This window comes from Cervus elaphus, chromosome 22, assembly GCF_910594005.1.
Source record: "Cervus elaphus chromosome 22, mCerEla1.1, whole genome shotgun sequence".
Lineage (NCBI taxonomy): Eukaryota > Metazoa > Chordata > Mammalia > Artiodactyla > Cervidae > Cervus > Cervus elaphus.
Genome location: NC_057836.1, coordinates 43521877 through 43643772, shown reverse-complemented (window position 1 = coordinate 43643772; position 121896 = coordinate 43521877). Strand labels below are relative to the sequence as shown.

The 121896-nt window shown below is 48.9% G+C and overlaps 2 protein-coding genes, 1 long non-coding RNA gene and 1 other non-coding gene across 11 annotated transcripts; 1 reads left to right on the top strand and 3 right to left on the bottom strand.

Moving 5' to 3' along the window:
* Positions 1–23699: 23699 nt before the first annotated feature.
* On the bottom strand, positions 23700–46075 carry IFT27 (intraflagellar transport 27). Of its 6 annotated transcripts, none has more exons than XM_043882043.1 (9): positions 45644–45782; positions 41406–41527; positions 38544–38623; positions 38132–38191; positions 35096–35155; positions 34941–35016; positions 31302–31419; positions 30280–30389; positions 23700–23915 (listed from the first exon to the last, which is right to left on the bottom strand). In XM_043882043.1, exons 2-8 carry the CDS (start codon positions 41461–41463, stop codon positions 30290–30292), a joined length of 552 nt encoding a protein of 183 aa, XP_043737978.1. In that variant the 5' UTR covers positions 41464–41527; positions 45644–45782; the 3' UTR covers positions 23700–23915; positions 30280–30289. The 6 variants fall into 6 exon arrangements, with proteins under 6 accessions (XP_043737978.1, XP_043737980.1, XP_043737979.1 ...); XM_043882045.1 differs by having other exon boundaries at positions 23700–23912; XM_043882044.1 differs by lacking the exon at positions 34941–35016 and having other exon boundaries at positions 31302–31495.
* A 1233-nt stretch (positions 46076–47308) lies between these two features.
* Positions 47309–101480, top strand: LOC122680642. The gene is made up of 3 exons (XR_006336738.1): positions 47309–47680; positions 88448–88549; positions 101454–101480. It is a non-coding gene; the product is annotated as an uncharacterized LOC122680642 (long non-coding RNA).
* Positions 61652–80349, bottom strand: PVALB (parvalbumin). 3 transcript variants are annotated; one of them, XM_043882255.1, is made up of 5 exons: positions 80280–80349; positions 77890–77957; positions 76128–76260; positions 74775–74884; positions 61652–61868 (listed from the first exon to the last, which is right to left on the bottom strand). In XM_043882255.1, the coding sequence occupies exons 2-5, from the start codon at positions 77948–77950 to the stop codon at positions 61840–61842; spliced, it is 333 nt and encodes a 110-aa protein (XP_043738190.1). In that variant the 5' UTR covers positions 77951–77957; positions 80280–80349; the 3' UTR covers positions 61652–61839. The 3 variants fall into 3 exon arrangements, with proteins under 3 accessions (XP_043738190.1, XP_043738191.1, XP_043738189.1); XM_043882256.1 differs by lacking the exon at positions 80280–80349 and adding an exon at positions 78468–78485; XM_043882254.1 differs by lacking the exon at positions 80280–80349 and adding an exon at positions 78362–78380.
* Positions 65195–65267, bottom strand: TRNAE-UUC. Its single transcript has one exon. It is a non-coding gene; the product is annotated as a tRNA-Glu (tRNA).
* Positions 101481–121896: the final 20416 nt, after the last annotated feature.

The window sequence follows — 121896 nt, the reverse complement described above, 5'->3', positions numbered from 1 at the left end:
CTCCCTCTGCAGACAACCCGGTGTCAGAGATGGTGAGTTGGTCACACACAGACACACACACCATGATTTTGCCTATATTTCTGTCCAATGCACAGTAGCTCAGCTCCCTTTGTCAGGCTGATACCCAAGGGCAGGCTCACTAGGGAGGAGGTGCTGGTCAGATGCAACCCGGACTAAGACTTTCCCTCCTTTTCTCTGTTCTCCCAGGGAACCGGGGGTCTCTCTTAGAGCTCCGAATCCCAGGGCTCTGGATCATGGGGGTGGGTTAGCACATTGACTTACCCACCCACTTTGACGTCCATTCAAGCCAACAGATACCTGAGAGTCTCCACGCTCCTCTCTGCCATCTCCTCTGTCCCTTTCTCCATGCACCTGGGGGCTGTCTAACCCGGAGGCACGAGATGTGTGGCAGGTTCAGTGGCTCAGAACAGTAAGAGGAGGAGACTTCCTTACCCAGGGAGGGGCAGGTGAAGCAGTTTCAGGCACCTGCACTCAGCACTCCAAGCCCAGACTTCTCCCTCGCATCTCTCGCTAGGAAATGCTACCCTACCAGGTTGGTGTCTCTTGCCCCTGGGACTATGGGAAGTCTGAGGACTCCAAGAATCAGACTGTTTTTGAGACAGCCCTGGAGAATTTAGTTATATGTTCATTTGGAGCCCACCAACAGGAGGAGAGGTGGGCTGGGGGCCCCCAGACTTGTGGTATCCTGTTACACGGAGTCCTGTTTATGGAGCACCCAGACTGGGACAGATACTGCCAGGTATTTGATTAAGCATTATCTGCTGATGCTGCTCACTGCCCTCCCAGTGGGTTCATTATCCCCATTTTACAGGTGAGGTGACCAAGGCTCACACACAAAAGGGTTTGCCTGAGCTGCCATGGGCAGCATGTGGGAGAAGCGAGATTTGAATCCAGGTCTGCCCATCTTCAAAGCCCAGAAGGGGAAGGTGCTCATTACTTGGAGTCACTCAAAGTCAATTCCCCATTCTTTGGCCACAGCACCCTGATTTCTTTGAGGGCAATATACTCTTTCCCACTGGGTACAGTCTTTGGGGCCCTGTCAATTCAGGTGTCCTCTGCCCTTATTCACTGGAAGGATTGATGCTGAAGCTCCAATACTTTGGCCACCTGATATGAAGAGCCAACTCATTGGAAAAGACCCTGATGCTGGGGAAGATTGAATGGAAAAGATGGGGTGGCAGAGGATGAGATGCTTGGATGGCATCACCATCTCAACGGACGTGAGTTTGAGCAAACTCTGGGAGATAGTGAAGGATAGGGAAGCCTGGTGTGCTGCAGTCCACAGGGTTGCAAAGAGTTGGACACGGCTGAGGGACTGGACAACAAGAGCTGCCCTCCCTTAGATGCATGACTCAAACTCAACTCTGAGGATCCTCTGTCCAGATCTTGAGTCTAGAACAGAGAGATGCGGTGCCAAACAGCTCCCACCCTTTTAAAAAAAATAGCAGACAAACAATAAGGAAGAGCTGGTGTCTATTCATTCCAGTACTGGTCTGATGAGCTGTTGAGTAGCTCAGTCTTCCCGGGTGCCGAATCCTTTGCAGTTCCAGCCCTTTTCTGGACCCTAGTTAACCTAACAGTTCAGCAATCTAGCCTTCCACTAAATCCCCTCCACTCCGCATTTTATTTGCTCCATTCAACCACAGTTGGCTTCCATTGCTTGCAATCAAATAATCCTGTCTTGATACCCTAAGTGTTGTGGTGTTAGGGGTCTGACTCTTTGCCTAATTGCTGTTGTGGTTTTAGTCGCTAAAGTGAAAGGGAAAGTCGCAGCTGTGTCCAGCTCTTTGCGATCCCATGGACTATATAAGCCTGCCAGGCTCCTCTGTCCATGGGAATTCTCCAGGCAACAGTACTGGAGTGGGTTGCCATGTCCTCCTCCGGGGATCTTCCCAACCCAGGGACCGAACCCAGGTCTCCTGCATTGTAGGCAGATTCTTTACAGTCTGAGCCACCAGGGAAGTCTAAGAATACTGGAGTGGGTAGCTGATCCCTCCTCCAGGGGATCTTCCAGACCCAGGAATCGAATTGGGGTCTCCTGCCTTGCAGGTGGATTCTTTACCAGCTGATCTACCAGGGAAGCCTTCTAGTTGCTAAGTCGTGTCCAACTCTTTTTGCAACCCAGTGGACTGTAGCCCTACCAGACTCCTCTATCCACGGGATTTCCCAGACAAGAATACTGGAGTAGGTTGCCATTTCCTTTACCAGGGGATCTACCTGATCCAGGGATTGTTCCTGCATCTCCTGTGTTGGCAAGCGGATTCTTTATCACTGAGCCACCTGGGAAGCCAGCCCTCTTTGCCTGATGGAACTCCTCTATTTTCTGTGTCTCAATGAGGTCTGACTTATAAACTGCTCAGGACAGGGCCTGGTGCAGGCTGTCACTCAGCAGACGCCTGTTGCCATTTTTATTACTGTTCTCTCGGGTTCTGGTCTGTGTGAGGCCACGCCTGGCCCTCCCAGGCCTTGGGGCTGTTGGTGAGCCTCCCGCGGGCTCAGCTGACAGATCTTGGTTCGGTTCCTACCAGGCAGATGTTTGTGTCACATCAGATGACTGCTCACCACAGCTGGCACTAATGGACCGTGTTACGGCAAGGCAGTGGGTTCAGGTGGTTGGCAGGTGGACATGTTGGTAGGAAGCTGGCTCTGCTGCTGTGTTCCACGGGCCCCGGGCTGTGGACTGACTGTCTTGTCCCCCAGTTCTGCTGGTTCTCATCAATAGGCAGGTAGAACCCAGCTGAGAAGGGAACAACTCACCCTTCTCCCTGTGACCAACATCATCCTCAGTGTGGTTATTAATAGCAGCAATCATTGCTGCTCTGAGCACCTACTATGTGCCAGGCCCTCAATGAGAGGACAGTGCTAATCATAAAATTAATGGCAACATACATTGTCATAGCTACTCTTCCCAGAAACTCCTATGAGGAGGCGTATGCCCATATTATAGATGAGTAAGTTGAGGCTGAGGGATGTTGCTGGGTAGATGTGATGGTGCTTGGTTTCCACCTGGGGTCTCTCCTTCAGCAGTGGCTTCTTCTGATTTCCTTTAAGGCAAAGGAAGTATCTGATATATTTATAGACAGCAGTTTGAGCTACACTAGAAATACACCTTCCTATTAATACAGTTTTGATTCTGCTTCTTGTTAAAAATCATCCTGACTCTGTGATACCAGTGGGGACTTCGTTTCCTCCCTGGATCACATCTGAATCTTCTGGGGACAAACAGTGTTCTCCTTACTAATGCCCTCTATCTATGGATGACGCTACCTCCAGTCGGAGCCGTCTCCTGCACTCTGGACCCTTCCTTCCCACAGGCTTCTCCCACTGGGCTACTTGGCCAACACCTCAAACTCCACATACACTAACCCTGGGTGTCCTCCATTCCCGACTCTGCCTCTCCTGCAGCTTCCTTCACCTTCATTCCTAATGTCTCCATCCTCTCGTGCTCTGTCCATAAGCCCTGGAGTCATTGATGGTCCAGTCTCTTAGCCCCCACATTGAATCCATTAGGAAATCCTATATTCAGAATCGATCGCTTCTCTCTGCTTTCACCCTGGTTGAACCACCAGCCTCTCCTGCTTGGATCATCCCATTAGCTTCCTGATTGATCTCCCTGTTCGCAGTGTGGCTCTACCTCCATCATCCCCAACACAGTAGCCGGAATGATTTCTTTGAAGACATAAGTTAGACTGTGTCATCTCTCTGCCCGAGCTTGGGCGGTGACTATCCATTTCACTCCAGGTAAAATCAAAGGTTTGAAGTGGGCTCCAGGTCCAATGACCTTCCCTTCTATCTCACAGTCCCCGGCTGTCCTCCATTCTCAGCCATACGGGTAGGCATACTCCTGCCTTAAGGTCTTTGCACTGGTCACTTTTTCTTGCCCTGGATATACACATAGCTCACCCCTCACCTCCTTGCATCTCTGCTGGACAATCCCCTTTCTCCCTGGCCACACTCCATCGTATCACTCACATCTCACACCCCAAACTCCCAACCCCCCTCACCTTGTCCTGTTTTTCCTTGGTTTCATTGCAAGTATTACCTTCTGACATCTTATACAATTTATTTCAGGTGAATTAGAATTGCCACTTAATGTCTGACTCCTGAGACCAGCAAGTTGACTCCTCAAGGGTGAAGCTCTTTGCCCGTTTGCTTCTGAAACACAGCTTGGCATAGACTGTCCCCTCTATGAATGAATCCCCATGTTGTTCAGTTGCCCAGTCATGTCTGACTCTTTGTGACCCCATGGACTGCAGCACGCCAGGCTTCCCTGTCCCTCACCATCTCCCAAAGTTGGCCCAAGTTCATGTCCATTGCAGCAGTGATACCATCCAGCCATCTCATCCTCTGATACCCTCTTCTCCTGAGAGTCCCTTGGACAGCAAGAAGATCAAGCCAGTTAATATTAAAGGAAATCAACTGTGGACCCTCACTGGAAGGACTGATCCTGAAGCTGAAGCTCCAGGATTTTTGTAACCTGATCTGAATAGCCAACTCATTAGAAAAGTCCCTGATGCTGGGAAAGATTGAGGGTAGAAAGGAAAAAATGAATCCCCATAGCTTTCCTCTGATCTTTAACTTTCTCCCTGAAACTGGAGACGAGAGCATCAGTTCATTCTACTGGATGAGGTATTGTTAAAATCTCCAGGAAATAAGTGATCCTGCAGGGAAAATTACTGACCTGGCTCTTGCCTCCACTCCCAGGCTCATCTCAATTATTCTGGTTCTCATTTTTAGGCTCCTCCAAGATCAAAGCCATTGTATGCTTCTGCTGTGTCATATACCTCAGGGCCTTTGCACATATGGTGCCTCTTTCAGCCCGATGGACTCCTGGGTGTCATTCAAAGTCCTGGTTAGGTGTTGCCTCTTCCCTGAGGTCCTCTATTATCCTCCTACTCTCCTAAGTCCTAAGAAACTCCTTCCTTCTCTGTACCTTCTCTTCTTCTGTACCTTGAGTGCATTTCTCAGGGCTCATGTTTCATTGTCACCTGGGGTTATGTCCATTGCACGATCAGATTGTGTGCTCCTTGAGGGCAGAGACTGGGCTCTTGGCCCTGTATCCCAAGCTGGCCCAGGGGCTGGCACATGACGGTGGCTGGGTCAGTGTTTGTTTGCTCTGAAAGATGGAGCAAAACAAGCCAGATAAGGACAAAAACAGTTCTGAAGACCCTTTCAAGGTCACCAGCTGGCGAGGGATGAACAATGTCTTATTATTTGATCATTTATTTATACTCTACTTTCAAATAGGATTTGAGGTAGCCTGAGATGAAAGGCACAGATACAGCAAAAATGAGGCCTGCGTCTTAAACAACACCTCCATTTCCTCCAGCTGACTCTTGCTCATTGGCGTGTAAATGTGCCCCAGTTAAAGCACAAGAGCACCCCCAAATCACCTGCCGGTCTGTTTCCCTTGGCGGCTAGTGCTTTCAAGCCAGGCTTTCAATGATCGTCTCGGTTCAGATCCACTTCCTCATCCCTCCACTAACCTGCTCTCAGCCAGGACAGTGGCTACTTCTGTGTCACTAATTCCAACAAACGCTTTCAAACCTCAATCCCTGGCCTCAGGGCAGCATGACCTTCTAATGCTTCTTCCTTCCTAAAACGCTTTGCTTCCCTTAGCAACTAGAAGTTTCCTTCTACCTCTGGCTTCCTCCCTCCCAGCTTCCCTTGCAGGCAGCTCATCCCCTGCACATCACATAAACATCTGTGCTCCCCGGGATCCCCTCTCTGACCCCCTTTCTGCTCGCCTACCCACTTTCTTTGACCAACTTTGACTTTGCAGCCTCTGATTGCATTTGCTACTAGAATTAGTGAGGGGGGTTGGAACTCTAGAAACAGCCCCCCTCAAACTTCAGTGACTTAACACAGAGAACATTTATTAAAATTTATCTATTTTTAATTGAATGATAATTGCTTTACAACATTGATTTGATTACTGCTGTATAGCAACATGAATTAGCCATAGATGTACATATGTTCCCTCCCTCTTGAATCTTCCTCCCACATCCCCTGCTTTCCCACCCCTCTAGGTTGTTACAGAGGCCCAGCAGAGAACACTTTTACTTGCACAGGGTCCATTCAGCAACTGGGGGAGGGGGCTCTGCTCGCTCTGGTCATCCAGGGACACAGGCTCCTTTCACCTGGCTGTCACTGACTCTGGCTCTGTGTTAGGGGTGGGGGGATGTTCCTCTGGACAGGGGTGGGGGTGGAGAGAGAGGGAGGGTGTCATGGATGAAGAGTATGAAGTAGAAAGCAGGGCGAGTCAAGTGGCTCCGAGCCCTTGACCTAGCCTGTACCCTTAGACTCTGTTGTAAGACTTCGTGTGTGTGTGTGTGTGTCTGTGTGTGTGTATTAGTTACTTAATCGTGTCTGACTCATTGTGACCCCATGGACTGTAGCCTGCCAGGCTCCTCTGTCCATGGAATTCTGCAAGTAAGAATACTGGAGTGGGTTGCCATTCCCTTCTCCAGGGGAGTGAGGCTCCATGGAAGCCTGGATTCATCATGTGATAATGAGGAAGTCCCCTGTGGGTAGGGACAGGCTTCCTGCTCTCATATGCTCACATTTCTTGGGCCCAGGAAAGATCTGCTGGTTGGCTGCACTTGAGAGCTGGGCATGTGGATAGAAGGAGATGGGAATCGGGAATCAGCCATGGGTGTCTTGCTTCTGGAAGCTGTGCAGAGATATCCTGGCCAGAGGGCAGCTGTGTGACTGGCTCTTCCTCTATAAATTCACGGCCAGAGCATGGGGACTCACCCAGAGGACTGACTCAGCCTTCTTGCCAGTGATCAGAGCCTGTGCTGGGCATGCCGCATGCCTCATTGTCAAATTCATCACCCACAGTCAATGGCATGACAGTGGGCATATGTCACCAGCTCTTGAAGCTGGGCAGGATGGACCCTCTGTCCTCTTCAAAGGGAAGGAGACCTGACAACCTGACAGAGACGGAGCCCCTCCTGTGTGCCAGAGTTTCTCCTAAGTACTTTATCTCCATTATCACTGAATTTTCACAAGAGCCCTGGAAGGAAGGGCAGGTCATCGTCCCCATCTCACAGATTAAACCAAGATTTAGGAAGACTTAGGAAGCTTAACATCTGAAAATAATGAGGAGGATGCCCACAGATGGCACATTTCTAAGGTTCCACCACTGATTTTTTTGACTCTCATTTGGCACACATCTTTAACTCTTCTAGGACCATATGATAGAAAGGAAAGAGGTTTGGGTTGGGCCTGGGAATATCTGGACCTACAATCCAGAGTCTAACACTCACTAGATGAGTCATGTTATAGAACCATTTTAACCTCTTGAAGACTCAATTTTCTCATCCATCAAATGGGCACAATCATGTTGATCTCCCAGGGACAAGTGAGAGAGATTTACAAACTGTAAAGGTCTGAGTATTTTCTTTATTTAAGCTACTATCATTTCTTGCTTAGATGTTTCTTAGGGGTCTTCTGTTTGCTCTTACTCCTTCCTCTGTGGTATCTTCTCTGCACAGAAACCAGAGGGATTTTTTTTGAAATGGAAGTCAGTTCATGTCAAGTCCTTACTTAAAACTAGGTTCACATATATTCCCAGTCTGTTGTGTGACATGGCCTCGCCTGTGCCTCTAGGGCCCACCTCTTGCCGCTGCCCCTGCCTTTAGCTTTCTCTCTTCAGGCCCCTGGACATTTTTCAGTTCCTTCACCATCATGTGCTCTTTCCTGCCTCTTTGCATATGCTCACTCTTCAACCTGGAACATGTTTTTCTCATGCTCTTCACTCAGGGCAAGGAGCAGGGCAACACCCGCTCCTCCTTGGGACTGCAACACACACTTTCTCGGGGATGCTCCTTGCTGCTTCCTCTCTAAATTAGGTCCCTTGGTTTTACTGTCTTGCAGCACTGTTTTCTCCACCTTGCACAATCTGCTGTGGTGATTTCACGTGTGTATGAGGTTTGGTTTTTCTGGGCGTCTGTCTCCCTCTGAGAATGTCAGGTGTGTAAGGACAGGCACCCTGTCTGCTCTGCCCACCATCATATCCCTGTTCCCTGCCCAGCACAGGACGGGCACTTGAAACAACAGTTCCAGTTAAACAAATGAAGATGTTTCCTGCCATGTCCCCAGGCTGCCTGAAACCTCCCTTTCCAGGCCTGAGCTAGAAAGAGCCCAGGAGAAGCAATCTTCCCCCAAAGCAGTTGTCAACCAGGAGGAGTTCCAGAGCTCCTTTCAGATCTCTAATCTCACTTAGCTCAGCCCTCAGGACATTTAAACCTTGATTTCATCATCTGTGAAAAAGGAGGGTAACTTGGGCTGCCTCTTAGGCTGCAGGTGAGATGTGGCAAAGCTTGGAAGGACCTGGAAGAGTGAGGATATAAATGAAATGCTGCTTCTTCCCCATTTTACAAAAGCCCTTGATGGCTCTGGGGGTGACAGTTCTCCTACTGCACAGACGAGCATGCTGAGGACCAAAGAAGTTAAGCAGTTGGTCCAAGAGCACAGCAGCAGAGTTGGGCAGGAGATGGATGCTCTGCGTGTCGTGTGAAATCTGGCTGCTTCCTCCACCAGGCAGTCATCAGGGGCTGGTCCTCCTGTCTGAAGAGCTGGGCCCTAGAAGGCCCTCCTGTGCTCCCAGGACCCAAGAGGAAGCAGGAGGAGCCCCTCTGGTTCCAAAAGAGCAGTCCTCCTATCTCCTTCTCATGCTGTCAGTCCAGGTCCTCTTCTCGCAGCTTCCCGGAGACAGCACCATGGCCACCTCTGCAGAGCCGGTCCTAGATGACAAGGTTCTCTTCTTCCTGGGACCCCTGGGACACTGCTCAGCGACTGACCTATATTAATTGCAAGTGCTATTCGCTGTCTTGGTCCCCTCCCACCCAGCACACAACCCCACCCTGCACAAACACCTCGATCCATCCAAGGACGTTGTAAAAATAAAATGATCACAACCTGGCCCTCCGGGAACCTCAGCTTTACAGCGTGTCCTGCTCCGAGGCGGACAGCATTTACAACCCAGTTTGAGGGAGAAAAGAAAGGAGAAAACGCAGGGGGGAGCTGGGAGGGGGAGAGAGGGAGACAGAGGTTCACACATTTGAAAGAGTGAGAGTGGATGAGATGAGAAAGATGGGTGAGAAATGGGCAAGGAAAAGGAACGAGGCCAAAACTTGCAGAGAAGACAAATTAGCAAAAGAGATCTGGGGGAGGTAACAGGGTTAGAGGGACTAAAATGTGGAAAAGAACAAATGGAAGTCTTAGAAACAACAGTAAATGGATGGAACAGAGAAGAGAGAGAGTCCTGGAAGAAAGCTGGTGAAAGAGGAAGAATGGGAGGAAGGGGACGAAGAAATAAAACGTGAATGACATAGACCACCTGGGAAATTGAATTGGCTGTTTGTTCAAAATGGAAACAGAGAACATGACACAGAACAAGAGTGTACAAAACCTCAGGGCGGGAGAGTTGGAGAGGAAGCGTCGGTTGACAAGATGGGAAGCAGGTTTTCAGTCAGAGCACAATTGCGTCCAAGTTGATAGGAGTGAGGTAGGTGAGCTCTGTTCTACGTGGTTACAGGGGAGTTCAGTTCCTCTGTCTGGTGGTTCTACCGTCCTGGAAGACAGGCTGGCAGACTAGGACCTGCTTTTGTGAATAAAGTTTTATTGGGACACAACCACACCCATTAGTTACATAGCTGCCATAGAGACTGGTTGGCCCACAAAACTTAAAATGCTTGCCCTCTAGCCTTCACAGAGAACATTTGCTGATTCTTGCTCAGGGGTTCTGTAGGCCTATGATGAGAATGGGGAAGATTTGTGGGGAGGTTTCTACAGGCCAGGACTGGAAGTGTTGCACCTCGCTTCCTCCCACTTGCCACTGGTGACAGTCACGTGACCCCTCCGAGTTGCAAGGAGCCTGGGAAATGTAGTCTTTCTGGTGCTCAGGAGGAAGATGAAGCAGGGTGGGTTTGGCACACAGCTTTGTGTCTCCTTTCCTCCTCGGCTTTGTTCCCTGCATGAATCTCTCTCCATGGCCCCACCCTCCCATGAGACGATAAGTTCTCTGAGGACTGGGACAGCGTCTGTGCGTAGCACTGAATATGTGTTCTAGAGACAGATAGTGAAGAAAGGAATGAACCTGTCTTTCTTGCATGCTCCCAGAGCTCTTTGTAAATACCTCTGACCTGGCACTGACATCACTGTGGTTTACTCATTCTGTGCCCATTTCCCCACTCAGATTCCTTTCTCTACTCCAGTTTATTTTCCAGCATCTCCTGTACAGTAACCCCATGCTGGGCCTTGGGCATGTCTTTGTGAACAAAACAGACCCAGCCTATGTCCTCAGGGAGCTTGCAGTTGAGTGGAAGAGACCAGAAATGAGCAGAGAATCAGAGAATTACAATCGTGCAACTAAATTTAAGGTGACACCATTATTAAATGCCCTGAAAGAAGAGGTGAAGTGGTTGCTCTGAGCACATCTCAGGGAGAGATTTGATATCATCCAGTGGTCAGGGAGGGCTTCCCTGAGGAGGTGACGTTTGGGCTGTAACCTGAGGCAAAGGCACACATTAACCAGGTAGAAGAAGGATGAGCAGAGGAGTGTGCCAGGCAGGGGAAACAGCCTGGGCAAAGGCCCTGAGATCAGAGAGAGCTTTCTGTCAGTCATGACAACAATAAAATGACATTAGTATTATTATAGCTCAGACTAAGTACCCACTATGTGCCAGGCACTGTGTTAAGCATTTTACATGTATTATGTCCATTAGTTTGCATAATACCGTGAAAGGGATATTTGCAAATTTCAGAAGCCATGAATGCCCTGCCCAGATAGCTTCTGCCTACCCCAGGGGACCTGTGAGGACAGTTCACATACTTGCTGGTAGCGTCTGTTGGCTGGACATGCCAGAGTTGGCACTTCCCAGGACTGCCCTCACCAACAACCGATGGGAATTGGAGGATAGATATCCTGGCATCCTCTCCCTTGGTGGGCAATTCCGAGGCAGCTGCAGACTGACTCTCAGAGGCTCCCAGGCGACTCGGAGGGCCCATGCCACAGGGGTACCCCCACCAATATGCACTTCCTCAGTGTTTCCCCCCCCTTCTCTCACTGCCTCCCCCACACCGTGTGTCTGAGGTCACCTCGAAAATAAGTACTTGCTCCTGAACATCTGTCTCCATGGCTGTTTTTGGATCAACCAAAACTAAGACACTACTAAGTAGTCCATTTAATAGATGAAGAAACTGAGACACAGAAGAGTTGCAAACACAGAACTGAAAGAAGGTCTTTGAAACTGAAACACAAACAGTGTGGTGTGTGTGTGTGTGTGTGTGTGTGTGTGTGTGTGTGTCTGAAATGGGATATGATGGGACAAGCGAGACAGGTGTGCAGGCTAGGACAGGGATTTGGGTCATTAACTTAGGGACATAGGAGGGCTTCAAAGGGCTTTATGCAGATGGGTGACATGTTCTGATTGATGCTGGGGACTGTATCACCATGGTGATGGAGGCCAATCAGGTTTAGAGGGGCTCCAGCAGATGCCAGGCAAGGGTAGGGGCTCTGGCGGTCATTCTGGGGGCACTGAGCTCTCTCATGGGTCTCTGGCGCTCTGGGGGACACCTTGAAGGCCAGGGAGTATGGGGCATCAGAGAGGGCCCTGTTGCCTGCACCTAGTCTGCAGTGTTCATCTCGGGGGAACAAGACACTCAGGGTCTCAGCTCCATCCTCCCCGTTCCTTTTCCCACCCACTTAGGTCACACTTGCCCCCACCCCTGGGACTTCCATCGGGGAGGGTTTGGGCTGGAGCCCAGCACCCCTACAACCCAGCCAGGTCTGGCAGCTGCGGTGGAAAGGCCAGCCAGGCCTCCTGACTGGGAAGGCCCTGGAGGCCAGCACGTGGCCAGCCTGGTGCCGGCTGTTTCTGCCCCAGTGCCCTGTGCGGCCCGAGCCTGGCTGAGCAGATGGTGAGTGTGGTCTGAATGGGGTCAGAGGGTCTGCTGGTCCCATCATGTTCATCTTTGCCTTCCCCTGGGCCCCGCTGCCCTTGCTCTTGTCACGGAGAAGGCGACAAGCTTGACTGGCCAGGGGCACCGTGCAGCAGGGTGAGGTGTGAGGTGACATGGGGCCAGGCGTCCAGCACTGGGTGTGCGGGACACGGATCCCGGGGGCTCTGGGGCAGCTGACAGAGGACTGGAGGGTGGGAGGGTGTCAGGAGAGAGTGCAGGAGGGGTGCAGGCCACCCTAGGGGAGTGCCTGACCACACAGGCAGGCCCTCACTGGGTGGCCTGTGGTGGCAGCAGGACCCCCCTCGGGGAGGTCAAGGGAACTCACATTTGAAGCCTTTCTGTGGGCCTGGTCCTGTCAATGTGACCTTGGGCTATTATCTGTCCCCCCAGCCCTACCACTTCCTAACCCCTGCTCCATCCTCCCTGGGGGGCCTTTCTTCAACTCCCAAAGCCCACAGTGTTTATTTTTATTTTTTTTTTATACATTTTATTTTGTACTGGGGAAGTGGGTGGCCATTCCCTTCTCTAGGAGATCATCCTGATCTAGGGATTGAACCTGGATCTCCTGCAGGCAGATTCTTTACCATCTGTGCCACCAGGGAAGCCCGTATTGGGGTATAGCTGATTAACAATCCTCAGTGTTTATTATGTGGATCAGTTTCTCCAAGGCAGCTTCCCTGCCGGCTGTCCTCGCACATTCCTAGCCACGGTGTCCTTCCTGGGTACCTGCTTGCCCATCTGGGCTGCTTCTTAGTGACCAAAAGAGCACAGGTTCTAGGTGAGTTCCACTTTCTGACTGAACTGAGTCATTGGCTTTACCTCTCTGAGCCTGTTTTCTCACCTGTAAAATAAGCCAGGTGAGAAGGCTCTTGACAGCAAGTCCCTTGGACAGCAAGGAAATCAAACCAGTCCATCCTAAAGGAAATCAATCCTGAATACTCATTGGAGAACTGATGCTGAAACCCCAATACTTTGGCCACTTGATGCAAAGAACTGACTCATTGGAAAAGACCCTGATGCTGGGAAAGATTGAAGGCAGGAGGAGAAGGGGACGACAGAGGATGAGATGGTTGGACAGCCTCATTAGACTCAATGGACATGAGTCTGAGCAAGCTCTGGGAGATAGTGGAGACACAGAAGCCTGGCGTGCTGCAGTCCATGGGGTCACAAAGAGTCAGACATGACCGAGTGACTGAACAACAACAAGAACAAAAATAAGCCAAAACACGTCCACCTGAAAAGGTGGTGGTGAGGGTTAAGAGAGATGAAGGAGGAGAGGCCAGGCACAGGGGAGGTGCTAGGGAGGGGCTCCTCTGCCTCCCCACCCCAGGTTGACAGTGGGGCTGGGATGAGCATTTCACCTCCCTGGGCCTTGGTGTCCTCAGCCCTCAAATGGGCACACTGCCCGTTGGGGGGCTACATGGTATGTAGGCTGCCTGGGGCTGTGCACTGCCCAGGCTGTGGGCCAGGACATCCAATTCCTGTATTATCTTTCCATCTATGCAACGGAAGCTTCAGGCAGAGGAAGGTGCCTCTCCACCCTGCCCAACTATAGTCTGGGGGTCTTGGAGCCTCCCCTGCTCCACATGGTTCTCTCTCTCTCTGTCTTTCACCCCCAACTGGAGGCCTCTCTCAGGCCTGATTTTGCAGCCTGTAGACGGGCCTGGTGATGGGTCCATCCAGCAGAGCCCCAGGGCTGCCCAGGCCAAAAGGAAAGAGTGGGCACCCCCGCCTTAGCTCAAGGCCCACACCTGAACATCTGTTCCCCCATATCTGGTATCCTCCCATTCTCTTAGGGGTGAGAGTCCCCTCACATGGAAACCTTGGGAGAGTGAGGGCCAAGAAGGAAGCTCTGCTGAGAAGGGCTAAGGGACTGGAACTGCTATTCTTCTCTGCCTCAGGACATTTGAACATGCTGTTCCCTCTGGTTAACATGCAATTTCCCCGTTTCACACCCAACTCCTACCACTTCATATCTCTTCATATTTCAACAGAGAGGTTTTTGCCAGACAACCTTCTCCCCAATCTAAAATAAGCCTCCTTTGCAGTCTTGTTCAGAGGGTGCCAGTCTTTTCCTTCAAGCAGCTTTTACAACTTGTTTGTTAATTTGCTTATTCTCTCTCTACCCTACTAGGTTGTATGCTTCATGAGGTGAGCCTCATGTTTCCTGTTCAAACTTTTAAAAAAATGTGCATTTTAATTTAATTATTTGGCTGCACAGGGTCTTAACTGCAGCATGTGGGATATTTAGTTGCAGCATGTGAACTCTTAGTTGTGGCCTCTGGGATCCAGTTCCCTGACCAGGGATTGAATCCCAGCCCTCTGCATTGGGAGTCTTAGTCACTGGACCACAGGGAAGTCTTCCTGTTCAGCCTTGAAGATCCTGCAACTAAAACAGGGTTTGGCATGTGGTTGGTGCTCAAAAGACCAGGGCTGATCGAGATGCATCCACTCTGTGTCCAGACTGTCTTGTTGAGCCCTTCTTGCCTGCCTACTGGACAAGGAGAGCCAAAGAAATTAGAACAGTGAAGACTCTTAGGGATCATTAGTCCAACCTTGTCATTATAGAAGCCTCTGGGGCAAAGGCCCTCTCAATGAGAGAAAGAGGTGGACTTGAACCTGGGTCTCCTGGCCCCTCATCCATTCTCTATCCACTATTCTCTGGGTCACGGAAAACCACTTCCCAGGGGTTATTTACAGGGGACCCAGGCTGCCCAGCCCCAGAGCTCCTTTGGATGAAGGGTGGAGGGCAGTAGACTCAACTTCTTGTGATGACTCAGGATGGGGACCGTGTGTGCATGCTAAGTCACTTCTGTTGTGTCTGACTCTTTGTGACCCCATCGACTGTATCCCTCCATGTTCCTCTGTCCATGGGATTTCCCAGGCAAAAATACTGGAGTGGCTTGCCATTTCCTTCTCCAGGAGATCTTCCCAACCCAGGGATCAAATTTGCATCTCTTATATCTCCTGCATTGGCAGGTGGGTTCTTTACCACTAGTGTCACTGAATGGGGCCCATGCAGCCACAATAGCCTGAACAGGGATTGTCCCAACATGGGCTGAGCATTTCAGAAGTTCCATCATAACCTGATTCCTTAGCAACAATTCAAGGGAGGTGATGTTACAGGGCCCAGAGCAGTGAAGTGACTTGCTCAAGGTTGCTCTGCGACAAGCAGCCTGAGTGGAGACCTGAGCCCAGAGCTGTTTGACTCCAGAGCCTAGAATGCCATGGGCAGGTACCAGGTACCTGGCCCCATGCTCTTCGTCTCAGAGTTATTACCACCTTCTGCCTGTTAGAACAGGCAGCTGTTAGAACAGCTGAAGGGAACTGGCTGGGAGGGACCCGAGCTTCCCCAAGGTGTATCCTGAGATTCACAGATCTCCGAAAGCAGCTATGGATGTTCCTGGAAAGCTGCATTCGAAAGCAAGGTCACAGGCCTATTGTGTCCTCCACGGCAAAACTGGAACATTGCCTCGTCCTCCTGGGTTGCCTAGTGTGAAGGTTGGGTGAGAGGAAATAGGTTTGAAGCGGATTTGGGGGGTCCTGGCACCAAGAGGGGCTCACAGGGCTGTCTCCCCGCCAGGCCCTCCTCTTGGCTCCTGAGCCCCGGCACATTTGGGAAAGGGAGCTGCTGTTAGAATCTGGGGTGAGGCATGGGGTAGACAAGGCTCGCAGATGCCCAGAAGGCAGCCCAAGACCATGGAAAGAGGCCTGTATGGTAGGGAAGGTAGGTTCAAGATCTGATTCCTGCCTGCCAGGAGTCATGTTACATTCACGTGAAGTTGGATGCAAAGCATTTGCTTCATAGAGTTGGCACACAAAATAAGACGGTGACGTGTGTGCATTGCCGATATGTTGTTCATAAAGCTGCTTTTTGATCTTTGTTTGAAAACATCCTTCGATACCAGCAAGAATCCACCATGGTCTGGATCCCATGTGCTCTTAATTTAAACACCAGCTTGGGACTTCCCTGGTGGTTCAGTGGTTAAGCATCCTCAGGGGACACGGGTTCAACCCCTGGCCAGGGAACTAAGATCCCAAATGCCCCGGGGCAACTAAGCCAGTGGGTCACAGTTAAGAGAGTCTGTGCAGTGCAATGAACAATTCCATATGATGCAACAAACTTCTCTTATGCCAAAACTAAGGTCTCACTCGGCCAAATAAATAAATAAATATTTTAAAAACTAGAAAAAATAAAACAAACACTATCTTACAAATGAAACAGCACTCCAGGAAGTTCTGAACCATGAACCCACTACAGTTCTGATGTTAGGATACTCCATGCTGACAGTTGGAATGGCTTTGTCACTGAAGCTTGGCTAGCACTGACCCTTGAACAAGTCCTTCTTTGAGGGCCTGTACTCCACGTGGGAAGAGTACAGTGCAAACAGGAAGGGGAGAGTCAAAGGCAAGCAGAGCATCATGACCTCTGCCTACAAAGCAAACCTCCAATGTAGCCCAGCCTGCAAGAGCCAGAACCAGCCTGGTCTCCATTTTTGCATGTAGAGCCAGGCCTCAAATGCGATCTTAATTTTAGTTCCTCTTCTCAAACCTGAAATAGATTGTAGGTTTTAAGCTACAGCAAAAAAGAAGAAGGAGAAGCAGGATAAGAGCCTACCACTTCCTTGTCCTCCTCCTCTGCCCCAAGCAAGGGCAAGAATAGAAAGTATTCCCCCTCCACCCTTTGGGGATGGAGATCTTGGCCCAAGCTGCATTCTGTAACCTTCAGAACAGGCTCCCTGGATTGTGCACACAGTGGATGGAGCTCTTTCTTGGGATTTTTTGGAAAATAGACAAACACAGCTGGGCTGCAGTTTTGCTTTTTTTCCTTTTCCTTTTTTTTTTTTTCTGCTTTCAGCCGTGGCAGCCTGTTCCTGATTTCTCTGGAAAGGCAGCTCCTAATTAGAATGGATCGAAGAGTCTTTGCTCCAGCTTTGTTCTCGGTCTCGATGGGATCGTTGCTTTAGGACTTAATCTGCTGAGTCACTGGTGGGCTGGGACCCTTGCCTCCCTCTGCTGCTCTCAGGAGCAGGCGGGCTAGTCCCCAGGGACCACCAAGAGCACCGTCTGCTTGCTCTCACTCCAGCCCTCTCCTCCTTCCCCCCTTTTTCTCCCCACCTGCTTTCTCCCCCCTTAATTTCCTTTCATTAACAACACAAGGCCTTCCAGGGTGCCAGTCCCTGCTGGTGGGAGTGTCAATTGGTACAATTTCTCTGGAGGGCAATTTGTCAAATGCCATTAAAAGCCTTAAAAATAGTGCATAGGCTTTGACCTGGAAAGTCCCCTTCTAGGAATTTGTCCTGTAAAAATAATTGGACAGGGGTCCACGAATATGTGCAAAAAGATGTTGCCCTCCGTGCTTTTCATGAGTGACAACTTGGAGACCTGGTCTCCAGTCACGGGGGGTCATTTAAAAGGATCATGTGATAACCAACTGGAAAAGAACCCTTTGGAGCTAATTGGAGAAATTTGAATCCTGACTGGGCACTAGGTGCTTGTGAGGAATGATTGTTAATTCTGTCAAGTGTGATAATGACCTTGAGATTGGTTTAGAGACACACAGCAGGAGGGTAGGTATTTGGTTTAAACTGTTACAGCAATAATAAGGGGCTTCCCTAGTGGCTAAGACAGTAAAGAATCTGCCCACAATGCAGGAGACCTGGGTTCGATCCCTGGGTCAGGAAGATCCCCTGGAGAAGAGAATGGCTTGTAAGGGGGGATAAGGATGAAGCAATGGAGGCAAAATCTTACAGGTTCTGAATCTGGTGGATGGGTAAATGAGTGTCCGTTACACTGTTCTCTTTATTTTTGTGTCTAACGTTTTCACGATTTAGAAAGAAACAAAACGATCACATAAAACTGTATTTTTTTGTCCTGAAATGATGTCCACAAGATATTTTTAAGCAAAAAGAGAACCATTTCAAATAGCATATACGGCATTATCACATTTCTGGTTTAAAAAAATGTATGTATTTTTATAAGCAAAGGGAAGAGGACGGAAGTACACACACCAGAATGTTAATGGTGGCTATTTCTGGATAGAAGGAGTTGGGAGTAATTTCCATTTTCTTCTTTATACTTTTTAGTAGTTTTTGACTTTTTTTTTGCAGTAACCATACATTCCTCTTTTTTTTTTTTTTAAAACAAGTCTTTACTGAATTTGTTACAATATTGCTTCTCTTTTATGGTTTGGTTTTTTAGCTTCAAGGAATGTGGGATCTTAGCTCCCAGACCAGGGATCGAACCTGCATCCTCTGCATTGGAAGGTGAAGTCTTAACCACTGGACCACCAGGTAAGTTCCATACATTACTTTCATGCTCATAAAAAAGCCATTAAAGAAACTTTGGAAATCACCTGTACTTTTTACATATCATGCCTTGTAGAAGGAGGTTTTACAGATCTTAATCTGCACACAATAATGGGTAAGGTTGACGCTGTCATCCCCATTTGATAACAGGGAAACTAGCCAACAGAGAGGGTGAGCGCTGTGCCTACAGACACACAACAGCAATTCTAATTCCATTCTTCTGAAACCAGTGCCCTTTCCACTAAACCCCAGATGCTTCTAGAGGACCCACAGCAGTATCCAATGTGCTTCCTGCCCCCTAGGAACTGACACTGTCTTTGTTCTCTTGGTCACTTGCCTCCATGCTCCATTCTTGAGGCACTCAGTCCACCCCTAGAACAGTTACATAATGGCTTTTTATACAAAATAGTACAAAAATGCACTATTTTTCCCCTCACATCACAGGTAAGACTCAAACACTGGCTGTTCAATATTTTCTCCTAATGAGCCTTCCCAGTCCTCTTGCCTTTTTAGGATGGAAGCGAGCTCTCTGCTGCTGTCCTCTTCATATTTATCAGTTCTGTTTACTGGCAGAGCGGAAGAGTGAGCAGGCATTGTATACATAAATATCATAAAATCCACTGAGGGCTGGCAAGACTGAGTTCTTAATCCTGGCTCCATCACTAACTATTTGCAACCCAAAGAAGTCACTCTCTCTGTGTTTTCTCTGTCTCTAAAGTAAATAAAGGATAACACATTAAAAAAAAAATCAATTGGTGTTCTGAGGAAAAGGGGCGGGCGTGGGGGAAGACAGTTCCAAGTTGGGCTGAAAATATGAAGTTTTTATTAACGCTGGAGGTAGATAAAGCCTTGTGTCCGTGTCTTCACCATCAGTTCTTGGCCAGAGTATTGGAACATCTCTGATCCGGTCTCCTTAAGAGTACTTCCTCTCCCACTCCCTCCTCCAGTTCCCCCAGGCTGATCTTTCTAAAGTGGAAATCCAGGTGAGTCAACTGTGTTAAAAACCTTCCAGTTTCCCACTTCCTTCTGGAAGAAGTCCAACTTCTCGGGTCTCTGTGCTCCATGCTCTTGTTCTGTCCTTCTCTCCAACCTCTCACCTGCTGGGTGCCCCTCACTCCTCATTCGTGCTTCACACAACACCCCCATAGGGGGGACCCTGCTTCATGCCTCAGGGCCTTTGCATGTGTGCTTCCCTTTTTCCAGAATGCTCTTCCCTGGCTGTCATCGAGTGTTTCCCTGCAAGGTCCCTGGAAATACTTCTTGCCCACAAGACTTGAGCCCTTTGAAAGCACAGCCTCAGCCATCCCCAGTATACAACAGGGCCCTGCACTGTGATGGATCCAGGGACGGGATCCAGGTGCAGAACCAAAGGCTTCTCTCTGCAGCTTCAGGATGCACAAAATTCCTCCAAGAGATTTGCGTTGGCATGATTCTCAGCTCCCCTCCTGGGCTCCACCAAATTTGTGCTGATTTTTATCTCTATTTGGGACCGGAAATTTTTAATTTTCAATATATCATTTTAAAATACATGTCCTGAGATTTCCCTAGTGATCCAGTGGTTAAGACTTCACGCTTCCATCTCATGGGGCATGAGTTTGACCCCTGGTCAGGGAACTAAGATCCCACAGGCCTCAGTGTAGCCAAAATGTGTTTAAAAAAAAAAAAAAAAAAAAGAAGAAACCTAAAAAAAGACACATTTTAGCATCAGAATGCATGTATTTTAGCTACAGCAGGTAGCCTCCTGCTCTCTTGAGTCTCCTTGCAGAAGGCCATCTAACCAAGGCCCTTTTCCCAACTATAGAAAATTACGGGCTGGTGCTCACGTGTCAGTGTCAAGGGGTGAACCACTGGGCGCAGGGACACCCCCTGCGGCTGCCTCCCATCCCATCCACATCTGAATGGGGAACCTGTCCATGGTGGGACCCCAACAAAGGACTCGGCAGGCAAAGTGCCTGAGAGCCCGTGTTGGAACTGGGGTCTACGTTTATAAGTGATCACCCCAGAACACGACAGGCCCCACTGTGTTTCCACCCTCCAGACACCTGGGCTTCTCTGCCCCCTTGGTAGGAACCCAAGCGATGGCAGCAGGCTGCAAAAGTTACCATAGGGGGGTCAGCCTCACAGAGCCAGAAGTGAATAGAAGGAGGCCGGGTGCCCGCCCCCAGCCCACTCCTTGCAGAAGGAAGGAAACTGTGGAGGGGAGGGAATGTCTCAAAGACACTGGGCGAAGTGCTCAGCTCCTCCTTCACAACGGTGGGGGAACTGGTGCTGGTGCTTTGGGGCACCACTGGGGTTCAGAAGTGAAGTCCTGGCTCATCTTTCTCACCTATGGCTTGTAGTTGATCCCAGGGCAGATGCTGAGTCCCATTCATCTTCAGATCCCCCAGGAATCCATGCATACAGCTGAGTCCCAGTGTCAGCCACCACGTAAAGAAAGTGGAAAGTGGGCTTTCCACTTCTAAGGGGCCCGTGAACCAACCACACTGAGAGGGGGCTAGACGCTCTGCCCTCATTCAGATCTTGCTGAAAAGTCCCCTTCTCAGGATGATCTTTTCTAGACTCCCTATTTCATATCGCCACCCTCTCCCTGGCATACCCTCTGTGCCCCCTGCTTGTTACCATCTGTTAGACTGCAGAATTTCTCTCTTCAAGTGAACCTCTTTCTCATCCCACTAGAATGTAAGCTCCCAGAGGGAGGAATTTTTGCTATGCTCTCAAAGTCCCCAGTACTTTGGCCACCTGATGTGAAGAGCCGACTCTTTGGAAAAGACCTTGAAGCTGAGAAAGAATGAGGGCAGGAGAAGGGAGCCATAGAGAATGAGATGGTTGGATGGCATCATCGACTCAATGCACATGAGTTTGGGCAAACTCTGGGAGACAGTGAAGGACAGGGGAGCCTAGTGCTGCAGTCTATGGGGTCACAAAGAGTCGGACACAACTGAGCAATTAACCACAGCACAGCACAGTTGACTGGGGAATCTCAAGTCGGTGGGCTCCAAACCTAACCCATCTTACTTTTTCTAATTGCTTCATCCTGACACGCTCTGCCAAGCCCTGCTTCCCACTGGGTCTTCATGTCGGGGGTTGGGGGGGGGGGCGAGGGGGGGGCATCCCAGCACATTTCAGGTTCTCCTAGCTATTAAAACTCAGACCAGGCCAGTTTAAAATTCCAAGTCTTGGTTCAAAGCTCCTCTCCAGAATGCCGGGGGCGGGGGGGGGGGACGACACAAGATTTTCCCCCTCGTCTCTCTGGGGCATCTTGAAGAGTAGGGCCAAGGGTGGATCCTCTTCTTTCTTCTCAGGCCCTCCCTTGGTTGGGTTTTACCTGCTGAAATCTCCCGGGAGATGGGGTGCCTGGCTCCTTGGGGGCGGAGCCTCCTCGGTGGCTGGCTTCTTCCCAGGAGGGGTCAGTCCTGCCAGCGGGAACAGGAGCCCCCTGCCAACTTCTTTGGTGGTGGGGGGAGCCAGAGCTCCTCTCCTGCAGTGGCCCTTTGCCTTTGGAGTCCCGCTCTCCATGTGGATCCCTACATGAGCCCTGGGGACCCCTGAGCAGTGGAGGTGGGGCACTGGTTTCCCTTGCTGGCCGGCAGGCTTCTCCCCCTCTCCCCAGTCCCCCTGGAGGGAGCCTGCACAGGTCTAGAGGATGTGCCAAACTCCCCCTAGGACGCCCTCAACAGCCCATCCCTGCAGCTGGCACCAGGCTTCTGCAGCTCTGCAAGTGTGTAGCTGGGGAGCAAGATGTCAGCTTCCTCTTCTGGGCAGTGTCCTCTGTCTGGATTTAGGATTCTCCTGGGGGGATCTCCTTTGCTTAGTTCTGGGGGCGGGCGCTGGAGAGGGAGTGGTCCCCATTCACAACACCATCCACTCTCACTGCCTCCTCCTCTAAATGACTCGAGGTTCTAATGTAAACAGGAAAGAACAAGGAGCTGAGGGGCTGGAGTGGCTCCTGGCAGCAGGGCCAGTTCTGCCACCTCTAAGACACCCCTGAGGGAGCTGCCTGGCCCCAGCCTTCTGTGACCTTTAGGAAGTGGGTTTCTTAGCATCTTTGGCCACAGCTGTGGGTCCCAGTAATGAATTTTGGAGCAACTGGAAACGTCCCCTCCAAGTCTCCTTGGTTGTTTACTGTAGATCTTCCCATCCTTGGAACACGGGCCAAGAAACTAACAGCTTGAAATGACCAGTGCCTAGAGAAATGTCTGGCACATTGCAGGCCCCTACCCTCTGAAAGGATGACTTGGTGGGAGAACACCAAGTTGAGTTGTGGCTACAGTGAGCTTGTGTTGAGAGGTAACAGGATGGGGAGGGAGGGGCCCAAGATGGTGGGCACTGTGTCCGACACCCTTCACGTGCTATTCTGAAATGACCTTCAGGGGCAGCCTAGCCATCACTGCCTCCTGCTCCCGGTCAAGCTCAGGCGGACTCAGGAGAAGGCGGCCACTGTGGGCCGGGCTCTGGAGTCCGTGATCCTGACTTCGGTTCCTCATTCGTAAAAGTGGGAAAAAGACTCTGCATTGTGAATATTAAATTAGCTAGTATGTATAACATGCTCAGCTCATGTAGAGACATGGCAGGTCATAAACAGGAATGAGAGTAATTTCCATTCTCATCTCTATCCCTGGGACTGACCCAGGTCTGTTTATCCACAAAGCCACTGCTTGGACATCTCCACTCCCACCCAGTGGGGGACTGGAGGAGGGCTATGACCCTCTGGGGCGCTGGAGCAGAAAGAAGCCGAGACTCCGGGGTGAGGGTTGACAGTTGGAGGTGGGCTGCGATGCCAGATCTCAGCCCGTGGCCCTGATGTAAGAGGCACTGAGGAATTTCTGTGGGTCTTTAATCAGGGGAGTGAAATGATGAAAGTGGTGTTTTAGGAAGATTAATCTGGCAGCAGAGACAGGATGGAAAACAGTCAAGCTCAGTGCAAAGAATTAAGACTGCTGCCCGGCTCGCTGAGAGGCGGGGTCATTAAAGGAAAGTGGCCTGTTCTTGGCTCCCTGGGTGCTCAGGGTTCCTGGCAGCTGGGAGGGGGCTGGGTCTTTATCAAGGAGAGGCACCCAGGGCGGCCGGCAGAGGGCACTATTTTGCCAGGGACAGTAGTCATCACCAGGGAGCTCTGGCATCTGGAAAGCAAGCAGACAGACAGCAAAGCTGAGTCTGTTAGAACGAGGAGAGGGTCATCAGCCTGCTGGCCAGGCAGCAACTTCCAAGCTGAGCATTTCGACTGTGGCAAATTGTGGGTGGGCTCTTGTTGGGGGGTGTCCTCCGGGGAAGGCAGGATGCCCACTGTCCCAAGGGCCAGCTGCCACCACTGGAGGCTCCAGGGCTACTCTGGGAGCAGTGGCCAAAGTGTAAAATGGCTCCAGGGCTGCCCCGGCCAAGAACAGAATGAGCTGCTGCTTCTCCATTTTCTCATTTTATTTAAAGCTGTCACGATAGACCGGAAGTGCCAGGCAGCTCCATCTTCTCCCATGTTCTGAGGAAACAGAGCCCACGGCTGGGCTCCATGGTGGGGAACGGTCACACCAGCGCCTGGAAAACCTCCAGCTTCTCCCGATACAGGTGGTGAAACTGCCTGGCCAGGTAGTGGAAGGGGGCGTCGTAGTTTTCCGCCTCCTTCTGGAGAGACAAGGTGAAGAAGGGTGGGCTGGCTTTAGGATCGCCGCAGACAGCTGGCATTCCCCATTCCTCCCTCCTGTCGGGTCCTCCGACCTCCGATCAACCTCTTCTTCCCAGCACTCGGGGTTGCTACTACCGCTCCGTCCGTTTTACAAGAAGGCAACTGAGACGCAGAGATTAACATCAGTTGCCGAAAGCTACACTCTCGCCCGTGATGGAGCTGGGTCTGAACCTAGACCTGTTCCCACAGAGCCTGTACTTTTAGCCACTTGCACTGTGTGACAGGACATCAAAATGAGACTCGTTCTTGCTTAGTTTTGCCTGAGGTCCCAGAGGTCAAAGCAAAACAACAGACGGCAGGCTCTGGAGGGAGGACTCTGGAGGGAGGACCAGGCCGGATGGAGGCGGGGGCGGGGTGTGCTGTGGTATTCCCCCAGGATGGATGTGGGCGCTTCTCTTCTCCCTCACCCTGAGGTCAGTGGGAGGGTCCCAAGAGAAGCCTACAGCCCAGGGGCTTAGGAAGGCGCTGGACCCAGGCTTGGGAAGCACTGAGGTGAGGGTGGGGCTGGCTGTTTGGATGGCTGAGCAGGACAGGAAAGAACACAGACGGCCTGCACTACCTCCTCCTGGGGTTGCAGCCTTGCTTCCCTGGACCAGCAGAGGGCCCTGCAGGGGCCCAGTGTGAAGCGGTCCTAAAGGGACCCCGCGGGGACAGCCCCCAGGAGGGTGATGGGTTCCAACACCAATGGATGGCCCAGAACCGAGGTTGCAGGAAGGCTGAGCAGGTGACACCTGTGAGGCGGAAGCTGCAGGTGAGAAGCCCCCTATGGGGGTAGGGAGGGCATCTCAGACACCTGGCAAGTCCAGAGGGGCCAGAACAGGTCCGGCAAAGCAGGCTGGAGGGGAAGCACAGGTGGAGAAACACAGACGAAGGAGCCCAGTCCTGCTTCCCACAGCAGGCTCGGGGTGGAGCTGACTTTAAATCAAGAATTTTGACAGTCACTCAGGACTGGCCATTTTTATAACTGAAACAATGAATAATTTTGTGACTAAAGGTGCCCAAAGGATTTTTTATTATCTGAGAGATTAAAGTTCTAGAACTTGCCCTAGATTTTCTCTATCCCGTGGGAAGAACTGGCCCTATAGGGTGAGCATGACAAGCTCTGGGGGAAAGAAAATGATACTCTCTCCACTTAGCTATCGTTTGTCACTCTCTATGTGCGTGCCCATGGGTATTTAAAAAATTTTTTTTAAAGAAATAAGTTGGCAGAAGAAAGCACCCACTACTTTTAAGACAGTAGCTCAAACTATGAATGCACAAGTACTTGTTTTCAGACAATCCTTGCCTGCTGGCAAAAGTGCAGCCTTGAGAAGAGACAATGAAATAGACCCACTAAAATGGAAGGATTTCCAAACCAAAGGATGTAACGAGGTCATCAAGCTCAGTGCCTCTGTTTTAGACAGTGGTCTGGGGTCCCAGGCATGCAGTGACCAAGCTGGCTTAGGCAGAGCCCAGCCTAGAATTCAGAGGCCCCAAGTATGAGAAGAGCAGCCTTTCCACTCTGCCAGACAGGGTGACAGAAACAAGTATGTGAAACCAGATCCTGCAGAGAAAGTTACTGGACTTTCCAGGAAGGCAAGTCCCAAGGCAGAGGAGGCAAGTCACCAACAGGAGAACCAGAGGTGTCAGTGTGGAGAGGGGGCTGAGCAATGAGAGGACAGCTAGCGGCCCAGACAAGTGTCTGTACTAAGTTCGCAACTACCAGGGACCGGAAGGCTGTCACTCCCCAGTAAGACATAAGAGGAATAACTCAGTTGTATCTGCAAGGGGCTTCGGGTTGTACAGAGTGTAACATCCTAGGCAACGTCAAACAGCAAAACATTACCTCGGTTGAAAGTGTAGTTAAGTGTTGAATGGGAAGAGAATGAGGCCGGCAAAGCACACGCTTGAGGATTTCTAAATGAACCTGAAAGCTCTTAAAAGCTAGATCTTAGGGAAAACGCAACATAAAAAGTAGGGAATTCAATGGAGACAAGCCTCTTTATACACATGGAGTGCTCCTGAAGTAGCAGATGTAAACGGAACCATTTTCCAAATGCACTAGGAGGGCTTGCCAATGACAGGAGTCCTTTTGTTAGATGACAAATCATAGTCTCGTGGACATCTATGGACACCTGTAGAGTAGGTCTGCTTTGCATGAAGAATCCTTAGAGCAGGGTCAGACTAGTGCTTAATCTGACCTAGAATTCTCCCCCTAGAGACTCCCAAAGTGGGCTCGGTGGGAGGCCAGAGCCCCTTCTAGAAGGTTATCGAGCTGGGCAGGGCTGTGTTCTAGTTCTGGTTCTACTGCTTGTTAACTGGGTGACCAGGGAAAGCTTCACAGTCTTTCTGAGTCTGTCACCAGTGAGATAAAGAGAGCAGTAGGACTGTAGGAAGCCTAAACAGACAATGCGTGCAGAACACCTGGCACACAGAAGGTGCTCAACAAACATCAGTTCCCTTCCTCTCTTCTTTCTGCAAGAGAAGCCACCCCTATGGATCTTTCTTGAACTTGCTTTTATTTAGTATTGTCCAACTTCTTTGAGCAGTAAACAATGCATTACAAATTTTTAACTTCTGCTTAAAGAAATGCTTTAAATTTTTTTGGTGTGAAAATGCCAAATATTGAGGGGTGTCAGGAAGTCAAAGAGGAACCAGAAAGGACCCCAAATAGCCAAATCAACCCTGAGAAAGAACAAAGATGGAGGCATCATAGTTCCTGTTCAAACCATACTGCAAAGCTACAGTAATCAAAACAATATGATACTAACATTAAAAACAGATACAAAGAGCAATGGAACAGAACTGAGAGCCTGGATATAACCATATAGAGATATGGTCATCTAATATTTGACAGAGGAGTCAAGAATACTCAAAGGGGAAAAGACAGTCCCTTCAGTAAACAGTGCTGGGAAAACCAGATATTCACATGCAAAAGGATGAAACTAGAACCCTAACTGACACCACTCACAGAAATTAACTAAAAGTGAATTAAAGACATGAACTTAAGACATGAAATCATAAAATTCCTAGAAGAAAACATTGGGGAAGAGATCCTTGACACTGGCTTTGGCAATGATTTTATGAATATGACACCAAAAGCATAAGCAACAAAGGCACAAATCAGTAAGTGGGACTACAGCAAACTAACAAGCATTTGCACAGCCAAGGAAACCATCAGCAAAATGAAAAGGCAACCTGTAGAATGAAAGAACATATTTGCAAGCCACACATCAAATAAAGGGTTAACATCCAAAACACATAAGGAATTTGTACAACTCAATAGCAAAAACATAAATACTATGATGAAAAAAATGGGCAAAGGATCAATAACAGATATTTTTCCAAAGAAGGTATTCAAAGGACCAACAAGTATACGAAAAAGCACTCAACATTATTAACCATCGGGGAAATGCAAGTTAACCATATTATGTCACCTCACACCCGTGAAGATGGCCATCATCAAAAAGACAAGAGATAACAAGTGTTGGTGATGATGTGGAGAAATGGGAAGCCGTGTGCACTGCTGGTGGGTATGAAAACTGGTGCAGCCAGTGTGGAAAACAGGATGGAGGTTCCTCAAAAATTAAAAATAGAGTAGCCGTATGATTCAGCAATCCCACCTCTGCGTCTGTAACCAAGGAAATGAAATCACTATCTTGGAGAGATTTCTTCATCCATGACAACAGTCACGACATAGAAACCACATTAAGTGTACACTGATGAGTGGATAAAGGCAATGTGGTCCACACACAGAGGAATACTATTCAGCCACAAAAAGGACATTCTGCCATTTGTGACAACGTGGATGAATCCTGAGGGTATTATGCTAAGTGAGATAAGCCAGACAAGAAAGACAAATATTGCTATGTTGTCACTCATAAGTGGAATGTAAGAAAAGACACACTCAGACACACAGCAGATTGGTGGTTGCCCAGGGCAGTGAGGGTGGAGGCAGGAGAAAGGGGTGAAGGTGGTCAAAGGGTACAAAACCTCCAGTTTTAAAATGAGTATGTTGTGAAGATGGAATTATAAAGAAAAAAGAAAATCAAACAGCAGTAACTAACACAACATTTTAAAGCAAATACACTCCAATAAAACAAAACAAAATAAAACAAATGGCCAGGTAAGACAACTGTGGCTGCACTTAGTGAGAAGAGAGGAGGAGATGGGCTTCGCTGTCTCAAACGGCATTTGGTTGTATTTCCTTTTTAATTACAGCTTTCTTAACCGAGCTGCTGGTGGTGCTTCTGTTGGCATCAGCTCAGGGGGGACTAGTTAGCCTGCAGAGTTAATATCAAGTGCTGAAATGCAGCCTCCCCAGACATCATTTATACCCGCCCATTTCAATCGTGTAGAGGCAAACACCTGACCAGAGTTTAAATGTCCAGCCCAGTGGCCTCTGGTGATGAAAGTTGGGAGTGAAGGTTAATTTCTGAGTTCTATCAAGAATTCCAGAGAACGTGGGATATTGGGGTGAGGAGGCAATTTCATGAATGTGAATGGAGGAGGAGGGAAAATCAAATATTGTTTGCTGTGGGTGGAAGAGTTACTGCTTTGCTCAAAGGTGTGCTGCGTACAACATGGGCAACCCTCTATACAATAAAAGCTCACTAACTGGAACTTCATTAATGTAGCATTTGTGATTATTGGACCAGAGGCAAGACTGACATTCACCTCTGTACAATCTAGGAATACAATGATTTAGATAATAGTATAAATGAGATTACTGGGGGGAATATTTATACTTAAAAAAAGCTAACATTGACAGAGCGTTTACTATGCCCCAGATTTTGTGCTAAGTGTTTTTATATTCACCATCTGACTCAATTCTCATATTTATTACTCAATGAGGAATATATTTTTTCATCCCTATTTAATAGGTCAGGAACCTGAGGCACAAACAGGTTAAATAACGCTCGCGGGGCCCACAGAGAGGGCTGCTATTTACCATCAGAGGACAGAGCACCCGGCTTTACTTGCTACACTTTCCCTAAGGAAAGCATGCTGCTTTGGGGGTGTTTAAGAAGTTCACATCCAGGGACTTCCATGGTGACCCAGTGGCTAAGACTCTACCTTGCAATGCAGGGGATGCAGGTTCGACCCCTGGTTGGGGATCTAAGATCCCATATGCCATGGGGCAACTAAACCTGCACCCTGCAACTACTGAGCCTGCATGCCGCAACTAGAAGAGTCTATGTACAATGGAAGATCCTACATGACAATGCAACAAAGACCCCCATGTGCCGCAACTAAGACCTGATGTAGCTAAATAAAAAAAACAGTTCACCTCAATATAGGAATTGAACAGCAGCGTCTGTCGAGTTTTGTAGATGCAACAAGAGTGCCTGTCACTTAGGTGGAGTTTGAGCAGAAAACGACCTCAGGGCTATTTATTAAGTAGCCCACTGACTCTCTTTGAGAACCAAAGAATCAGGGCCAGAGGCCATAGGGCCGGGAGTGAGGTCCAAGTGACCACCAGGGATGTTTCAGGCTGTGCCAGGCGTGGCGAGTCTCTCCAGCAGCCCCAGGAAGGGGTTGGCCCCTGGCCCCTACTGGCTCTGAAGTGGATGTTTCTGGGTGGCTCCTGCGGGGGGCAGTGTTCACTTGATTCCCTGCCATCATCGCACAAGCGTGCATCCACCTGGTGAAGCCTGGGTCACATGCCTGCATCCCGGCTGCAGGGAGGCTGGGAACTCAACTCCCCACACAGGAGGGGCTTCACGTGACACTGTGAACACGCCAAAATCATGATATCATGTACTGAAAGTGCTGGGAACAAACCACTCTGTCCCACTTCCTGAGGGCTCCTGTGGCCTGGAGTCACTCTGAGGCTGCAGCAAGGTGGCGACTGGGAGCAGTGAGGGGAACCAGAAGTCGGGGGTCCCAGTCCTGGCCCAGGCCTTTATGAGGCACATGACCTTGGGCCAGTCATGTCACCCCATCAGGAAGAGGGAAGTGTGGGCCAGCTCCTAGATCAGGGGACTGATTCTAAGGGCCTATAAAATAATGTGCCAACAACGCCATAACCGTGCCTCCTGCAGACGTCCAACAGCACTGTGACTGAACACCACACGTTGGTATTCCTTACTAACTGGGATCCAGCTTTTCCCAGGGCTGGCTGGCTGATCTGCTTCATTGTAACACACGAGTGACTCTTGCTATATTGAGATGAGATCTCAGGCGAAGGATGTAACATCAGCTCCAAATCAGGCTCCGCGTATGGTGGGGTAACAACTCAATGCATGCAAGGTCACGTGAAAAAACAGCTTCCAGCCAAGGCCCTGCTGCAGACTGGGCTATGGCGCAGGCGGCGGTACTTACCACAGATGTTTCAAAACATTCCAGGCCTTGGCCCAGTGCCCACGCCTGGGCCTGGGCCACATCCACCACTCGCCTGCCAGCCAGGTCTGTCTTGTTCCCCACCAGCACACCTACTCGAAAGAGACAATCAGAGCATTGCATTATAACCGTGGCCGTCTGGGAGGACAGCTGGAGAGAAAAAAACAGCAAGCAGCCTACTTTTGAGGGGTGTGAAACGTCATCTGAGAGAGGCTGCCTGACCCCAGGTGGTGAGCACCAACAGACTCTGCGCTGGGCCCCAGGGGTCAAAGCAGAGTGGGTGGCAGGCCCTTCCACCTGCAGTTTTTGTTCAGCCCCTTTTCTAGACGTTGAAGGTACCTGCCTGCCTTGTCTCTTTAAGGCTCCAAGTGCCGTGAAGGCGAGGACCAAACCGATGTGAGCATTTGCGATCATTCTGAGCGCATGGACCAAACCTTCAAAATGGTCATTAATACTAATATGAGGGCTGGGCTCGGAGTCAGGGATGCAGAGGTAATTTAGTTCTGTTGCCAGCTGTATCCACTGCAGCTAATTTTTGAGCCTGGCTCTGGGGATCGCTTTCCCTGGTCTCTAATGAGGAGAATTTGTTGATCTCACATAGGGATGAGAAATAAACTGATGGAGAGCATTCAGAAGTGACAACGGGCCTTGCATGTTTCCTGGTGGCCCACATACAGGAGAAAATGAGGGATGTTTCCCTGGGGTGAGCCTTCCAGAAACAACTCGCATTCATATCCCAACACCTTTCCCCTTAGTATCTTTGAGTTGCCCCACAACCCTGCCAGATGGGCATCACCGGGTCCATTTTACAGACTCAGAGGCATGGCGACGCACCGAGGTTGCCAGGGCTCTGAAGGGGCAGAGCCAGGGTACAGTCCCAGTTGCCACACTCAAAGCCCAGAGCATCTTGTTTTTGCACCCACAGATACCTCTGCAGTGACCTGTGCCCTTGAACTCGAAGGACAGAGGAGCTGCTGGAAACCCTGGATGCCTACAGCTCTTACCTGGGAGGGTGGTTCCTGGAATCTGCGACCGAGCCTTCTCCAGCCACTTGCTGCAGTTGGTGAAGGACTGCTCGTTGGTCACGTCGTAGACAAGACACAAGACATTGGGACTCTCCCACTAGGCAAGGGAGACAGGATGCGAACATGTCACTGACGGCGAAAGTGACTTCTAGGCGGGGAGGCGATGCGGCCTTCTAAGGGAAGGGACACGTGGGTGGAGGGAAATGAAAAATCCTAAAGGGAAGATGAGTCAGAAAACTGAGCCACACCCATGGACGAAAATGATTCACCCACAGGAATGAATGGGAAGGCCTAGGCATAGTGACCATGATGGCGAGAGCGCGAGTCCATGCCAGGCTCTCTGCTGGGCATTTTCTGTGCGTCACTGTGAAACCTCCCAAGTCTGCAGGGCTGGTTTGAAGATCCCTACCGTGTAGCTGAAGGTACTGAGTTCACAGTGGGTAACTGACTTGCCCAGGTCACACGGGATTCAAACACCAGGGTGGAGCTGATGCCTTTCTCTACCCAGAAACGCTTTGTCTGCCCCGGTTCCATGAACTCATTCTGCTGCTTGTTCTCATTGAGAGCCCACTCTTATGCAAGTTGATATGCTCTTCTGCTCTGCAGGCCTGAAAACGCATCCTTCTTTTTCATTAGCTAGTCACTGGAAGCTGGTTTGCTTACATCTTCTTAATAAGGGTCGGCTTTTTAAAATGCAAAGGGTACGTTCTGCTTCTCCAGCAGTGTGTCAGCCCTAATCCAAACCAGAGCGGCCACTGGACAGGGTTCATGGTCCCAATTAAGAACCAAGGCTAAGCTCTCAGGAGCCAGCACCTTCAGGGGCTGTGCAGAGTCCTGGGCCAGCCTGCTGCCTGGCACAGGCTGTGGGGCTGCATTGATACTAGTCTTGGTCTCTGGGGACCCCCATTCTGCACAATTAGAGCCTGGTTTATTTCTAGGGTGTTATCACCTCCCAGGGTGTGAGGCAGAAGCCTTTTCCTTTTAGCTGTCCTTGGAAGGTCAGCCTGGAATTGGCTCTGCAGGCCTCCAGGATGGGAGGAACTTAGACTAAATTGATGATGCCCTTACACCTTCACTCCACAGACTAACTCAAGAACTCTAGCTGAAGCCACACTGACCACCTCTGTGCACATGCAGGAGAGACCTTCTTCCTCCAGGCCTCAGTGAGCACACCCAGAATGGGCAACAGGCGGCCCTGACTTCCCCAGACACATCATCCCCTTTGCTGGGCAGCCCCGGCCATTATGTAGGCACGTGGTAAAACAGGAAGAACTGATGCAGGAGGCCAGCCCTGTGTGAAATTACCATCACTAGATCTATTTCTTTCAGACAAAACAAGAAAAAAAAAGGAGGGGGGCAGCAAACAATTTCTATTAAAATGTAGCTGTTCTTGGAAAGGCAGGGGCTCTGGAGATCTTGAACTTTCTAATTAGCTCACTGGCCCAGATTACCTTGGAAGGTACAGCAAACTGCATCCTAAGAAAAGGCTGGGCTGGCTGGAGGAGCCTGGGCAGCAGCGGTGGGTCCCAGAGCAAACCTAGATGGGGCAGGCTTGCAAATATGGGCACAATAAAGGACAGAAATGGTATGGACCTAACAGAAGCAGAAGATATTAAGAAGAGGTGGCAAGAATACACAGAAGAACCATACAAAAAAGATCTTCACAAACTAGATAATCACGATGGTGTGATCACCAACCTAGAGCCAGACATCCTGGAATGCAAAGTCAAGTGGGCCTTAGGAAGCATCACTATGAACAAAGCTAGTGGAGGTGATGGAGTTCCAGTTGAGCTATTTCAAATCCTAAAAGATGATGCTGTGAAAGTGCTGCACTCAATATGCCAGCAAATTTGGAAAACTCAGCAGTGGCCACAGGATTGGAAAAGGTCAGTTTTCATTCCAGTCCCAAAGAAAGGCAATGCCAAAGAATGCTCAAACTACCGCACAATTGCACTCATCTCACATGCTAGTCAAGTAATGCTCAAAATTCTCCAAGCCAGGCTTCAACAGTTGATGAACCATGAACTTCCAGATGTTCAAGCTGGATTTAGAAAAGGCAGAGGAACCAGAGATCAAATTGCCAACATCCACTGGATCAATAAAAAGGAAGAGAGTTCCAGAAAAACATCTACTTCTGCTTTATTGACTATGCCAAAGCCTTTGACTGTGTGGATCACAACAAACTGTGGAAAATCCTTAAAGAGATGGGAATAGCAGACCACCTGACCTGCCTCCTGAGAAATCTGTATGAAGGTCAGGATGCAACAGTTAGAACTGGACATGGAACAACAGACTGGTTCCAAATAGGGAAAGGAGTACGTCAAGGCTGTATATTGTCACCCTGCTTATTTAACTTCTATGCAGAGTACATCATGAAAAACGCTGGTCTGGAAGAAGCACAAGCTGGAATCAAGATTGTCAGGAGAAATATCAATAACCTCAGATACACAGATGACACCACCCTTATGGCAGAAAGTGAAGAAAAACTAAAGAGCCTCTTAATGAAAGTGAAACAGGAGAGGGAAAAAAAGTTGGCTTAAGACTCAACACTCAGAAAATGAAGATCATGGCATCTGTTCCCATCACTTCATGGCAAATAGGGAAACAATGGAAACAGTTACAGACTTTATTTTTTTTGGACTCTAAAATCACTGCAGATGGTGACCACAGCCATGAAATTAAAAGACGCTTAAAAAGCAGAGACATTACTTTGCCAACAAAGTTCTGTCTAGTCAAAGCTATGATTTTTCCAGTGGTTGTGTGTGGATGTGAGAGTTGGACTACAAAGAAAGCTGAGTGCTGAAGAATTGATGCTTTTGAACTGTGGTGTTGGAGAAGACTGTTGAGAGTCCCTTGGACTGCAAGGAGATCCAACCAGTCAATCCTAAAAGAAATCATTCCTGAATATTCATTGGAAGGACTGATGCTGAAGCTGAAACTCCCAATACTTTGGCCACCTGATGCGAAGAACTGACTCATTGGAAAAGACCCTGATGCTGGGAAAGATTGAAGGTGGGAGGAGAAGAGGACGACAGAGGATGAGATGGCTGGATGGCATCACCGACTCAATGGACATGAGTTTGAGTAAACTCTGGGAGTTGGTGATGGACAGGGAGGCCTGGCGTGCTGCAGTCCATGGGGTTGCAGAGTCCGACACGACTGAGTGACTGAACTGAACTGAACTGGGTGAGCCACACTCTGGGACCTCGAGGGCACCCCCTAGTGGGGAAGGAAATCTTTGCTCCAGACCTAGGAAGTGGCATGCGTGCTAAGCTGCTTCAGTCGTGTCTGACTCTGTGACCCCATGGACTGTATCCTGCCAGGCTCCTCTGTCCATGGGATTCTCCAGGCAAGAACACCATAGTGGGTTGCTGTGCCCTCCTCCAGAGGATCTTCCCCAGCCAGGGATCAAACCTGCGTCTCTTAGGTCTCCTGCACTGGCAGGCAGGCTCTTTACCACTAGTGCAGGAGGAGGACTGAAAAAAACATCCCTAGGAGGGGGTTGCCTAAGAGAAGAGAGTCACCAGAGTCGGGGACTACTCTGGCACATTGGGAGCCCAGCTAGCCCAGAGCTGGGGGGAGGGGCAATCACAAATCACATGCAAAAGCTGCTCCTACCTGTCAAGGGGCCACAAGCCCCAAGGCTGGGAGGAATGTCCTTAAAGAATGCTGCCATGGTCACCCCTCCTGGAGACTGGAGTACAGTGGGCATTGTTAAGGGGCAAACCTTTGGAGGGAGGCGGAGGTTAGAAAAAAGACTGAATGCTACTTGCCAGTTTATCCAACATTTCAGAAAACAGCTCTTTGCCGGCCGAGTCAAAAATGAAGAGTTCCTGGAATCAGAAAGGCAGGTCTCAGAAAGCTGAGAAAACCCCAGGCTGCACACCCAGGTAGGACTCCCGCTCACCCTCAGGGTGATCCAGATGTGCACACGTGCACATACATTTATCTCTTGCCCTAGGCAGGCAGACGAGGATGGGAAGAGGAACGAACTCAGGTACAACTGCTTCCCACCCCAAGCAGCCCCTTCTGGGTGGCGTCTCACCTCTTCTAACCCTGAGTGCAAAAATACCAGGAACAAGCTGACTCCCCACCTGGCAGAACAGAATGCTAAACAGGCTGACAAGTGCTCTGGTTTCCAAAAGGTCATTCTGCACTTTGTTAACCAAATTGATTTTCAAATCTTGAAAAACGATCCTGTTTAAAGGAGGTCACGGAGGAGGCCTGGGGAAGGCATTTAAAGTAGGACAGTCTGTCAGGGTTCTGGACAGCCGAGGCTTGATGCTGGCAGAGGGCTCAGGATGACCCTTCCTGCCCATGTCTCAACCTTCGCTGGCCCAGGTGAGAGCCCCTCCCTGTCGCTTCTATTCCAGGAAGTCTCCCCCAGTGCCCTGTAATCTCCCACTGGCTCTGGTGACCAGCACACGCTGTCTGAAGGTCAGCAGCATCCTCTGCTTTGCACACTGGCGATGGCTGTGTTCATCTAATCCCTTCTCACTGCATCCCGGGTACTTAAAATTGCTTTTTGCTCATGGACTGCTTTGACAATCTGGCAATTCTTAAACCTTCTCTCCAGGAAAGTACATGCAAACACTATTGTTTGGTTGCTAAGTCGTGTCTGACTCTTCTGTGACCCCATGGACTGTAGCCCGCCAGGCTCCTCTGTCCACGGGATTCCCCAGGCAAGAATACTGGAGGGGGTTGCCATTTCCTTCTCCAGGGGATCTTTCTGACCCAGGAATCTCCTGCATTGGCAGGCTGATTCTTTACCACTGAGCCACGAGGGACGCCCACAGGCAAACGTGACAGCTTGGAATTCAATTTCAAGGGTTGAGCTTTTCCACAGAGAGATGCGGGTTAGGAACCTTGGTACTCAGCAAGTTCTGAGGGTGAGGTCCAGAGTCCAGTCTTCCTCACTTCCTCTTCTTTTTCTCTATAGATTTTATTAATTGAATATAGACTTCTATCTATTTATTAATAACATAATATATGGCAGCCCAAGTCACCAAATACTGTTACAAAATATCCCCTCACTTTTGCTAACTGAAAATCAGGATATCGCTTTATTCTTTTCTTCAAATCATTACAAAACTATGGTGTGGTAGAGACAGTCGTATAGTTAGGTCCCGGTTGTTGTTAACTCAATGGACATGAGTTTGAACAAACTCCGGGAGATAGTGAAGGACAGGGAAGCCTGGCATGCTGCAGTCCACGGGGTTGCAAAGAGTCAGACAGGACTGAGTGACTGAACAACAAGTAACTGTTTCAGGAGGGAACCTGACCATGGCAATGTCACAGCTGAAATATGTACACCTGAGTTCCTAGCCTTCTTTTCTTTTGGCAATTGTTGGCCTCACCTCCTCTTCTTCGTCCCTTCCCTACAGGGCCTCCCATGTTCCCCTCATTCTGTTCCGAAATGCTCAGACAAGTCTAGACCAAGTCCTGGCACTATTAGGTAGCCAGTCAGATGTGAGCAGGTCCTGCTCCATCCTGGACAGGATCCTCTTTCCTTCGCACCCCCCTGGACACTGGTGATCAGAGTATGCCCAGAGACCCTTCCTCTCCTAGTCCTTGACCACCTCTCCTAGTCAAGGACCTCTGCTAACTTTCCAGCCTTATCAAAATCAAGCAAGATAAAACCTCCAGCACAGGTTGGCACAGGCACACCAAGACCTAAATGGTGACTCAAAGTAACCAGAGGTTCATTACGCTGTATTGGTGATAAATTAGCCCTGCACTTTCTGCCCGCCCCCTGTCCCACCCCCCCACCCCCCGGCCCCTGCTGTGGGTTACACTTGGGTGCTTATGGGTAAGCCGCCTGTGCACAAGGAGAAAAATTCTAGAACCTAAAGCTGTCAATCAACTTGTCAGTCAGACGATGCAGGGCATAGCGAGGGACCACCACTCTAAAGACCCCAACCACACCCCACTGCGGGGCTGCTTCTGATTTCCAAACAACCTGTTCTTTCTCAAGAGGATACTCTTGTTTTGCTTAATAAACTGTTGCTACTTAAAACTGTTCTATGCCAAAGACAAATATCATATGATATTGCTTAAATGTGGAATATAAAAAATGGGTACAAATGAACTTATCCTCAAAACAGAAATCAAGTTACAGACATAGAAAACAAACTTATGGCTACCAGGAGGCAAACAGGGATACAGATAAATTGGAAGATTGGAATTGACACATATACACCACTATATATAAAATAGATAACTAATAAGGACCTACTGTATAGCACAGAGAACTCTACTCAATAGTCTGTAATGGCCCATTGGGAAAATAATCTGAAAGTGTATATATAACATACACACACACACACGGGGGCTTCCCTGGTGGCTCAGATGGTAAAGAATCTGCCTGCAATGCAGGAGATGTGGGTTTGATCCCTGGGTTAGGAAGATCCCTTGGAGAAGGGCATGGCAATCCACTCCAGTATTCTTGCCTGAAAAATTCCAAGGACAGAGGGGCCTGGAGGGCTACAGTCCATGGGGTCGCAAAGACTTGGACACAACTGAGCAACTAGTGACAGATATATATATATATATATCCACAGATACATCTGATTCACTTTGTTGTATACCTGAAACTAACACAACTTCACCAACTACATCCGACTAAAGAAATAATAGCTGCCCTATGTCTCTCGACTGAAGTCTTTCCCCCAGAAGGCGAGAGCTAGGAAATCGCTGTTCCCCAGGGACAGTGCTGCCTGTCTCCCGGGGAGGAGGACAGTGGCCATGGAGTCCTCAGGCAGAGCTGGGGCAGCACCGAGCTCCCTCGGGGGAGCAAGGGGACCACTCACCACACTGTCCCCCGTGTCAGGGACTGGCACTGTCTTCACCACCAGATCCACCCCTGTCGTCTGTGGAGGAAAAGGAAGAAGACATACGTCAGGGGGCCCCCAGGGGTGTGTTGTCAGGAAAAGCATCCCACCCTGGGAGGCGTGTCCCCGGCTCCGGTGTCTGTTCTGGGCTCACTTCTTGTGCAGAAGTCAGAGGACCTAGTCTCGTCCAACCCCCAGCCCACGAGCGGGCTCTTTGTGGTGACCAGCTGACCACAGGCAAGTCTGCTCCATACGGCTCCGCACCCTGTGGCTTGCGGCCATTCGTCAGGTCTCTGAGGGCCTCTTAAGGACAATGGGAAAGTCACTCCCTTAGGGTTATCTGATCACTTCTCTTTCGGCCTCTGCCAGGCCTACGACATCCACATCTCACCAGGGTGTAGTTCTTCTGGAAATGGGCCCCGTTGCTGCGGAAGAGCTGCACCAGGGCGGTCTTGCCCACGGTGGGGTCTCCTGTGAGGTAAGAGTAGAAGAAAAACACTGCTTTCACGCTAATCTGACTCAATCTGTTTCTCCCACTCCAGAAACAGTCTAGAAACTGAAAAACTTCAATGAGTTCTCAGAGAAAACGTGCCTGATTCTCATGGGAAATTGCCCTGGGGTTGCTGGCAGGGCAATGGGTCCATGAGACCCATTTTCCAAGCCAGCCTCATTTCTTCCGGACTAATCCTTTCATCTACAAAAACTGACCCAGAAGGTAACAGAGTGGAAAGAGGGCTTCTGAGCACTGGAAACAGAACCGACTCTTTCAATGAAACACACCTGATGGGGAAAACCTGTTCCTTACAAACTTGAACTTACTTTGAAGTCTTGAAGGTAAAAAGCTTCTCAGGTGGCGCTAGTGGTAAAGAACCCACCTGCCAATGCAGGAGATATAAGAGACATGGGTTCAATCCCTGGGTCAGGAAGATTCCCTGGAGGAGGGCATGGCGACCCTCTCCAGTTTTCTTGCCTGGAGAATCCCATGGACAGAGGAGCCTGGTGGGCTACAGTCCAAAGGGTCACAAAGAGTTGGACACAACTGAAGTGACTTAACACACTTGAAGGCAAGGACGTATGACCAGGCACAGACTTATGGGTTCAGGTGACTAACTGAACCACTTTGAGCTTAGAGCACTCATCCTTAGAATCCTGGATAATTACCGGGGGGCAGAGGGGGTGACAGTTAGGTGGGACCATATTTATGACAAACAAAGAGTCAGGGACTACATGTGCCACCTGAAACCCATTTCCAAAGGACATTTTCCACCTCCACCTCCTGGTACCCATTTGCAACCACTGTGGACCCATCTTCCCAGGGCCTCTCCTCCAAGTCTACTGGCAACAGCCACTGGTTCCTCTAAGTCTGTCTTATACCTTCTGGGTCCATCTCCTCAGCTTCTTTTGTCAGTGGACAGCCCCATAAATTGGTACCTCCAAACTAAAAGTTCATGTCACATTTTCAAGTCTGAGACCTGGACCTTTCACAAGGCAGCAGGGGCAATTTGTTCTGGAGTTCCTCCCGGGCCCCCAGGGGTGCTGGAGACTCTCAGGGCTCATCCTTCATTCCCCTGCGCCCTCCCAACATTCCCACCGGCGGCTCTGTGTGGCCTCCTTTGATACCACGCTGTTTTCATTTGCAAGATCTTTTCCACCTTGAGCTTCACACTGACTCTCCCTCCATCACCCAGCACCTTGGCGGAACACCTGTCTCCTGCTTTCTCACCCCTCTGATCCCTCAGCAAAATCGCCATCCTTCTTAGTTGCATCCTTTGATGTCATCTCCTCACCTTAACCCACATCATGGGTGGCTCAGCGCTCCTTTTACTTGACTCCTTGATAGCCTGCTGCTCTGTTAACGTTTCAGTTTTGACTTTTGTCACCTCATGTGAGACAGTTACTTGACTACTCGTGACACTTCATTTCACGTTGACTTCTCTGGGTCTGAATGAGCTAGTCAGGTCTTGCTTTTCTATCTGCTACCACTTCTTTGAAGGGAACCAACAAGGGTTGAGCCTCCATTATGGACCCATTCATACAGTCTCATTCACTCCTTCCCAGGCCCCTTACTTGACAGATGAACATACTGAAACTCAGAGAGCTAAGTAATCTGCCTAGGATTCCAGTAGCACACTCTTTCCGCCAGTCCACCCCTCTTCTAGAGCTCAGGGACTCTTCTGGCCCATTTCTAAACTGCCCCTGCGGGTCCTCATCCCTGCAGCCTCTCAGGGGATGACTGTATCCACCCTCCTGACTTCAATTTTGCTTCTGCATCCAGTTGGAAATTGGCTCCTCCCGCTTGTGAAATTCCCCACAGATTTGTTCTGGTTAATTTCATATATCTTGCTTCTGACTGTCAGTCAGAGTTCCCCATACTTCTGGAAAACCTCCGTTGTCGGCTAAGGAAGGATCTGAGCATGCGCAGGAAGGGGAGCCAGCCAATAAACACGTTTGCAGAGCAACAAGATGACAAGTGCAAATTCAAATAGTGCAAGCTGAGAACCAAGGTGTCTGAGGGCGCGGGGAGGAGAGAAGTTGATGAGGGCTTTCGTCAGCAGGGAGGACTTCCCTGGAAGAGGCTGAGCCCAGGGGTCATGGCGGGGACAGGGGACAACGGGTGCACTGCTTGATGGAGAGGGTGCCATCTGCAAGGTCACCTGTGACCTCATAATTGCCAAGTTCAGTGGTTTTCCCCAAGTCCTCATGCTCTTCAACATCTCTGAAAGATGTCAGCTTGAAGGAACACCCCCTCCTTCCGCGGCCCTCTGGCCTTGGTGACCTTGCACTGGCTTGGTCCTCCCACTGCTCCTCCCCCTCTCCGCCATGTGGACCTTCTTGTGCATCCATCCTTAGCCCCCATCCACTCTGTCCCACTTATTCTTGCTACCTTTGCTGTCACCTCACGTGCCACAATCCATCTCCCAAGCTCTGCATTTCCAACAACCTGTGGGTGTCTCCACTGTAATGCAGGGCCTTCACCCAATCTCAAGTGTGTCCACAGCCACGCTGGGGCCAGAGCAGTCCTGCCCACCTGTCTCACTTGTTCTGGTCACCATTCACTCTCACTGTCCCCAGACTTCACCCACAGTCACCTCTGAAGTCTCCACCTCCTTCCTCCCACGCCCAGGCGGCCGTCTCTTTATTCCTTACATCCTTCACTGGGTCTCCAGCCCGAATTTCCTTTGTTGTCAGGGCTGACACTGCCCTAAGTTACCTTGAACGTCAACTGGGTCTCCTGTCTCAGCCCCAAACTCACCCGTCCGTGCTCTGCCTTGTGATGCTGGGGCTGGGGCTCCGCACACACATTTCTCCATCTCCCAGGGGCTTCCTGTCAGGCTCCGCCAAGTGTGAGTTCAAGAACTCTTCCAATGTGGAAGGCTGGTGGGGGGGAGGAAGAGGGACTTGCTCCTTCTCCGTTGCTTGCAGTTTCTCTTAGCAGTCTCCTAGCGATGGCCTTCACCCCAGCAGCAGAGGTCGGCTGCTGCCTCCAATTGTGTTGTTTGTGGTTCTGCACTTTTGGGCCAGCCTGAGTACACCCCGTCAGAGACACTAGCATTGGTGGGTAGGGTCCCCTTCTCAGAGATCTGCAGCTCAATTCCGAGGGCCCTTCTGAGCTTCGGGGTTCTGATACCCAGCCATCTTCCCTCTGTTCCTGCAGCCCTGGGGTGAGGCTCCTTCCTGCAGTTCCTCTCTGTGCCGCCTCACTGTTCCCATTTGTCTTCCCAGCCCTCCAGCACATGTTTAGTGAACATCCCATGCTAAATCCTCACTATCTAGATACTGAGCGTAGTTTCAGCTTTTTGCCTGGACCCTACCTCATGTAGCACTCAGTAACAGAAGTGATCTTAAGACACAGCGCCTCGGGATGGTCTGGAATTGGTTTAGTGGTGTCTCGCCCTAAACACTGGGCCTGAGCTCCCGGCTAGTGGGCAATGGGTCTTAGTGATCTGTGGCAAGGGCTGCCATCACACACTGGGTACCACTCCGGCTGGGCAGTGTCCCCTCCCTGGAAATCTGGATCCTAGCTCGAGGGTGGGGGAGGTTCTTCTTCAAGCTTCTGACAACCCTGATCTCTACCTACTCCTTCAGTGTCACGACAATGTTGTCTCCTGGGTTTTTTAGTTCTCTGACACCCGGTGAACCAATTTCATACATTAAAACCTCTCTGCTGAAATGCCTAATGTATCTTCTGTTTTCTTGACTAGGTCTGGACTGCAAAAACTTCCCAGTTGGCCCTATTTCATTTTTGTTTTTTCTTGCTGTTGTTCTTTCACCCTGAGCTCAGCATCGACAGACAGACCTTCATAAAACAGTGGTGCTGTTTTATGTGTGATGTGCTCACAGAGCCTGTCCAAGGAGGCTTTCCACTGTGTACCCTTCTCCACCTTCCAACCCTGTCTCCGACTATCCCTTACACAAGATCTGGGCTCTACCCTCCTATTCTCTTGCTCCCTGAAAATTCCTTGAAGAAAACCTCCTTCCAGGTCTCCCTAATACAAATCTTAATCCTGCTCAATTCTCTGCCAGGCAACGCTAAAAGAATGTCCTTCTGATGACCAGCCTCTGAAGGTCATCTCTCGCTCCTCTGTCTTTACCTGCCTGGCTACTATGGCTCACTGCTGGTGGCGTGAGACTCGTCAGAGCAACCTTCCAGGGAGGCACGATTATCACCCCCATGTCTGTCAAGAGGCACGAAGTACATGGTATTCAGGGCACAGATTCCAGCCCCAAGGCTTATGAGCTGTGTGACCTTGGTTTGGTAATCTCTCTGGGCCTCAGTTGCTACATCTCCAAAATGGGGAATAACAATATCCATCTCAGAGAATCGTTATGAGGATTTAAGGAGTTAACATGTACAGTGCCTGACATATATTAAGTAATATTTAAGTGATCTGGAAGCACATAAAATACAGATAAATGTTAAGGGTTGTTTTCTCTCTTCGTCTGAACCAGGACAATTAGCAGCCGCACCTTGAGGTATTCCTCTGGGAGCTAGCACACAAAGGGTGTTCGATTTGAGTTTGCTGCGTTGTAAGCGTTTGTGTGCAATCCAGGGCTTCCTTCAGTGAGGGAGTGGGCTGGGTTCATCCTGGGATTCCCAGTGCACCTTGTGTGGTGACTTACACATAATAGGTGCTCAGTAAATATGAGGACTGAACGAGCACTTGAACTGAGTTATCAGGACCTTTGGTAGCTAGTTATGTGAGGGAACAGAGGCAGCTTGACCCCATGTAAACAGCTGGTCAGTGCGGGAGGAGGTGTGTGTGGGGGGGGTGGGTGAAGTGGAGAACGAGAATTTGGTGGGTGGTGGAGATGGGCTGGGCATCATGATCCACTGCACTGAGGTCTCTTGGTCCCTGGAAACTTCCAAGATGAGATAGATTTCCTTAAGGCCTCAAAAGGAGGCTACAGATTGAGGGCTAGGTTGGAGTTCAGGAATGACTTGTAAGGCCATGGACGAAACCAGGTGAAACTAGTATCTGAGGGTGTGAGTATAAAGGACAAGGAGTCTAGAATCAAGGCCTGAGACGGTAGCCTGTGGGGCTAACAACAAGCCCCGGAAATCAGATCACCTGGGTCTAGATACCAGCTCAGCCAAATCCAGCTGTGTGACCCCGGGCAAATGCCCCAACCTCTCTGGGCCTCAGAGAGGCCCCATCTGTAGAGGAGAATGACGATAATCCTGACCCCACAGAGCTGTTGAGATGACCCATGCTGAGGGTACAGCACAGCGCAGGCACAAAAATGATGCTCAGTAAGTTAGCTTCGTGATGGAAGTTGATTTAAAAAAAATAGGAGAAAGAACAGTCAGAGAGAGAAGCCCATTAAAAAAAATCTAACTTCAGAGAAAAACGTCTCCACTTTATCCATGAGGAGACTGAGGCTCAGAGAAGTGCTTTGTCCAAGAGACACAGCCAATCTGTGGAATTATTTTTGTGGCACAATACTGCCCCCGCTGGTGCTCTGGAAACTAGACACTGCTTTTGAAGACCATTCATTTCTTTTGCTCCAGCATGATCTGAGTGGCTTCGATCAGTCATCTTTCTGTGTGACCCTTTTACTTCCAAACTGGAAAAGTCATTACAAATACCACCCCTTTCAGTCTGAAAGAGAAGATTTAAAAAAAAAAGAATCTCCTTTTCCTCTTACTGCTTCTTTCCTGAATTGGTCAGAAACACCTGGAAAGGTCACAGGTTTCAACAGTAACACAAGTTAAGAATCACGTAGGTGAGCAGATCTGGGGGGTGGGAATCCCGGCTAGGACCTTCCTTCACTAGGGGGTGACCTTGGGCCAGAGACTTCATCTCAGTCCTCAGTGAGGTCAGAACAACTCAGCATCCGACCCAGGGCACCATGCTGTGCGGTGCGGTGCTAAGTTGCTCAGTTGTGTCCGACTCTTTGCGACCCCATGCACTGTAGCCCGCTAGGCTCCTCTGCCCATGGCAATTCTCCAGGCAAGAATACTGGAGTGGGTTGCTATTCCCTTCTCCAGCGGATCTTCCTGACCCAGGGATCGAACCCAGGTCTCCCACATTGCAGGCGGATTCTTTACCATCTGAGTCACCAGGGAAGTCCAAGAATACTGGAGTGGGTAGCCTATCCCTTCTCCAGGGGGACTTCCCAACCCAGGAATTGAACCAGGGTCTCCTGCATTGCAGGCAGATTCTTCACCAGCTGAGCTACCAGGGAAGCCCTACCCCAGGGTGCTACCTACTGTGAAAGGGTTAAATGAAATACATGTGCCTGGCAATGCAGCAAGGACTCAGGAAAGTACATCTGTGCTCTGAGGTCCCAGGTCCATAATCCAGGCAAATGTTACTTCTCATTTCTAAATGAGCAGTAACACCACAAATGTGCATGCCACATATGCATTCATTCTACAAATGTTTATTGAGTACTTCCTATGTTCCAGATGTATGTTCTGGGTGCTTGGGATGTATCAAACAGCAAAACAGATTCCCACTTTTGGGGGATTCATCATTTATGTCCTCAAGATTATGGGGCAGCAACCATAACTTTGGGTCTTAAAGACAACATACATGGTATTTTTGCAAACTCTGGCCAACTGGACATTACTGTCTCCTATCCCTGTTTTCAGAAGAATGGGGTCAAGGAAAAAAATCCCATAAGTAAAGACCACCTAAGTCACTGATGCTAACTTTGGAGTACAGCACATGGTTTAGTTGAAGCATTTATGGTGTGCTTAGCCTTATTTTTTAAAAACCAGTCTGCTCCTCGAGTACAGCTCCAATTGGTGATGGTGGTCTCAGAGTATAACAGGGAGGGAAGGAAACCAGCTGCAGCTACAAGTGTGCTCTGGAAGATAATTATCCCATGCCTAATGGAATTTACTATATCAGTAATTGCATTAACTCGCCTTTGGGAGACAGAAAGGGAAAGAGGGTAGACAATTTACGTGAACAAAAGCTCTCAACAATTTATGAAGTCTCTGAACTCCGGACACTGTATTCGCCCGCAAGTTTTCAGACTCACCTGCCAGGATGCATTTGGCTGCCAGCTTCACCATGGTAACCAACCACCTCCACGGAGCAGACAAGAGAAGAGCGGCTGCTGGAGGCGTTGGTGGCCCTGCCTGGGAAGGGGAGTAGGGAGAACTGGCGCTCAAGGGGCCAGTGGCCGCGGTGAGGACCGGGACAATGGGGCCTGGACCCTTCGGGCAGCCGGAGGGGCGGTATCTGGCGCTAGGGTCGCAGTGGGGCGCGGAGGAGCGCCGGAAGGGGTAAAAGTCTTCAGAAGGCAGCCGGGAAGGTGCCAGGGAGGCGATGCGGCTCCTGAACCCAATCCAGCCGCCGGCAGTGCGGTTCGGGAACAGTGACCCAGAAACCCTCCGGCCCCCCGCCCCCAGTCCCACTGTGGCTGTGATCGCGGGGCAACCACCGCCCGCCTGCCCCGCCTCTTCATTGTCCCCCTCCTTCTCGCTGGCCATCGATTGGCTGACATCAAAAACTCCCACCCCCTAGGGCTCACGGAGACCAGTGAGAGAAGGGGGAAGGGCTAACAGCCTTTTCTCGTCAGATAATTCGTTATCATGACTGCTCTTCAAGTTTATCGCGCTTGACTAATAGTTGCAGAAGATGTCAATCATTTTCCCCTCCCGCCCCCGCACGGCTTGAAAGTTCAGGGAAAAGCAGCTCCAACCTCGTATATCCAGAAGCGGTGATAAAACAAGCTTTCTGATTGGTCAGAGGCTGGCCAGGCCCATCTTCGGGAGGAATGGGGACTCGCCGTATCCTCCTGCCCTCCTGGAAGTGGGTTCGCCCACGAAGGGGGCCGATCGCGAGCGCGGGAGACTGGAGCGGCGCCGGCGCACTGGACGAGGTGCGCTTGCCCAGGCCGAGCGTTGAGCCAGCTTGACCTGGCTGAGGCAGCTCTTGACGCCCCTCCAAGTCCCAGATTCCAGGGAGCGTGGCTGTAAAGTGCATCAAGAAATCCAGTCTTTGGCTCCTTAAAGCCCAGGGATGTTCTGCGCTTTAAATACGGAAGTGTTAAAAGTGATGTCCATGGACAAAGGAGAAGTGGGGGAAGCGGTTGGACTCAGGAATTTGTATTTTCCTCTGAGCCCAGCCCCTCTTGTGAAGTGGAGAACGTATATACCACACGTGGAATGAAAGCGAGCATCCTGGACATTTCTCATTCCCCACCAAGGTGGCTGACTTTCCGGGGAGGCTCCTCTTGCTCTGCGGTCAGGAACCCCAGACTGAAATCACGGTCGTCTTCCTGACCTGGGCAAGTGGCCTCACCCCTGAGTCTATTTGCTTACTTTTAAAAGGGGCTCGTGGAATCCACCTTCTTCGGTTGTCCTGAGACTGTAAGTGCCTGGGACACAGTAGGTGCTCAGCAGTGATGAATGGATGAATGAGAAGAGATTTACTGAACAGATTGGGTTTATCATCACCGTCATGTTGGCCAGATGCCTGCACCCCTTTTCTCACTCCTGCCGGTTCCTCTGGGATTGCTGGTGCTGAAAGGGAAGAAGAGCCCCTCAGGGAAGATGCAGCCTTCAGCATTTGCTATCATATGCCCTTTATTTAGGGCTTCCCAGGTGGCACTGTGGTAAAGAATCTGGCTGCCAGTGCAGGAGACACAGGAGATGTAGGTTCAATCCCTGGGTAGAGAAGATCACCTGGAATAGGAAATAGCAACCTACTCCAGTATTCTTGCCTGGAAGATTCCATGGGCAGAGGAGACTGGTGGGCTATACAGTCCATGAGGTTGCAAAGAGTTGGACATTACTGAGCATGCACACACACACGCCTTTCATCTCACCTGCCGGGTGTCTTACTGTGGCTGCCAGTCTTTCGCAGGGCAATGAACACACACACACTCTACAAACTGCTGCAAATGTTCCAGCCTTGAGTCAGGACTGAAACAATGCAAGTTGTCTGGAATCATATTTCCTTGCCAGTCATTCCTGGTATTATGGTTAAGACCTGTCTCCTGCATTCCGCCTTACCTACTTGTTTTCTTGGGAGACATCATGCAAGTCTGTCTCAGACACCCCAGGTCTCGGTGAGTCACAAAGCCTCTCCTGGTCTTCCTGCCTCGGCCTCCAGACTGTCCTGTTAATCCCTTAAAGGACCTCTTGAGTGAGTCACCCTCCCGAGGCAGCTCCATGGGGCTCAGATGCTGAGATCCATCTGGGGGTGATACCTCTGGGAGCCTCAGTTTCCTCATCTGTGAAGTGGTGGGAGGTAATAATTGCACCTCCCTTATGGGGTTGTCCTCCTAAGCACCACATCTGCCCCGGCCCTTTCTTTCCTGCTCCTGGATGTGATTTTGGTCAATACCGTTGTAAGAGCATTTTGTATCTTCCCAGAGGGGCTTCCCTGGTGGCTCAGCACGGTAAAGAATCTGCCTGCAATGCAGGAGATCTGGGTTCGATCCCTGGGTCGGGAAGGTTCCCTGGAGAAGGAAATGGCAACCCACTCCAGCATTCTTGTCTGGAGAATGCCATGGACAGAGGAGCCTCCATGGGGTTGCAAAGAGTCAGACATGACTGAGCAACTAACACACACACACACAGAGGTGGTAAACCCCATGTGGTGAATTCTCCCACCTCACTCCGCCATCCCAAGGGCCTTCTATACACTATTGATGATGAAACAACAGGCACATGACTGTCACTGGGTTTTAGGGGATCAGAGAGTTTGGGAGCCATAAAGACGCTTGAGATTTTCTAGTCTAACCCCTCCCTGAGCAACTATAACAGAGCCGGCCTTTGCCAAGCCCACACTGGGTGCTGGCCTCAGTTTGAGTGCTCTGAAGAGTTCATTAACTTACTATTCATGTTCCTGTTTGATATTGACAATAACCCCTGTGAGGCATGTGTCATCTCTGTTTGATAAACAGGGAGACTGAGGCCCAAATGAGGTGAAATCAAATGCCCAAGGTCACAAGGCTGGTGAAGGGCGGAACTGAAGGCAGGTAGACCATCAGTCTCTTGGCCCCTACTGGGACCTCTCTTGCCTCTAATCCTCTCACAGTTCTTTCCATCCTAGAGAGTAAATATTGATTGAGTCCCTTGCACTAATAGCTCCTGCTGATTGAGCATTAGATATTCCAGACATGTGCTAAACACTTCACATCCTCTTTCTTATAGGCTGCAATGACTCTGGGAAGTGGAAGGGATCATTCCTTCCATTTCTCAGGTAAGGAAACTGAGGCCCACAGAGAGCCCAGGCTCATGCAAGAAGAATCAGAACCGACCTCAGGTCTCCTGCTCCTGGGACCAATGTATTTTTCCATTGCTTGGTGTACTCTTTCCGTTTGCATTAATAAGCTTTTCTTGAGTGCCTGCTCTGGGCCAGGCCCTGTGCTGGTTGCTGGGTCACGAAATGAAGGTGCCAGAGACCCAGGCAACTCTGGCAAATGTTGGGCTATGGGGGAATACAGGCCCAGTCATACGGAACCCTGCATTTTCTAGAGGAGCCAGGAATCTGGATTTCTTTTGTGTGTGTATTCCCCCTGACTCTCAGATTTTGGCAATGAACTTCAGTTTAAAATACTGCAGCAGCTGCAGCTGAACACCTCTGTTGTCTGGCTCACTCTGCGGGCTGCCCGTTTGTGACATTTAGTTGAGAAAGACAGATGTGTGAACAAATCTTATGACAAGAGTAGATACAGGACCCCAAGGAGCACTCTTAACCCTGGTTAGGTGGAGTTGGGAAGGATATTCTGGAAGGAAAGCCTTGAAGAATGGGTAGGAATTTACAAGGTGGACATAGGGGTAAGGACTTCCTGGGTAGATGGAACAGCATGTGCAAAGGCATGGAGTTGTGGGAATGAGCTGAACATTTGGAGAATGGCAGGTGACAAGCTATGCTTAAGAGTGAATAGGAGACTGGTAAGAGATAGGTCTGGTCTAGGCCTTTGCTTGAAGCCAGATGTACAGCAGAATGGCAAAAGAAACTGAGGCAAGGCCTGGCATAGAACCTTCTCTGAGGGATTCATTCAACAAATATTTTTATTGGGTACTACTTACTAAATGGGCTTCCCTGGTGGCTCAGTGATGAAGAATCTGTCTGCCAGTGGCAGGAGACACAGGAAATGTGGGTACAATCCCTGGGTTGGGAAGATTGCCCGGAGAAGGAAATGGCAACTGCTCCAGTATTCTTGCCTGGGAAATCTGATGGACAGAGGTTCTTGGTGGGCTACAATCCGTGAAGTCACAAGAGTCGGACACCACTGAGAGACTAAACAACCATACTCACTAAGCACCAGGGACCAAACCACCATAGTGGCTGTTCTCAGGAAGCATCCAGCCCAATGGGGAAGCAGGTAGTCAACAGTGGTTATCTGTGACTGCTTGTGGTCAGTGTTGAGTAGGAAAAGACTAGTTGCTTTAAGAATAAGTATTCTGTGGTCCCTGGATCAGCAGGATCAGCATCACACAGTGACTTGTCAAAAATGCACATTTCTCGGCCCCACTCAGACCAACTGAACTCTGGAGGTGGGAATCACAATCTGTGTTCTCATAAACCTTTCTGGTGATTCTGGTGCCTGCTCATGTTTGGGAACCACTGCTCCTAGGTCATGCCAGGACCCACTTTTATCCATCTTCTCCAGTTGCTTTACTGCTTCTCAAACTCCCCAAGACCCTTTCTACCTCAGGGCCTTTGCGCTTACTGTTCTCACCATGGCTGAATGACTTTCTCACTACCTTTAGCTCTTTGTGCAAATACCATCTCCTTGGAGAGGCCTTCCCAAGTGCCTGGTTTAAAGAATTACCCCCAATCTATCAGACTCAACTCCTTGTCTTACTGTGCTTTCTTATTAGCATTCAACACTACCTGGTATTGTTGTCCATATTTATTTATTTGCCTTGTATCTGTCTCCGTTGACTAGAAGATAAGCTTCATGAGAACAGGGACATGATCTTTTTGTCCTCCCAGCATCTCGGGTCGTGCCCAGCATGGTGAGATACTTGGGAAGTATTTCTGAATGAATGAATGAATCTCATAGGGTTTACCTTTCTGGTCATTCATTCATTCAACAAGCACCAATTCCTTTGGAGGTAATGGGCTTATTGTTGGAAGGGGTTCCATGGCCATTGGACAGGGGCAGCCTGATGCCTGGTCTTCCACACCCCTCCTTCCCCCTACATTCAGCTAGCTCCAGATACAAAGAACCTCCAGATGCACCAGAACCCCCAGTTCTGTGGGCTCCATGGAGAAGGAGGGGTTAACAGCACTGCTTCCCAAAACCAAGGACTGGGCCATTTGGGCTGATTAGGAAGTGAGGACTTTGGGTGAGAAGGAGGTGGAGAGGCAGCTACTGACAAGTTGTTCCCAGGGAACGTTCAATCATCCTGGGGTTGAATGCTTTCCGACAGCCCTGACAAGCAGCATTCGTCTGAGCTGCGGCTGAGTGCCAGCATCAGCCGCAGTATTCCACGCACGGTGCCCCGGATGACCGTGCCCACTGCAGTGGTTCCAGGGGGTTTCTGCTCTGCCTGGGCCACTCCTTAGAGCCCAGTGCTTGTAGAGTGTATTAGCAGGGTTGTTGGATGCAAAACAATCCTGCTGGGAACATAAGAGGCTTTAGGAGAAATTAGTGGGGAAAGGCCTCTTGAGAGTTATCCAGCACGAATCCTCAGGAACAATACCTTTTGTACATTAAAGCAGATTCTCCCTAATGCCTTAATGGCAGAGGACAATGCAAAAGAGAGGGCCAGTGGATTGGTAGGAATCTTAACATATTTAGATTAGAATTTCTTCATCTCCACACTGTTGACGTTTTGGCTAGGCTACTTCTGGGTTGTGGGGGCCATCCCGTGCATTGTAGACTGTTTGGCAGCATCTCTGGCCTCTACCCACTAGGAGCCAGAATCATCTCCCTCATTACGAAAGCCCAAATGTCTCCAGATATTGCCAGATGTTCCCTGGGGCCAAAATTATCCATGGATGAAGACCACTGATGTATGAACTCAATGTGTAGGGAATATTGACTTTAAAATTGAAATCTGCAAGGATCAGGACTCAGACTGTGTAAGTTTGAACCCTGCTTTGCCTTTTAAGCTCTGTTTCCTCATTCCTGCATCTCTGGGTGCCACAAGGATCAGCTGTTACACGTAATAAGTAAAGGATCTAGACTGGGGGCCTGACAAGTCCTAAGATTCAGTGAACACCACTCTCATTAACAGCCATTGGGATGGCAGTGAAGCCCCCAAGGATGATCTATAATGCAGCGGTGGCGTCGGTTTTGCAATTATTCGTATAAAGCACTGTGTCGGAGGTGCCTTCTGGTACACTGCCTTCTCATGGTAATGACCTTTGCTGTTGAGTTCTTCACTGTTCACGTGGGCCTGGTTGTTTATGCCTTCGCTGATGCAGTACTTGGCCGTGGCCACCCCAGTAAAGGGCAGAGGAAATGTGACTGACTCACCTTCTGTGCGCAGGGAATGCAAAGTGGAGCCCTGAGCTGGGGCCCGAGTTGCACAGAGACGACCATACCCCAATTTCACCAGCAGGGGGCAGTAGCAGCTGGGAAAATGCTGGCTGCTGCAGGAGGGAGCCAAACCTTGCTGTTTTTAATTTTCAAAGCTGCAAGTATTCCAAGTTGAGCAAATCATCCTTCCAGAGCCACCCGAGGTTTCCTTTAACAGCTCATGGTAGCTTATCTGCAGGATCCTAGAGATGCTCTTCTAGAACATTCTACGCTTACCATGTCTGCCCGTTTCCGGATGGCTCAGTCTGAACCTAGGGCAAATTGTGCTGGGGCAAAGTTAAACTGGTTCCTGTTTTTCTAAATTCCTTTTTCCCTCTGCTCACCGCACCCCATCCTGCCACTTACCTGAGTGACACAATGCCCATCCCAGAAAGCACCCCAAGCAGCTCTACCTGTCACTCAGGCCCCATTTTACCTTGTTCCCCATACCCCATCCCCACCCCCATATAAACTCTGCAGTCCAGAGTCTTACTCTCTCATAATTTCCCTCTGTCCATTCTTGACCTGCTTCATTGCATTTTCTATCTGTTAGCGAGGGATATCTTTAAAATTGGGATGAGAAAAAAGAGGCCCACAGATGTTGAGCAACGTGCCTAGATTATACACGTGAAGCAGGGTGAGGCAGGATTCGAACCCAGGCCAGCTGGCGCCAGGAGCCCTTGCCACAGTGTCTCCAACGGGGCGTCTCTGCCAAGTAGGCAGGGCTGGCCCCCGCTGCCTCTTGGCCTCACTCCGACTCACTCAGTGATACCTCTTCTCCTGGCTGCCCGCCCGCCCGCAGGCTGCCTTTCTCCGATGCAGAGGTGGAGTGAGTCCTCCCTGCATTGAGCTGGTGGCCCCCAGAGCTGTCGCCTGCCCTCCAGGCGCTCCCTGGTGAGTATGCACTAGCATGACTTAACTTCCACTGTAGGCCCCTTGACGTGGCTGGACTTGGAGCAACAATTCTTCACCCCAGCCTCCTAGACTTCCAGTGAGGCTCAAAACCGACACCACCTGTTGTCTCAGGCATGCTTTGCAAGCTGTAAAGTGCTGGACAAAGTTAAGGGCTGTCAGTTTTACCATGATCGACTTCTTTCTGAGACTGGTTATTGATCTCTTGCTCCAAGGATTCTTGGGGCATGTTGTAAGCACATGAATGTGGCATCTGTGGGCTGGCATCTGGCAGCCTTTGAACAGACTGGGAATACCTGTCAGCCATTCCAAATGCAGAGTCAAGGGCCTTTTCCCGATGGAAGCAGGGGGTAAACATGGGCTGGTGGGCATGTTGCCCAACAGGGAGGCCTCCAGGCCCGCTTGCCAAGCCTCTGGTCTCTGTAAACAGGCGTGATCGCCTGGAGACCCTGGCAACCCTCTTTACATTTACTTGAGGGAGCGGACAGGACCTGAGCTGCCCATAGCATCTCGACTTCTCCCACTGTGGGGCTGTGTGCCTGATGGCACCAGAGGGACAAGGGGACGAACTTTTAAGTCAACAGATCTGGATTCAGAGTGTGATCTAACATAAAGATGGCTCTGGTTCCCCCTGTAGGTGAGACACCCCTCTGTCTCCCCAAAGAGAGTTCTGATGTCTTGCTTGTTAGGAAAGATTTTTAAGACCTCAAGAGGGAAAAAAAAGCCAACAGTTGTGGGATATTTGAAATGAAGAATAGATACCAAGTCGTGTGGAGATGTCTCTCAAAGGGCTGGCATTTCAAAGCTCAAAGCTCTTTGCTGTTTTCTCAAACTTCAACTGTCAGTGCATCCATTTTCCAGAGGAGAAAACAGAGGCCTGAGTTAAGTGGTTTGAAAGACGTGTCTGACATCACATGGTTAATGAGAAGGGAGCATGGGATTAGAATTCATATCGTCTGTTTCCACATCCGGCTCCACTGCTTACTGGTCAGGTGGCCTTGGGAGAGCTCAAGAGGCCTTGGCTGAGCCTCTGTTTCATCATCTGTAAAATGGGACTAGTGACCTATGAGAGAGAGCTGTGAGAATTAAACAGGATAATTCCTGTAAACCATTTGATGCAGCCACAGAATAAACACGCAACAAATACCAGTGATTTTTACTACCCTAGGATACACTGTTATTAATGAATGAATGATTAACTTAAATGGACTTCGGCCCTCTGCTGGGTCCTAAGAGCTTTCCTTTCTAGAAACCCAAGAAATGAAGGCAGTTTCCTTTGCATGGAAATAAAGGCCCACTGAAGCCATGTCTGGCAGCAGAATTGCCCCTTACTTCCTCTGGATCATTCACCTTCTTGAATGATCTTTCCCAAAGCAGAGACGGGCTGCTCCCCCCCCTCAACCCCCCAGTGTAGACCGTCCATGACCATCTCTCTGAGGGCTGCCCCCCCAGTGTAGACCATCCATGACCATCTCTCTGAGAGCTGCCCCCTCCCAGTGTAGACCATTCATGACCATCTCTCTGAGGGCTGCCCCCCTCAGTGTAGACCATCCATGACCATCTCTCTGAGGGCTGCCCCCCCCAGCGTAGACCATCCATGACCATCTCTCTGAGGGCTGCCCCCCTCAGTGTAGACCATCCATGACCATCTCTCTGAGGGCTGCCCCCCGAGTGTAGACCATCCATGACCATCTCTCTGAGGGCTGCCCTCCCAGTGTAGACCATCCATGACCATCTCTCTGAGGGCTGCCCCCCCGCCAGCATAGACCATCCATGACCATCTCTCTGAGGGCTGCCCCCACCCCAGTGTAGACCATCATGACCATCTCTCTGAAGGCTTCCCCCTGTCAGTGTAGACCATTCATGACCATCTCTCTGAGGGCTGCCCCCCCAGTGTAGACCGTCCATGACCATCTCTCTGAGGGCTGCCCCCTCCCAGTGTAGACCATCCATGACCATCTCTCTGAGGGCTGCCCCCCCCAGCGTAGACCATCCATGACCATCTCTCTGAGGGCTGCCCCCCCAGTGTAGACCATCCATGACCATCTCTCTGAGGGCTGCCCCCCCCAGCGTAGACCATCCATGACCATCTCTCTGAGGGCTCTACCTGCCCTCCCGGTGTAGACCATCCATGACCATCTCTCTGAGGGCTGCCTTTCCCTCTCAGCGTAGACCAACCATGACCATCTCTCTGGCGATGCTGACAGGGGGGGCATTTTGTGATGATTGTGCAAGAAACCTTTCAATAACTGACCCTCTGCTCCAGCAAGAAGCTTTGAATTTTGCAGAATTGCTGGAGCAAAGCAATTTCTCACCTGGCGCTGGCTCCCGTAAGTCTCACAGCCATCTCAGAATTGTCTCTGGAGTGCTCTGCCTAACCGACTGCCCTCTGCTCACTTCTCGAGAGTTAGCAGATGTGAGATTTAGAGGAGAGGGTGACAAGTGGCCCGGGACCTGGAGAAGCTGTTGTGGTGAGAGGGGCCTCTTCTCACGGGAGCACATCCAAATTGGCACCGCGGTGAGTATAGAAAAAGCTGGAAAGTTTCAGGGCCTGCATGGCTTCCCTGGTGGCTCAGATGGTGAAGAGTTTGCCTGCAATGCAGGAGACCTGGGTCTGATCCCTGGGTCGGAAAGATCCCCTGAAGAAGGGCATGGCAGCCCTCTCCATATTCTTGCCTGGAGAACCCCAGGGACAGAGGAATCTGGCAGGATACAGTCCATAGGGTTGCAAAGAGTCAGATTTAACTGAGCGACTAACAGTTTTATTTTCACGCTCTCAGGGGCCTCCATTATCAGAGCAGCTTCCACGCTGGTCCCTTGGCCGCTGCTTCCCTGCTGCATCCTCCTCCCAGTGGCAGATGGTCAGCTACTTTAAACATTTTTTTTTGTGAAACTTATTTTTTTAAAATTTATTTACATTACCATATATAAAATAGGTAGCCAACGGGAATTTGCTGTATGGTTCAGGAAACTCAAACAGGGGCTCCGTATCAACCGAGAAGCGTGGGATGGGGAGGGAGATGGGAGGGAGTTTCAAAAGGGGAGGGGATATATGTATACCTATGACTGATTCATGTTGAGGTTTGACAGAAAACAACAAATTCTGTAAAGCAATTATCCTTCAATAAAAAATAAATTAATTAAAAAAAAAGAATAATAAATGGGACTTCAGTGGTAGTAAAGGAAAAAAATTATTTATTTATAGCCGCCGGGTCTTCATTGCTGCAAGTGGGCTTTGTCTAGTGGCAGAGAGCAGGCTGTTCATTGCTGTTGCCTCCCTTGTTGCTGAGCGTGGGCTCTGGGGAGCATGGCTTCAGTAGTTGTGACTCCCAGGCTCCAGAGCACAGGTGCAGTAGTCATGGCTTTTGGGTTTAGTTGTTCCTGTGACATGTGAAATCTTCCCTGATCAGGAATGGAACCTCATGTCCCCTGCATTGGCAGGCAAATTCTTAACCACTGGACCACCAGGGAAGTCCCAACTAGCTACTTTTTCATTTGTGTCCCTGAATACAGGATGCACATCATTTATCTACTCCATGGGACAGACAGCTGTAGTGGGTCTCAGCGTGGGCTCTGGGGTCAGATAAACCAGGGATGGGCCTGACTCCAACACTGTTTTGGTTTGGAGTTCGCCCAGGAGACCCTGCCCAGGGACGTCAGCACAGTGTTTTAGGGTGAACCAATTCCCGAAAGTACCACTTGGGGAGTGGGGTGGAGACATGAGACAGGGTGGGGAGGGGAGCTCTGGTAGGGCCCAGCACTAAGCGAACAGCTGTGGTGGGCAGCTTAGCCCCATGGAGACTCCGGGACACTGCATGGAGCTGGAGTCACCCCAGCTCCGAGGAGGGAGCTGGCAGGTACTTATCCGCCCCAACATCTGGCCCTGGTTGGAACTGCACAGCTGCGACCCTCCACATGTCTGCCTTGCCCTGTGCGGGGCTGAACATCCACAGCCAGGAGCAAAAGCCCCCTGGACAGAGAGTCTTGGGTCATCAGGGTGAGGGGTGGAGGCCCTGTAGGGACTGCAGTGACTGCTCCTCTCCCCCAACATGGGGCAGCCTGCCCTAGGCCCTTGGGAGTCTCAAATCTGATTCCCACAAAGCCCCAAATGCAGACACAGCTTCTATCACTTCCCTGAAAAGGCAGAGTAGAAACGGAAGTAGTTCAGGTAACAGCTGGTTGAGATGCAGTTTGGGGTCCAGGCGGGCTGCTCAGGCCCTTCTCTGGCTGCACTGATAGAAGAGGATACCTCTCACAAATCGACCTCTTCTTGCCTATACAAGCCGGAATGTCAGGTTCACCCGATTCAGATCTTCCCAGGCTAATGTCCTGCAGAGTGGCAGCTGGGGCACTGGGGGTGGGGCATCTTTACTCTAGGGGCAGAGTCAGAAGGAGACTGAGCGCTTTGGGAAGAGCTCTCACGGTTACTATGATGACTCAACAAGGTGATGCTTCTAAAGTGCGTAGCTGCATAGGGCGCAAGTAATCATCCAAAAATCATTTGTGGAAGAGATGAGTATGCTTTTAATTTTCATTTCATATGTTCATTTTTATTGGCTGTGTGGTTTGGACAAATTACCTAACCTCTCTGAACCTCAGTGTTTTTCACCCATGTCACCCTTGCGGGGGGGGGTCATGGTGTGGATTAAGAGATGGCGTGTATTACATTTGGGCTTCCCTGATAGCTCAGTTGGTAAAGAATCCGCCTGCAATGCAGGAGATCCAGTTCAATTCCTGGATCTGGGATATCCGCTGGAGAAGGGATAGGCTACCCACTTCAGTATTCTTGCTTGAATAATCCCATGGACAGAGGAGCCTGGTGGGCTACAGTCCATGGGATCACAAAGAGTCGGACATGACTGAAGTGACTTAGCAGCAGCAGCATATATTATATACAAGCATCTGCTGCATACATAGTAAGCACTCAGCAGAGGAAGAGGCAGATGTGGCCTTGTCCAGCCCCAAAGCTGGAGCCCAGCACAGTCATATTCTCCAGGTTCGTGACTGAAAGAAGAGTTCTGAGCCCTGATTCCCAATTTTCCCTATTCATCCTTCCCCATCTCTGGTCCTTCTTCACTCCCTCACCCCTCATCTGCATCCTTTCCTTGTACTTGGACATTCCATCCATCATTCAGCTTTCTGTCCAGGTGCAGGCTGCTCCCGCTGTTATCAAAAGGCACTCAGGAACCCACTGGCCGGCTCCTCCTCCCAGCCCGAGCTCCCTCCCTACCTGCTCCCAGCTTTTCCCAGACAGAAGGGAGACAGAGATAATGAGTGAGGCTCCTCTGAGCATAACAATGAAGGAAAGGAGTCATGTTCAGCTAATCAACAAACTAGAAAGGGGGCTCGGAGGGTGATGATGAGATGTTGGAATGGATGATGGGTGGTTGGAGGCTGGTGACACTCAGCCTAGGCCAGGAGGATGCTGAGCAGGGAGGACTTCCACTTGTACCATGGAAGGGTGGGAAGGTGGGAGATGAATTCAAGTCCTCTTTCTGCTCTGCACTTCTATGTGGCCTTGAGTGAGTCACTGGCCATGTGGCCATATCCACATCATGCCACCTTTTATGTGCCAGGCCCTGGGATCCAGCAGGAAACTCCACAAACATATTCTTGACATCTTACAATCTCTGGGACACTTGGTTGTGAATTAGGTGGTCACATTCCCCCCACCCCTACTACACCTGTAATGGGGGCAGTTTATGGGCTCTGATCTCAGCTGGGGGCATCATCCGGGTGGTTTTCCTGAGGATGAAGAGGACTGAGCCAGGGAAAGAGGGGCAAGGAGGGCAGAATGGTCCAGGCTGAGGGACCAGTTTGGAGGGAGAAGGAAAAGATGGAGGACAGGGGTGGGGAGTGGGAGGCTGGGCCATCCCTGGGGACACAGATGGCTGGACTGGGCTTCTTATTTTATAAAAATGATTTGTGAAATATTTTATTCTAAATATATTACAAAATTATAAATAAAATAGGTGGAGTTTTTGTCCAGTTTTTAAAACTGGACAGTTTTAAGCGGAACTATGTAGCCTGATCTGGCTTGGAAAGGGCACTTGGGGGCTCTGGGTGGAGAATGGATTGGGGAGGGGAGAGGAGGTCAGGAGAGTGAGTAGGAGGCCACGCGGTGGTCCAGTGACCAGGGGAGCTCCCACCAGCATCTCTCAGAGTCTCACTGAAAGCAGCTCGTACTGTAAAGTGAAGTGAAGTTGCTCAGTCGTGTCTGACTCCTTGCGACCCCATGGACTGCAGCCCACCAGGCTCCTCCAGCCATGGGATTTTCCAGGCAAGAGTACTGGAGTGGGTTGCCATTGCCTTCTCCAGGAAAGGTCCCCGCTATAAAAACGCCAAACCTGAGTTACCAATAGCAACTGGAAAAATGGCGTCATTGGAAGAGATGCCTAATGTGCTGATCAGAGGTTCTTCATGAGTGTGAGAATTAGGCCACGTGGCTCCGTGGAGTCGTGTCCCTGCCATGCCCATGATCAGGCCTGGACTGAGGCGGTGGCTGCCAGGGCGATGGATATGGGCCAAACCAAGACCGATGCAGAAGCAGGAGGGAGGGGAGCTTAGCGATTGATAGTGGGGGTCAGTGTCACTTGTCATGACACCTCCTCTGACCACACCATTGTCTCCTGCCCCCGCAGGGTACCCCCACCTTGTCCTCACCTTGTCCTGGTCAGGCTCTAAGCAAATCCTTTCCAAGACAGGCCCCTGGAGCCAAAGTCCTGTGTCTCCTAAGAGGCTCAAAAGGACAGGCTTGGCGGCTGCACCACGTTACACCCTGGGGGACATCATGATGTGTGGGTGGTCGTCTGGGTGCAGGGTGAGAGGCGCTCAGGGCCACCCAGGCCAGCGGGCAGTGGCAGCTGTCACTGTTCCTGACCCAAGTGTCTTTCTCACGGAGCCCTGCACTGGTTTCTGTGGAGATGCTCCACTCCCTAGCCCCCCCCTCCTGCATTCCACATGGGTGATGTATAGGGGGGCCCCTCTTCATCAGCCCTGTCCTCAGGGTCCAAAATTGGGCCCCGCTAGACTTCACATGGAAACCTGGGTCTCCCAGGTCCTGACTGTTGTCATGAGCATGTGCGCACACGTGTCGTCATGGCTGCCCACTCATACACTCTCACACACTCTGGCTCACCCAGGCCCACTTCCCACCACTTGACCTCAGCTGCTGCCTTCTCAGCCCCTGAGGCCTAACCCCAGGCTGAGCCCCAGGTTAGGTGGACCTCTGGGGCTTGCCACTGTTTTGGTGCAGTTCCTGGTTCTGGCCCTTCCAGGCCTGGGTGTGCTGCCTCTGTCCACTGTCAATATGGAAGGAAGCTCACCCATCACCTGTCCGACTCTCAGCCTGGATCCTGATGGGTGGCCTGCCTGTGCCCCATCTTCAGTGAGAGCCCTCCCTGACAGCCCCGCCCAGGGCAACAATGCAGGGCCCAGGGGGAGGGTCGGCAGATGCCGCTGGGTACCAGGTCTGGAGACCCGACACGGGCAAGAACACGGCTGCGGTTCCCACCCCAAGGCTGCTGTGGGGAAGAGCAGAGTCACTCTGCAGGATCACTGCCGTGTCTGCTCACCCAGCTTCCCTCCCCTCTTCTGACTTCTACTGGGACCTCTCTCCTGATCCTTCTCCAGCCATGAGCTTTCTGTGTCCATAGGTGGGCCCCATCCAGGATGGGGCTCCCATCCTTTGGGTTGTGGTGATTGGTCCAAGGAGGGATGCAGGCTCTGGAGGGGGCTGCTGGTTTGGGGTCCTGACCCCACCACTTACTCACACTGAGATCTTAGGCAAACATGTATTGGGCTGGCCAAAAATTTTGCTCAGGTCTTTCCATAACATGTCACAGAAGAAACCCAAATGAACTTTTTGGCCAATCCAATAACTTCCCTGTGCCTCAGTTTCCTCACCTGTACAATGGAGAGAATAATGGTCCCCGCTTAATTGTTGTACAGATAGAATCATGTAAACGGCTCAGCACAGAGTAAGTGCTCAGTAAATAGGAGCTGCTGGGATTAATAGGACTAAATTTGGGGCCTTCTGATGGAGTGATTGTAAAAGAGAAGCTCTTTTTAAAAAACTGATACTAAATGTACACCTTGAGCTACTGGAGGAATCTTGCCATCAGGAGGGAGAGCCTGCCTGATAATGAATTCAGCAGGAAGAAAACCAGAGCTCAGAGATGGGGGAAGAAGGACTTAATCCTGATGAAATCCCTTGAGTTCCTTGATTCAGCTGTTCCTGAAAGTGTGACCCTGAACTATTCAGGAACATAACCAAGTCTTCGTTTTTTCTTCCTTTTTTGCCTGCATCACTTTGAGTTGGGTCTCTATCATTGTAACCAAAGATGTCACAATGAGCATCCATCTGTCCATCCATCCATCTGTCCATAGGTCCTAGCTGTGTGGATCTAGACGCATCACTTTCCTCTCCAAGGCTTAGTTTCTGCATCTATTAAATGGGAGTTTCATCAATTACCTGATGGATGGGTTCAGCGACGAATGGGCAAGCCATGTACCAAAGGCAGAGGAGGGTCTCAGTAAATTTCTCTTCCATTTCATTTTTCTGTCTATATCCTGCCCCATCCCTACCTGGAAAGTCAAAGGAGGATCCACACCCTACCAGGCCTGGATCCTTCAGCAGCAGAATCTGATTGGTACAGCCTTTATTGTTTTTCTGTCATTTTCCAGAAGATTGGTGTCATTCGAGGGCCACAGGGAATGGGGGAGTAAAAAATAACATAAACAAACTGAACAGAAAGGCAGGAGGGTGGTGAGAGGGGCTGAGATCGGGTGTTCAGGGCAGAGAGGAGCAAGACCTGGGCAGTCAGAGCCTCTTAGCTTTCAGCCACCAGAGTGGAAAATTCTGCAAAAGAAAATGACAGAGGTGAGTCAGAGGGGGACCATGGCCTGGGATATTGGCCGGGACCTGACCATGGGGAACCCCCCCACCCATGGTGTTTTCTCTTGATTCTCGAATATGCTGCAGAAGAAAGAGCTGGAGTGGTGGAGGGAGTGAGCATGGGGATGAATGAGTGAATGAATGAGGTGAGATGGGAAATGATGCACCTACCATATCTTTTGCGTCACGATGTCCTGTCACCCACAGATTATTAGTAATACTAATTACAATAATAACAGCCATGATAGTTTTCTGAATGTTTATCACATACCAGTCAGTTTTCTACGTGCTTTATATACAACATCTTGTTTAGCTGACAAAACTCCCATGATATATTTTTATCATTATTCCCATTCTACAGAGAGGAAACAGAGGCTCAGAATCCAGCAAGGTCTAAGAGGTCGCACGGCTAGGAAGAAGCAGAGCCAGGCTTCAGATCTCTTTCTTAGCACTTGGTTTTTAGCTCCTCTTCTGAGCTCTTTCTTAGCCCCTTGGTTTAGCCCATGAGGGTCACCAGCAGAATCTTCAGAATACATAGAGTCCCAGGCCCTTGCTACAGAATTTTTGACTCAGAAGGTCTGGGGAGAGATGAATTATTTTATTTGTCAAAAGGTGATTCTGGTGAACAGCCAAGTTCAGAAACAACTGTGTGCTCCTCCTCTTCTGGGGGACCAAGCCAGACCCTGGAGGAGACCAACCATCTGACTTCTATAGACAGCTCAGAGGGGTGAGCGCGTCCTGGTGCTCAGAATGAGCTGGGCTCTATCTCACATGCATGCATGCTAAGTTGCTCCAGTCATATTCAGGCTTTACAACCCCATGGACTGTAGCCCGCCAGACTCCTCTGGGATACTCCAGGCAAGAATACTGGAGTGGGTTGCCATGCCCTCTTCCAGGGGATCTTCCTGACCCAGGATCAAACCTGTGTCTCTTATGTCTCCTGCACTGGCAGGCGGGTTCTTAACCAATAGCGCCACCGTGTCTCACACAGCTCCTCATTTAATCATCACAAACACTAGGGAACTGGGAGTTATCATCCCCATTTTACAGAGAGGCAAACTGAGGACCAGAGAGCAGAAGTGACTTTTCAGTGACTCCAGGTAATAAGTGGCTGAGGATTCAAGCTCTGGGATCCAGACCCCTCCATGTGGGCTTGCCTGCCAGTCCACGGTGGTCACCCCCTTCCCCAGCAGTGCACATTGGCCCTGCTTTGCCTTAATATTAAGGATGTCAGAGAGAGACCAGTGTTGGCACCAGGGGGCAATCAGACATCTTTCTAGTGAATCCAACTCCATTAAAATGAACAAAGGATGGGGAAACCAGGTGAGGGGAGGTGCAGGGGAGTCCAAGATGGTCCCTGCACCATAGGAAGTGCAAGAAGATGATATCAGGAATGCTGCTGGCCTTTTCTCTGAATCTCAAGCATGCCGAAGGCATTCACACCCCAGGACCTTTGCACCTGCCATTCTTGTTGCCTGGTACATTCTCCAGGCTGCCTCACGGCCAGCTGCTTCTCACTCACCTGGTCTTAGCTCAAGTGTCACCTCTCAAGGGGCTTTCTCTGACCCTTCTGGTACAAGCAGTGACCCACCCCTAATGAGATCCTCTTTGCTATAGCCATTTATTTATTAGCTTCACAGCACTCACCACTCTCGGAATACTTCTGAGTCTATTCTTGCTTATTCACTTGTCTGCTTCCTGCGTTGGACCGTAAGCCTGCAGCCCTCTCAGGCTGCTTCCTCCGTCCCACCTCTTGGCTCTGCATCTGACACCGAGGGGACCACATGTGTTTGTGAAAAGATGGGAGAGGCACAGAGACCCTGTGTTCCCAGTAAGAAGAGGTGCCTTCTATTTAAGGCATCAACAAAACCCTCAGAGATAAGGTGGCTTTTGATATAGGCATATAAGCAGATGCAGGATTCCCATAGGAGAAAGCAGAGGGAGGGGTCCAGTCTCAGAGAGCAGGAAGCAATGGTGTGTATTTGGGGAAGACTCAGTAGTCATGCTGGACTGGCCTCCTGCATGATAAGACAAGCTCAGCTAGAGAGGCCTGGGCCCCCAAATCTGGCTCTTCCCCCTGTGGGCTGTGTGACCTTAGACAAGATGCTGAGCCTCTCTGAGCCCCACTAGCATCCTCTGTAAAAGACAGCTCTGCTTCTAACTCAGAGGCCGTCAGAAGAGAGGTGAGGTGCACAGGAGGCCTCAGCCCCTTCTGGCAGCTTCCCTACCCTCCCCGCTCCATGTGTTCTCAACTGTGGGGTCCCATGTGCTGCTCAGTAGGGGTTCTGTTCAGCAGCCAGGTCTTCTGAGACCTTTATTTGGAAGGTTTACTTTAGGAGAGTCTTCCCTGTTGTTTTTCTCTCCAAGAAACGAGAGAAGAGAGGAGTTGGCCACCCTCTCCAATATGTGTCTCTGAGATGCCATGTCCCCAGCCTGCCAGACACCGGGGGACCCTCAGGTAAGGCCCCGTCACCTCTGGAAATGCAGGTGTGATGTGGGGACAGCACAGGTGGGGACTGAGAACTAGACTTTGAGGCTCAGGCTGGCCCTGTTTGCTGGGCGTCCGCTCTCCAGTCTGGCGCTGGAGTGAAGGGAGAGGGTGGTAACAATTCCTAGTGAGAGACAAACAAAAAACTGAATGTGAAGTGGCTTCAAAAAGGCTACAAGAGGTATCTGGGGCTCCCCTGAGGTTTGTCCTGTCCTCCCCAGGCTTGGTATGAAACCTACTGTGAAAACCTCCCAGGGTAGTTTCTTCAATGCACATGGTTATGTAAAATGTTATCACTGGGGATGCTGGGCTATTGTTGGACCTACAAAGTTAGAAGGATTTAAAAAATCGCCAAGTGAAAAGACAAAACCACCCAAACCAGCACATGCTGTCATCATGGAAGTGACGTGCCACTGACCCCGCCAAGTGGAGGGCGCCTCATCTTTTCGGGATTTGACCTGGGAAATGGACACCACCCTCTCCTGCCCCCAGCTAGTCCCTGAGGCCAGGAAAGGCAGGTGGCCTGGAGGAGGGGGCCTGGGGATCAAATCAAGGTGAGAGAGGGGGAGAGTTCTCCTGCTCATCCTGAAAACCCTCAGGATGGCGGGCTAAGGGATCACAGTGAATGTCAGGAATGGAACCCATCATCAAACACTAAAAATTCCTCCCACAGTCCAGGCATCAAAGTGTCCGCTTTCTCACCAGGGGCTCCTCTGAACCTACAGCACCCCACTAAGGCAGGTGGTTCTTTTGAAATGTTTTTTTTTTTTTTGGCTGCACAATGAGACCTGTGGGATTTTAGTTCCCTGACCAGGGATTGAACCTGTGCCCCCTGCATTGAAAGTGCAGTGTCTTAGCCACTGGACCCCCAGGGAAGCCCCAAGATATCTTTTACCATTAGTACTTTGATTAATATTGCCCATTTTTATAGAATTTAAGAATTCTTATTTTTATCACCTCCGTGAGAAGCAGTTTTGCATTTATCATCTCATTAAGTTCTCACTTCCTCCGTGGGAGAGAGGCTTTTGTCTGCATTTTATAGGTGGGGAAACTGAGGCCGCAGTCCAGTTGCATGACCAAGATCGCACAGAGGACAGGATTCAAACTTCCCTCTTTACCCTGGAGGTTTCCGACCTACTTTGACCTGGGTCTAGAGTGACACAGGCACCAGCTCAAATATCGCCACCCCATGACTGTCATATTAGCCGTTTTTTATTTACTTCATGGTACTTATCACTCTCTGAAATTATCTTACTTATGTAATTGCTTATTTCTTTCAGTCTCCCCCTACCACAGTGTAAACCCCCGGGAGTCAGGGGGCGCTGTCTCTCTTGCTCACAACTCTCCTAGCAACAGAACAGACCTGGCCCCCAGCAGGCGCCTGTCAACAATGCCAAATGGGTGGACAGATGGATGAATGGATGGCATGGATCATGAGTCCTCCTTAGGTGTTCAACAAGTACTGACTTTTGGCATATAATTCTCCCAACAGCCCCAGGAGGCGAGTGGGATGATTCCCATTTTATAGATGGGGAAGTGGAGGCCTGGAGAGGTCAAGTGTCAAGGTCACGCAGCATAGAAGGGACAGAAGCAGGGGTTTGGCTGTGGTCTCAGGAACACCCCCTACATGAAGGTAGAGAGGCCATTCCTGAGAAGGCTAGTATCTCACATCGGATGGAAGCATGAAATCTCTCTAGCTTCAACCTGCCATTTGATCTGAAAAACTGGCTGGAGCCCGCAAAGCCTGTCCTTGGGCACTGAATTGCTCTGTTCTGGGATAAAGGAGACATGAGTCTGTCCACCATCACCTGCTCATGGGGTAATTGTCAAGAGGGGTAATTGGTCCTTTCCATTTCCTGACCTCCATCTACGCCACCTCCAACCTTCACCCTAGAAATTACAGGTTCTTGGCTGCTCCTCAGCAAAGAGCCTGACTCTCACCTTCACATCAGATGGCATCTGGGGCAGTCAGCGTGAAGGGGACCGGGGGACACTGGCCACAGGGCCCTCCAGCGGGAGAACGTCTGACATTTTGGAGCCTGACTATGGAGATGTTTTTGACCCGAGAGGTTTTCAAAAGCCTCTAAAAACAGACGTCTGGGATCCCCCATGAAGCAGTCAGGGTGTCACAATAGCACATGCCCTGGCTTTTTGCAGAAAACACAGGATTCTAATTTTGTCCTCCCGGAACTGGCCCCAGAGCACTTGGGAGACAAATAGAGGGCAGGGGTCACCTCTTCTGTTCCTTTTGTACCTCTCTCAGGGCAGAGCTCTTAGGAACCAGCCAATTAACTAATAGCCCTCCTATCAAAACGTCTCCTCTAAAACATCCAGGTCTCTCCTGAGAGAAAAACAGTCAAGCCTACGAAGACTGTAAAGTCCAGGTCAAGAGCTGGCAGTAGGAGGCTGGCATGGGGATGGGCGTCAGAGGACGGGGTCTGGGCTGTTCTGCCTTCACTCATGTCCCTGGACAGGACACCTCCCCCTGCCGGGTCTGGGCTTTCTCATTTGTGCAGCCTTGGGTCTAGAAGACACCTTTCCAGCTCCGCTCCGGAGTGTGGAGCACAGGAGCTGGGCGTCAACCCTCAACTCCCATTTCTTGCTTCTGTGACCTGGGACTAGGTGCTTCACCTCACTGTGCCTCAGTTTCCTCATCTGTAAAGTGTGGCTCCTTGGGCTGTTCAGAGGAAGCAGCTCTAAAGCCCTTATCACTGGCTTGATCTGTAGCTAGCACGCAGCATTTGGTGGCTGTTATTATCAAGATGCTCCTATAGCTCCAGGACTTCCCTGGTGGTCCAGTGGTCAAGACTCCAGGTTTCCAATGCAGGGGGTGCTGGTTTGATCTCTGGTTGGGGAGTAAAGATCCCACACACCCCGAGGGGGAAAAAAAAAGGATGCTTCTACGGCTCCAGCTACTTTAAAACCAAGCCCATGAAACGCCTGGCTGCTGCCCGGCAAGGGGGTGTGGGGGGGCGGGTGACACCACAGATGGCCCCATCACCTTTATTTCTTAGCTGCCCCCACCCCGGCCCCCGCCATTTCCTGTCCCATCTGGCACCTGCCGACGACCTTCCAACAATCCTGGAAGCTGGGTCTGAATCTTGTTCCATCACATCCTGGCCGGGCTGGGTGGCCTTAGGTCACTACCTTACCTCTCCGAGCCTCAGTTTTCTCATGTATACAATGGGTATGATAACATCTACTTGCACAGCTCTTGGGAAGACCCGATGAGAAAATATAGATGCCTGGCATATAGGAGATGTTGTATAAATGTTAGTTCCATGGATCTCCTCAGCACCACTGGAACAGGTTGGGGCTTTGAAATAACAACCGTAATCACAAAAATCCTGAGACTAAGACAGAAAGATGGAAACAGACAGAGGACACAGGAAGCCCAAAGAGCAAATCACCGATGTGATACACGTTTCTGACACTGTCTATCCCATCTGAGTTAGGGTCCCATCCCTCATATGCCTGTCCACGGACACTCACTCTCTGCCCCTCAGTTTCTGCACCTGTAAAATGGGGACACTGAGAGTATCTCCTCGTAGGGTGACAGTGAGGACCACAGGAGGTACAGTGGTTCTTGGGCAGGGGGGACATCCAGAGTCCTTCCTCCCATAGGAATTCAGGTACATCCCTACCTTTGCCAAGGAAACCTCACCTGAGGCCGGAGGGGTGAGGAGGGGGGAGCACCTAGCTGGTGTCCTCACCATCTGATCAGGAAGAGAGGCAAGGTGGGGGTGAGCAGGGGAGGGAGCAGGCAAAGGGTCAGAGGATGGGCGGGTTCAGTCCTCTCCTTTCCCTTCTGAAACTCAAATTAGCCTAATTAGGTCTGTCCCAGGTCCCTGCGCTGTGGGGGTTGGACAAAATTAGAAGCTATTGACAGGTGAGCGAAGCACCCGCTGATAGCCTGAGGGGAAAGTGAGACGAACTTTGAGTCAGCGCCTGGAAGATGCTTTCCTCCCCTCTGTCGTGAAGAGCAGGATGAAGGCAGGCCTCTGGTTTATCACCTCGCCTCTAAATAGCTCCTGGGCTGGGTTTCTTATAAATCGGTATTTCAAACAGGGATCACTTTCCCACCCCGGAGGAGGACGGGGAGGCTGGGTCATTCGAGGTCAAGGCGGAAGGCAGTGAAGAATCGGTGAACAGTGCTGGGGGCGCCCTCTGAGCCAGACACCACCCTAGGAGCCGTCCCACTTCATCCTCACCAGCTTTCTTATCCCCATTTTACTTACAGGGAAACTGAGGCCGAGCCTCACTCAGCCAGGAAGATTATAACTCAGGCCTGGCTCATGGCAGGATGCGTCTCTTTCTCAGAGGTTGGAATGGAAAGACCCTGAGTTCTGAATTAAGCTGTAACCTCCAGGGCCAGCAGAGGGGACATCTTTCTTTCTCCCCTCGCTGCTGTTCCTTTTGGCAGGAGGGCGATTATATAAGAAGTGCTGCCTGCCCTCCCTTGGCTAAATCTTATCTAGTGCAGCATAAGGCTGGGAGTTAGGGAGAGTGCACACGGGAATAAAAGCAAGCATCTTGCTAAGCACAGAAACCATTTATAACTCGAATGTCCCAGCTCAGCCTGGTGGAGGGAGTGGCTGAGTCAGGACACCCAGGTTCCATTCGGCCAAGGGCTTGCTATGTGACTTTGACACTTCACATCTGCGGGGCCTGTTTTCACATCTCTCACTGGGGATCACAAACTCTGTCCCCTAGACTGTATTGAGCCCGGATGAGGAGGCAATGAAATAGGACAAAACACTGCACGCCTTGGGGCTCTGCCATCAAGGCTGCGGATTGGCCCTGGTGTGCACCTCCTGCCTGCCTTGGAAATCAAACCCCGTGGGGGCTGGAGGGCTGGAATTACAGGGAGGCGGGCAGGACTTTCCTTTTGTCCTTCTCACTTTCTTCCCGTCTCAGACTTGGTTTCATTTCCTTTGAGGGTGGGCGTTCCACTATTTCCGAAGGATTTTGAGGTAGCTTATAAGAGATGCAGGTTTGATCCCTGGGTTGGGAAGATCCTCTGGAGGAGGGAATGGTGACCCACTCCAGTATTCTTGCCTGGAGAATCCCATGGACACAGGAGCCTGGTGGGCTCCAGTCCACAGGGTCATGCAGAGTCAGACACGACTGAAGTGCCTTAGCACTCACAAGAAAATGCACGTGAAACAAGAGGAAAAGAATCATTTCCAGAGTACTCACTTAACTCTCACAACAGTTTTTGAAAGTGGTTATTTTTATCCCCGCTTTGGGATGAGGACATGGATGCCCAGAGAGGGGAAAAGGTTTGACTATTCACACTGCCGGTAACTCACACTCTACAGGTTGTGTTTTCTGCCTGACTTCAGGACTTTCAGCCTGAGGGCTTACTCCTTCCCTCTCACCTCCCACATTAAATAGGCTACTTAAGGATAAAAGAGAACAGATTTTGCCAGGAGGAAGAAGAAAAGGCAAGTGCCTTCAGGCACGTGAAACCACCTGCAAGGGTCAGGCAATCGTTGTGACTAAATTTTTCAGCCATGGAAGCAAAAAGCAAACCATGGGCTCTTGAGTTGGACCATGCCTGAAGTGTAGGAAACTGGGATCTGCCACTGGGACCAGGTTTCAGGAAACTAACTAGGACTGCTGCGTGTGGGTGTCTGTATATGGGGTATGCAGTTCCTGTTTACAGTGTGGGGCAGGGGAATGCTGGTGAGAGAGTGTGGAGGCTGGCAGCAGGTCCCCAGTCCTGAGGAGCTGTGTGATCCTGGGTAAGCCACCCACTTCCCTGGGCCTTGGTTTGTACTCCCTTCCCTTCCCTGTCTGTACAGTGAGGGCACATCTTGGGATGCTGTTGTGAGGCCTGAAGGAAGTGCCCACGAATGGTGCCCACTCTTCTCATCAGCCTGCCCATCCATGCGAGCAGGGATTGGGTACAGAGAACCTAGACTGTGGATGCACGCAGGGTGGCAGAGGGTCCTGCGGGGATCTCTGAGTCTCAGTGTTGACTCTGCTATTGAGTGAGGCTGGGCATGCTCCTTAACCACTGAGTGCCTCAGTTTCCTCATCCGTAAACTGGAAGAGTGATGGCATCTACTTTCTAGGATGATCACAAGGCAGTGGTACTCAAAGTGTGGTCCCCGGACCGTGAACGCCATGTGGGAACGCAGTAGAAATGCAAACGCTTGGGCTCTACCCTGGACCTAAGGAAGCAGAAACCCTGAGGATGAGGCCCAGACATCTGTGTTGTGGGCTGAGTGCTGCTGGAGACCCACGGTGGGGGAGGACAAATACTTAAGAAGGAACCTGACACTTCCTAGTCTCGCCTGTTACTGATGCCTGAGTTTGGGGGCACCTTCCATTTCTGCTCAGCTTCTCCTTCCTTTTCTACTTTAACTCTCCCCTTTACCAGCTCTGTACCAGGCTTTCAAAGGTGGCTGTCGAGAATCAATTGACCATATCTATAAAAGTTGTTGAGCTTCCAAAAAGTAAGGAAGCTTCCTTGACTTTACTCTCCCATCTCTTTTCCTGAGAGACAGGAATGCAAAGGATTATAATTAGAACTTTGTCTTTCTATCCACTCTCATCAATCTGGGATCCTTAAGGACCTGGTAAATATCACTCACCTTCAGAAGGACAAGCAGCTAAAGATGGAGGCAGTACCCTTGGTTCTGGAAGCCCCAAGCACCTGCTACATGCAAGCCCGCAGCCAAAATGGGTCTCTACCCTTAGCCTGAGGACCGCTCCCTAAATACCACACTTCCTCGTCATTGTATCCCCACGCTGGACACATATTCATTCATTCATTCGTTTATTGAACTTTTCTTTTGCCCCTACTATGTGCTCTGTTCTAGGTGTTGGGGTCAGAGTTGAACCAAACAAAGTTCCTGCTTTTGTGGAGCTGACATCCATCCCAGAGGAAGCAATAAGTCAATAACTAAAGTCATCTATGGTAGATGCCTTTTGACTTGAAATGAATGAATAAATGAAGCAGGCAGCACAGAGCACTTGCTTTGGATCCAGACAGACCCGAACTCAGATCTTGACCTTGTCTCTTCCTCGGCAAACCCTTAGCCTCTCTGAGACTCAGTGTCCTCATCTGTAAAATGGGGCTAGGAGTAGTATCCTCAAAGAAGCTGGGGAGATGAAATGAGTAAAACGCCAAGCTCAGTGTGTGGCACACAGGGGGCTCCTTGGAGTTAGGATGTCACTGCTGTTCTTACTCAAGTTCACACGGCTGAGCTAGCTGCCAACCTGGCCCTCTGTCTGAGGGTGTACGCACTGGGGTACCTGGGGAGTCCCAGGGATTGAAGAGACCCCAGAATTGGCTAGTCATCAGACTGCTGATGTTAAGAGCAGGCACCTGAGGGTCACGGACAAGTTCCATGAATTATCCCAAGTCCCACTGGGAGCTGAAGGCGTCCTCCAGCTGGTGGACAGGGCTTAGATCCTTTGGCCTTGAGAGGGAGTAGGCAGCAAAGCAGCCTAAAATAGAAAATTCTGGGCCCACGGAGGGCTCTTTCTCCTATCCCGCTGCTTATTGGGCTCCATCACACCCATCCTTCCTGTCACTGTCCAGAAACAGGGGCAGAAGCGGGGATGCGTGTCTTCATCCTCTCATCTCCAGAGCACCAGGTGTGGCCCCCCCCACCTCAGGGAGACCTGTTCTTGTTGCCCATTTCATCTCTCGCCCCTCTCTTCTGTTCTGCCCCGACTCCCACACTTTCACCGGGTCAGCCTGAGCCCGGACTGTGCTGGCAGACAGACCCGGGTTTGGCCCCAGTGTGACCTTGGGCCCTGCCAGCCGCTCTTCCTGCATCTGCATCTGTGTCCTCTGTCATCCCAAGGTCACATGAGGTGACATGGATGCAGAGTCCAGCTTCGGACCGGACACACACTGCTCGCCCTGGCAGTCATTCTCTCTTGCCTCCCACTCTCAGCAAATCAATTTCTAGTCCCCTTTCTAAACATGCCCTACGCCTCCCAGCCTTAGTGCCTTTGCTGACTGATACCCAGGCCTCGCCTGGACCACCCTCCACATGCCCCTTGGCCTGTGGCAGACCTGCCCATGGTCTCTAGTCTGCATCGGTGCCTGCTGTCTCCCTCTTGCAGAGCTCGTCTGCACCTCCCGGCCTCTGCCTGGTATTCACCCTGGGTTTGTGTCTGTATCATTGAGCCGTAAGCATTGCGCAGATAGAATAGCAATAGTGTTACAGGCGCTGTTTACTGAGCACTTACTGTGCTCTGCACCCAACACTGCCAGAGAATCCTCACAAAATCCCAGTGAGTTATGTGTTGTCATGCCCAGTTTGTAGATGAGGAAATCAGGGCTCAGAGGTGCCCAGCCAGGAAGTCGTGGGTCTAATTCCTCTTTGCCTCCCCCACTGTCTGGCACTGTAGATATTTGCGACTCAGTAAATATCCTTTTGGTCTGATGGAAGAGTTGAATTAGGGCTTTAAGATCTGAGTTGGGCAGGGGAGGAGGGAGGGAGGAAGGGAGGGAGGCCAGGATCTGGCCTGGTTTTTCTTCATTGTGTAGGTTGCTTGTGGGCAGCCAGCCATGAAGACCCTGCCTAGGGCTTCTGAGCTGTAGCATATTGGCTGCAAATAAAAATGGGAAGGAGGTCCAAAGGCTTGGCTTGGGGTCATGGCAGGAACCGGGTTCTGGGTAGAACTGTCTAATAAGTGACCCGGTGAGGATGGGGGTGTGGGGAGGTGTGCCATTCACTGTAATCACCTGAACCAGCCACCCATTTCCCTCCAGCACCCTCTGCTTTGGTTCCTTTAAAACCACCTCCCTCCTTCCCAGACCCCAGAAGGGCAGCTGCCAATAGGAGGCCAGGCGACTCATTGCTTCTGACCTTGTTAGAGTTGCTCCTTTCTCATCTCTGGCATAAAACTTTAATAAACTATGTCCATGTTCAGAATCCTTGTACCTTTCCCAAGGCAATTTTGTGTCTCTAGCCACTTAATTTTTACAATGAGCCCAGGCAGGTCTTAGGATAAAACTGTGCACTCCATTTGTCAGATGCAGGAACCTAGGTGTGGAGAGGTGATGGTCAAGGTCACAGCTGGTGAAGAGCAGAGAGAGCGCAGAGCACAGGGGGCTAGATTTCATACTCAAGCAACCAATGTGTATTAAGTGTGGGCTGGGTGTGGGCTAGATACTGGGTATAAAAGGATGAATACAACCTAGTTGCTATTAAAAAAATTAAACAGGCATGTATATAGCACTTCTCTGTGCCACTGTTCTTTACGCATCACTCATTAACACAGGTAATCCTCTGACAATCCAATGAGATAGGAAGCATCATTATCCTTAGTTCAGAGATGAGGAAACTGAGGCCCAAGAAGTTGCTTGAATTGCCCCGAATCACACAGTGAGAAAGTGGCTGGGCTGGGATTTGAACCCAGACAGCATGGGCCCAGAGCCTAAGCATTTAATACAGTTTCCTTTTAAACTGGCAGAAAGGACCATCATTAGGACTGGCACAGATGTGGTGTGGCATGTAGGAAAGAGCTATCTGGTTCTAAATCCTCACTCCCCACTTATGTCCTACCTCACAGAGCAGGTCAAGCACCTTCAACCTCAGTTTGCCCATTTGCAAAATGGAGATGATTCTTAAGGATGTTGTGGTGCTACGAAAGATAAAGATGCCGGGATGTGAATGCTGGATAGATCTGAATGGAGAAGGGTGAGGGATGGTGGACCACCAACCCCTTGCCTGTCCTGAAAGCAAAGCTCGAAAAGCAAAATCAGGCTGGATGTTTCTTTTCCTAATTCCAAGCTGATCCCTGGCTAGCTGTTTGGTTTTTTTTTTTTCCCTCTGGCTTTCCTACAGTGTTGGAATGGTATAGTTGGGTGAAGCCAAAACAGGTTTTGAAACTTGAAGTTACAGGACACCCAAGACAAGATGCTGAGAAGGAGAGGAGATAAAGAATTTCCATCCCTGGAATCTGAGAATGTGAGAGCCAGTAGGGTCCTTGGGGTATCAGTTGGCCTCATCTCCTTGGGTTACAGATGGGAGACTGAAGCCCAGAGTAGGAGAGAGACTGCCCAAGGTCACAGAGCCCATTTGGGCAGAGCTGCGACCAAAACCCAAGCAGAAGTGCAGACAAAATTTAGACAATATCCCCAATTCTCCTGGATTCCTTACACAGCAGAGAGAGAGAGAGAGAAAAGGATCTATTCCTTTGGGGTTGTTCAAATCTAGAAAAAATAGCAATTTTTTTCTCTGCCTGGCTTACATGACAGAGCTCTTAGACCTAATGGATTGCCGTTTTTCTTCTAATCTTGGGGACTGCGGGACTCCCCCTCCCCTTCTCATCATGTAGGGACATAGCTCTGAGTTTTTAGCATTCGAACATCCCAAGATTCACGATGAGCCCAGGTCTCGGGTACTCACCATCAGCCCCAATCTTGCCATCTCCATCTTTGTCTCCAGCAGCCATCAGTGTCTTGGTTTCTTTAACAGACAGGTCTCTGGCATCTGGGGAGAAGCCTTTCAGAATGAATCTGGAGGAGGAAAGGGAGAAAAGGGGGAGGGAATCAGGTGAGAGTCACCTTGTGGATGGTGGGCTGGCGTCTGCACAGGGGAAGCAGGCGGCTTGAAGAGGAGGATGAGCAGGGAGCATGCATGCCATTGTGCTGGGCCAGGTAGCCCCACCATGGGGCTTCGCGGATGGGTGTGCAGAGAAGGACAGGCTGTCCTCAGCAAAGGGTTGCCCTCAGTTCCGTTAGGGCACCTGCATTTGTTTATTTATTCAGTCAAAAAAACAAATACGAGGGTATCTTCTCTGTGCCATGGCCATGCTAGAAATGGGGGCATAGAGCTGGTCTTTGGAAGCCAAGTTAAAAAACAGGGAGGAAGTCAAGTATTCCAAGAGAGGCCACACAGTGTGATGGGTGCAATGGTGGGAAGTGGAAAGCGGTGCTTGAACGGTGCATCCATCCCACCGAGGGGGAGGCAAGAGTCAGGGAGGCTTCCTGGAGAAAGTGATGCCTGGAGGGTAAATAGAAGTCAGCCTCTGCATGTGTGTGCACATGCGCATACACATTGGGCATGGGAAGGTAGAGGCGCAGGATCTAGACAAAGGGTACCCTTGTGAGATGGTTTAGGGCAGAGACAGGATGGATGGGGAAGTCTCTACTTAAAAGGCCCCTCTCCACACCCTCCCCTTCTCTTCCTGACAAAATTCGAGCCAGTCTTGGCCAGAGAGTTACATAAAGCACAGCTGGGTTGGCAGACGTGGGCCAGGTGGCCGAGAGGGTTATGGGGGGAGGATTTTTGCTGATGTCATTTTGCCTTTTCCTAGTCATAACCTTCTCTGTCTTGCTTGGTTCTGCATCCCATGACATGCCCAGAAACTGTTCTAACCATCCTGGTACAGAAGGGCGGGGGTCTGCGGGATGGCAGAAAGTGGCTTTTAGAGGAATGAAAATCAATGAAATACTCAAAGGAGCGCTCTCTGTCTTGGCTATGGTGTTAGGCAATGAGAAAAAGTGCCTCTCAGTTTGTATTAAATTATTAAGTAGCCTCATTCCATTAGCAATATTAAGTGGCTATAATTTAACCTAGTTAGTTGCACTTTCTGCAGAGGATTTTATTCTTCCAGAAGCAACAGCGGATGGTTTTTTTCTGTGATGGAAGCAGAGAGCAGGGCAGACAGACCAGAACTTGGAAGCAAGTGTCCCAACCCCCATCCCGCTCCCTCCCCCAGAACCGCAGACGGGGCGGTCCCTGTGGGCCTCAGTTTACCCCAGCTCCTCCTCCTCGATGAAGCCACTCTTGTCTTTATCCAGGATATGGAATACCTTCTTTACGTCCTCCGGGCTCTTTTTCTTCAGGCCGACCATCTGGAAGAACTTTTTGTGGTCGAAGGAGTCCACAGCTGTTGGGAGATGGAGAGGAGGGTGTTAAAATGAGGACAGAGAAGGGTCCTAGGAAAAGGTGGGAGAATCGGGGTGTCACAGCTGGGCCATTCCTGGGGGATGGAGGAGATACAGCTCCGTGGCAGGGCTGAGGGAGTCCAGGCCAGGAGAGGGGGCTTGGACCAAGGTCGCACAGCCAGGGGCGGCAGAGGGGATCTTGCACCCGGATCTCCCTGGCTCCCCAACTCCCTCCACCTTCCACTGTACCCTTCGCTAATGGTTGGGGTAGCATTTGAAGGCAGAGAGGTTTCCATGAAGCCTTTTGGGTGGTGGCTGAGTGGGGGTGGGTACGGGAATTGGAGGAAGAGTGAATATGATGTGTGTCTGTTGTTGGGGAGGAGGGTCCACCATAGCCATGACCTTTTTCTTGGCCATGGATTGTGTGGCCAGAAAATCAACACGGAGAGGACAGGTTTCTCTCAAGGTCACATAGTAGGAGGAGGAGGGAGAGGACACAGAAGTCCTGGCTTTGCTGCAGAAATCCATTCCGGTGGGAGTGGGGGCGGGTGCTGGAAGTCTCCCCAAGAATTCCCAGTTAGGTTTCCTCTCAGAGGGACAAGATGGGTCAAGGAGAAGTAGGTGGGCTATCGCAGGGCTCTGAGAGGGAGGCTTCATGCCCAGGGGATGGAGTGCCAAGCAGAAAGGAAGGGAGCCCCCCTTCAATATTCTGTACCCTGAGCTCCTTTTTAAGGATAACCTGGGAAAGTAAACGACCTTAGACCAAGTAAAGGTATCCTTCCTGGGCTGGAGGGGAGGAAAGTTGCTCTGTCCACCTCAGACACTAGATGGAGGGGGATGCGGACACCACCTGGAGGTGACCCCCATGCTCATCCCCCTTCTGCCCTGCGAAGTGACCTTGGGCAAGTTTCTAACCCTCCGCCTCCCTCAGTTTCCCCATCTGGGAGACAGGAGGGAGGAGAAACTTAAGCAGCTAAGCCTTCAAGTCCAGGGCAGCTCAGAGACATGAGACTGACCCGTTCCCTTCTCTCGGTGCCTGAGGAGGCTGGAAGTTGCAAGCGCGGAGGATGCTCTGTGCGCAGCGCTGAGCAGAGCAGAGCGCCAGCTTGGGGAAGGTCATCTCGCTCCCTCGCAGATCCGTTGAGCGAGGCGGGCTCTGAGCCCCGGAGAAGGGGCTTGGACATTCAGGAAACCAGCAAGGAGTAGCTGGGCGGAAAGAGCCCTCTCCGGAAAGGGGTCGCGGGGAGAGAAACATGAGCACCTATGGCCCCTCCAAGTGCCTTGAAAAGCCCCGAGCGCTCACAAGGACCCAGAGGTCCCGCTTTTCACCCCGGTCTTCGCCCTTGGTCCGGGACCTGAGTCCTCGCAGCGCGGTTACCCAGCCTTTGGCGCCCGAGAGTTTCGGTTGTCCGGCAGGGCGCCCGGCCTCCTAGCCCGCTGCCTGCGCCAGGTCCCGCCGGGGCCAAGTTTGGGTAGTGCCGTGGACCCTCCTCCACGCTCCGCTAGCGCCCCGCCGAAGGCGTGAGCATAGGAGCGCCGGGGAAGACTGGCCAGCCGCGGGACCCAGGGGGGTGCAGGGGCCAGGGAGATGGATGAGGGGAGAGGGATGCGGAGGGGAGCGCGCTGCTCACCGGTAAAGGCCCCCACTGCCTTCTTGATGTCTTCAGCGTGGAGCAAGTCTGTCATCGACATCCTGCAACTGTTTGAGCGGGCAGAGCAAGTGCGAAAAGATTAAAAAGTGCTTTTCTCATCATTTCTGCTCATATGACCTGCGCTGCAGTGCCGCGCGCCGGGCGCACGCCCGCCGGCCTGGCGCAGAGCCAGGGGGCGCGGGGCTCGGCGTGCAGCCACCGCGGCTCAGTCCAGCCGCGCCGCGGAGCTGTGCGGGCCGGGCTAGCGGGCGGGCGCACGGTCCCGCCGCCGCTCCCGCCCCGCCCTGCCGGGGGTCCTTGGGACCCCAGGGACTGCAGCCAGGGCTCCAGGGGAAGGGGCAACCTCTGGAATTTAAAGGGCGCCCGCGTCCCCAGTTGGAGGGTTTTCCTGCCGTCAAGGGCAAGCAGGAAGCGCCTGCCTGGTGCGACACAGGGTCTGGGATCCGCGCACCTCCGAGGATGTCCGGCCTCTTCGGGGAGTATACTGGACCGACAGGGGCCAGGTCTACACCCTCGTGGGCCCCTTGGCCCTACTCCCATTCTCTCTCCACTCCTACCTCTGCCTCCGCTGTCTGTTCTGGATGCAAATTTATGCTGCAAAATCTGAGCGCTGAGGTCTGGAAACCTGACCCACCGGGAGGTGGTGGCAGGGATAGGCCAGTGCTGCTAGGGCCCTCTGCGGGTTCCCCATCCCACGTCTGGTCAGGAACTCGGAATACAGAAACCGATTTTTTTTTTTTTTTCCATAGTCTGACTTTTCAAAGAACCCTTCTTGGATCTCCACTAACTACTTGCTTTCCTGGTCTCCTGAGCCAGAGTATCATGCGGGTCTGGACTCCTCCTGCCCCTATAAACCGTATGGGGGAGGGGAGGGTGGCAGAAGGTACTTCCCCACTGTGCACCTTCAAGGCCCACGCTTGGGGAGCTGGTGCCATCCTCAGACCACACTTCCAAGACAACTGAAGCAGGTTTTATGGCCCCAGCTTCATCTCTGGGTAACATGACACTACCTGATCTTTACGCAGCCAGAGACCCATTGCTGTCTTTTCCACGGTTCCCCAAGGGTTCAGGCTGCAACCAGCTGTCTCTAAAGTGTGCAGAGCACTGGACAAGGAGTCAGGAGCCCTGGGTTCAAGATCTGGGGCTGCAGTACATCCCTGTGTCACCTTGGGTTGTGACCTTCCCCGTCCCTGGGCCTCAGTCTCCCTCCGCTTTGTTGATGGTATGCGGGTGGGCCTTTGTGGTGGATTCTCAACCCTCTGACTTCAGGTGTGGGCAGGTGGGTGGGGCTGAGATAGTGCTCCTTGGTGGAGGAGCTAGGGAGAGCTGCCCTGCTACCCTGTAGCTCAGGTTCCCTGGCACTCACTGTTGACACTGTCTCCCTCAGCTCGGTGTTGGACGGCTGCCCTTCCTGGGAACCTTAGGATGCTGCTGGCTCCGGTGGGCCCCCTTCTCTGTGAGTCAGCTCCTTCAGGGGACAGCCCGCCAGCTGGTCTCCAAGGCACTGAGGCTGCAGTTCCTGTCCTGATCTCTCACCGTGTGAGGTCATCCCCGGACCCCTCCGCTGCCCCTGCTGCTTCTGCCCTGACTGGCCTTTTAACTTGGAGATGCTGGGCTTCTGTGTTATCATCTCAAGCCCCAGGCTCAGCTCATTTCAGGGGCCTTGTTGGCAAATCTGCTTCCCCAGCTGAGGGATCCTTATGCTATACTAGTGGGGAAACTGAGGCCAGAGAGAGTCAGCGAGTGGCATAAAAACACACAGCAAGGCAGCGGCTCAGAGGGATCCACCCCCGGGTCTACTAATGTCAAGTCCAGCGATCCACTGCATGGGGCTCCGCCAGTGCCCAGGACCATACCAATCAGGTCCCACGTGTCTCAGCCTCAGATCGGCTTCCGCGGAGTCCCCGAACACTGACCCCTGTGGCAGAGGCTGGACTTCATTGGCCCCATCCTTCCCCCCTGCTTCTTCCATCTCTCCCTGTTGCAGAAGCTTCCCATTGACTCGATGCCATAGTCCACCCAGCCAGAGCATCAAATGATGTCGTTAGGTCAGCCCATCGGGCCTCCATATCCTTTCCTCTTGTGTCCTCTGCCCAGGCAGGGGCCGCCCCACCTGAGTCCACAGGTGTCTGACTCCACCCCTCCTGTTCTGTAGGTGGGCTCAGCCAGTGGGAGGGATTTGCCTCAGGTCACACCAAGAGTTAGGATGGAGACCCCAGGAATTGTACTCTTAGCCCTGAACTCCATGGCTGCCCGCCTCTCAGCCTGTGTCACCAGCCCAGCCTGTGTCTCTGGGGGGGAAAGGGACGTTTGGCCATCCTTCCCCTCCTCCCCTCCATCCTCGTCCAGCCCCCGTGGCTGCCACTCACCTCAGGTGGAGGGTGGAGGGCTGGAACCTGGAGGAAAGGCTGGGCTGGTGGGAGGTCGTGTCAGGAAGTGAGCCTGGTGGGAGCGTGGCCACCTATATAGGCTTCTGCTCTGGCTATTTTGGGAGGTGGCGCTCCCCTGGGTTCCCGGCCCCCTCCCCTTCCGGTGTCAGGTACTCCCCAACCACAGTGCTGGGTGTCTATATCACATTCACCCTCCCTGGGCCCCTCCAGCCAGGCCTATTAATAACCCCTAGTCCCTGCCTCCCTCCAGCACCCAAAACTGAGGCTCAAGCAGGGCTCTCCTCTTCCACGAAGTCTTCCATGAACACTCTAGATTCCAGTAACATCTCCAGGCTCCAAAATCCCACAAGGAAAGGAAGAGAGCACTCGAGCAGAGGGATGGAATAGGAACTGTCTTCCATGCATGGGGCTGGTTAGATTCCTATTTCTACCCAATCTTCTCTCTCCAGCCTTGCAGTACAGGTCTGTCTCCCTCTTTCTCTTGCATGAGTGAGGCAACAGATAGGCTAGGGGTTCTGCGATTGACTACCCAAAGCTGGGGACCGGAGCAGGGAGTGGACCCAGCATTTTCATAAGATGACCTAATGCCTCCTAGAAACACATGCTCTGCATGTTCTCCGACAAATTCCTTCCTCTCTTTGCACCTCCATCTCTGTCTGTAAAATGAGTTCAATCAGGGGCAAACTTGGCTCTAGGGATGGGCCAGGGTATGAAGAACCCCCTGAAATTATATTCCCAAAGTCATAGGTAAACGCTCTTTTGTGAAGCAAGGGCCCACAGCTTTCAGGAGATTCACAAAGACATCTCTGGGGTGGTCTGTCTTGGATTGGAGATGACCATCCAAGGAGTGTGCTTTGAAAAGCATGAGTGAATGTAACACATATTTACTGAATGTCTAGTATGAACACCATGAAAGCTTCCTCTTCTCATCCCCAGCCTTGTAAAGAATTTCCAGGATGCTGACACTGTCAACAGGGCATTCCAGTTCCTGATGGTGGCATTAGGATGCCCAAGCCTCCATGCAGAGGTAGATTGGAGGGAAGCTGCACTGGTCCTTCATTGACCATCAGTTGACTCCAAGGGTGGAAGAAGGAGCAAAGGGTGAACTGGATGGGGAGGCTGGTTCTGGAGCCTGAATGTGTCGTGCTAGGGGTCTGGACTAGGGTGATGGTCATAGCATCAAGGAGGGGTGTAGACATAGGGTAGCATCTCTGAGGAGACTCTTGCAGACTTGAGGGCTATGATGAACAAGTTGGACAAGTCCAAGTTGACTCTCAGTTTTCAAGCTGGGGTTCACTGGAGATTGGCAGTGCTGCTTTTGAAGGCGGTAAGGCTGGGGAGGAAGTGGTGCCAAGCTGGGGAGATGATATGTTGGAGGTGAGCTCAGAGATCCTCCATAGTGACCTCTTACAACCTGCTCACATTATGGGTGAAGAAACCAAGGCCAAGATGACAGACCCAAATCATATAGAGAGTAGTGAATGAGCCAGGACTTTGTGCTGGGTTTGGGATGCTTGGAGGACATTCTAGTGGAATGTGCCCAGGAGCTCTGAACTCTGGAGAGGGCCGGCTGGACATAGAGCTGTGGTGGTCATTGGGGAGGTCAGGGAGTTGAAGTCACAGGCATGGCTGAGCTCTGGGGCAGTGGGTGGGGGGATGCAACATCTTGAGGACCAGCCGTGTAGAAAGATCCTTGGCTAGGGTCTGGGAAAGTAATCACACTCATTTGCTGAATATTATGCCAGGTATAGTGTACACTGCATCATGCTTTCATCCTCACAACACTCCCTATAAGGTAGATATTGCCTTCAGGATTTTGCTAATGAGGGAACAAGGCTCAGCGAGGTTAGGTGACTTGCCTGAGGTTACAGAGCAGAGGTAGGACCTAAACCCAACTCTCTCTGACCCCAAACCCAGCTCTTTTCTATTCTACTGTCTTGCTTCTTGATAAGATGCACAGAAGGTACACGTTGGCACTAGCGTTCCCCCAGTGAGTGAATCCTTGGGAACCAGGATGGCCTTGTGTCTGTCTCTCTATGTCTTGCCATGTTCATGTAATTAAGCAGATCTAGATGGGCTGAACCATATTGTGGGAAAGCATTTATTGTGGACCTATTGTATCCTTTGTGCTTTATGAATATTATTTCATTTTACCCTCATTACAGCCCTCAAAGATTTGAAGAATTATAGTCTCAGAGAGGTTTATGACTTGCTCAAGGTCACATGGCTAGTGAGATGGCTAAGATTTAAACTCAAGTCTTTCCATTTCTGAAGCATTTTCCCCCCCAAGACTTAAAGTAGGGTAGGGATGTCCTAAAGCCTGAATAGAATATCTTGAAACATCCAGCTTTTTTTTTTTTTGCCCTGAATCTGTGCTAATGCGAGCAACCATCACTTTGTTAATTTGACTTTACAAAAGCCATAATGCTGGAGAGTGGGTGTATCAGGCAGGCCTTTTGGACTCTTAAGTTATAGAAAACATGACTCGGGCTGGATTTATTCTATAATTGTATATGGTGATGGATGTTAAATAGTCTTATTGTGGTGATCATTTTGCAATATGTAAAATATTGAATCACTATGTTATACACCTGAAAGTAACATATGTGTGTGAGTTGCTCAGTTGTGTCCAATTCTTTGCAACCCCATGGACTGTAGCCCACCAGGCTCCTCTGTCCGTGAAATTCTCCAGGAAAGAATACTGGAGTGGGTTGCCATTCCCTTTTCCAGAAACTAACATAATGTATGTTAATTTTTATCTCAATTGAAAAGAAAAGAAAACAACATTCTATGCCCAAAAATGGCAAAAGGGGGAATACTGACTCATGTGACTGATAAATCCAGGAAGGTTCATGTATATCTTGACCCAGAACTCAACAACTGCCATGAGAATGCTGTTTCTATTTCTCAGAAATACCTTGTACTGCATTGGCTACCTGCTCAGACTGACTGCCCCTTGAAGGTTACAAGATGGCTTTTACCTGCAGCACTGTAAAGCTTCAGGACCAAGTCCTGTGGAGAAAAGGGAGTCTACTGCCCTAAAATCTTGATCAGTATTCCCAGGACTGAGTTTCATTGACTGTGATTAGCTTGGCTTGGTCACACACCACCCTTAAACTAGTCACTATCAATGGCAAAGGTTGCATAGGCCTGGACTGCAAGGCACCTTCAAGTCTACACCAAGGGACCTGCACATGGAAGAGGTGGGACCTCTGGGTGGTCAAAGCCATGAACCATTTGCTGCATGAGTCTTGGGGTAGGGGGATGCCCAAGCGTGCCCAGCACTCAGGAGGTTTATGCCCCAAGTCCTGGGTGAGTTTGATGACAGTATACTTTTGAATTTCTCCAGAATGATTCACTCCGGAGCCTAGAGTGGCCTTTCTGAACTTGAGATCTTCATCTCCATCTTGACCCTTGTGAGGCCTAAAAGCAGCTACTCCCACCCCCTTGGGCCTCTGCTTAAAGGTAGCAGCAGAGCCCAGTGGCATTTTCTCCTAGCTTTAGGGTTTCTTTCAATAGTAATGAGGCAGATAGGTGGGACATACGGATGTCACATTCCCACATTGACCTCACCTCTTCCATCCCTTCAGCCCTGAAACTGTGCCTGGCCTTCAGCTGAACACTTCCACTTACACATTACTGAAATGGATCCCATTACCCTCCTTTTGGGCTTCCCAGGCTAAAGATCCTGCCTGCCAGTGCAGGAGATATAAGAGATTCAGGTTTGATGCCTGGGTCGAGAAGATCCTCTGGAGGAGGACTTGGCAACCCACTCCAATATTCTTGCCTGGAAAATCCCAAGGACAGAGGAACCTGGTGGGCTACAGTCCATAGAGTTGCAAAGAGTCGGACATGACTGAAGTGTCTCAGCATGCACTCATATAACCTCCTTTTACAGATGAAAAAGCTTAAGTTCAGAGAAGTCAAGTCCCTTGCCCAAGGTCACACAGCGGGCAGGGACCAGAGTCTGGGCTGCCTGCTTCCACTCCTGTCCTGTGTTCTCCCCAGAGCCCGCTCTGGCCTCCCGGCTGGTGAAGAGAAGAAGGCCAGTGTGTGTGGGTCAGCAGTCTGCTAGCTGCCGTCTGCCAGGAGACAAGCATTCAGCTGTCAGCTTCACTGGTGATATTTCATTAGTTCACACTATTTCCACCTGCTATGGTGGGGAACAGGATATAGAGTTCCTCACATCCAGGGCCCTGGCAGGCTGGGTGGAGGCTGTGGGATCTAATGATATTTATGAGGTCAGCCCTGTGAAGTGATGTGTATTAACTCAAAGGAATGTCGGCCTCATTCCATCCTGAGCCTGCGGCCTTGTTTCCCCTCCGGTCCCCCACTTGTATTTAAGTGCAATTTCACCCCTGAGAGAGAGAGGCCAAGGGGTAGAGAGTCCTAAGAGTGCTAAGAGCATGCAGGTAGACAGCCCTGGGTCCCTACCCTGGCTCTGCCACTTACTTGCTGTGTGACCTTGAGCTGGTTGCTCTGCTTCTCTGGGCCTCAGTTTCCTCATCTGTAAAATGGAGCTGAAGAGGAAGCTGTGATGAATACTGAATGAGACCCTGCCTAAGGGATTTGGAGGATACAAAATCCTACACAAATGACAATCAGGGTGGTTATCATTGTGAGGAATTTACCCTCAACCCAGTCCTGCCACTGAGGTCTGCCTTTGTCGAGAGAAACACACAGAGCAGCTTTGTGGATAGAAATGTGAAGAATCAAGGAGTGCCAGCCCCTGACAACCACTGGCTTTTGGACCCAGTGTCCTTGCAGGGGAAGTCAGGAGTTGCTGATAAGGGAGAAGGAAGAACTGGAGGATGTGAAAGGTACAGGGGCTGAGAACGGGGTGATTATAGCTCTTGGCCACCTGAGTTTGTATCACTTCCTTGAAAACCTCACCTATCTCAGTGATGCTCAGAGGAAACCAGGGAAGAGTTCAGTCTCTGTGAGGCTGGAGTTACAAAGGGGAGCAGGGCATCCCAAGGTCATGGCTGTGGAAGTTGGAAGACCTAGGAGAAACTGGTAAGCACCCAGGAGTCTCCCTTCTTGGACTGTACTGGGTGATGTGTGTAGAGAAGCAGAGAGACATTGGTCTGCAGAGTGTTTAAGAACTCTCTCAGTTCCCAGATGCCTGCGGACCTCAGGGGAGCAGACAACATCCTACCCGAGTGCAGCTCAGATGGATAGAGCCATCCTAGATTCTAAAGGCAGGAGCCTTTCTCATGTTATCATCTCTTCCTCAATGCACTTCTATCTCTGTCTGTCCTGGCTCCCATCCCCATGACAACCCACATCCCATAACAAGAGTTAGATTGGTCATCGAGGACTTGCCTAGTGATGCAGTGGATAAGAATCCACCTGCCAGTGCACGGCACACAGGTTGGATCCCTGATCCAGAAGATCCCACAGGCCATGGAGCAACTAAGCCCATGCGCCAGAACTGCTGAGCCCACGTGCCTAGAGCCCGCGTTCCACAACTAGAGAAGCCATCACAATGGGAAGTCCATGCACCGCAAGGAAGTGTAGCCCCCGCTCATGGAAATCAGAGAAAGCCCATGCACAGCAAGGAAGATCTAGTGCAACCAAAAATGAAATTAATTAATTAATTAAAAAAGATTGGTCATTGAAAGAGGTTGGGTATTTCTGTGTGTATATGGTGTGTGTGGGGGCCCATGCACCCACACTCATGCCCACAGGGGATGGATGATAAATTTCCATGTGTTTCTCTGGGACTCCCATCCTATGCACTCTTAACTGACTCTTGGGATAGACAGTGACTGGCCCTCTCCCAAGGTGGACCCAGGAGCTCTAACAATCAGCAGGTGTCCTCTCCATCATCTAGCATCTTTGCCTCAAAATCAAGTAAATACTAATATTCTGAACTCTGCTACATTAACGAGGGAAAACAGAGGACTCATCTCAAAATATTTATCTGTACCCTAGTATTATGGATTGAGTTGTATCCCCCCAAATTCATCTGTTGAAGTCCTCACCTCTAGGACCTCAGGCTGTGACTGTATTTGCTGATGGGGTGTTTGCAGAGGTAATTCACCTGAGGTCACTTGGGTGGACCCTAATCCACTGTGACTGGCTTCCTTATGAGAAGAGGAGCTTGGGACATAGACATGCACAGAGGGAAGACCATGAAGACACAGGGAGAAGATGAGAGTCTGCAAGCAGAGGGAGGCCTCGAGAGGAACAACCCTGCCGACACCTAGACCTCGGACTTCTGGCCTCCAGGACTGTGAAGACATAAATGTCTGTTGTTTAAGGCCCCCAGCCTGGGGTCCTTTATTGTGGCAGCCCCAGAAAACTGTTACATGAGTGACACAGAGAGACTGCTGACAGGGGTGTAAGAGGGATGGGGTCTTAACACACGGACCATGGTCTCATAAAAACCCTCCAAGTCTTTTGCAATGGTTACCTTTCCTTTCTTAAAGAAATTTTTTATTATAAAAGTGACATATACTCTTTAAAGAAACAATGGAAAATGATGGGGTTGGGGTTGGGGAGCCTCCAGGGATTCATTGCTACCTGAGTACAACCAGCATTTTTTTTTTTTTCCCACGCCGCGTGGCTTATGCTAAGTTTCCTGACCAGGGATCAAACCGTGCTCACAGCAATGAAAGCGCAAGTATTAACCACTGGACCACCAAGGAATTCCCCCAGTACAACCACTGTTATTATTTCTGGAGACTTTTTTGCCGTCCCACTTCTTCCAGGCCACCCACCTGCCAATCAACCTTGGTGAATCAGCTTGGATGCCACCACTTACTGGAAGCCCTCTTTGGTTTCTCCCCCACCTCTGACCAAATGCCCCTCCTAGCCCCTGCATTTACCTTCATCACTACCTCAGTAATGGCCCCATTATTCCACCTGTTTTGTGTTTCCCACTGCCTTTTCAGCTGGGAGTTTGAGGCACAAACACCTGGTGTCCAGCTTCTCCAGGAGGGCCTCCAAGGAGAATAAATCAAACTGATGTTTTTATTTTTGGCTGCATGTGGACAGTGGTTGTTCTCTAAAACATGTTTGGATTGCTACTTATAATGCCATCTAAAACCATTTATCTACCTGTAATTCAGAGGCACCTACCGGTATATAATTAATGTTTCAGGAACTGCAGGCTAAGAAGCAATGTTGTAACAAATTCAATAAAGACTTTAAAAATGGTCCAGATTTAAAAAAAAGGAACTGCAGGCTACCCTTGAGGTTCAAGCTTCATATTCATGGAGCTCTCACTTAGACCGAAAATTGCAGCTCATATTCTGATAGGAGAGGATGCTTTGGGGGACTGGAAACTGAATATTGGAAATCAGACTGAGCAAATCTGGAATGTTTGGACCTATATGTTTTAGTGTCTCTTCAGCCAACGGAGGGAGGCCTGATGTTGCCCCTTGTGGGAAAGCCCTCGGTGATACAACCAATGTGTTTTAAGGGCATGGTTGAGCCATCACTTTTTCTTATCACCTCTGTATTGCTTTCATTCTGATTCTGGGTTGAATTCTATTGAAAAAATATCATAAATCACAGAAGCTGAATCTCTTTGAAAACCCAGTGCTTCCTATCTCACTCATGACTGTAGACTAATCCACAGATGGTGTCGAGCAACAGGACTGAGGCTTGGAGACAGTGACTGAGAATCGGGAAATAAACATATTGGCAAAGCAAGGCAGAGAAGGACTGGCTGGGACTGCAGGCCATGCCTCCCTCTCCCCTCCCCCACTCTCCCTGTAGAGCCTCCTCCCTCCCTCCTCCCCCTCCTCCCCTCCTCCTCCCTCCTCCCCACTGTCTCTCCTCCTCACTGTCTCCCTCCATCTCTCTTCTCACTCGCTCACCATCTCCATCTCCCCTCCTCTTTCCCTCCTTCTGTCTCTCTCTCTTTTGAAAGAGACAAAAGAAACCATTCCTTTCCTTTGTCTCCTTGGCCAGCCTTTTTTTCCACAACTCCCAATTGTGACTCCTTGGCCTTATAGTTCTATTGGATTGATAGGTCTTTAGAGATGAGTTTATCCATCTCATTTTAAAGGTTTTTCCTTGTATTGCTTTTTGAAAAAATTGTGATAAAAATGCACAACAAAATCTACCATCTTAACCACTTTGAAGTATACAGTTCAGTTGTACTAAAATACTGTGTCAACCATCTCGTTTTACAGATGGGAAGCCTGAGGCTCAGAGGGACTGGAACATGCCGAGGGACGTGGCAGGGAGAGGACTCACACTCAGACTCTGGATCGCCTTCTGGGTCCTGAAAGAGGGTAGGACCATGCCAAAGGGAAGAGGAGGAACAGGGGAGAGGCCGAGGCGTGAGCCACGGGCAGGAGATGCTGGGGCATATTTAGACAATGGTCCGTGCTCTGTTCTCTGCTGCTTAGCTGGAAAAGGCGTGAACTATCAAATGAAACTGAAAACATACTCAGTGAAAGAAACCAGGCACAAAAATCATCCACATACTGTATGATTCCATTTACAGGAAGTATCCAGAATAGGTAAATTCATAGGTGCAGAAAGTGGGTTGGTGGTGGTCAGGGGCTGGCAGAGACCAGAGAATGACTGCTTAATGAGTAAAGGGTATTATTATTGTTATGGGTGATGAAGAGGTTTGGGAACTAGACAGAGATGATGGTCCCACAATACTGTGAAGACATTAAATGCCACTGAAACATAGTATTCATCCAAAGAACACTGTCTTTTATTACAGGTTAAATATTTAAAGAGGAACATAATAATCTATAATAATACATGTATAATAATAATATAACTGAAAACTACATTATATTGTGTATTTATTATTATCTACTGAATTTGTTTTCACTTGTTTAAAGAGATGTTAATTGCTTCTTATGAATATTGAATTTTGTTTTCCTCCTAATGAGAAAAAATGCCACTGAAAGCTTTACTTTAAAATGTAGCTTTCTGTTCTGTGAATGTCACCTGAGTTAAAAACATTTTTCCCCCCAAGATTGTTAGTGAATCTTGCAGATGACAAAATATCACATAGCAGATGTTTTCTTGGGCATAGTCGTGGTGGGTGACACTCAGCAGACAGGAGACAGATGGGAGACACTGCCTTCCCTTTGCCCTGAAGGATTTCCTCGTCCACCTTGACAGCAGTAGCTTGTAGGAGTGACCAGAAGTGACAGTGTGCTCCCTTTCTGGATGTTTCTTGCCCTCTCCCTCCTGCAGGCCCATGACAACAGTTGCTCATCCCTCATGACTTAATTCAGGTGTCAGCTCTTTCCTGAAGCCCTCTTTAATCGCTCCCCACTCCCAATTGCACGCCATGCTCATGTTCCCTGCATTTACCAGGACAGTTGCTGTGGCGCGATTATCCACTGACTTGTCTGGCCCCACCCTGTCTATGAGCCTGTTGGGATCAGGGACCTTTCAGAGGCAGAGTGAAAAGAAAACCACGTAGACCTTGATGCCACATCGACCTGGTTTCAAAGCGTGGCTTGGCCGACTTGTTAGCTGGATGACCTTGGGGCAAATTGCTTAGCCTTTAGGAACATCAGTTTCACATCTGGAGAATGAAGATGAGATTTCCACTATAGGGCTGTGTCAAGGCACCTTGATTATATAATCTTATTCCCTGAGAGATCTTTATCTTCTTCTTCTTCTCCAGCTCCTTTTCCATTATGGTTATTTACTTTTGATTTTCCCTTAGTTTCAGCCCATTCTGAATATTTTCAAACTGTCTCTCTGAGCAGGTGAACAGCAGAATGGGTAGCCTGGTGTCCATAGGGGAGGGCTGCAGTGGTGCAAGTGGGGCAAGCAGAGTGAGGTGGGGCAGGGAGGGGGGTAAGTATTTGGGAACAGTGATGTCTGCTGCCATCGCCTAGGGACAGGAAAGGACAGTATTAGCTTGGATTGCCAGCTCATCCTGTGTGATGCAGCCAGAGAGTCACCCTCTCTGAGCCTCTACTTCTGGTTGTGTAAGTGGGGATTCGTGTGAGGACTTCCCTGGAGTGTGGTGAGGGTGAAATACACACCCATGGAAAGGTCTGTATAGTCAAAGCTATACAGTAGTCATTTTCAGATGTGAGAGTTGAACCATAAAGAAGGCTGAGCACAGAAGAATTGATGCTTTCACACTGTGGTGCTGGAGAAGACTGTTGAGAGTCCCTTGGGCAGCAAGGAGATCAAATCAGTCAATCCTAAAGGAAATCAGTCCTGATTATTCGTTGGAAGGACTGATGCTGAAACTGAAGCTCCAATACTTTGGCCACCTGATGCAAACAGCTGACTCATTGGAAAAGACCCTGATGCTGGGAAAGATTGAAGGCAGGAGGAGAAGGGGATGACAGGGGATGAGATACTTGGATGGCATCGTCAACTTAATGGGCATAAGTTTTGAGCAAACTCTGGGTGATAGTGAAGGACAGGGAAGCCTGGCATGCTGCAGTCCATGAGGTCGCAGAGTCAGACACGACTGAGCGACTGAACAACGACATGGGAAGACCTGATGCAGACAGCGGTCATAGGAATGGAGCGTGTGCTCAATAGCTGCACATGCACAGACGTACCACCAGATGCCTTGCTTTTGTAGTATCCCTGCTAAATTGGAGAATGATGTCATGCACAGAAATAGAAATGTACTCAGCTGTTTGCTGGGTTCTGAACAGATTCTTCAGTCAGTGAGCTTTCAGGAACTCCAAACTTCTACCCAAATTCTTAAAATGATTTGCAGACAAGTAAGAAAGGAGACAACTTGGCAACTGAACAACAATAACAAGAAAGGAATTCGGTCTCCCAGGTGGTTCAGTGTCTGCCAACACAGGAGATGTAAGAGACGTGGGTTTGATCCCTGGGTTGAGAATGTCTCCTGGAGGAGGGCAGGGCAACCCACTCCAGTATTCTTGCCTGGAGAATCCCATGGACAGAGGAGCTTGGCAGGCTGTAGTCCATGGGGTCACAAAGAGTCAGAAATGTCTGAAGCGACCTAGCACAGACACAAGAAAGGACACTTCTGTTCTTCTTGTTTTGCCTTTTTAAAATTGAAGTAAAAGTTGATTTACAATGTTGTATTAGTTTCTGGTGTCTGGCAAAGCTAAGTTTTACATATATGTGTATATCTGTATAGATTCTTTTGCATATTCTTCTCCATTGTCGTTTACTACAAGATTATGAATATAGTTCCCTATACTTTACAGTAGGACATTGTTCTTTTTTATGTTCTATTTTATGTCCAATAGTTTTTATCTGCTAATCCCAAACTCCTAGTTTATCCATCCCCCATTTTTTCCCACTTTAGTAACCATAAATTTGTTTTCTCTGACAGTATGTTTCTGTTTGGTAAATAAGTTCATTTGTATCATATGTTAAATTCCACATATAAGTGATATCATATGACATTTGTCACTCTTGGACTTACTTCACTTAGTATGATAATCCATGTTGCTGCAAATGGCATTATTTCACTCTTTTTATGGCTGAGTAATAGTCCATCACATATATATATATACATACACATATATATTTATATATTGCATCTTTATCTATTTATTTGTCGATGGACATTTAGATTGCTTCCATGTCTTGGCTATTATACATAGTGCTGCTATGAGCATTAGGGTGAATGTATCTTTTTGAATTAGAGTTTTAGGGGAGTTCCATTCTTGTTGTCACAGCTGGGACCTGGTCTTGCAGGCTGAGAGGTGAGCAGGTAAGGGACCGAGGAAGTGACCCCCCACTTGAATTCCCTCAGACCACAAGTGTGGGCTAAGGCCTCTCACTTTTGTTGGGTGAGGAGGGTTGAGAAGCATGACCTGGACTATCCTCCAGGACACGTGAAAGTCAAGTCCCAGTGTTGAGTGACTTTGGAGCAAGGAGGGAGACGGGGGTCCCACTCTCCAGGCTGAGTAGGTTGTAGCAAGCAGTTCCCCAAAGACTCTAAACTCCAGGGCAAGAGCGCAGTTGAAATTTTAGATCCACAAGTGATAAAGAAACATCAGTAGGATGAATCAAAAACATGGGCTGGTCCCTGAATTCCCTCCTCTCACTCCCCTCCCTACTCAATGGAAGGAAATGTTCTGTAAATTCTAGACCACCTGGGAACTCAAGGAGGTGCTCTATCCACTTGAGCTCAGTTTTTCTATATGTCAAATGGGCACAATCTACCCACTTCAGCAGATTCCTGTCTAAGATGGTACGTTAAAGCTCCCATCCAGAGTGGGGTTTCACACAGGCTCAGCAGGGCTGTTCCTCCCTCTTTTCTCTTACACTATATTGGAACCACTTACCTCTCCAGACTTCCGTCTTCTCTGAAAAGTGGAGGAAATGTGTGGCCCCTGTTCCCATGAAGGGAAGTGTGTGAGCTGCAAAGGCAGTGGTTGGACTCCCCGTCCCCTCTGAGCCCAGGATGTGCTGAGTGGGCAGTGAAGAAAGGCAGAGATGTCCCAGGAGCCAACGCTGCTCTGGAGCATGGTCCCTCCTTCCATGGACACCCTCCTGGTCTGATCCCCGTTCTCCGTGACTCTCAAGCTCTGAAGAAACAAGATCCCAGTCTGGTTCCATCCTCATCTGTTTCCTGAGATTCCTTCAGAGGTCCATGGACTGACTGCCCATCCTGGGCTGAAGAAAGGAGTCTTCTGGGTCTTTCTTTAGGTCCACCTTATCTGCATTAGATGGGACAGACCTGAGAACCTTTGTCTTCATGATGTGAAATCAGTCAGTGGGTCCCTAACAGGTATTCTCTGAGCAAAACACCTAGGAAAATACTTCTGCCCTTAAAGAGGATGCAGTTACAATACAGATTAATATATTAATATATCTACTATGGTACTTGAAATAGATGTGGATACATGTAACTTTGTACATGCATGTAAATATGTATATACGCCTCCAAGCATTTCTTCATCAGCTCTCTATGCCCTACAGTTCAAGCTGCTGTTAAAGTCTTTCTTGGACCATCGCAGTAAATAGCCATATAGATATATGCACAAGTAAGAGTGATAATATTCCTACATGGTGTTAACACTGGGCATAATTCCAGCCATTTTGCATTTTTCAACTCATCTATCATCTAAATGAGTTTGAGCAAACTCCGGGAGATATTAAAGGACAGGGAAACCTGGCATGCTGTAGTCCATGGGGTCGCGGAGAGTCGGACATGACTTAGAGACTGAACAACCGCAATCCTCTAAAACTATCATTATTCCCATTTTACAGATGAAAAAAGTAAGGCATCAGAGAGGCTAAGTATCTTGCCTAAAGTCACACAGCAGATAAGTAACAGAGCTGGGATTTGAACCCAGGCAGTCTGGCTCCAGACCCTGTGCTCTTCATTCTGTAATCTCCTGACACTCACTAGCAGCAGCCTCTTATGTGCACATCATCTGCAGAATCAGCCCCTTCAACCATTCTTCACACCTACCTTCTGGAACCTACCTCCCTATTACCTAAAACCCTCCAGCCCACCCCTCACCCCCATCTATCTTTGTGATAGCGGTGAAACCCCTTGAGCAGGTCCCAATGCCCTCCTCTGCCTCATTTGTAGAAGTGGCTCCTTTGCAACATGCACTTGAGGATCAATATCTCTGTCTTTTTCAGTAGGAAGCCTCCTTTATGACATCAAAATAATTCTTGAACCGAGCATGGCAATAGTTCTACTTTTAGTATCTATCGATTTAGAAAACATCTACCAGCAAAGAGCTACCCTGAATTCCATAATACTTTAAAATATATTTGATGAATTGTGATATGTGCTATATTACTTTTTCAGTTTATAAACCAGGCTGGATTCAGAGATAAATTCTCAGACTTATACTAAATCCCTGAACCCAGAGATCCTTATCCCTCAGCTAAGAAATCACTGTTTTTCTCCACTCTTTCAAAATCTTGCAAGTTCCCAAGGCACCTTTGAACATGCTGATACCTTGTCCTGGAGTGACCCTCCCTAAGGACCCAGCTTAAGCACCACCTCCTCTGGGGAGTCCTTCCTGACTCATCTCATCACCCCATCACTGCCCAGCAAATAGCTCTGCCCCATTGTCTCTGCACCATGGCCCCTTCTTTACCATTGCTCACGTCACATGGTCCTATTGTCATTTATTTGCAAACACTACTGTATAATTTGGCCAAGTACAGGAGCCTTGGCATCCATGAGACCCAGTTTTCTGTCTTGGCTGTAGCATCTCCTAGCTTTGTGAACTTGGGCAAGCTTGAGCAAATGCCTTCTCTATTTTTAAGCATCAGATTCTTCACCTGTAAAATGAGGATGCTTGTACCACCTGTCTTCCTAGCATCACCTGACACATTTCTGATAATAGAGCCATTCTTTCCTCTTTTCTTCATCTCTATTTTAAAATAAAGAATCCATTCTATGTGGTTTTATGGGGCTGCAGTGGTGGTAGGTGTTCCAGACCTGGACAAAAGGAGGGCTCCATCTCCTACTCACAGTAATTGGCTTGAAAGTAGGCATGTGGCTCCAAACAAGCTAATCTAGTCCCGTCTGGAACTTTCTGTTAAGAAAATAAGAAGAGATTGTCTGATCACTCAGGGGTTGCTATGTGGTAAAATGTGGTTCTAGAGGGGTGGACAACTATCTTACCCATCACATAGAAAGAATCTAAGAAATGGAGAGGAAGATGAAACATTGATCACATCATACAAGTCTCTTGATCCAACCATTCCTGAAGACAGTGAACTCCTGGGTTTCTAATTAAAAAGCCAATAAATCCTTCCCCACCCTTTTCCTTTTAAACTTAAACTAGCACTAGTCAAGTTTATTTCCCTTGCACCAAACAGAATTCTATGGCAGTCTATGGACGCTGGTGGTTCTTGATGAACCATGCTTTTTAGTATTCATGCCCCTGAGTTGTCAACTCCTATTGACTATGAGCGGCGCTTGCAAGTGATCAATGGAATGAGATGAAAGTGATGCTGTGCCTATTGTGGGCGTAAGCCTGAAGAAGGCTTGACAGCTTCTGTCCTCTTGGAAGGCCTGGGCGGCTCTGTAAGTTCCGGACAGACCATGTGGAGATGCCACATGAAGAGGAAGACATCCAGATGCCATGCAGAGAGATAGAAGCTCAGTTTTCTGGTGTCGTAGCTGAGTCCAGTGCCCTGTCAACCTTCCAGCTGAATGAAGCCACATAAGTGATCACAGGCAAGACCAGATAAATCACCCAGTCTAGTCCTGTTCAGATTACAGTATTTGGAGTGATGATAAAATGATTGCTCTTTTAAGCCACTGTGATTTGGTGTAGCTTATTTTACAGCAGTAAATAACAGGAGCACTGACTAATATACTTCTTCATAGCGTTGTTGTTAGAACTGAGATATTGCATGTAAATTGCTTAGCACAGTGCCTGGCACATAGAAAATGCTCATTAAGTATCAACTATTCTTTTTCTTATCATTGTTATTATTATTGTTACCCAAATTTTGTTGCTATCCAAATGTTTGCTGCCCAAACTAGATTGTGATGTCATTGTATCATATACATTGCTATATCCCTGGGATCCAGCCCAGAACATGACATATGTTTAGCACTCTGTCAATGTTGCTTTCAATGAATGAATGAAGAGCGAAAGAAGTGTTCACAAATGCAAAATTCAGTGCATCATGCATAGTTTATCCTTAGCATATATTTTTGATCTGTGTATACTTCAGATGGAATTTGATTCAAAGTTGTCTAGACCACTGAGGGTCTAGAAGAATTTCCAGGACAACTGATCTCCTTGTAGTAACTCAGTGATCCAGATTGAGGGAGATTTCAGAAGTCTGTGGCTATACCATCTAGAACATGGCCTCTGACTGGGTAGTATATCAGGTGAACACAGACATGGTAAACACCACATCGGCTCTTAAATTTTTTCTGGTAGAAGGGCACACCATACTTCCTATTACATTTCATTGACCAAGGCTAGTCATGTGGCCCCATCGAATTTCATATGTGACAGAGGGCTGTTCTCAGGAAGACGGAGTTCCTTAAACCTTCCCCCCCTCCCAGCAGGTGCTCACGCCTCACGGACAAGATGGTCAACAGCTCTTCCACTAGATTAGCCCTGGTATAGTGAAAAAGATACTACTCCATGCATCTCATTTTACAGAGAGAAAATCAAGACTAATAAGCAAAGTGACTTCCTCAGACCCCCGAGATTGATCAATTTTTATTTAAAAGATTTAATATATATGAGATAATGCTAGTCTAGCAAAATGGTAAGAGTAATTCTCTGCAGTGGGGTCATGGTGTTCAGTAGAATTCCTTCAATTTTTCTGTACATTTGACATTTTCTGTAATGTTGGAAATTTAAATTTACTTTTAAAATAGTTAACATTAATACACTTACATTATTCAAAATTCAGAAGGTATCAAAAGTTAAATATTATCAAGTCTTCCTTCTACCCTGTCCCAGGTTCCCAGGTTCTTTCCCAAAGGCAACCAATATTATCAGCCTCTTATGATTCCTTCAAGGGATAATCTGTGTCTGGGCAACCACAGTTACAAACAGATGCAGGCTTCTCCTTTTTTTTTTTTTTTATCATTAGGTAGCAGAGTTTTGCTAAAAGAACACACTGGTCATAGCAAACACTCCCTTCCAACAGCACAAGAGATGACTCTACCCATGGACATCACCAGATGGTCAATACCAAAATCAGACAGATTATATTCTTTGCAGCCGAAGATGGAGAACCTCTATACAGTCAGCAAAAACAAGACTGGGAGCTGACTGTGGCTCAGATCATGAATTCCTTATTGCCAAATTCAGACTTAAATTGAAGAAAGTAGGGAAAACCACTATGCCATTCAGGTATGACCTAAATCAAATCCCTTATGATTATACAGTGAAAGTTACAAACAGATTCAAGGTATTAGATCTGATAGACAGAGTACCTGAAGAACTATGAACAGAAGTTCATGACATTGTACAGGAGGTGGTGATCAAGGCCATCCCCAAGAAAAAGAAATGCATATGACCCAGCAATCCCACTTCTGGGCATACGCACTGAGGAAACCAGATCTGAAAGAGACACATGCACCCCAATGTTCATCGCAGCACTGTTTATAATAGCCAGGACATGGAAGCAACCTAGGTGCCCATCAGTAGACGAATGGATAAGGAAACTGTGATACATATACACCATGGAATATTACTCAGCCATTAAAGCGAATTCATTTGAATCAGTTCTAATGAGAAGGATGGAACTGGAGCCCATTATACACAGTGAAGTAAGCCAGAAAGACAAAGACCGATACAGTATACTAATGCATATATATGGAATTTAGAAAGATGGTAACGATAAACCTATATGGAAAACAGAAAAAGAGACACAGATGTACAGAATAGACTTTTGGACTCTGTGGGAGAAGGCGAGGGTGGGATGTTTCGAGAGAACAGCATCGAAACATGTATATTATCAAGGGTGAAACAGATCACCAGCCCAGGCTGGATGCATGAGACAAGTGCTCGGGCCTGGTGCACTGGGAAGACCCAGAGGGATGGGGTGAGGAGGGAGGTGGGAGGGGGGATCGGGATGGGGAACACATGTAAATCCATGGCTGATTCATGTCAATGTATGGCAAAAACCACTACAATATTGTAAAGTAATTAGCCTCCAACTAATAAAAATAAATGGGAAAAAAAAAGAAAAGAAAAAAAAGAAATGCAAAAAGGCAAAATGGTTGTCTGAGGAGGCCTTACAAATAGCCAAGGAAAGAAGAGAAGCTAAAGACAAAGGAGAAAAGGAAAGATATACCCATCTGAATGCAGAGTTCCAAAGAATAGCAAGGAGAGATAAGAAAGCCTTACTAAGTGATCAGTGTAAAGAAATAGAGGAAAACAATACAGTGGGAGACTAGAGATCTCTTCAAGAAAATTAGAGATACCAAGGGAACATTTGATGCAAAGATGGGCACAATAAAGGACAGAAATGGTATGGACCTAACAGAAGCAGAAGATATTAAGAAGAGGTGGTAAGAATACACAGAAGAACTATACAAAGAAGATCTTCATGACCCAGATAACCATGATGGTGTGATCCCTCACCTAGAGTCAGACATCCTGGAATGCAAAGTCAAGTGGGCCTTAGGAAGCATCACTATGAATAAAGCTAGTGGAGGTGATAGAATTCTAGCTGAGCTATTTCATGTCCTAAAAAATGATGCTGTGAAAGTGCTGCACTCATTATGCCAACAAATTTGGAAAACTCAGCAGTGGCCACAGGACTGGAAAAGGTCAGTTTTCATTCCAATCCCAATGAAAGGCAATGCCAAAGAATGCTCAAACTACCACACAATTACACTCACCTCACACGCTAGCAAAGTAATGCTCAAAATTCTGCAAGTGAGTCTTCAACAGTATGTGAACTATGAGCTTCCAGATGTTCAAGCTGGATTAGAAAAGGCAGAGGAACCAGAAATCAAATTTTCAACATCCATTGTATCACTGAAATAGCAAGAGAGTTCCAGAAAAATATCTACTTCTGCTTTATTGAATATGCCAAAGTCTTTGACTGTGTGGATCACAGCAAACTGGAAAATTCTTAAAGAGGTGGGAATACCAGACCACCTGACCTGCCTGCTGAGAAATCTGTATGCAGGTCAGGAAGCAACAGTTAGAACCGGACATGGAACAATGGACTGGTTCCAAATTGGGAAAGGAGTATGTCAAGGCTATATATTGTCATGCTGCTTATTTAACTTATATGCAGAGTACATCATGAGAAACGCTGGGCTGGATGAAGCACAAATTGGAATCAAGATTGCCGGGAGAAATATCAATAACCTCAGATATGCAGATGGTACCACTCTTATGGCAGAAAGTGAAGAGGAACTGAAGAGTCTCTTGATGCAAGTGAAAGAGGAAAGTGCAAAAACTGGCTTAAAACTCAACATTCAAAAAGTGAAGATCACAACATCTGGTTCCATTACTTCATGGCAAATAGATGGGGAAACAATGGGAACAGTGAGAGATTTTATTTTGTTGGGCTCCAGAATCACTGCAGTTGGTGACTGTAACCATGAAGTTAAAAAACACTTGCTCCTTGGAAGAAAAGTTATGACCATATGAGAAAGCAGAGACATTACTTTGCTGACGAAGTTCTGTCTAGTCAAAGCTATGGTTTTTCCAGTAGTCGTGTACGGATGTTAGAGTTGGACCATAAAGAAAGCTGAGTGCTGAAGAATTGATGCTTTTGAACTGTGGTGTTAAAGAAGACTCTTGTGAGTCTCTTGGACTGCAAGGCGATCAAACCAGTCAATCCCAAAGGAAATCAGTCCTGAATATTCATTGGAAGGACTGATGTTGAAGCTGAAACTCCAGTACTTTGGCCACCTCATGCGAAGAGTTGACTCATTGAAAAAGACCCTGACGCTGGGAAAGACTGAGGGCAGGAGGAGAAGGGGATGACAGAGGATGAGATGGTTGGATGGCATCACTGACTCAATGGACATAAGTTTGAGCAGGCTCCAGGAATTGGTGATGGACAAGGAAACCTGGTGTGCTGCAGTCCATGGGGTGGCAGAGTTGGACATAACTGAGTGACTGAACTGAACCCTCTACACACACAGCTATGCATTGAGAATGTCCCTTGCACTAGCTAAATGATTTGTACCCAGTATCTCTTTAATCCTCATAGCAACTCTGTGAGGGAATCGTGATGTTCCCATTTCATGGGTGAGAAAACTGAACTACAGAGAAATTAAGTGAATTGTTCTAGATCCCATGAATAATAAGTGGAAGCATTAAGATATTAATCTAGGTTTTCTGACCCCAAATTCTGGGCTATGAGCTGCCACCTTGCAGCACAGGCATGGAGGATCAGGGGGATGTTCTGGTGTTTTGAACACAGGGATGGCATTGAAACACACTCCTGATGGGACTCAAACCCAGCCATACCCCAGACTGGGACTTGAACCACAGTTCTTGGCTTAGAGGGGAAGCAAACCCACTGTCTTTTAATTGAAAGTCTCAAGACTTACTGGAGCTCAGGTTCTTTTGTCTTGATGCAGAAAGGATTCAGCGTGAGGCAAAGTGATGGGCAAAGAGTGAATGTATCAGCATAAGATGCTTGTGAGAGATACAAGCAGGCAGGCAAGGGAGTACAGCCCTGAGGACAAAGAGGGCTGCATTTTTATAATTAAAGAAAAAGTGGGGAGTGAAGAAGACCATCTTCTTTCCCCAAAGAGTAGACATCAAAGCTTACATCATTAGTTTCTCCTTTGATCCTATATGGTCTAACCGGGGCTGTTGTGGTGCTATTTAAATAACTAGTATGTTGGTACAGGGTGGTAACATATGCTAACATATGGAGATTCAACTCAGGTTTCAATGTAATATCCTCCTTCCCCTAGTTTTTTCACCTTTCACCTATATTCCTGTATTAACTACATGCAGAAATGCTACTCTTCAAGGCCCATTAACGCTTTGACTGCCTGTAGCAAGATTGAGACTCCATAGCTATTGTCTTGTGTTTTAACAATCAGGATTGGTGGCTTGAATGTGCCTGGTGCTTGAATGTGCCTGGTCTTCCTTCAAGGCAAAGTAGATTGCTGCCAGGTTACTGGATTCTTCTCTTCCATGGTCATTAGCTTACAATAGTCTCCCTAGCATGGTATGCGGCTGCTGCTGCTAAGTCGCTTCAGTCCTGTCCGACTCTGTGCGACCCCATAGACGGCAGCCCACCAGGCTCCCCCGTCCCTGGGATTCTCCAGGCAAGAACACTGGGGTGGGTTGCCATTGCCTTCTCCGCTAACATGCCATAGGATTTTCTAAATGAAGCTAGAAATGAGAACAGGTACATCACTGTGTGAACTAAGTCCCATTCAAGTGTTAATGAGGCTCCGGTGCATCCTGCTAACTTTCACCAGTGTCTCCTGGGATGAAAATAGATTTACAACTGTCACAGTGACTAAGCAGGTATAACCAGAAGCAATTTTGTCTCTCTGTCCCACTCCAGTGCTATGGGGCTGGTTCCTGCTCTGATTCTGTAAGCAATTATCTCACTCTTTAGGTAATTAAAAGTGCTTTCATGCTGGTAGACACCCCAGGTATATCAGTTCAGTAACCAGCATGTCAAGTTTTATTTAATGGTTGAAATTCCAAATTTTATTCAGAGATAAAGCTTCACCCCTCCTCTGGCTGCCAGAGAAGGAGCCTGCAATGGGAAAAGGGGATGGGGCCAGATTTCCTGATTCTCTGTATTTCACTCTAACAGATCCAACCAGTCCATCCTAAAGGAGAGCTGTCCTGGGTGTTCATTGGAAGGACTGATGTTGAAGCTGAAACTCCAATACTTTGGCCACCTGATGCGAAGAGCTGACTCATTTGAAAAGACCTTGATGCTGGGAAAGATTGAAGGCAGGAGGAGAAGGGGACGACAGAGGATGAGATGGTTGGATGGCATCACTGACTCAATGGACATGGGTTTGGGTGGACTCTGGGAGTTGGTGATGGACAGGGAGGCCTGGCATGCTGCAGTTCATGGGATCGCAAAGAGTTGGACATGACTGACCAACTGAACTGAACTGAACTCATCCTCTAGCTTGCTAAGAATTGATGTTAAGAGGCCAGGGAGGTTCTTGCCTCTGTGGCACTCTTGGTAAGGGGTATAGGCTCTTTCTGGGTTTGAAAGTAAAAGTGTTAGTCACTTTGTCATGTCCCATTCTCTGCAACCCCAGAGAAGCCCACCAGGCTTCTCTGTCCATAGAATTCTCCAGGCAAGATTACTGGAGTGAGTGACCATATCCTTCTCCAGGGGATCTTTCCAACCCAGGAATTGAACCTGGGTCTCCCATATTGCAGGCAGATTATTTACCGTCTGAGCCACCAGGGATCAGATCTTTAAAGTTGAGTGTTTTAGGAGGCCACTTATGTGGATTCTTTGGAGATTCTCATTGCTAAGAACTTTTCCCTCTTTTGTGGGTGACATTTCTCAGAAAGGACACTGAAGACTCCTCTCTTGGTCCCTGGGCATCCACCTCCAGCCCTGCAGCAGTTTTCTGCTGAGGTATCTTCATTCCTCTAGGCAGCGGTCAAGGGCAGGATCTGAGACCATCTTTTGCTAGCTTGTTCTCTTCTGTGATCATGTTTACAGAAGACAAGCTCCCCACACAGCATTAGACTCTCTGTAGCTAGGAGTTCTGTCACTTGTCAATCAGAGTTATGTACTCTGCTGCCCCTGACCACTTCATCAGACAATAATCTATGAGGCCTTAAGTATCCAGAATACCTGAGTCAGCCTTTTGCATTGGCCTGCTTGGAGCTTCTCAAGCACTCCCTGGTGGATTAATCTGCAAAGATGGCCACCAACAATTCCTCTCATCTGTATGCACACTCCACTGATCTCAGCAAGAGGTAGTCTTTCCTCCTCTCTTTTGATGGGTGGAGATGACCTCTTGACGTATTTGACCAACTGAAAAGGTACAAGTGATTTGTGCAAGTTCTGAAATCTGGACTTCAAGATACTGTGTAGCTTCCACTTTTGCTCTTTTGGGATCCAACTGGCATGTAGAGAAGCTCAGGTTAGACTTCTGAATGATGAGAAACCAGATGAAAAGAGACAGACCTGGCCAGTCCTCCACCATTCCAGCTAGTCCAGCTTTCAGCTAAATGCAGTCACATGAGTGAGCCCAACTTACATCATGTGGAAGAAGAGCTGCCCACCAAAACCCAGTTGACCTACAGAATCATTAGACACAATGCATTGTTGCTTTAAACCACTTATCATGACAATAGAAAATTGAAATTAAATTTGGTACCTAGAAGTTGGTGCTGCTGGAGCCTAGAAGACATGGCATTGCCTTTGGGACTTCATGGCAGGTGGAGTAGAAGGGTATGGAGGAGATTGTTAGTGAGGTTGCAAGAGCATTGAGAAAATTTTTCCTAGAGGCTGTAGAAAGGTGGGCTCCTTTATATAGTATCAGAACTTTTAACAACACTGTTATCTCCAATAATGCACATGATAGAAAACTACTTCATGAGTTTATGGATATTCTAAGAAGATTTTTCAGGCCAAATGTTGAAATGACAGTTAACTTGTTTTACTGATATGTAATAGGTATTTCAAAAGAAAATTAAATTGAAGAAGGAAATTTACAGGTAGAATTTTGAGACAACAGAAGACCCGGGACAATTTCTCTAGTCAGCAAAAAAATTCTCAAAATAAGAAAAAGTCTCAGGGCTAAGATAGAACATAGGGGCCAGTAAAATATGGCCTCAGGATAAAGATCATATCAAAGCTGTAAGACGTCTTTTAAAGACTGTTAACATTTAAGGTTTTTCTTTATAGACCCTCTCAGATAGACAAAGATTTCAAAAATCTTAAGGGAGTGTTCCCACACAGCCTGCCATGCTCAAAGGAGAAAGAAACCTGTCTTGGATAGAATTATGGGTAGGTCTTTTGGGACACAGAGTAAACGCCAGTAAGATTTATGGGAAACCTATACATTTTTAAGGAAAGTGATTGGTGAAAGGGTCATTAGGCTGGACTCAAAGAGAGACAATTCAAACTGAAAAGAGGTCTTTGGGATCCCAACTTTCTACAGTTAGGAAGCAAGTTGAGAAAGCTGTTCTGCTGCAGAAGAGAGGCCATTTCTTATGGAAAAGATGACTCAGAAGGTGGAGCCAAGAGCCAAAAATAGTGGATTAAGGAATTACTCCCTAGTGAAGTAGCTTTTCCTGCCCTAGAGAAGGGGACAATGGTAACATGTACTCAGCTGGATTTCCAGATTTTCTATGGACCAGTGCCTGCTATGTGCTCCCCTTTCCTCTTCTTTTTGTATAGGCTTCACCACTGTATGCTAGGTACATAGGGGCAGAAAACTTGTCTTTTGGTTCACGAATCTCTGAATCAAGAGGAAACTGAACTTGAGGAGCTGCATCTGAGGAGCCTCATTTGTGCCTGGATGATGGAAATGATGAGATCCTGGATCTTAATTTTACTGTCAAACTGAGAAGAGACTTTGGGGATCTTGGGACAGCAAAGTGAGTCTTATATGTTTGGTATCTGTGGCCGAAGGGCAGACTGGAGAGAATTAACGATCGTTTTGAGTTCTTTGCATTTTCTCTCATCAAAAAGTGCAGTGTCTGTCACCCTCTTTGAATCTGGGCTGCTCTGTGACTTGCTTTGACTGATACAATGTAGCAGAAAGCCAGCTACCACATAAAGACATCTGATCACCCTGCCAGAGAGAGAAGTCCTGGAGGATAAATGACAACAAAGGGTAAGAGAGAGCCCAGCCATTCCACTAATTCCCAGTGGTGCCAGGGGTTGATAGAAAAGCCGTTTTTGATCCTTTAACTTGTTGAAGAAGCTTAGCCAACACTCCATGGAGCAGAGGTGGGCCGTTCCCACTAAGGTTTGCCTAGTTGCAGAATCACGAGCCAACAAATAGTCGTTATTTTAAGACACTAAATGTTGGGCTTAACATTAACTCAGTGATAGAAAACTGATACAAGAGTTGTTACCAGAAGTGGGATTTGAACCTACACAAATGTTTAATCCACTGGCAACATGTGCCTCACTGGATATCATATTTCTATGGCCTATTGATGGCTAATACCTTCTGTTTTCTCTCTTCTTGTTTTTTAATGGAAGCATCTATTACAGTTATCTCACACTGCGTGGGCATGCATGGGCATGCCACTCTTCCGATAAAAATGCAGAATCTATTTCTCCAACCTCTTGACTGTGGGATGTCCTTCTGACTTGTTTTGACCAACAGCATGGGTAGAAATTACACTATGTGAGTTTCTGAGCCTAGGTTTCAAGATGCCTTCTAGGGTCCGCCTTTGCTTTTCTTAGGATCCAACCATCCTCTTGCAAAGGTTGAGCTAAACCTCTGAATGATGAGCGCCTCCACAGCGAGACAGAGTCTCAGCTAGTCTCTAGTCCCTCCAGTTTACCCCACCTGATGTGCCAGACTTGTGGTGAAGCCTCCTTGGTTTCCCAGTTACACCTAAATCCCCGGTGAGTGTAGCCATGTGACTAATCCTCAAATGACACCACATGGAGCAAAATACCACCCAACCCAAAGAATCATCAGAAATGGTGTATCATTGAAGATTAAGTTTTGAGATGTTTTTTTCCCTCAGTAGTAGGTAATTGAAGCATACCCCCAATAATTACCTCTCAGGGTTGGGGTACAATCTCCAACACATCTGTCTAAAGAAAAGTTTTCAACCTTCAGCTTCTCTGCCTCTCCAACTTTAACCCTCTTGTAGCTCCCAGTAGATGAGAGGCCAAGGGTTACACAACTGGTTTTTTTTTTTACCTTTTCATTTTTGTAAAACCAACATAAGGAATCTAGTAAAGGGCTTGGCAAACCATAGTCCAAATCCAGCCAACCACCTCCCCTCTCCAGTTTTACTGAATTATAGTTTGTTTAATGGCTCATAAGTTATGGCCAACAAAGCCTAAAGTATTTAGTATCTGGCTCTTTAAGAGAACATTTCCAGTCTAGAATCTCTCTTTGGTATGTGGGAACAGTTGGCAGCTCTTGTCTTGGTCCCTGAGCTAAAAATTAGATGACAATACTTCAGTTTCAGCATACTGTTTCAGATGTTTGGCAAATAGAGCATTCAATGGCCAAATAAACTTGAGAAATGCACAGTGGAAAAAGCAACATGTAAATAAGATTCTTTAATTGCAGCCTTCTCTCCAAAGGGGCAAAAAGAGGCCTTTCATATACTGTTATGCTCTTTTTCTAAATATCCTGGAACCTTTTCCACTGGAGGATCTTATATGATTTGTGTCCCATGTGACACAGTTTTGGAACTCCTGCTTTCTGATTCAAAAGATGGTGAACATTCAGAGAAGTGCCAAGAATATTCTTGATCCTGTGCCTTCATCTTAACCATTTTGCCCTCTTTCCTCCCTAGGGTTTTATCTGGCTGTCTGCCCTTCTTGGTCAGAGGCAAGTCTAATTCACACTAGGGTATGAGAGACTTAATGGTCTCTAGTGGAGGGGAAGGGAGGGGTTGAAGATCTCACTTTTGAAGGATGACAGGAAAGGACAAAGTTGAATCCAGGGGTGCACACTTTTTCTCTTTTTTGTCACCATCAAAGTTGTGATTTGTCAGCCAGCACCTCTCCTGTAACAGTTCTGTAGCTTGCCAGAGTTACTTCTGAACAAGTTTCTTTATGATCAGAAGGAATATTTTATGCCAGGAGGAAATTAATCGGCTCAGACGTGCTGCATATCCCCCTGACATGATGGGCTCCTCTGTCAAAGGATGTTTTAACTTCCAGCTTCTTCCTTTGATTGCATTCAAAAGGACCCGACAATGCTGAGCCATCATTTCAGCTCCTAAGAGCTTTTCTCTGCATTTGCCATCATCCCAGGAACTCAAAAAGAATTAACTTGCAGTGGAGACGGTGGAGAGAGGGATACTCTTTTCTCTTTGCAAAGCTAATTTTGGTCTGGAGGAAGATTTATGCAGGAAGATTAGAGAATGTGTTAAAAAAGAAGCCATGGTTGTGTTTATTTTCAGCCGCATTTGCACATATGACATTTGTGGATGCTCCAATAGTAGGGCCTCAACACATAAAGCTTTGATGAATTATCCTCAAACAACAATCTTTTCTTTGATTGGCATAAAATTTCTATTTCTGATATACTGAAATGCTGAACAACCAAGAGGCATTTTGAGTGATATACACTGCTCTGTATGTTCAAATTCAGTGAGGCTTATCCATAGTTACATGTGTGCAGAACTTTGTGGTGTAAGTAGAATTTAATTGTGGAATTTGGGCTCAACAATGGAGTCATGGGAGTGATTCTTGGGCCTGGGGACCTTCATTCTGCAAAAATGGATGACAGAGGACTTCCCTGGCTGTCAGTGGTTTAAACTTTGCCTTCTAATGTAGGAGGTATGGATTTGATCCCTGGTTGGGGAGCTTAGACCCCACATGCCTCAAGGTCAAAATAACCAAAACAGAAAAAATACCAGATGCAATACTGTAACAAATTCAATAAAGGCTTTCAAAATGGCCCACGTTAAAAAACTAATTTTTTAATGGATTATGGGACAGAACTAAATCTGTGTGTGTGTGTGTGTGGTTGGGCTCTTCCTGGGCTGGTCCTGATATTCCTGTCTCAGATACCCACTGGAGGTGTTTGTGTGTGTCACCTGCCAAGATTAGAGAAGAAGCCAGGAAAGCCTTGCTGTCCACCAGGTGTGCTATGGTCCTTTATAATCGCTCCTCCTGTGAACTTAAGCTGGCACAGGGCGCCCATTTGACTCAGCTCCGAGTGCACTGGCCAATTCAACTCTGGAGCCTTCAACACTGAGGACTGACCCAGTCTGTGGTGTCTGCACAGGGCAGTCGCCCCCTTTCACTCCAGCCCGATCCTCAGAGGCCAGGTGGGGCAGCTGGTACCTGGCACTGCGATGCAGGATCACAGCTGGCCCACGCACAAACCTTGCTGGGCCTGAGTTTCCAATGATGGAGGGGCCTCCTCCCTCCAGGGAAGATGGATGCTCGTTTGGCCAGGAGGACCTCACTGCCTATGTCGCTGCCCAGAGCAGTAAGGGCCTCATGCACACCCCCAAGATGGCACAGGAGTGGTGATGGTCCTGGAAACACTGCCGTTTGAGCTCACCTGTAGCTACCAGGCAGGCTTCCCTTCATGGGAATCCATGTCAGGCCTTTCCATCGTGTAGGCTGCCATAGGGGGGAAATGTAAACCAAACCCAGAGAGAATGGAAATTAGACTCCTTTATTCCCAATTCTCAACTCTCCCATGACCACTATCATATGTGGGAAGAAATCCCAACTCCTCCCCAGGACCCAGGACCTAGAAGCTCTGGTTCTCCACCTGTCCCACCTCTGACCTCACCTCCCGCCTTGCCCTTCCTCCTTGACTGTGTGCTCCGGGAACCTCAGGAACCCGGCTGGTCCTAGGAAGTGAAGCCTTGTGTGTTCTTACTGCCAGGCCTCCAGCTCCTCCCTCAATCTGGAATCTTCTTCCCCCAGATATTCTACATTCATAGCACTCTCTAGAGCTTCATCGGGGTCTCTGCACAACTGTTGCCTCATGGGAGAAGCCATCTCCAGTGGCTACATCTTGGGAGGTATCCGATCCTCCCCTCTGCTTCTCTCTCTCCTCACTCTTTTGGTTTCTTTAAGGCTCTTCCGCTGCTTGCCTAGGAATTGCCTATTCATATCTCTATCATTTGTCTCCCCCACTGGAAAGAAAACCTCAGCGTTTTCCCCGCCCCCAGAACCGGTGCCTAGCGAAGCAAACGGCTCAATAAATAGTTACTGAATGAATGGATGGATCCTTGAACAAGAGAAGGTAACTCAGAATACTTAGTGTCCTGGCTGCAAGACAATGGTGTTTCTGAGTGTGGGGAGATGCCCGGAGGGAAAAGCAGGGCTTTGACCCCCAGCCCTCAGGACAGACAGGGAGTGGCTACTCCCACCACTCCTCACTGGGGTGCATCTGATACACTGGGTTCGCAACTCCAAAGTTTAATTTAGCTGATGCCTTGGCTGCAAGCAAGAGCTGGTAAATTTAGTTGGAGGATTAAGGAACGTATAAGATGCATAGCTCCTTAAAAGGTTCTGGATGTCAGGGGAGAAGCAAAGCCGACGCATCTCAAAGTTGGCCGTGAAACTGGAGGCAGGAGGCCTTCCAGAGCAGAGCAGGCCAAGGGGCCCTGTTTGCTGGATCTTTTGAGGGGGACAACGTTTCTGAGTGGGGGTGGCGGGGGCAGTCACCCAGTCACTGAGAAACCCAGAACAAACTGCTTACAAGGAGAGGGAGAGCTCTAAAGCCACCAGGCAGCCCAGAAACCATAAATAAATGGATGGACAAATGTGACTGGAGGAAGATGCAAAAAAAAAAAAAAAAGCAATCAACAAGATGGACAAAAAAATATTCACAGCTCACATGATAAAACAGGGGCTGATGGATGCTGATTTACAGAGTTCATAACCAATGAGAAAATGATGAACAATTTGATAGGGGAAAGAAGGGTCCAGGGCCTAAACAGAAGGGTAAAAGGAAAGAAATACAGATGGATAATAAATGTATAAAAATCTGCTCAAAAAAAAAAAAATCTGCTCAGACTCATCAACCATCAAGAAAACAAAAATCAAAATGAAATGCTTTTTTCTTTTTATTGGATTGGCAAGAATTTTAAAGTATGATCCTATCCAGCAATAGCAAGATGGCAATGAGGAAAGGAAATGTAAATTTTCCCTGTGGGAGGGAAATTTGATGATTTCTATCCAAATTAGAAATGCACAAGCCCTTTGACCCAGAAATTCCACAATTAGGTAACTACCCTATGGATACTTATGATGGTTCTCTCAACGAAATGTTTGTTTCTGAAGGTTTTTGGCAAAAATAAACTATAAGCAATTTAAATTTTCATTAATGGAAGATACCTATGGGTTAGCCATACCTATGGGTTAGCCATGCCTGTGTGTTAGTCATACCTATGGGAGATACCTATGGGTTAATAATGAAATATACTATGGAGGTTTGTTTTTGTTTTTACCATGTACATCATTTTTATTTAAAAAAAAATCATTGGGGATAATCTGAATCCAGGGGTGATGAACCCATTTTTGTTTTCTGACTTAAAAAAAACCCCTATTATGTGTAATATAAGACGAAATAGAAAAACCTGCAACTGGTTTTCAGCAAGATGGACTCCAGACATGCAGTCTGAAAACTGCATCTGAATGACTTTGCCATTTGTTAGGCTATAGGATGACTCTGGGTAAGTTGTTTCATTTTCTTTTTTTTTGAACCTCACTGGTTTTGTTAAAGGGGAAGAATAATCCCTATTTTGTATTGTGACTTTGGGCAAGTGATTTTACTTCTTGGGGACTGAGCTCTTTGTCTATAAAATATAGATAATAATAGGTACTCTTAGGATGATTGTGAGGAGCAAATAAAATAACTCATGTCAACGTTTAATGCTGATGATGACTGATGATGATAGTGATGATGATGGTAGAAGAGGAGGAGGGACCAAGATGAGGTGGGTAAAATGGACCGGGGGAAAAAAGAAGGCCAGTTGGAGGCTCCTGAGTGCAGGCACTTTACATGCCTCAGCTCAGCAGTCCTCAGCCTTTTTGGCACCAGAGACCAGTTTTATGGAAGATGATTTTTGCATGAATGGAGGGAGGGTGGGGAGGGGGTGGTTTCGGTAAGATTCTCAAAAGGAGCATGCAAACTAGATCACTTGCATGCACAGTTTCACGGTAGGGTTCTCATTCTTATGAGAATCTAATGCCACTGCTGATCTGATAGAAGGCAGAGCTCAGGTGGTAATGCGAGTGATGGGGAGCACCTGTAAATACGATGAGGCTTCAGTCGGTCACCTGCTGCTCACCTCCTACTGTGCAGACTGGTACCAGTCCGTGGTCCGAGGTTTGGGGACTCCTGTCTTAGCTAATGCAATTCTTCTAATTATGCCATGAAGTCTATATGTTGTAGATGAGGTAGATGATCACCTCATCTGCCTTGGATGATCAAGGAAATAAAGGTCAATGTTGTGACCAATCTGAGGTCACCCAGAAGCTCCCAGTAGAGCTAGCATTTGAACATTCAACCCTGAAGAGGTTTTTGGTTCCAAGCCTTGCCATAGCACCCAGCACCATGCTTGGCACATAGTAGGTGATTAACAAATGCATGATAAATCAGAATTTATTCTAAGAGAGTTTTTAATCCCTCTAAATGATGCTTTGGGAGTTGCTCTAAGACCTGTGGTCCATTTCTTTGCAAGTCCCCAGTGATAAGGTAGTCTGATTATTAAGCTATCAACTCAGCCCCAGACCCACACTTTTCTACATCCCACCTCTGTGGTGCTGGAGCTGAGGTTTTGCAAACCCATTTCTGTGCTGCCAGCTGGCTTTTGTAGGGCTCTCCCAGTCGTGGGTGCAGAGGGAGGCCTCAGGCTTGTGGGGGAAGGAGGGCCTTGGGTTTTCCCTCCTCCTTGCCTGTCCGCTGAGCATCACCCAGCCTCATGTCTGCACCCTAGCAATGGCCCTTCATCTTGGTGGCAGCACTTGTTACCATCTCCAGTCTTTCCCAGCTCCCCAAACCTGCCCTATTGCATTCCTTCAGATTCCAGAGCCAGCTGGGTATTATCCCCTCCTCAGCAGTCCAGATCTCAGCTCTCCAGGGTCCCTCATCTGAACTGCTAGGTTCTCAGACCTGTCGAAACAATTCCCTCTAGTAAATTCTCTCTGTTAAAATAACTTGTGTGCTTTCTTATTTTCGACTGGACCCTGGTTGAGGGCTCCAGCCAAAGGTATATACTTTTTTTTTTTGTTTTGGTGGTGCAGGCTCTTTCTTGTGGTGTGCAGGCTTCTCTAGTTGTGGGGTGCAGGCTTAGTTGCCCCATGACATGACATGTGGGATCTTAGTTCCCTGACCAAGGATTGAACCTGCATACTTTGCACTGGCAGGCAGATTCTCTACCACTGGACCACCAAGGAAGTCCCTGTAATGTACAAGGTAGATTTTATTTGGGGAAGTAACTACTCTTTAGACCACAGTCTTGGGGGAAAAAAGAAGAAGAAGGAAGAGGAGGAGGAAAAGGATCAGGCTGTCTTTTTTGCATTTTTGTCCATTTTGCATCAGAAGTAAATCTTGACCATGAAGAAATGAGATACATCTTCTCATATGACTTACTGAGCTATCTCCTTCCTCCTGGTTTTGGATTTCTACCTTTACAACCCTGATAGGAAAGGTGTGAATACAAGGAGATGAAAGTGGAGCAGTTTCCTGTTCAGTTTCCTCGTGGGCAATGAATAGCACCTTCCCTGGGGTCTGGATCTGTCATCACCTTCACTGTGTCCTAAGGGGTTGGGAAGCAGGTGTTATGATCCTTTGAATGTTCTGACCCAACCAGGCCCACCAACTCCTTCCTACATTTATCCTTGGAATTCAGGCAGAATCAGTTTGAAACTGTCAAAAGACCTCACTAAACCCTAAGGGAGGGCAGCTGAGAAGTAAACACAAAGAGGACATGAATTTAGGCACATCTTGCTCAGCTCATCACCTGGTGTTTGGAACCTGCCTGCAGCCTGTCACTCAAGAGAGTCCACAGAAAGTTTGCTTTTCCTGGGTCCCTCACTAACTACCCTGGTAGCTCAGAGGGTAAAGAATTCCACCCGCAATGCAGGAGACATGGATTTGATCCCTGGGTCAGGGAAGATTCCCTGGAGAAGGAAATAGAACCCACTCCAGTACTCTTGCCTGGAAAATTCCATGGACAGAGGAACCTGGCGGGCTACAGTCCATGGTGTTGCAAAAAGTTGACACAACCAAGCAACTTACACACAACAAACACTGCAGCCTGTCACTCAAGAGAACCCAGAGAAAGTTTGCTTTACTTGGTCCCTCACTAACTAGCCCTTGGCCTGCTTCCCTGGGCCCAGTGCCATTTGCCATCCCCACCCTGGGGTGTTGATCCCAAGCAAAGACTCTTGTGTCCAAGATGCAGAAAACCAAACACTGTCGGTGGATGTTTGCAGCAAAGGAAGGGTTTATTTCAGGCCTCCAAGCAAGGGAGTAGGAGACAAAAATCAGATCCACTCCAACTTGATTTTTGAGTTGGGGGTGTTTTTAAAGGAGAAGAACAAAGAAACTGGGAGGAATCATCTTCTTGTGACATTTCTTAATCTTAGTTTTGGGCATCAAGGTGTCTTCAGGTTATGATTCTCTGGCCAGGTGGTCCATGGCTTGGGGATCTGTTAGCCCATCTTGCCTGGACAAACAACCTGAGTTTGTATGTTAATAATGAAACCTACAAACAACAATTTTATACCTCAAAGACAACTTCATCAACAACAGCAATTTTTGTCATTGAGCATCTTCATAATTCAACAGCAGTTTGAATTATCTGACTCTGATTGATCAATTTTCAGTTAGCATAAGATTGAGGTCAGAGGGAATAAGAAAGGGTTTGGAGAGAAAGAGTAATCATGAACTTGAAAAGGGAACTTGGTTTTAAGGGGACAGTTCCAGGTGATGGGGATGCTGATAATGGTGAGTTAATTCATGTATTAACTCAACCACCCCACGAGACACTATTCTTAGCCCCATTCTATAGATAACAAAACTGAGTCACAATGAGGTTACTTAACTTTCTAAAGTCACTCAGCTGAAAGGTGGCATGCTAGGATTTGAACCCAGTCCATCTGGATCCATAACCCCTTCTAAGGATGTCACCCTACAGGGGCCCCACCTCACTAGCATACTGCCATTGATAGAAAACTCTTTGTATTGACCTGGCATTTGTTTCTAACCCTATACCTGGAATTTCCTTTTAAAGACACACGGAATAAATCTATATTTCTTCAAAGCCAGCATGAGTCTCTTTCTGAGTTTTCTCCCTTTCTCATACTGCTGGAGTTCATACTGCCTCCTAGCAGTATGACCTTGAACCAGTTACCAACTCTTTGCCTCAGTTTCCTCATCTGTAAAATGGGAACATTGGAATAGTTATCTTATTGGGTACTTTACACATAGAGCCCCTGGAGCAGTGCTGAACGCAGAGTAAGCCCTTGATGTAGATAAGACTGTTCTTATTGTTCTGCAGCCTCAACTTTCCCACTTCAAATGGGGATGGTATTTAATCTTGCTCCATACAGTGTGACTATATGGAGTCAGCCAGGGATTTTGTGATCCTGCCTTCTATCTGTCCCTCTCTTCAGACCCTCCCTTGGGTGCACAGTCAGCCTCCTACCTGATATTCCAGCTTTGGTCTTGTCCTGCTCACACCCATCTTCCCCTTGGCTTTCTTGATGCTCGAGGTAAAACATAAATCTCATTCAGTCCTGCCCCTGCTTAGATCCCTCTCCAGCTGTTCCTGGGCTTCCAGATACAGTTCAGTGTCCTTCATTTGACTTCTAAAGCCTCCTTGGTCTGTCCCCTGCTGACATCTCCATCTTGCCTCTCCTCTCTCTGCCCTCTTGTTCCATTTTCAGCCAAATGACCCAGCTCCCAGGTCTCTGAGCCTCACCTGACTTTGAGCTGCTCCTGCATCCTGCCTGATCCCCCAGGGCCCAGGGCAGGGCCTGGTGCACGGCAGAGGCTCTTGGTCTACAGAGGTGCCCATGGGCTAACACAGAGCGAATGCTCTAAGCCAGTGTGACATTCATGTCAGTTAATGTCATTATTTTTGGGGGAGTCCCATTCAAGATCTGTCACCACAATTGTCTGGTCCACAGCAGTGTCCTGGAGGCTGCCCGATGTACCGGGCATTAACCCTTTAGTCACTGGATTATTAAGAGGCTCTGGAGGTCCATGGGGAGATTTGGGGGTGGGGGTGGCAGTACCCAGGCACCAAACTGGGTTAGAAGTGCCAAAGAATTGATGTGATGCTGTGGTGCTGGAGAAGACTCTTAAGAGTCTCTTAGACAGCAAGGGGATCCCACCAGTCAATCCTAAAGGAAATCAGTCCTGAATATTTATTGGAAGGACTAATGCTGAAGCTGAAGCTCTACTACTTTGACCACCTGATGCGAAGAACCAAGTTATTGGAAAAGACCCTGATGCTGGGAAAGGTTGAGGGCAGGAGAAGGGGATGACAAAGGATGAGATGGTTGGATGACATGAGTCAATGTCCATGACACAATGGACATGAGTTTGAACCAACTCCAGAAGATAGTGAAGGTCAGGGAAGCCTGGTGTGCTGCAGTCCATGGGGTCACAAGGAGTCAGACACAGCTGAGCGACTGAACAACAAAAGAAGCGTATCGATGTTTTGATAATGGCTGGTGCCTGCTTCTCTGGAAAGCTCCTCCCCTCCTCGCTGGCCCCTGCTCCCTCCCCTCTCCCCAGCTCCCCATCTCTGTTGCTCTGTGGACACCTCCAGCCCCTTACTGTCTGGAGACTTTTATTTTGAAGACTGTATGGCACTACGGTGACCCACTTTTTTCTTCCTCAGAGTTTGTCCACAGGGCTTGGAAATCCTCCCTCACCACATGGCTCTGTGGACACCCATCTGGCCTGGTTTCTTTAGCCTACAAGTCCCTCAGCCCTGAGGTCACACACCCAGGATGGGGGCCAGGGAGCTCCTAGCCTGCCTGCTCCCCTCCCCCTTCCCCAGCCCACACTACACAGACAGCAGAGGGGCATGCAAGCTCATGATTCACCACCCCAGACCTCCATCCAAATAGGTCTGCAAGCTGGATTAGCCTTTGAGACACAGTTTAGTCACCTCATTTAAGAATGAAGGATGTGAATTGAGATGTCCTTGATTGATGGGAGCCTGTAACCTTGGACCAGGTACTTGGCCTCTCCAGGCCTCTGGGTCCACTTGGGCCAGGGTAGATGAGTCTCCCAAAGGAAAATCCCCTTCCATGGGTCTGTTGCTTCATGGTCTCCATGGTGCTGGGTGCTTATTGGCTGCTCAAGTTGGGTCCGTCGGAAAAACATCTTTGAATTTGTGAGAGTTAGAAATGTCTGTCTGCAAGAGAATCATCAGGAGATGGTTGAAGTCAGCCCTTTGTGGACGGGGAACTGTCCCTTGAGAACATGGAGTGTGTCACTCTGGTGGTGGTAGTGGTTTCGTCGCTCAGTTGTGTCTCACTCTTGTGACCCCATGGACTGTAGCCTGCCAGGCTCCTCTGTCTATGGAATTTTCCAGGCAAGAATACTGGTGTGGGTTGTCATTTCCTTCTCCAGGGGATGTTCCCGACCCAGGGATCGAACCCATGTCTCCCAGATTCTTTACCACTGAGCCACCAGGGAAGCCGGCACATCAATTTAGGGAGTCTTAGTTGCCTTATATAAAATGGGGGCTGTTGCAGCCTGCAGTGCTGAAGGAGCCAGGTAAAGCACCTGGCCACCTCATGGCCCGAGCACCTGTGTTCTTCATCAGAGGGCACTCTGAGCCCCAGACCGGGTGATGGAGAAGCCACAGGCACTCTGAAATGAGAAGAATGGAACTCCAGTCCCAGCTCAGCTCTGTGACTGGGGGCAGTTCATCCCCCTCTCCAAGCTGGAGTTTCCTCATCTATGAAATGAAAGGAATACTGCAAAGGAAAGAAAAAAAAAATATGTATCACAAATTTTTATAAAGTGGCTGTTATGCTTCATTCCTGGAGGAGTTAGTAGCAGGTGACCTCTTAGTTTAGGGAAATACTTTGATTAATTTTTGTGTTGTTGTTAGAAAGAAGAAGTCCCCCAGGCATAGTCTGTGTGAAAGATGCTTATACACACAAAAAGCAATAAACCACTTTGTAGGGAAAAAAAGGTAGCAGCATTGGATTCTCCTCCCTCCTGAGCACAAGCTGTCATTATAGAGAAAAAATATAAACAGTATAATCCCACAAGGACAAAGGGACTAGAAAGGGGGCATCAAGAGTCGAGAGATTGCAACACACTTTAGAAGAGGGATTTGTTTGGAATGATGGTAACATATTTAGAAGGCAGCAGAAACCACAGTACACAGAAGGGAACTCCAGTGAGAAGAAAATGAGTGAGCCCCAACAAAGTCCAGGACTTAAGGGGTGCAGGTGGAGGGGATGATGGGGTGAGTTAAAAGCCAGTAGGCAAGGGCTTACCCTTGAGCCTCGTGAAAGATATTTATTCTCTGGAGACCATGAAGGGGAGATTTTTGGGGCTCCAAGACCACCAGTATGACACAGGCCAGGGACAAAACCTGGGACTGAAAATGGTATTAATTGGAAATTTGCTTTCCAAATGGTCAGAACATCCTCTTGACCCTACCACCCCCAATCCACCCTTGCCCACTCCCACATTCCAAACATAGAAGGTCAGCTGCAAGGATGTTACTGGAAAATTTACTAGAGAAAAAGACTTATGCATGCTATCTTTATGAGTATTCCCAACAAGATAGTTGCCTCCCTGCCCCAGCACCCAAATAGACACCTGTCAGTCCACATGCAATTGCCCACCCTTGCAGAGCTCCTGATTAGCCTTATCGGTGTGTTTGTCTTAAATGTTAATGAACAACCAAAGAGCATCAGGCAATTGAGGAAAGCCATCCATGTGAAACAGAGACATCAAACTAAAATGATAAAAGAAACGGAAAGAAACGTTGTCCCACTAGATTGGATTCCAGAGTGAATCACTGGGGAATCCCTGGCATTCCAATAGTTAGGACTCCGCACTTTCACAGCCAAGGACCCGTATTTGATCTTTGATTGGAGAACTAAGATCCCACAATCTGCGTGGTGCTGCCAAAAAGAAAGAAAGAAAGAAAGAAAAGAATCATTGTATCAGAATGACTCCAGTCAAGCCACAGGGCACCAGCAAAAATATATTGTTCAACTTCACTGATGGTTCAGTGGCTAATTGTCCACGCTTTCAAAGCAGGGGACCAGGGTTCAATCCCTGGTCAGGAAACTAAATCCCATATGCCACAGTGAAGATCGCATGTACCATGAGTAAGACCAGAAGCAGTCAAATAAATACATAGCTTACTGTTGTGGGCCACTGTGATTTTTGTGGTTGTTACACAGCAAAAGCTGACAGATAGACAACTCATAAAACCAGAATAGGAAGCTGTGACCACTGAACAATCAGAGCACAATAGAGAAAACTTGAAATTTAACCAAAGGTAGCCAAAATAAGAATTTCAGTAGTAGTTTTGGAAAACAAGTCACAGAAATATCTTTAGGGTATAATAGGAAAAATTGGAGATGGAACATATAAGAGGGAAAAACAGATTTAGAAAAACAATCCAGGAGGTATAACATTTGACCTAGAGAAATTAAAGAGAGAGAGCAGAGAACATTATCAAATAAATAATTAAAGAAAGTTTCCACAAACCAAAGACTGTGAGTCTCCAGATTGAGTTGGTTTATGTGGAACTAGTAAAGTGAACAAGAAATAATCCATACCACAAACATCATCATATAGCCTCAGAAGACCAGCGACAAAGAGAAGGTCCCCAAAGCTTCCAAACTTAAAAAAAGTTTTAATACATTGAAAATCCTTGTTGACTATCTATTTTATATATAGTGGTATGTTAATCCAAACCTCTTAATTTCTTCCGCCCCTCTGCCTTTCCCCTTTGGTAACCATAAATTTGTTTTCTAAGTCTGGAGTCTGTTTCTGTTTTACAAATAAGTTCATTTGTATCACTTTTTTAGATTCCACATATAAGTGATATCATATGATATTTTTCTCTGACTTCCTTCACTTAGAATAATAATCTCTAGGTCCATCAAAAATAGAAATATAAGCTTTTTATTTAGAAATATAGAGACACTTGAAGGAAATAATGAAAAGGGTTTAAGTAGTTCCTTTGGGGATGAGAAAGACGGGGCAAGGGCTTCATAATTTTCTTTTTTGTTGTGAAATAAATGTCTACATCTTCTGTTCACGTGGTGACAGAGGGATGAGAAGAAGTAGCAGGTGCAGTCAGAGTCACTGAATAGGGAGGAGAGCTGGAAAAGAGGGCTCACAGTTGGGAGAAGATTCCTTCAGGGGGCCGTGCGTCCGGCCCAGGACAGAGAGCTGGCAAGCGGCCCCCTACCCCCTCCAGTCATGCCCGTGCCTTCCAACCTTCCTGGAAGACTGTCACTGCGGTCTGAGGGCGATGGGGGCAGAAACTGCCCCATATGGGACACCGCAGGGCCCTGGGGTCGGGGTGGAAAGGTGTGGCCGCAGAAGAGTAGAGGAGACACTGCTCATCCTTGCAGCACGTTTCCGTGGGTGGCACAGAGTCAGTAGAAGCAGGAGCTGGTCAAGCAGAGAAGCTGTGGACATGATCGGGGACCGACCTGCAACGTGAACTGGAATTAGGCGAGGAGGGGAATGAGGCCTGAGTTGGGCTGGATGGAGCCTGGCTTGAATGGAAGCAATCTGGGCTCAGTGTCCTGAGAGCCAGAAGGATTGGAAGGCTGAGAGTCAGATATATTTAGGGAAGGCCTCCCTGGAGCCAGTATGGATGATAAACTGCAGGGCTGAGATGGAGGAAGACCAGTTAGGCAGCTGTTGAAATAACTCAGGCCAGATAGGAGGGAAGTCTGAATTAAGACCAGACTGGGGACTTCCCTGATGGTCCAGTGGTTAAGAATCTGCCCGCCAATGCAGGGGACACAGGTTCAGTCCCTGGTCTGGGAAGATTCCACATGCCCCAGGGACAACTAAGCAGGTGTACCACAACTACAGGGCCCGTGTTCTAGAGACCAGGAGCTGCAACTACGGAAGCCGGAATGCCCACGAGCCCCACACACCACAACTAGAGAGTAGCCTCTGCTCTCTGCAACTAGAGAAAGCCTGCATGCAGCAATGAAGACCCAGCACTGTCAAAAATAAATAAAATTTTAAAACTATAGTAAGGTCCAAGCTGTAGAGATAGAGAGGTGGGGGAAGTTGGAGGGAACTTGGACAGTAAAATACATTCCCACCCAGTAAGATATAGCAGCTAGAAGGGGATGAGAAGGCCACAGTGACTCCCAAGTTTCTGGCTTTGGTGAATTCGGAGACAGAATGTGTGAGGAGGATCCACTGTGAAGAGAGAGGGAGGCCACCTTTGAGGAGCTGGGGGCACCTAGATGGAATGTCCAGGAGGCATTGGGACTCACAGGCCTGAAACTCTGGGGAGAGTCGGGGGAACCACCAGTGTGCACATGGTCCTGGAGGCAGGGAGTAGATGAAACCCACAGCCAGAGAGAGCATGGAGGGTGAGAAGGGGGCTGAGGAAGCAGCTGGCAAAGAGCCTGGGGTGGAGCCCCCAGACTCATAGGAGGAGATGCCAGAGAGGTGGTGCTGGGGAACAAAGGCAACTTCGTGGGCATCAGAAGAGGCCACGGCTGGAGAACGGGTGCCACAGAAGGCATGGAGTGGACGCACCAACGGTACCACTGGTCACCGTGGTAGGAGGTTCCACCAGGGATGGGAGTAGGTCACCAAAGAGTAAGAGGATGGAAGGGCGGTTATGGGATTTCTCAGACCTCATGTTGCAAAGCTGTCCAGTTCCTGGGTTGCATGTCTGGGAGGTGGAGTGCTCTGGGAAGCTCTTGCACATTGTGGCCTTGGAGAGAGGAAGAGCTTCCTTTAGCACAGAAGGTGGAGCCTTGAGGTGGAGGAGACATATTACCTCAGTCACCAGGGTCCCAGCCTGGCCCAGGGAGTGGGGAGTTCCTGCGACCGGACGCCCAGCCCCAGTGGTCTCCTTGGCCCGCATCCGATTGCCCCCTTCCTCACATCCTCCCTCCCATGACTCCTGTTGGTCCTGCTTTGGACATTGGACTTTGGAGACTCATAGATGAGTATGACACAGTCCTTGACCTAAATGTGTTCATGGTACATAATCCTCAGCAGGAAGAGATGGAAGTCTAGAAGGCACTCTCACAGAGACCCACAACTCCCAGGAGCTGGGAGAGAGGCTGCCCAGTCTTTGACCAGCTTAGGTGATGCAAAGAATTACGAGAATGAGGAAAAGCCACAGAATCACAGCAGTGGGAGGGATGTGGGAAGAAGGCATGGAGAGAGGCCAAGGTGATCTGTAGGAAATATAAAGAAAACATGCCATGGGTGCTTGGGCTGGAGGGAGAGCCTGGGTGAGGGAGGCTCCCCTTTTGGTGCCTTCAAGAAAGTCAGGTTCAAGGGGAGGAGGAGGAGCAAGATAGAGGTAGGGTATGAAGAGTACAAAATACTATAAAGAATCTGCTGCCAATGCTAGAGACTTGGGTTCGATCTCTGGGTCAGGAAGATCCCCTGGAGAAGGAAATGGCAACCCACTCCAGTATTCTTGCCTGGAAAATCCCATGGACAGACGAGACTGGCAGACAGTCCATGGGGGTCTCAAAGGGTTGGACACGAATTAATGACTAAACAAAAACAACAACAACAATATATTGTACAACACAGGGAATATAGCCCATAACTTAAAATAACTATAAGTGGAGGATAACTTTAAAAAAATCGTGAATCACTATGTTGTACACCTGAAACTTATATAATGTCATAAATCAATTCTACCTCAATAAAAAAAAAATGTGAAAAGAAATGGAATCATTAAAAAGAAATGTGAATTTCCAACATGGCCAGGCTGTGCAAACCACCATCAGAGGAGCCCTTTCTTCCTGGGGCAGAGTTCCATTAGAGGCAGTGAGACAATGGTGGCTACAAGAAAGAGCAGTAGACCGCCCAGTGAGGAGGGGGCTTGGGTCGGGGAGGGCACGCACTCCGGCAGCTGCCCAGCCTCATCTCCACCTGAGCGCTCCTCGGCTCTCCCTCTGTGAACTGTTAGCATGGACACTCTTGGCTCCTAAGTCTGGTGCAGGGATCTGCAAGTACGGGCCGAGGGCCACGTCTGCGACCTATTTTTGTAAGTAAAGTTGTATTGGAAGTCAGCCACACCCATTCAATTATTTATTGTTTATGACTGCTCTCATGCTGTGACAGCAGAATCCAGTAGTTGTGACCGCCGGACACCGGCGCCCTGCAAAGCTTAAAATATTTACTATCTGGCCCTTCACTAAACACGTTTGCCAACACTGCCCTAATGGATACAGTAGAACACAGGCTTCGTTGCTGCAACGAAGGTCAAAATCTCAGTGGCTTGAACACAACAGAGGTTTCTTTCTTTCCCATGAACAATCTGAATGTAAGCTGTGCAGTCTGGTGACAGACCCAAGTGCCCTCACCCGTTCGTTCTCCACCCCGGGCCTATTCAGCTAGCAGGAAGGGGAGGAGCAAGGCGGA

Coding starts and splice junctions, on each gene's coding strand:
- PVALB (XM_043882255.1), bottom strand. CDS start 77,950: ATGTCGATGACAGACTTGCTCCACGCTGAAGACATCAAGAAGGCAGTG. Junction 76,261..77,889: donor GGCAGTGGGGGCCTTTACCG/GTGAGCAGCGCG, acceptor ATCTCCCAACAG/CTGTGGACTCCTTCGACCAC. Junction 61,869..74,774: donor TGGCAAGATTGGGGCTGATG/GTGAGTACCCGA, acceptor TTTCTTTTGCAG/AATTTTCCACTCTGGTGGCT.
- IFT27 (XM_043882041.1), bottom strand. CDS start 41,463: ATGGAGAAATGTGTGTGCGGAGCCCCAGCCCCAGCATCACAAGGCAGA. Junction 38,624..41,405: donor ACAAGGCAGAGCACGGACGG/GTGAGTTTGGGG, acceptor CTTACCTCACAG/GAGACCCCACCGTGGGCAAG. Junction 38,192..38,543: donor TCCAGAAGAACTACACCCTG/GTGAGATGTGGA, acceptor TTTCCTCCACAG/ACGACAGGGGTGGATCTGGT.